Source organism: Mugil cephalus, chromosome 5, assembly GCF_022458985.1.
Source record: "Mugil cephalus isolate CIBA_MC_2020 chromosome 5, CIBA_Mcephalus_1.1, whole genome shotgun sequence".
Lineage (NCBI taxonomy): Eukaryota > Metazoa > Chordata > Actinopteri > Mugiliformes > Mugilidae > Mugil > Mugil cephalus.
The window spans coordinates 26,192,550-26,336,728 of record NC_061774.1 but is presented as its reverse complement, the minus strand read 5'-3'; the positions used below and the strand labels follow the sequence as shown (position 1 = coordinate 26,336,728).

At 40.7% G+C, this 144,179-nt stretch overlaps 4 protein-coding genes across 7 annotated transcripts; 1 reads left to right on the top strand and 3 right to left on the bottom strand.

Moving 5' to 3' along the window:
- Positions 1–43,736: 43,736 nt before the first annotated feature.
- Positions 43,737–69,852, bottom strand: arhgef37 (Rho guanine nucleotide exchange factor (GEF) 37). 3 transcript variants are annotated; one of them, XM_047584386.1, is made up of 16 exons: positions 69,735–69,852; positions 63,763–63,962; positions 63,275–63,381; positions 59,789–60,294; positions 58,813–58,942; positions 57,905–58,052; positions 57,582–57,781; positions 56,029–56,159; positions 55,197–55,301; positions 54,107–54,220; positions 53,844–54,013; positions 53,275–53,422; positions 52,787–52,915; positions 51,499–51,694; positions 50,468–50,637; positions 43,737–44,845 (listed from the first exon to the last, which is right to left on the bottom strand). In XM_047584386.1, exons 4-16 carry the CDS (start codon positions 60,281–60,283, stop codon positions 44,639–44,641), a joined length of 2,343 nt encoding a protein of 780 aa, XP_047440342.1. In that variant the 5' UTR covers positions 60,284–60,294; positions 63,275–63,381; positions 63,763–63,962; positions 69,735–69,852; the 3' UTR covers positions 43,737–44,638. The 3 variants fall into 3 exon arrangements, with proteins under 3 accessions (XP_047440342.1, XP_047440344.1, XP_047440343.1); XM_047584388.1 differs by having other exon boundaries at positions 63,275–63,378; XM_047584387.1 differs by lacking the exons at positions 63,763–63,962; positions 69,735–69,852 and having other exon boundaries at positions 63,275–63,649.
- A 949-nt stretch (positions 69,853–70,801) lies between these two features.
- Positions 70,802–89,199, top strand: elp1 (elongator acetyltransferase complex subunit 1). Its single transcript, XM_047585542.1, has 36 exons — positions 70,802–70,950; positions 71,851–72,037; positions 73,402–73,554; positions 73,668–73,749; positions 74,551–74,631; positions 75,059–75,144; positions 75,494–75,684; positions 75,807–75,930; positions 76,254–76,347; positions 77,009–77,239; positions 77,324–77,494; positions 78,385–78,463; positions 78,556–78,711; positions 78,805–78,911; positions 79,852–79,955; positions 80,022–80,075; positions 80,158–80,263; positions 81,768–81,883; positions 81,979–82,052; positions 82,134–82,212; positions 83,394–83,473; positions 83,547–83,684; positions 83,762–83,847; positions 83,937–84,085; positions 84,395–84,518; positions 84,622–84,719; positions 85,818–86,019; positions 86,109–86,170; positions 86,261–86,323; positions 86,559–86,619; positions 86,712–86,825; positions 87,780–87,879; positions 87,955–88,082; positions 88,520–88,671; positions 88,868–88,946; positions 89,033–89,199. Exons 2-36 carry the CDS (start codon positions 71,888–71,890, stop codon positions 89,101–89,103), a joined length of 3,945 nt encoding a protein of 1,314 aa, XP_047441498.1. The 5' UTR covers positions 70,802–70,950; positions 71,851–71,887; the 3' UTR covers positions 89,104–89,199.
- A 142-nt stretch (positions 89,200–89,341) lies between these two features.
- On the bottom strand, positions 89,342–106,682 carry LOC125008341 (probable carboxypeptidase X1). Of its 2 annotated transcripts, XM_047585543.1 has the most exons (15): positions 106,257–106,682; positions 104,926–105,084; positions 101,105–101,214; positions 100,881–101,020; positions 100,700–100,784; positions 99,030–99,189; positions 98,850–98,941; positions 97,590–97,713; positions 95,092–95,288; positions 94,824–95,003; positions 94,105–94,302; positions 93,911–94,007; positions 91,629–91,768; positions 90,547–90,649; positions 89,342–90,395 (listed from the first exon to the last, which is right to left on the bottom strand). In XM_047585543.1, exons 1-15 carry the CDS (start codon positions 106,639–106,641, stop codon positions 90,067–90,069), a joined length of 2,499 nt encoding a protein of 832 aa, XP_047441499.1. In that variant the 5' UTR covers positions 106,642–106,682; the 3' UTR covers positions 89,342–90,066. The 2 variants fall into 2 exon arrangements, with proteins under 2 accessions (XP_047441499.1, XP_047441500.1); XM_047585544.1 differs by lacking the exon at positions 104,926–105,084 and having other exon boundaries at positions 106,257–106,680.
- Positions 106,683–107,669: 987 nt separating this feature from the next.
- Positions 107,670–115,285, bottom strand: smu1a (SMU1 DNA replication regulator and spliceosomal factor a). Its single transcript, XM_047585961.1, has 12 exons — positions 115,245–115,285; positions 113,308–113,518; positions 112,986–113,138; positions 112,645–112,755; positions 112,415–112,543; positions 112,194–112,313; positions 111,983–112,099; positions 111,701–111,828; positions 110,485–110,611; positions 110,221–110,388; positions 109,983–110,135; positions 107,670–108,580 (listed from the first exon to the last, which is right to left on the bottom strand). Exons 1-12 carry the CDS (start codon positions 115,268–115,270, stop codon positions 108,482–108,484), a joined length of 1,542 nt encoding a protein of 513 aa, XP_047441917.1. The 5' UTR covers positions 115,271–115,285; the 3' UTR covers positions 107,670–108,481.
- Positions 115,286–144,179: the final 28,894 nt, after the last annotated feature.

The window sequence follows — 144,179 nt, the reverse complement described above, 5'->3', positions numbered from 1 at the left end:
ATCAATAACGCCTTGCTGTTTGTTTTTAGTACATGGGGGTGGGATGGGGGGTGTCTGACATTCTCTGTCCATGCATTGCTCTTCACACTCTGAGCTCTGCCGGCCAGTTGTTGCCGACCGTCCACATAATCTGACTGGTGCACGAGGAGCGCGGCAGAGCCTCTGCATTTAATAGCCTCTCGCGGCCTCTTCGGATTCTCCATGAAAGATATTTTAAATTGGCTCCGAGCGGCGGCTGTGGCAGGTGGATCGCCAGGGGAGGTCGGTGATCTTTAAATGAAGCTGAAACACGCAGGATGCTTTTTGTAGTCGGTGGCAGCGCACGGCACACTTCACCTTCTCCTCATCTGACCTTGACTCCGACTGACTGACTGCTGCAAACACGCCCGTCACTCCGACAGGGGGTCCTCCTCTTCTTCAGTGCTTTGGTTTAATTAGTCAGGATGAGCTGAAACTTCCTGCCCGTACGTATGTTATTTGCACAACTGCTGCACTTCCTGATTATCGATTTTGAAGCTCAATGCGGAGCCTCCAGACGTCGCCATCCACTGTCTATCTAAATGTGGTAGTTACATCTGGGGAGGTGCGCGTCAGGCCACAGCGTCAGGGTCTGCGTAGTGTCTCTACGTTTTCGTCTTAGCTAAAGTCTAAACCGCCTGTAAAGCACCAAGCAAACTTGCGAGGACACTTACCTGTCACTCAAAGCAGACACACCCTTAATCCTGCATAACTTTAAGCCTTGGTATAATTAAAACCAGCTACAGAGACAAAGGCTTTTCTGTTGCAGGCTGTAAACAAGTTAATTGCTGCCTCAAAGATGGACAGTTTAACATGGACGTCTATGGGGAAGTGCTCACATTTGCAGCCAGACTCTAGTGGACATTAGTGGAACTGCGAGGTGTGGCCTCATTCTTCATCCCTGGACGTTGTCATTTAATTTGCATGGCAGTGTTTGCACGGATTTGCATTTATTTAGCTACGTTACTTGTTTGCATACTACAAATTTAACATGAAACGTGCCACAAGGAAAAGCACCGTGATCACTCCTAGATACACACTGTATCACGAAAATATGATATTCCATGGTGATGCTGGAATTCAGAGCCAAAAATAAAACCCTCTGTTTGTGTGTGATCCTAAAAACCCTGCGTGTAGCAATACGTCAGATTTTGCTGCAGTGCTGCTGCATGCACACAAGGACACACACACACACACACACACACACACACACATGCTGTGCTGCTCTGCGTCCTCTCCAGTCTCAAGTGAGTTCATATTTCAGGCATGAAAGGCACGAAGATCCGTGACCTGACTGGTTTCAGCTGTGAATCACACACACACACATACACACAGGCAGCAGAAAAGCCACTGATCTATTTATCCGCACTCTAAGTACGGCTAAAATATTTAGCATGTTAGAGTAATTCAGCGAATAAAAAAGATTAATAAATGTCAGTTTGCATAAATTACGCACCATGTAAGGAAGAACACTAAAAGATTATTTGTGAAGTGTTGGAGCTTGTCTTTTGTTTTATGTCACTGCAAATAAAATATGAACATCATGATGTCATGATCGGCCACAACATTATGACCACCTTCCTAATATAATGCAGGTCTCCCTTGTGCCTCCTCAGAGGATGGACGTGGGCCCTCTGGGGGTGTCCTGTGGTGTCTGATAAAGGGAAGCTGTTAGCGGGGGCTTTTGAGGGGCGGGGGGGGGCACAGAGTCGTGATCAGTTTGGGATCTAGTGAAGTGCAGTTCTTCATGTTTTATTGAGTTGCTCCTGAAGCGTTTTTGTGTGCGTGGCTGTGTCAGGTTGCATCCTGCTGGGGATGGCTGCTGTCATCATGGAGTGTCATCACTGTGGGGTGGGGGGTGGTGGGGGGGTGTGACTGGTCTGGTCTGGTCTAGGTGGGTGCCACATGTCTAAGTAACGTTCACACGAATTAATTCCAGGTCCAAAAGTTTCCAAGCAGAACAATGAACTGTCATAAGATGGTCAATGTTATTCACTTCTCCTGTCAGTGGTTTTAATGTTGTGGCTGATCGGTGTATGTGATGACATTGCTGGTCCACTTGAAATCAAATTGGGCAGCTATGTGAAATAAATAGTGTTTGCATCCATATGCAGTGTGTGATGGTTTAACTGTTATTTACTTCTCCTGTCAGTCAGTGGTCCTAATGTTTTGGCTGATCGGTGTATTTGAAAGTCTAAACAATTCTCTGAAACTTATTCGGGTTTTCGTGAATCTGTGGGTTTTGTAAATGCTTCCATGCACGTGAACTTGCGCCGGCGTCCTCGTGATGCATCCGAGACCTTTAGCCGCGTAACGTTTGCTTTTAACCGCGTGTCAGCGCGAGCGCGACGCAGCAGTTTGTGCATTTAGCCTTTGTCCGTTTATAGAGCCTTTCCTTTCCTCGTCTCTCTGCGAGATCCCACCCCCCCCACCCCCATTACGGCCGAACATTATTACACTAAATATTTCATCCGTCTCTCCTTCACTCTGGAGTTTCAGCTGAAGAGGCTCTCGGCATCATTTAGATTCTGCTACTGCTCGTATATCCTTCACTATCTTGTCTCCAGTGGAGCAGTGACTCACACGGTAAAGCAGAACTCGGCTGTAAATCTCAGATGACTAATACATACATATCAACCCCGCTTTTCCTCTTCACCTCCTCCTCCTCATCCACCTCCTCCTCCGCCCCGATTCAGACTGACAGCGACAAATAGAGACGAACAGCGGCACGGTATTCAATTCATTTCCTGTGCTGAGGAAGCTTTTCCGACAATGAAGGTGCGAGTTTCAGAAAACATCTTACCTCGAGCAGAAAATTGAGGTTCTCAGGTTCCGTGAGTTCAAAAAGAAATAAAAAAAAGGGAAGCCCGTTCTTCAAAACATTCTCAAATTATACAGCTTATTGTGCACGATATAAAAGACTGCAGCGACTTTCAGACACCCTTGGCAGTGATGATGTGTGTGGATGAAAACCAAAAACTGGCACTTTTGGAATCACATTTCCTCTGCTCTCTTCTTTGGGCGTTTGAAAGCATTTGCATTGGCGTGCGTGGGAATCCTCACAGTTTGATACAACTGGAAAACAGTAGCATGGGTGTCAAACATGCAGCCCGTGAGCCAAAACCTGGCCCACTAATCTGGCCTGCAGCACGAATATGCAAAGATTTGAGAAAATTACAATTTACTATTCTCAATTTGTCCACTGTCTTATTCAGAGTAGGGGACAGAACACAACACCCAGAACTAAACAGTAGACAACAATGTGCGAATGGGTATGGGTCTTCTTTGGGTGTCGGTGGTTTTAATGTTGTGGCTGATTGATGTATGTGAAGGTTTTGGCTGTTTGAGCAAAACTTATTTGTGTTTTTCAACTTAAATCCTTCTGTGGGTTTGGTAAATGCTTCTGTACACGTGAACTTGCAATGTTATTACCTTCTCCTGTCTGTGGTCATAATGTTGTGGCTGATCGGTGTATGCTATTATGTTGCTGAAAATCACTTGCCACCCAATCTTTAAAAAGATGCATCCATATCTAATGCGTGAAGCGCCTGAACTGCCTCAAAGTTGGATTAAAGCTGATCCCAGATATGCAGAGATTTTATTTATTTATCAGAAGCTGTGATGCTCCAGTCAGATTATCACTGAGGACATGACTCCAGGGAGGCCTTAATTGGTTGTTTTGTGTACGCTCTACAGTTTCCTTTTATGTCTTTCTCGACAAATGGTGCTTTTGAGGCTTTTGCAAGGTGACTCTACCAGCTGGTTAGCGAGATGATTAAAGGAAAAGCGGCATCGTGTCTGATCTGCCACAATTTCTACAGCTGTAAAATCATCACAAAATGCATCTAAAACAAGGTTAAGACTGAGGAAGTGGACTTAAGGAATTGCTTCACCGCTTATCTAAGAAACATCAAGGAACTGAAACGTGTTCAACAAAGCTCAAAGGAGCCGAGTTGACTTGTTTTAGCCTTGTTTTAAATATACCATGACCCTGGTGACTGACTGACAATCTTCGCAGACTTTTGAACATATGATTTCAGTTTTTTTCCATCCCAGTCATATCCTCTGTCTCTTCTTCTTGTGACCATGCCAACTTTCCGCTCACCACATCTGCTGTGTAGATTGAATGGGAGACAGCAGCACAAGCCTCCCAAATCTTTCCAGACAACTCCACTGTATATCTTACACTTATATTGTCAGCACAGAGTGTGTGCATGATGGAGAAGCAACAGCAAATGACAGATTAGGCTGTGTTTTTACTGTGTAGCAGTAAAAACACATCTATAAGTTAAGACACACACTGTGAAACCAGTTGGCGGAACATGATAAACCAAGATTTAGCTAATTTAGTGAACTGAGAACGTGGGTTGTTTGAGACAGTTTCTTAATGTCTGGGCAAGTTCATGACTCACAGACGGTATAAATATCTACAACGTGTCCCCACTTCCTTGTATCGGCCAACTGGTGGTCACTTTCTGTTTCTATAGCATCAAATAACTAATTAAAATGAAACTTGGTCTAAAATTGACACTTGAACATGCACAGAATTTAATGAACTACCTCAAAATGACAGAAACCATCCTTGCAAAAGGGGAGGAGGTGGAGCTTATGACCTACACTGCAGCCTCCAGCCACCAGGGGGAGCTCTGCTTGCTTTGACTTCACCTTTTAGGAACAGTTCCACCTCCATCTTCATACTGTCGATACACGGGTGAATAGTTGAGCAACATGTCGACTTTGAGCTCTAACATCTTTGAATTATAAAACATCCTTCGCAATTTTTAAGTAACGAGAGGTTAGAAAAAAAAACCTCAAATCAAACAAAAGTTTCGAAAAAGTAAAAACTCACCCCTTGATCAGAGAGATGTCGATTTGCACTGGATTCATTTTATCAGAGGATGTCCATAAAATTCGTATTCGTAAGATTCGTATGGGATTAAGATCACAGATGAAATTACCGGAGGTCCACAGGTAAAACTAATCCTGTGCAAATACGGCTTTAGTTCGGCCCAACCCTGGCGTCAACTTTTTTTTTTAACAGTCTATGGTGTGAACGAAGTGAAGAAGTCATTTGAAATATCAACAAACTGTCAGTAGATTTTGATTCTTTTTTTTTCTATAGTATTCATGAGGAACAGGGAATGAAATACATGCAGCAGTCCCAATTTTTGCTTCTTCAGCCAAACAACTTTGCCGCCTCTCGTCAGAAACACACTTCTGCTTGTCCTTTAACCACATTACCTGCTGCTCCTGATGACTCCTCTTCATCTCCTGCGCATCCAGCTCTCGCATCTTCATTCCCTCCCCCCATGCATCTCCCCGCCTCTCTTCAGTTTCCCCCTGAACCTCCCACGGTGAGAGAAATATGCGGCACGTGCACGGCAGCCGTGAACTCCCTCTGCACCTCCTCGCTCACACTGCAGACGCTGCAAATTATACAGGACAGGTAAACGCATACACATACAAAGTCACACACACGCTCACAAATGTGCTTATAGAGAGTAATATATCTGTCATTTTCTTTCACTTGCCCCCATACACAGATGGGCAAACACACACTCTCACAGTTTTCCCCATAAGAGCAGTCCAATCTATTATTGAGTAGACGGCCGTCATTTCTGGGCCTGAAGGTCACTGGCATCAATAACTCTGCTGGTAGCCACTAGATTACCACACACACACACACACTATCCACATACACACAGCTGGTCACATGATGGAAACTCTCAGAGCTGGCAAATCCTGATTTAACAGAAACCCAGAGTCAAGGCTTTCGGCATGCAATCAAAGTTCTGAACTGATTATTTTGGACTACAGTCAGTGCAGATTAATGTATGTGGACACGGCTGACATCATTTTCTCTGATTTTTTGGAGGGAGATTTTGCTCCGCTGCTCTTTGAGTATTACAGCGACCACACGCACAAATCTGGGATCATAACAAAAGTGTTTTGCCATTTGTTTTTTGTTTTTTTACCACAAAACAACTGAAGGCCAAACACACATTACTCTTAATAAAAAGCTGAGAACACTCTGGGAACAGGGCAAAGCTAACAAACTAGGAATGTTACGGAAGAATAGTACCTGGGATTGTAACCAGGATGAACATCAAGGTAAATCAGATAAACTCACATGGGAAAGAAGTGGATAAAATATACTCAGGACAAAGTAGAAAACAAGATACAGATGAAACTAAAGCAGAATGGGCATTTGTCAAAATGGTACTTTTCCAGTTCAAACTACGCATCTGACCCAGTAGAATCTAAAGCTCGGACGTGTTCATATCCATTTTATTAAAGAAGCATCAGGAGGTGACTTGTGTGGACTTGGGGCAGCCAGGTATCCCAGAATGCATTTTTTTTTTTTCCAATAAGCACACTGCTGCTCCAATTACAGAAGGACTGTACTGCAGTATCCCGTCATCCGGAGATTATTCTTCAACCAACACCACCAACAACCCATAAATGAGAAGGCTGGTGAGTGAGAACCCAGGTGCAAAAGGGAAGGAAAGGCAGAGGTGCAAAGTCCAGAATACAAAACTTTTAATCCAAAGGGAAGCAGGAGATCATACACAATGGCAAAGTCAGGCAAACGAACTGGCAAGGAGTAGGTAAAAAATCCAAAAACCGGTCATACAGTTCAGGCAAATCAGTCTAACACTTGAATGCAAAGACACAAGACACTAAAACAATCTTCAAGGAGAACACAATGGGGCAGGCTTCAATACACAGGGAAACCCATAAGTAATCAACTAAGGCAGGAAAAAAGAACAAAGAGGGGAAGTAAAACTGACAAAAACACTAGGAAGACAAGAATTTTTAAATAAAACAGGAAGCACACGAGAAAACACAAGTAATAGACACTGACAGTAATAAACCAAAGAAAAAAACAGGAAACACTGGTAACAAAGTCATGTCAAACACTGGACCTCCAGTCAAATTTACACTCAAGATGGCGACATTTTCAGCGAGTCATGTGACCATTTTTGTGACCATCTTCCTCAAAGTGAAGAGAATTATTGGATATCACGAGATGAGACTTTACGAGAGTCACAGCTCATTCGCAAAACACCTTTCAATGGAAACTCGTACAAAGACTTTGTTAAAATTTCAGAAATATTGCTTTTATTTTGCCAAAAATTGTAATGGAAGTGCAGCTTATGTCGAAAAAAAGTCCTTCTCTGAACAGAGGTGGTGCACTGAGGGATATAATCTGCCATCAATCTACAACACAGTCAAGAAGTTTCACACCTTGAGACTGGAGCATCTGACTAATAATGGATCATTAAAGCACCGTTAATTGGAGAAACAGTTTCCTCCAAGTAAACAGACACTAGTCAAGCAAGTTTCTGATGGACAACACCCACACATGTTCATATTTAAACCCCATTTCCTTTTTAGTCTTTCAGTGTTTTTGGATATTTGTTAGCTAGCTGCTTTAATTCTCCAGGCGAGAGGCCCAACGTCAAGTCCACAAACCTGAAACCGTGACAAGGAACATGGAAAACATGTTGCACATATGGAACTTTCCAATTTCTGTGTTTACCCTTGAGCTAAAATTTGGTAAAAAAGCCTTTCCAAGAAGATTTGGGATTTGCAAATAAACTGAGTGCTGCATAGAATGACTCAAAAAAAAGGAAACAGCGTGTAGCGTAAACTCTTTTGGTTCTTACAAGCGACCGCAGCCACTTATCCCCGACCGCATGATCTCCTGACGAAGTTAAAGCTCAGTTATCAGGCCGGCGTCGTGTCATGCAGCCGCGTCGCTGCTTGTTAATGGTTTGCCTTTGCGGATGTATAGAGCGCTGCCGTAAGCATATCAGCAGCAGGGGAGGAGGGTGAGCGACACACAGCAGCAAAGGCATGAAGGGTGAACAGGAGAGATGTGTCACTGAGGTCAATGCAGACAGAGACAGAGAGGGAGGTTTAGTCATTAACCCGGGCGCACACACACACACACACACACACACATGCATGCACGCACACACACACTGCATGACTGTTATTACAGCGTCTGATGTGTCCGTAGTGGCCGACCGTTTACTTTATAGCTGAGGAAGAATATTTAAGAAAGAATATAATTTGTGCACAATTTGTTTAAAAAAAACAACAACTCAACAATCAATGTGCAGTTTGACGTGTTTTACCTGAATTTGTAATTTATTTAGGAAAAGTTAATGCCTGCAGGCGTTTTTCTTTTCTGAAAAAGAAATCAATACAAACTGAGCAAAGCTAGTTTGTGTCTTTAGACAAAATCAATTTTGTTCTGTTTTTGAAGGAAAGAAAATGAATATTATTTATGAAAGACACCAGTGATATTATATTGTTTTTTTTTTTTACTTCTTGTTCTATGCAGATTATTGTGGCGTACGTCGTGTTTTTATCATCTTTACAACGCAGAGACGATGGCCTAATGTTTGTTGGTTTTCTGGAGTTTGTCCTGTGTGTGTATGTGTGTGCAGTGTGGTTATTGCAGTGATAAAGACAGAGGCAGACAGTGTGTGCATGTAAAACCGGATATAATGACAACATGTCAAAGGCTATTAGGATTTGTGAAAGGAGTTATTGCTACTCTGTGCACGTCGTTGTGTATTTGCGTGTCTGTCTTTGCCGCGCTGAGCTTTTGAACGCTCTCCAGAACGTCGGTTTAAAAGGTTAGTCGTTGGTTTGAAGGTACGGGAGTGAGACTTGAGTCGGTGTTTAATTTTGGTGGGTGAGTTTTGGGGTAAAAGGGGGGGTTAGGAAAATACATTAAATCAGTGGTGGTTCTCACAAAGCCATAAATACAGCCCAGTGTTTGCAGTGCTCAGATGTGGGATTACAGCATCATCTGGCTAAAAGGGGCACGAGGTTCAACATCTGACCGCTGCAGATTAACTGACCGACAGACTGTCCGCTTCGCATGCATGTAATACTACTAATACTAATACCATCACAACGCCGGATACTTATACTACTGCTACGGTCATAGAGGATATTATGACTATGACAATACTGATATCTCTATTATTGCTGTTATTGTCACTGGTGGTGCTATTACTATTACTGCTGCTCCTCTAAATTAAACATGAATCATATTTGTCATGAAGCCATGAACTGTGTATGTGCACTGATCAGCCACAACATTAAAACCACAGAGAAGAGAAGAAGTGGTCTGCAGAAGTCCCTCCAATCAAACCACAGGATCCAACACCCCCACTAACAACGTCCAGTGACCAGACACCACAGGACGCCCTCAGAAGGCCCATGTCCATTCTCTGGGGAGACCTACACAATATTAGGAAGGTGGTCATAATGTTATGCCTGATTGGTGTATGTTCAGAGGAAGGTGTCATGATGTGAAGCAAGGATAGCCTCCAAGCTAATAGAAGCTTCTCCCAGCTGAAAGTAGCTCCTCCTAGCCTCCCAGCTAATAGTAGCTTCTCCCAGCTAAAAGGAACTCCTACTAGCCTCCCAGCTAATAGTAGCTCTCCTTAGCTAATAGTTGTCCTTTCTGGCCTCTCTGCTTATGGTAGCTCCACCTAGCCTCCCAGCTAATACTAGCTTCTCCCAGCTGAAAGTAGTTCCTCCTAGCCTCCCAGCTAATAGTAGCTTCTCCCAGCTGAAAGTAGCTCCTCCTAGCCTCCCATCTAATTCTATCTCCTCCTAGCTAATAGTAGCTCCTCCTAGCCTACCAGCTAATATTAGCTTCTCCCAGCTGAAAGTAGCTCCTCCTAGCCTCCCATCTAATTCTATCTCCTCCTAGCTAATAGTAGCCCTTTCTAGCCTTTTTGCTAATGGTAGCTCCTCATAGCCTTCCAGCTAATAGTAGCTCCTCCCAGCTGAAAGTAGCTCCTCCTAGCCTCCCAGCTAATTCTATCTCCTCCTAGCTAATAGTAGCTCCTCCTAGCCTCCCAGCTAATAGTAGCTTCTCCCAGCTGAAAGGAACTCCTACTAGCCTCCCAGCTAATAGTAGTGCCTCCTAGCTAATAGTAGCCCTTTCTAGCATGTCTGCTTATGGTAGCGCCTCCTAGCCTCCCAACTAATATTAGCTTCTCCCAGCTAATAGTAGGTGCTTCTAGCATCCCGGCTACTAGTAGCTCCTTTATAGCGTCCTAGAATAGTAGCTTCTCCTAGTTAATAGTAGCTCCTTCTAGCCTCCCAGCTACTAGAAGCTCCTTCTAGCATCCTAGCTAATAGTTGCTCCGTGTAGCCTGCCAGCTAATAGTAGCTCTCCTTAGCTAATGGTTGTCCTTTCTGGCCTCTCTGCTTATTGTAGCTCCTCCTAGCCTCCCAGCTAATAGTAACTTCTCCCAGCTGAGAGTAGCTGCTTATAGCATCCCGGCTACTAGTAGCTACCCTTAATAGCGTCCTAGCTAATAGTAGCTTCTCCTAGTTAATAGTAGCTCCTACTAGCCTGCCAGCTAATAGATAAAAAAAAAACAGGGAAGAGATTGAAGAACAACTTCAAACCATCTGTGTTATGATTATATATTATCTCTTAGGCTACTGAGCTAAAATACTATTATTATATTATAAATCTACTTTTACATCCATTACTGCTTTGAATATTGCATCCTATAGCTCAACTACCGCACCAACAACTGGTACTGGACTAGCTCCTACCAGTAGAGCCCTGTGACCTCTACTAATTGGTTTAATGTCCAGTTAATTATTCGAGAGGTCTCTCTCTCAGGCACCATCACGGCAGCACAGCTGGACCTTAAGACGGACTAACACCTCCCAGTTTGTCACTCTCTGATCCTGACACCTAAGCTCGCCCACCGGTCATCCCCCCCCGTCTGTCCGTCACGACAGTCAGGCTGCCGGGGGGGTGGGGGCTGCACACCCTGCCTTTCCCGAGCTGTCAATCACGGTGACCTTTGACCCCGAATGTGTCACCCATCATCAGCTCCGCGGTCTTCTTGTCAACAAGCAACGCGACAAGACGTTTTCAGGGTTACAGTCGCCACGTAGCTGAGCCTTCGGGCCATTTTACTGAATCATTTTATGACATTTGTAAGTTTTTATTCTAAATTGCCCTTGCAAACAAGTCCTCACTTGGATTATCCGCACATTATGCAGTATAATGTGTAACAGGCTGCAGACTTACAAGCTGCATCAGCTATTAAGACGTAAGGAAATGTTTCACGCACATAATCCAGCGTCTCTGTTTTTAATTTTACCTCTGTGATATCAACCTTATGGTTTTTCTCCATTAAATCTCTTGAGTTTGATTAAGTTACCGCCGCCGATAACTCGCAGGAGACACCGCGTGTTTGTCATTTTTTTTTGCATTTACGGGAAGCGGCCGAGTTTTAAATCTGTCAGGGAGGAGGCTGCAGACGACAAGCTGCACACGGCGACTCATCTGCCGACTAAATGATTTCCCTTTCTCGTCCTGGCGTCACGTGAAGCATTAAATCACATCACTGTTCTAATCACCACCGACAGGCGGAGTTAATTAAAACAATGTGGTTTTGGCTGCAGAGTAAACGGATGCACCCGAAGCTCCCACCTCAAGTGTTTCCAGATCAAGTGAATATCTGAGAAAATTAAAAAATTCTGACTTGGCAAAAGTGGGAAGTTATCGCTGTTGCATAATAGCGAGTGTACTCGGTAAAGTAAGAGATTAAATTAATCATAATTTGTTCCCTTTCTTTGGTGAATGTTCAACTCGAAGCATTGATAAGCTCTCAGACGTTCAGTTAATGTTTCACTCCAAAGTTCAAGATAATTACAACCAGTGACAAGCGTGCAAAAATAACACAAATACACCACAAGACCCACAAACTAGCAGAAGTCGCACTCTCTCTGCGCACACAGGAAACCGAGTACGTGCACTTTTTCATGCATGCAGGCCAAAACACAAACACGGCAACACACATGATATAAATACATCTATACATGCAGACATGGATATCGAACCAGAGGTCAACACTGGACACGGGATAGGAAAGCCCTCAAGTCTAATTGTCAATATTGATCCGCTGGGAAGTGGGACAACGCGCACACACACACACACACACACACACACACAATATCATCTGTTCATTCACTCTGATGTGTGGTGTCACTAGAAAGCATTTGTGGATGTTTATGTTGAAAATGTGTGTGTGTTTGTATGTGTGTGTGTGTTTGTGTCCTTCATTGTAGTACAGAAACCACACACACACACACCCGTCCCGTCGACATCAGCCCGTCTATCAGCAAACGGGGTCAAACTGAGCGTGGAGAGAGAGAGGAGGAGGAAACGGTTGTGAGTGATCACAGCGCGCGAGGAAACATGCGGGTTTTTCCAAGAACGTAAAAACTATTCCCGACTCGTGCTTCCGCTGCGTTTACAAACACAAAACTGGTCTTAGAAGACGACAAAATTAGTTAAAAACTCAACTCCTATCGACCGATCAACCTATAAAATGTGTCAATTACTATTTCTTTTACTTCTATTGAGCTAAATATTAAACACAATGCTTTATGCTGAACTCTTCTTTTGGGATGGAGAAAATCACATGGAAATATTTGTGGTTAATTTGAAGATTAACTTCTCAGAAAATGTCCTTTAAATTCAAATTTTAGATTCACAGACCTATAAATGTTCAATTTTTGTCCATTGACGAGACATTTCCGATTTGCAGGGACAGTCCCTGCTTTGGATGACCTGTCCCCTGGCTGAAGCTGTCCCAGAAAATGTCCCCAGTTTTAGCTTTTTATGAATGGGAAGAAAACGTGTGCACACGGACTACAGTTATTACGGTAGCTGACAGACATAACAGTTGAAATATGTTTAAATATGAATAAATATGTCTTCATTTCATCTTTATGACATGTAATTCTTTATTTCATGGGGCCATGCAAACCTGTTTTACTACTAGTGTGGGATTATTCTACAATATTTACTCATCATCACAGTAAAATAGTCCATTATTAGTCAATCTCCTGCATTAATTCCTCCTCTCAACCACTGGAAAATGTTGTGAACACGTGATTATGCATAAAAAATACTGTAATATACATTGTTGGTCAAACCACCCACCCAGTAAATAAAGCCTCACGGCTGAGAAACGTCCGTATCAGGTCTGTTCTGTGGAATAAAAAGAAAAAAAAAAAAATAGACCCCACATTGATTGTGTTGCAAACAGTAAACATTAGCAAAAGTGAGGTTCCTCATTCGAGAAGGGGAAAATAAAAATGTGTCCTCGCTGTTTGTTCTCGCCGCTTTTGATAAAAGACGCCCCGGAAAATAATTTCTCACTTCTCTGAACCCCGAATCACCTCATCACGGAGCGCAGCGTGGCTGCAGCCGGCAGCGGCTTCGCCAGTCAGATACGGACGCTGGTGTTTAATAGCCGAGCTGAGAAGAGCAGCATGAATTCAGCCTGAGAGAAGACAGAGATGTCAGCACACACATGCACAAACACACACATACAGATTCAGATTTTGGAATAAATCTTAGTAAATCGTGAGCTGCCCACATACACATAAAAAACCCAAACATGTCACTAAACAAATACGTCAAACATCAAGAAAGTTGAGAAGTTCAGGAGCAAGCAACAAGTTGAGTGGTGGTGTGTTTGCTTTTCGTCTTCCAGCGTAGTGTCAATCCAGCATCGTTCTTCAAACGCGTCGCTTTGGGCATTTGGAGGATTAAACACTGAAGTCTAATAATCTCTCGTTAAAAACTGAATTTACCAGATACAGTAGTGACTCTACACAAGTTTATAATGTTGTGCTTGTTGGTGGAAGATTTGCCAGAGAAGCTCTGTGAGTTTTGAACCATGGTGATGGTGATATGAGACGTTTTAATCTGCACACAAATGCACAGTTAAAAGCAACTATATAGGAGAGTTTGTTCATAAAGGTGTTGATTCAAAAAGGGACAAAATGATAAATGAAGAGAAAAATACAGAAGAGATGTTGGAAGAGTGATGGTGAGGAATTTCTTAATCAGGACTTATAATAATATCTAAGATTATGCATCATCACTATACCAGTATTCATCATTTTGTCGTACAGTCTATCCTATGTTTAATCCTGAAGCAGCCATTAGACTAAATACATTATGGCACATATTGTTAGCCTAAGTCTCTTTTTTTTTTTTTTTTTTTTTTTTTTTTACTTAGTGTTACAATACCAACAAAAAATGCCATGTGCTTGTTTAAATTTCTTCTTTTTTTTTGGTTTTTAGAAAACGTTCAAATATGACTTCGCAATCAGGCTGTTAGCTTGACATCAGGAAAAGCTACAACACATTTTCAATGGAAGCCGCCGATATGATGCAACAAGCTGACGTGTGATGTGTTTTTGATGCTCCTCTGATGCGATGATGCATATATAAAATCATGTTGCTGGCAACGCTGACAGAGTTGTAGCTTTTTTTTTTTTGTTGCCTGTTGTGTGAACACTCAGGGAACAAGGAAACAGCAGGTTCTCACCACGGTCACATTAGCATGTTAAGATAAGATAAAATTCTTTAATTTATCCCGCAGTGTGTGAGACAAGTAATGTTCAGATTATTATTATTTTTTTTTTGTTTTACATTTAATTAGCTTTGAGGCGCTGCCATGTTGTGAGTTTGGAGCCAGATTTTGTCCCACACGAGGCCACGGCTACACCAGGAACCGTTGGACCACTTTACGGAGTGGTTGGCACGGCAACCGGAAGACACCATTACTGGCATCCTGTTTATATAGCATAAATAACTGACTAAAAAAATATGTATCCAAAAAATAGACTCTTTAACATGTGTCAGTGTTATATTAACGACCGAAAATGGCAAAACATCCTTAAAAATTATAATATAGATGTGTATTTTAATGTTTTAGTTCAGCCCAAGTCCCGCCCACTAACATGGAAGGGGAGGAGCTTATGACTTATACTGCAGCCAGACACCAGGGGGAGCTCTAGTAGCTTTTGGATTCACTTTAGAGGAGAAGTTTCACGTCCACATTTAGACAGTTCAGTGCTAGCAGAGGTTTTTTTTAGGTCATGCTGGATACATCGCTGCGGATATACTGCTGCTGCATCCTTGTTGCTATGGTTACCCTGAACAAATGGACATCCTGCAGCCAATCAGAGCTGAGTATCAAACCGCTTTGGTATAAACCAAAGTAATAAGATCAGATATGTTTCAAATGGTCACACAAGTGGCTCCACCAGTCGTATTACACACACACAGAGAAGCTAAATATAAACTTTTGAAATTAAAAAATTTAAGGTATGAATCAGTTCATTAGTACATATACAGTGTAATCAATCAAACTATGTCTGGTCGCTTGCACCATGCCGCCCTATTTTGACCATCAGTTTGTGTAAATGCACGTTTCTCTCTGCAAACACAAGTCACGTTAGGTTTCCTCTTGTTGAAGACAACATCTCACAACTTCTCTTAACTGGTGCATCATCCTCCTCGTCGTAGAATCGTAGGTGGACATGTATTAAAAGCTGAAACACGGTGGAATGTGTCAATCTGCAGACAACAAGTCATCCGCGACTCCTCTCACCCCCCTAGTGGAGACATGTGAGTGCAGAAAAGTGGACGGGACAGTGGCCAGAGGGAAGACAGTAAGACAAATTCAATTAAAACCGACAGATAAACAGATAGCGCAGATAGCGGGTCAGAGTATCTCTACTCCTACCAGCGCTCCGAGTCCGTCTCCTGCACAACGAGCTCATCTGTCAGTGTCATGGCACCGTAAACACACACAGACACAGAGGCCAGAGGGAACCAGAGGGAACCGACGGGGCGAGGACCTACCAAGCAAGGAAATGTTTGCCTTGTCTGGTATCTGTGGATATTATGTGGAAAAACACGAGACCGGGGGGGAAGCACGGGATCCAAAATATTCCTGCTATGAAGTTTACGGAGCAACCGGTTTCCCTGTTGGACAACAAAGCCACAAATTTAGATGAGAGGACTTCAACGGTTCACTGTGGAGAGAGACACGATACGTCTGCAAAGGTCCTCCCAAAAAAAAAAATATCTGAAACTAGGGCGTCTCTTCTGTGATCTACACGTCCAGTTATCCTTGATTCAACTTTAGACACGTGATAGGACACTCGGTTCCAAGGTGTGGTTGTTAATTAGCATTCAGTATTTCTTATGTATGCATCCAGTTATACTTATACTAATTACAACATTGTTTGATGTTCACATCTATTTTTAATTTAACGCTTTTACACAGAAATTCCTTAAAAGAAGTTAAATTATTGCAGAATTACTGGATTAAATAGATTCATTAGAATCCGAACCGTCATTATTGTGACAGATACGGGAAAAACAAGGAATATGTTTTGGTGGTTCGTATAGTAAACATAAGTCAAAAAGAAAAAAATATGCACTAAATATATATTTAGAAGAGGAACTGTACAGATTTTGTGCATTAATGAACAATATCACTTACGTGCTTGTGCAATGAGGCGCAAACCTGGAGGACAACAACTTTTTTGCTCCAGTTTTCATTTTCACTTGTTACAGATGGATTCACTTGAAAGAAGAATCAGTTTTTTCTAAATAATTTGTGGTTTTGTTTGAGTATTTTTTTTCTTTTTTTCGGATTATTATTTTTTTCTAATCCCCTCCGCCTCCATCTTACTGTGGTATTTTTTTTACTTAATTATCTGGATACTTCAAAAGTCCTGCGAGAACCTCAGTCTCCTGATCGTCTCTAGACTCCCCACCACATAGCCAGTCTGAATGTATCTCAAATGCATCGTCTTACTGATAATTCAGGAAAAAAATTAACCCAAAAAACAGAGAAGGGGATTAGAAAGAAATAACTGGAAAAACAGGACAAAAAAAATAACAGTAGACAACAAACCAAAAAAATGAAAAATTACTCAGAAAAACAGAAAAAAAATTCTCTGAAAACTAACCAAAAAAAAAAAACAAACCAGACTATGAAAAACAGAAAAAACTCAAAAATACTCAGAAAAACAAACCAAAAAAGTAAAAATCATTATGAAAATCAAAAAAGAAATTACTATGAAAAACAAACCAAAGAAACTTTTTTTTTCATGTCAGTGCAATATGCTTCCGTAGCTTGACCGTGTCTTTGTAGTTTCTAATTGTGGTGCTACTAGTGCAGCTAACAGCATCAGCTAAAACGTCTGCAAGAATATATTCTTTACGTGACTATATAAAGTATTTAGACTAACGTACCCACTGATTTCCACAGGAGTGGATCTGAAGGTTAGCGCGGTGACTCCCACCTACGCCACCTTGGTAGCACTGACTCCACCTGACTCCACCTGACTCCAGGCTAAATACATTTTAATGGTGCGTTCACACAAGCAGTGACTCACTGACGTCTTGACACTTATTGCTGGAAGTTGAGAAAGACATGCAACAAAAACGCTGAGCTGGCTTTTTTTCGACGCTCCAACTTGACGACAGTGTTGCTGCTTTTGTCGCACCTAGTGTGGATGCGTCATAATAGTCGGGTACTTGTACCATGTCCGCAGGCTACGTGCGTAAATTACAGCGTCTATGTCCCACAGTGCCGTAAATGAGCCTTAAGCCTAAATGTAGTTTAAATGGGATCGTTATATAAAAATTCTCACCTTTTCAATCGTCACGAACAGAGAAATTAACTAAACAGACCAAAACAGGATCAACATGGAGGCCGTTGGGTTTGGATCACTTTCTGAGGCAGCCTCTAGTGGCCATTGGAGGAACTGCAGTTTTGGTGACACCCACATTAACCACTGGGTTCTTTACCAACCTCAAACATTCAGTTAAAATACGAGAAGCTCTTCTTTCTGAGGAAAGGAAAAAGTAAAAGCAAAACCAAAACATATAATTGATGTTTACTCTCAGACATACTGAAAGGAACATCGTGTTCCATAACCCCAGAAAATGTACAATGCACGTGTTCACACGAGTTTGTGTAATGTATGTATGTAACTTTCCACTCCAGTGCTAGTCCATCTTCCTCTTATCCAACGTAACCTTTACCCCACAAACGCCACCCGCAACCAGCAACAACAGCATCAACAATAGCAGAAGAAGACGGTATGTTTCCGTCAGCGAGGTCACTCCCAGCCTGTCGGTGTTGTTCTGCTGACATGTAATTACCAGGTAGAGAAGAAATGAAAGGATCTAAAGAACAGGTTATAGGTGTGGTGCAATGCACAGATACCTGAGTCACAGTAAAAGTCTGCAGCACATACAGAGGATTGAAATGACTCTAACATTATAAACATCTGATACTGGAAAAACAAAACGTCAATAAATATAAAAACTCATAAAGGCTCATAAGAGATTGAAATGAGTCCAGTGTTGCATAAAGTGGCGGCTGCAGCCTCTGAGTTTGTCAGGTGCAAAATAAGATTAAAAAAAAAAGTCGATAAAACTAATAACTCACTTCAGATTAAGTACGGAGGCGAAAAAGTGAAGAGTTCACTTAAATATTCACATTAAGACAAATAAAATAACATGGGCTGGTCTGTCTGTGTTAGCACCGCCCAATGAGAGCTGTTATAGGCTCCAGCCTCCGCAACCCTGCAGGAGACAAGTGGTTTCACAAAATATTAAAGAAAAATACAAGAACATAACGTCTTGGTGCAGCCTCCTGTTTCCTTTAGGCGTCGAAGTTTGTTGGATTTGACCAAAATGAGTCTTTAAGTGTTGACTTTGTAGTGGTTTGCAGAGTGATTTGTCGTGTGCAAAACACAAACTTTGTAAATTCAGTATCTCCAATATTAGTGCAGAGGGAGAAAATAGCAGAGCGATGGTGATATAAAAGATTTTTCTGGAGAAATTAAAAAATGATTTACTAGTTTTTTGTGTAGTAAAGAGAGAGAGAGAGGGGGGAGAAAAAAATAGGTTAAACTGTTGAGTCAATATTGCAGCTCTGCTTCCCATGGACTCTGATTAGATCGCCGTGTCCCCTATCAGGCTGCGCACTGTTTGGGTTTGGGTTGGATCCTTTATGTCGGCTGCTTACACTGCAAACAGTTTTGCTGTTTAGTGACAGAGTGTAAGTCTGTGTCGCTGTTGACATGTAAGCCTTATTATAACAGACGCTCTGTGTGTGTGTTAGGCAACGTTAACAGAGAGTTAAGTTCAGTTATATTTGAAAGAGTGCAAATGGGTCGGAAGCGTTTTGTATCTTTGTAACCAAAATCTCACTGTGAGCGCTGGGATTTAACATGTGCACATACGAGTCTGATCAAATTTAGACGAGGTTTAGAGATTTCTGCAGTTTAACCTCCTGAGACCTGAGCTTTTGTTGGCATTTTTAAAGTCTCCATTTCTCTGATTTGTGATTAGACGTAAGAACTATAAAAACTGAGCGTCGTCTGTGAAGTGGAACAAAATATAAAATGTGTTTTGTGCAAAAGCAGAATTGCAAATAATGAATTCCCAACGTCCTCAGTTGCGTATTTGCTAATTAGCGTTATACCTGGTTACTAAGTCTAAGTCTGTTGATATAATTTGCATGTCATACTAAACTAGAAAAGTTAATAAGCATAAATATACAAGTTTCAACTGCACCTTGTCCACTTTTGTTATGTGATCATCTGTAGAATGAATCCGCTGAAACGATGTCATCATGTTTTTACACCATCTAGTATCGACTTGCAACAATTCAACTGGAGTCTGGATTTAACAGCAGTTTAATCCAGTGTACCTAACTTTTTCAGTCCTTAATTTCTTTGAATGAATATGTGTTTATTGTTTCTATCTGCTCGTGTGCGTGTCTGTGAATTAGTCTATAGCCGTTCCCGCTTCAGTGCAGGTGGTGCATGGGTATATTTATCTGTACGTCTCCAGTCTGGCCGGCAGCCTGTGGATGTGTGTGTTGCAGGCTCTTGTTCCAAAAAGCCCACTGCTGCAAGGATCAGGCTCACATTTAAACACGGTACATTGAGATCCAGCTCGGGGGATTACAGCCAGGCTCTAAAGAGAAGTTTTACACCTCCGCCACCGTCGCAGCCAACAAACAAAGTCCTCAGTAGAAACTGTAGGAGACCACCTAAAGATTAAACCGTCTTTGAGAGGATGGAAATGAATCTTTGCAACTGTCTGGATGAAAATGAAGAGCTAAATATAAGCAGTCCTCAGCGGCGCGTAAAGAAAGTGGCTATTTTTAGCCGGTGTTGATGTGTGTGGGAATGTGTGGAGGGATGATGATGGTGGTGGTGGTGAGTCCAGGTGTGATGGCGGAACATGCTGACGCAGCGTCTGCACGTCGGCCTGATAACGTTCTGTAAAGATGCAAATGCAGTGACTTTAAAGAGTTTGATTTAAAAATGAGCAAGAGGCAGAAAAAAAATCCATCGAGATTAAGTACGGTCGCTTTTCTAAGAAATCTAAATCTAAATCTAGAAGTTAGGAGCAAATAACTTAATGGAAACTGCAACAATCACAGCTGGACTCACCTACACTGATCAAGCATAACATTATGACCACCCTCCTAACGTTGTGTTAGGGTTAGCATTTCTTAAAAGAGATTTGTGTCTCCAAAACAGTTGTGACTCATCAGAAAGTGGACATGGGCCTTCTGATGGTGTCCTCTGGCGTCTGGCAACACAATGTTAGTGGGATCCTTTGGGGGGAGGGGCCTCTGTGGATCATCCCACAGATACTTGATCAGTTTGGGATCTAGTGAATTTTGAGGACATGTGCTTGTCTTCATGGTTTTTGTGTTTGTGTTGAGTTGTTCCTAAACTGTTTTTGTGTGTGTGCCTGTGTGGGGATGACTGCTGCCATCATAGAGTGTCATAGCTATGAGGTAGGGGGTCTAGGTCTGGTCTGGTCTAGGTGGGTGCTAACATCCACACGAATGGATTCCAGGTCCAAAAGTTTCCAGAACAACACTGAATTGTCACGAGATGGTCACTATTAATCACTTCTTGTGCAAGTGGTCATAATGTTGTGGCTGATCGGTGTATGTGCATCAAATAAACGTGATACCAAGTGATGCATGATGTATGAATGACTGATAATGCACAGAGATAGAGACAGTACTTCCAGGTTTGCAGAAAACCCTGGTGAGCACACACAGTGTGTCCTGGTAAAGTTACTGTTACAAGAATAAACTGGAGCACTGAGGCAGAGAACTGTCAGGGAAGGTAGTCGTCACATTACAGGTGAGCGGGCCGGCACGACGTATGAATGTACCAGGTATCATAAGCGGATCGGAGAACTATGCATAAGCGGAGGAAGGGACGGATAAACTGAGAGTGGTGAACTTTAGATGACTTATCCCGTACCTGGGGTGACAGCTCCCTGCTCACACTCGATCATTAGTTCATGAGCTGTGGTAGCTACAATATGTCACGAGAGAAATGTAAGAAAAGTTTTTTTTTTGCAGAGAGTGGCTGAGGTCTAATTGATCTATTTCAGCCCACATCCAGTTACACTTCCCACGCGTGCTACACCAGCGCCGTATCGCCCCACGTCATCCTGAGAATCAGTTCAGATGCAAATAAATTCCTGGACAAATTGCTCCTAAATGGATGCACCGCCAAGCTGCTAATAACGTGGTGCTGCAGAGGCTGACAATGCTCCGGACCTTTTGAACGAGGCATCAGGTTCTGGAGCAGTTTTTTTGTACTTTTATATCAAACTAGTCTGATGCACCAGATGGTTTATTATAAAAAGACTGTCATGTTATGTCATGATCTCACTAATGTGGAATCTAAGTTTTTATCCAAGTGGATTCTTCATTTATAAATTACAGGTGTTTATTTGGAGCGTCTGTGGGTGGTGCCCACCTGGAGGTCACCTAGACTGGAACATTACATAGACCAGGGTCTAAAAGACATTTGGGTGCTGCTTGGTTTCTCTCCCACATGCTTTAAATTTAAAAAAAAAAAAAAAAGGTCTAATCGACCAAAGATTTTGTGAACCCCCTGCAGTACCTCCACGGAACCACACAAAGGGTCTCAGACCCCCTTAAGGGGTTTACACACACATAGATCTGAGTGATTCGGACATCATCAGAAAATCTCACCATTTACTCACAGTTTACATAAATCTGCCCAAAATGCATCGTCAGCAAACGGAATCACGACGGATATAAAAATGCATCAAAAAGCATTTTTACAGAAACATAAAGATGCACCCAAGGCCACATTCTAACAATGAAAAGGCTTTTATGTAAATTTTATGATGAGACCTGTGTTCTGTTATTCCACAGTCTGTAAATCAGTTTGGGAAAGTTAGACCGTGACCCAACAACAACAACAACAACAATAAGGGACCAATGTAACGCGCTGCTCACGTCTGTTTGAGTCAGAAATGTTTCAGTCTGAGTCACGTCGTGATCCATTTCTCAACACCTTTTCCTCAGGTTGTGTTTCTTTCTATGTCTTTCTCGTCTAAGGCAGAGGACTGAACAACCTGTGGCTGGGTTTTCTTTGTCAAATGTGCAATAAAAATGAAGTTTTATTATTATTATCCGGTGCAGTAGGACTGAACACTGAGCAGCTACACCCGAGCAGCCTGGGATTCGGCGTCCGGTTCAAGGGCACCTTAACAATGGATGCTGAGGCAGGAAGTCGCTTTATTTTTCTGACCTTAGTATTCAGCACAACGCGCCGAGAAGCACTTCCCCAAACACGAGCCTGCTGCTGCGTTCACTGATAAAAGACAGATATGATGGCGCTGCACATGGGACAGTTTGAAGCACGGGAGCCACCAGGTGTGTTAGCACAGATCACCGGAGGGCAGGTACGCGAGCGTGTGATCAGGATGTCGGTGGCAGCGGCGTCAGAATGAACACGACTCCGGGCAGGAGGAGTCTGGAGGCCGTAAACAGCAGCAGGGGGATCCTAAAGTGACGTTAATGCAGCCGTTGTGATTGTTCAACCATTGCCCTCGCTTCCTCGCCACCTCCTGTCACAGACGTGCACAAATAACCCGCCTCCCCCTGCACCAGCAGAGACGAATGCATCCGCACAGGGGCCCCGTGATACCTGTGACTTTTACGCGTGACATCTTTTTCATGACAGCAGCATATTCAGGGTCTCAGGTGTCGTTTGGAAGTGTCTGACCTTTGCTGTTCATTGACCTCCAGTGTACGAGCTTCACCAGCCTCTATCTGAGCTGAGGCGCTGCCGACCTTTTAATGTCAGACGTAGGGATGAGCATGAGCGAGATTGTATTGATAGCGATGCTATTAGCAATTCTACGTATTGATCCGATCAATTCGAGTGCATTTTTAGTTTAGAAAAAGTAGGTGTTTGTGGTTTCGTGTAAACAATTGAAAATTTCTAAGTTTCTAAACAATAGGTTGTGTAAGAAAACAACTAGGAAATTGGATTCTCACTAGATTGTTGCCACTCTTTAATGCTGTGTGTCGTCAACAAATGCTTTAACGTGTTGGTGGTGCTTAAAACTACTGCTGCATTAATTGCATGTTGTGCTGAAGTATCGATATTGGATTGATATGAGCGTGATGAGTTTCTCCAAGTCTGTGCTTGTCAGGAGCTTCATAAAAAGATGGATATGGTCAGAGTTTGACTCTCAGATCCTAGAATCACAGCAGCATCACACATCTGGAACTGATGCTGTTGATGAAATGTCAGCACTCAGAAGAGAAGATGTAGAATGCAAATGGATGTAAAATCACTTCTGTGGTGGAAAATGAATGAGTCAACATTTTCCTCTCTGAGTAATTTTTATATTTATTAGTACATTGTTGCTTTTCTTTACTTGTTTTGCTCAACTGAGCTACTGTTACTGACTTTATTTCCCATCGTTGTTGTGTTGTTTACATTGTTACATTTATATTTTTGTTACATTGTTCCTTTTTCTTACTTTTCACAATTGACTTTTTCCCAAAACAACTGTGTGTAGTAAAAGGGGAATTCTTTAAATATTTATTGTTATTTGTTAATGGAAACAGTTTTATTTGTGATATAATCAACTAAAGGCAAAATTACGGAGTTATTCATCAGTATCGGTATCTGTGACACTACTTGGTGTTGGATCGATACCAGTATCGCCCGCCCCTAATGCAAATGGCGTAAACATTCTTCTTCTTTGATTTTATGGTAGTTGATAAACCACTTTTATGTGCATTACTGCCACCTACTGGACTGGGATGTAAAGATTCAGCATGAAATGAATCGATAAGCGTGGAGGCTGATGATGTCGCTGGAACTCGATGCTCATCCCTAGTTATATGTCAAACACGCAGGGTAGAATTATAATAAAATAAAAAATAAAAAGTACAAGTTCCTAAAACCTCAGATTCTGGAAAGACACAGGTTGTTATGGCCTTTATGTGGGTGTTTCTGCTGTGACACTCATCTGTTTAACTCCTACTTGTGCAGTGTTGTGTTGGTCGATGTTTGTCGAGGTCTAAAACCTGAAATGAGCCCAAAAGTGCTCAATTGTAGGTTGAGTTTGGGAACATTTTCCATCCTCCTCTGAGCCAGACGTGGACGGAGGTTAATGGTCGTGTGGGTCTGAGCCCGTCGCTGTGTGAATTTTATTAGAAAGCAGAGGGAAGCATGGGTGGAAGCAGAGCTGCTTAAAACCAGAAGAGGGAAATCCACTCGACATCAAAAATCTTTTGTAGGCAAACTGTGACGCCCACCGCCTGTTTCCTTGTGTCTGGGCCAAACAGTGTGATAAAGACTACAGCCAAGAGCTACATCAGCAGGTGGTAGGAAGTGGTACAGGTGCTTCTGAATAATGCAGGGCGACCCCGTTGTTGTGAAAATATTCTTCAGATGAAAAATAAGAAGAGCTTTTTGTGCATGGCCTCTTGACTTTGACGTTTTCTGTTTTTTTTTTTTGTTTTTTTGTATGTTGATTCAGTCGAACAGTCAGTCAGAGTGATTCCTCTCTGTCTAACACCAATGTTTATCTCTCACTTCAACATCAACTGAACTGGCTGTAAAGATGCCGACGAGTCTGACAAGTGAAAAATAAAGTGAGAAACACGCCACCGAAACCACGGATACAAACTCTCACCAGTGGCTTGACACCGTCCTCTTTATGGCACATAACGATGCAGATGTACCCAAAACAGCCACAATCCCTAAAATGGCCTGTGATTGGTGGAAAAATACCATCACAGGATTTTTATAAAGCCTGTAAATATAACCAGGAGGAGACATGCAAGGCAATAATTCTCTCGTAACACTTGAATTATAATATGCTAACAGGCTACGATCGAATTTGGACAAAATAAGGTCCAAAATAATTCCCTGCCTTTAACTGTCTGGTGCTATAAAAATAAGGTGTGGCAGCATATTGATTGACAGCTGCCATTATCTTGGGGAGACTCTCAGACAGATACTGTGCAGATTCTAGCTCCAAACTCACATGATGACCACTTCTGCCCAAGTGAAGGCACATCAGTGGGTAGTAAACTAAATGAAACTGAACCTACTCCCAACTGCAGCTGAGCCGATGATGTAATATTTTATTTTATTTATATGTGAAATATATGTAATATTTAATTTAATTTATAAGAGAAATATAAATAATATTTAATTTAATTTATAAGAGAAATATATGTATTATTTTATTTAATTTATATGGGAAATATGTAATATTTAATTTAATTTATAAGGGAAATATACATAATATTTTATTTAATTTATATGGGAAATATACGTAATATTTTATTTAATTTATGAGGGAAATATACGTAATATTGTATTTAATTTATAAGAGAAATATATGTAATATTTTATTTAATTTATATGGGAAATATATGTAATATTTAATTTAATTTATAAGAGATATATAAGTAATATTTTATTTAATTTATATGGGAAATATATGTATTATTTTATTTAATTTATATGGGAAATATATGTAATATTTAATTTAATTTATAAGAGAAATATACATAATATTTAATTTAATTTATAAGAGAAATATACGTAATATTTTATTTAATTTATAAGGGAAATATATGTAATATTTTATTTAATTTATAAGGGAAATATACATAATATTTTATTTAATTTATATGGGAAATATACGTATTATTTTATTTAATTTATATGGGAAATATATGTAATATTTAATTTAATTTATAAGAGAATTATATGTAATATTTAATTTAATTTATAAGAGAAATATATGTAATATTTTATTTAATTTATATGGGAAATATATGTAATATTTAATTTAATTTATAAGAGAAATATAAATAATATTTTATTTTATTTATATGGGAAATATAAGTAATATTTTATTTAATTTGTAAGAGAAATATAAGTAATATTTTATTTAATTTATAAGAGAAATATATACGTAATATTTTAGTACTTTACCAAAAGGTTAATCGACTACCAGATATAGACTAATCGATAGATTAGTCGACAAATCAAAAAAATCAACGCTAGATTAATCACTAGATTTGTTGCATCTCCACCGGTTACCTTTTAAGTAGTCGATTTGCTAAAAACCGGTTGCACTGACTGTTAGCAGCACCCTGCCTTCTCCACTCACTTGCTGGTGTAGTATCTTTGCGGTCACGTGGGCGGCTGGCAGCCTGGTCGGCATCCTGTTTAAATAAACGCGTGGGCCGGGCTGTCAGTGCGATAGTCGCCAGTTTGCACGGGTGACCGACTGGTTGACTGCCTGGCTCGACAGCTGGCTGGTGATGGTGGAAGTAATCAGAGGAGGAGGAGGAGGAGCTGGGTGGGTTGAGGGTGGGTGTGGGGTGGTGTGTGTGTGGGGTGGGGTCACGGTTGCAGTGATGCAGATTGACATGTGGAACACTAAGTGTATTAATCCAGCGCACTGCAGCCCTGTCAGCTGAGTAGACAGATGCATGCTGACACACACACACACACACGCACACACATAGTGTCACATGCGTGCATGTGTGTGTGTACACAGTTTAGTGCGAGTGGTTGCGCAGCACATAAAAATGCCACCGTACATTTTTGCCCTCTGCATGTGTGTGTGTGTGAGCTGGTGTGTGCGTGATTTTGCTTCTAAATCAGTTCCTCTGCAGCCACGCTGAGCATGTAACGTACACCGTGTACCTTCTGCAATCTCTGAAATAAAGCAGCCGCCTTCTGTCTCTCACTCGGTCACACACACACACACACACACACACACACACACACACACACACACACACACAGAACTGTAACGTTGTTGTCTGGGTTGAACACAAGCGTGACGTGACTCATGCACACTGCGGATCAAATTATTGTGCTCCGTTCGCCCGTTTTGTTTTCTGTATCATCCGAGATGCAGTGAACCAGGCTTCTTATTTGCATTTTTACATAACTTGAGATTTAAATGAATCTTTTTTTTTTTTTTGAAACAGTGATACAACAAAGAGTCGACACGAAATTATTCTCTGTGATTCACGAAGCACATTTCTGGAACAGTGGCTTTTCTTTTCTTTTCTTTTCTGCTGCAGACACATGTAAATTCGCCGTGCGCTCGGCTCTGGTGTTCACGGTTTGATCTACTTCCCGTCGCTGGCTAAACACGTCGTTTATCTGCTGCTGGTTAATGAACAAGCGCGATCCAAGGCCGACAGAAGAACATCTTATTGACAGAATCGCTTAAGCTCCCTGCCTCCTTCTCTTTCATATTGATATAGTCGAATCCTCTGCTGAGCTCCTCTGCCCTTTCCCTTCGCCTTCCTCTTTTCCTCTCCTCTCATGCCCTCCGCCTGCCCTCATCTATACATCGACAGGGTCTTTATGGGTTTAGTGATGAACGTGACCCCTTCTCCCTTCGTTTCTTTCTCCTTTGTGGTCTTTTTTTTTCATCTTCTGCCCCCCTGTCATGTTCTTTCTTCCTCTTTTTAATACATAGTTCAACTGTTTCCATTTTCCACTTCCCTCGTCCTTATTCCCACAGCTCCCCAGTCATCTAATAGTTTTCCTGCTCCTCGTCCCAATATTCCCAAAACGCTCCACTTCACCTCAGACTTGTACCAGTGTGTGTCTACTCTCTGTTTTTTAATGTTTCACGGCCCAGCGAGGTGAAACCAGCAGAGCAAGGTCACAGATTAGCTCTCTCCAGGAAAAGAAGCCAGGTCTCGACCTGCAGTTGTTTCACGTGACACAGGTTACAGGTAGAAAATCATCCCGTCAGCCATTAAACAAACGCATTGCTCAGAAGCTAAATTAATCCTAAATGACTTTTCTCTCACTGAAACCCGACAATTTCAGTGAGAGAGAAGTTTTATTTTCATTAAGGAGAGACACTACATATGAATAGAGCAACATTTTTAACTAATTGATATCACTATGAAACTTCTGCGGTTGATTACTTACATTAATACAGTCATTTTTTTGTATTACAAGTTTTCAGTGAATCAATTTTTAAATATGCAAATGAGGAGTTACCTACTTGCACTAATTTGCATACATTTCCAGAACAGAAATCTGAATAATGGCTAAAGTGAGGCTCAAAATTCTTGTTTCATTTTGTTAACGTAGTAGATTTCCAAGTATTTACAGAGGGAATGTTCTCTTTTTATCACTCTATTAATCACAAAATACCATCAACAGTCCAAAAATTTTTTGCCATGTTTTAAGGAGTAAATGTTCTATAAATCAGGCTCTGAATGATATATATGAAACATCCCCTCAGTAAATACCTGCAGAATGTAGTAAGGAATAAATCTGGAAAGTTCGGTTCGTGTAAGTGCTACTGAAGTGGAGATTTCTGGCTCAGAGTATGAAGAAAAACAAATTTTTCATTGCAAAATCACGTATATTTTATTGGAAACCGCCATGAACCAAAACCAAATCTACTCAAATCCTTCAAAACACGTCATATAATCATATCAACATATATAATATCAACATATCAGATTAAATTTTCAATAAACTCATTAAAGTGTGAAACATGAATGATGATCCACTGATGATTCGTCTCCTCCTTCGTCTCCTTTCACCAAAGATAATTTACGGCCGGATGAACTCAGATGAGTCTGACTTCCTCTCTTCTCTCCTTCATCTGTCCTTTCTTGCTAATTTGAGCTGTAACTTTCTTCTTAGAGAAGACTTTCACGACTAGTTGCCAACACAAAGGACATGACCATATTTGAACCCGACAGACTTTTGTAGGAGAAACAGAGCTTCATAACAGTACCTCATATGCCAGAGTAGAGATGAGGCTCACAGTAGAAAGATGATTTTTAGCCAATTTAGCCGGTGAATTAGAGGAGCAACACAGACAAAGTGTAGTGAAAAGAACTAAATGTGCAATTTGATTGCTTTTTTTAAACTAGTTTGATAGAAGACATGTTAATGAAGCAGAATAGCAAAAAATCTCAAAATTGATCAGTAGGTTTTTAAGTTATTTAAGTGGAAATTAGCTGCACATGCATTTAATTTTATTTTTTTATAGGTCATACTCTCTGTTCAGAATGAGGAGGTGGTAAATAAGGTCAGAGGTTACGTCTCCCTACCAGTGCTAATGAATGCTAGTTTAGAAGGATTCCCAAGCTCAAAGCTCTGCTATAATATGAGTTGTATGACAAGGAGATCGCGGTCCACATGCCGACGTTTCCTGGCAATACCTCTTTGTGCTTTTCACGTTTGGAAATGGAAAGAGGAGACGTGCAAAACCAACTAAAGCTGTCTAGTGAGAGGAGGGAGCATTGACTAAAAAAAGGAGTATTCAGCAACAACTCAAAATAGATGCGTCGGTGTAATGTGAATATGTCAAGATGTGTCAGTTTCACATGTCGGATTGATGAGGAGGAGGTTTTTACATCAACCCTCTGCAGGAGGGTCTTGTTAAAATGTTTCTGAGGTTTCCTGGACACATATAGATGATCAGGAACAAGACCAGGCCTTGTTTCATTGTATTCATACGTACCTCTAAAGGTGTGTCTAACCCCTTTGTCCCTGTTTAAGGTTCTTAAACTTCAGTGTAAACATTTTTCTCTTTTCTTAGTTTCCTCTTCCCGCTTTTATTGGAGTAACCAGCAGAACAAAGGAGCCAAACCTTCTTGAAATGTGGTCATTCCTCCTCATCTGAAGGATGTGGTTTTCGAAAAAAACAACAAAAAAACTAGCATGTACAGAAAATCCCTTTCATCGTCTTATCGAAGATCTGGTTGTGGTGGAAACAGGTCCCTTTAGGTGAGATATATCACCTGGAATCTCCTCCTCCTTGTAATTTAAAACTCCATCCTCACCAGATGCCCAAAACTAACTCAGCTTGAACCTTTCGACTCATAGGAGTAGTGACTCTAGTCCGATGCCAGAGCTTCTAACCCTTTTTCTAAGGCTGAGTCCAGACGCCTCATTGTGTTTGTACGATGCCATTCTTTTAGTCACCATCCAAATTTCCTGACTATGGACGGGCATCGATAAGATTTCATTGATACCGACGCCATTATCGACTTCCTTATCAAGTCCTCCTGTGAATTCTTGGTCTAGAAAAAGTAGGTGGTTTGTGGTTTGGTGTAAACAGCAGAAATTTTATTGAGTCTGTAAGCCAGAGATAAGAGCTCGTACAAATAAACAAATAGGAAATTGGTCAGTGGATCCTCACTAGCTCTGCTCTGCTGAGACTTAGCGATAGCTGCAGTTGTTGACCAGAGGTTATTGAACACGTGGTGCACTCGATACGCCTTTGACAAATACTTCAGCACGTTGGTGGTGTTGCCGCCCATGTTTGATATTACGGTGCTGCATAAATTCCAGTCCCTCCTGGTTGAAGTGAAGCGTCACGTGACGTGAATGACGCACTTCGACGTAAAGATTGTTTTTCTTCTTACGTTTTATGACGGTTGGAAAAACCACTTTTAGATGCATAAGATTTGAAATTGCTACGCTTTGAGATCCTGGATCCTGTCCCTGAACACCAGAAACAGGACCCAGAGCTAGAGGTTTGCCCTATCGAGGATTCATCTCTCACTGGTGTAAAGTTTGAACGGAACTAAATCTTGGATAATTTATGGGTAGCTATAAAAGTGTGGACAAAAGTTGGTACTGTTCTTACAGTTCTGTTAAGTTTTCCCATCAGATAAGTTCCATTTAAGGTCAAATCCCAGCTGGACTTTCCAGGAACGCGTCGCTGGAATTTTGAATATTCATTCAATGATATTAAATAACACAACACCATTAAAACTGTGCTATATTTAGCTCCCGTATCTTAACTGAGATGCCCCCTCAGCTGTGCTCGGGCCAATAACTTTGGATGCAGTAAGACGGGTAATGAAGAGTGACAGGCTCAGGCTGTAACATGAGAGCGATGAGAGCGTCGCTCCGAGAGGGAGAGAGTTTAAATTTGTGTGTGTCATCGGGACGCTGATGACAACAATCACCTGATACATGTGAGGCCGTGAGGGTCCGTGTCTAAAGATAAACACATCATCGGGAAGTGGGCCGGCAGTATCATGTGCATGTGTTTAGTGAGACTAATTATCTTATTGTTGTTTAGTTATCTTTGTAGCCCTGTAGATGACTATTTAGAAAAGTATCCGGCCTTTCAAGCTGAAATCCACTGCAGGAGCTAGAGCCACTGTTTAGGTGAGAAGATCGATACCACTCTCACATGTCTGTTAAATATAAAGCCAGGAACCAGGAGGAGGTTAGCTTAGCTTCAAATGAACTGCTCTACCAGGTCTGTCCACAGGTAAATTCTGCAGAGCTCCATCTCTAATTACTAATCAATAAGTTATGTCTCAGTTGTTTGGTGTGAGAAAATTGGACTATTTCTTCCGCAGGCCGGAGGAATGACTTCTGTGCTCAAGCTAAGCTAACCGTCTCCTGGCTGCAGACGGATATGAGAGTGGTATCGATCGTCTCATCTAACAGCCATCAGGAAAGTGAATAAGTGCATTTCCCAAACAGAACAAAGCAGTCTTTCTTCTTTTGTGTATTGTAAAAAAAAAAAATAACAAAAAACTTGATCCTTATCCGTGCACGGATTTCTTCATAGCACAGCTAACTCTTAAAATAAAAGTGCTTTTTCTCACACTCATACTCATGTTTAAAATTAGCCGGCGCCTCGATGACACACGTCAGAGATGCTGAGTGAGAAGACAATTACTTGACTCAGATGACATGAAGCAGTGAGTTAATATGTCTCTGTCTGTTTTGACTTGCAAGGGAACATATACAGACACCAGCTGAACATGTAGGTTAAATGCACCGACTTTCTTCACTTGCATATAAGGAGAGATTGTGTTGATGCCTTTTTTTTTTTTTTTTTTAACATGACACCACCTCCCTGACCTCTGCACAGTGGCAAAACAAACTCACTACAGCTGCTACATGCAATCATAGACGTTTTTGTGGCCTAATAGTAGCTTCACAACAGAGAAGCTGTTGGTCTGGTCTGGTCTGGGTGGATGGTACATGTCTAAGTAACTGAAGCCAACAAGATGGTCGATGTTATTCACTTCTCCTGTCAGTGGTCATAATGTTGTGGCTGATTGGAGTAGTTAATGGCGTCCCATTAAGTCGGGGGGGTACGTGTAAATTGAAAGATCTTGACCGGAGTTTATGGCCTAATTTAAGTTCTTAGGCCAGCGAACATTCAGACATGAAGCAGTAATGAGAGACCACACCAATCTCACGTATATATTATAGAAGTAATAAGAGATTTAATTTCAGGAGAGGGTTCAGGTTGTGTGCGATGCCGACTGAGACTAACTGATGTGGCAGCTATGAGTCTACTCATGCATCATGAGAGCGCGCTGATAGTGGAAGGACGGCGGCAGTTCTGACTCACTGTAGAATTCAATCATTTTTTCTTTTTTCTTGTTTCACAACCATAATCTTTTCCATTCCTTCAGCTTGGCAGTCTTTTTTTTTTTTTTTTTTTTTTTTTTTTTAAATCAAGTGTAGGTTAAGATGAGGAGAGTAACCATAGCAACGTGACAGCCATTGGCGACTGTCGCCGGGTGGACGTGGAAACCGCTACACTCGTTGTTTATGACATAAACTGGATATAAATAAGAATTGATGTTGGGCTTATATATGACTATTTCATATAAGCTGCCTTTACATAGAAATCATGATCTCAGCTGCAGGTTGTGGGGTTGTGACAGGTGAGGAAGATGACAGGAAAGTAAGCTGGGCTTCAAAATCACTGTCTTACAGGGTTAGTTCTGCTCGTGTGATGCTGACAATGGATGAGCAAGTCTTCTTGAATAAGTGGTGGCACATTAAACCTATTAGTAGCAGCACTGATGGTAAATGTAAGAGCACTGGTTGTTGCTTTTTGCACCAGAAGTTGTGCAGAAGTTACAGTAAAAGCTGCAGAGGATGTAACTCCAACTTGTGATAGGTGTCATCAATCTCCTGCAAACTTAATGAACACGCTCTGGCATTATCTGTCTCGTTATAATTATCGGACTGAGATTTTTATTACCCTGTCAAAGATAGTTGGGGAAAAAATACAGTCAGTTTTTTTTTTTTTTTTTGTGGGTGTGTCTATTTTCTTTTTAAGAGTTTCTGTCCAAGTCTCACTTTTTTAATTTATTTATTTAATTATATTTATTGTGTTGTTCTATTTTTAGTTAAGTTGTTGGGATATGCAGTAATATTCATCTGCAAAACCCAATAAAAAAAGTTTGGAGAAAAAAAAGCTGCAGAGGATGTAAAGTTTGAGTTTACCAACAAGCTTTTGGATAATATACTGTATAATTACAGCATAGATCTCTTTCCTTGTTCTCTGTCTACCTTAGTGGTACTAATGCTGTCTTTAAATGGAGCGCGTGAGAACGTATTAGCATGCTAACGACCAGACAAGGAAAAATAAAAGGAACATTTTCTTCAGAAAATTACAGAAAAAAAACTCTGTACAACTAATTTACAGTGTTGTTCAACGAGGTATCTTTTATTTTTTTTTTACAGTAAACCCTTTAAGCCTCTATTGCCCATTTACTGCGCCGCCATGTGGGGAGATGAAGTATCGCAGCCATGCAGTCAGGACCACATATAGTTCTTCACCAGCAGGAGAACCTGTTCTGTGGAGCATTGGTCCTGGATTAGCCAGCAATTCAGGGCTACTATTGACGTACCATTCGCCTCCAATAGATCTGGAAACGTCAGCAACTCACTGAACTCGGATCTTAACAAAAATTTCCACTTACAATGGGCAAACACCACAAGAGGGCGCTGTCATGTCACCTTCTCTCATAAATATGAGGACACCAGGTATTATTTATGATGACTCCAGTCAACAAATATCGATGCATGTCTGTAAAGGATCCGTATACGTTTATTATATGAAATACTAAATCTAACCAGCAGGGGCAGTAGCGAGTTTATTGTATGTACAGTATATGTGGTATAAGAAAGTCGCATTTCATAGTTGATACTCTTTAAATTAGACCGGTTCAACTGTTTTATGATGACACGTTAAGTATCAAAAGAATATGATTTATTCATGATTAAATGTTGCATGAAGTGTTTTTAAACGCCTGATGACGCATACATAAAAACTAAAGTGTGCGTGTGTGTGTGTTTCGTGTCAGCTCAGCCCAGCACCTCTTCATGTCCTCAGGGAGTTTGACTTTGGCTGCTCCTAATTTCAGACATCAGCTGTCACACCAACACACACGTTTCCATCGCTCCAGTGGACAAACATTCATTTCCTAGAGACGCAGCATCACCACCACCTCTACCCTAAACTTAACCCGAACCTAACTTCATCAGACTAAACAAGTCTCAGTTAAATTAAGATTAATTAATAAATTGGAGGCAGGTCCTCGTAATGTGCTAGTGGCTCCGTGTCCCCACAAGACACGTTAAACTTGTTTGTGCGAGTGTCGGCTGCAGAGCCAGGCCCGAGCGCGTTTTCTCTCTCTTGCTTCGCTCTTCATTGAATATCAATCACGACTTTCAGGATCAGCTGTAAATAAGGCAGCGAGCGCACAACACACACGTACAAAGTTCTTGCATGCAGAGGCGCAGATGGTTCGCTCTCACCCCGAGGCCGCCATTAGCAACATGAACAGTTTGGTCGAGCGCAGACAGACACACACACATACTCAAGGCAGGCTTCCTCACCGGCAAACCACACACACACACACACACACACAAATTGTATGAAAACACTTGTAAATGATAAAAACATACAGAAATGCGGAGGCGTGACCTGAATGCTTCTCTTCTCAGTGATAATTATTGGGCAGCTTTTCTTAACCAGCTGGTGTCCTGTCTCACTGCGTCCACAACAGGTTGAAGTGAAAATTGTGAATTGTGTCTCTGAGTCTACGAGCTAAACGTGCACGGTTCCCTCTTTCCTCATCACTGAAGACATTAAAAGTAGTAGACGAGGTCAGATTTTTTGACATTTGTTATGAACTCCGGGCGTCATCCACCAGACATCTGAGTTTTAATAATATTTCGGAAATAAAATGTGTTGTATTTCAATAGTGAGGGATCTCCAGACATGACTTTTACCTGTTTTACAATCTGGACACATGCAAAAGAAAGTACAGTAAAACTTATCAAGTCTCTCTTTAGGAAGGCAGTTAATATTTTAGACAGGAAACCCCTTCGCTTTCATTATTATAATGTCCTGAAAAAGTATAATATTCTTGATCTAGACAGCTATCAAATCTCTACTGTAGATTTTTTTCTTTAAAGTTTTATTAACTTGCAGTTCCATTATGTGTGTAATTATCTATCTATCTATGATCTACAACAGAGGGTTGAAACATACGTTTTAAGAATTCAGATGTTTCAGACGAGTCACTTTTATTTACAATAATAAGACAAATCAACTAATACTTCCATTGGTGTATGTGCCTTACCGACCATTTCAGTGAATAAAGACAGAACCTCTGCCTGTAGATGACATGACAGGCTGGTGTGCAGCTCTAAAGGACCAAATGGGATCCAGCTCTGGCTCTCAGATCGAGTCAAGAATAAGATTTTGCAACATTTTTAGCCAAACTGTGTCCAGTGTATATTTGTGGGAGAAGACCAGCAAACAAGTGCATCACTTACCACATATCCACTGAACAAACTGAGATCCAGATGCTCCAAATTCACATTGTTGTTGGGTACATTAGGGGAAAATATAAGCTTTGCATGAATCAATTTCTGCTACTTCCAATTAATATTATTTAATTCTCGTTTCATCAGACTCCTCTAAATAGTTTGTGCAAGAATCTGATATTTGTTGCATCACCTACCATCTTAATTTCCCCCCTTTTCTTTTGTGTCATCTTCTTCTATAGATAGATAGACAGAACTTGGTGCAGTTCCTTCCTCGTCCTCTGGGCGTCACAGTGAGCTCTGTGTCTATTTTTAGCCCAGCTACAGCTGGAGGAAAAGATATTTATAGAACCAGATCTGTTCACTGTTAGTCTGCTGAGATTCACACACACACACACGGAAGCATGTGCATCCTTCCACACACACACCGACACCACATTATAATTCCTAAACATGCACTCATACATGCAGCCATTTAGAGGCCATCAGGCTCTTAAGCGAGATCCGCTGCAGAGAAGGAGGCTAGCTGGCGTAAGCATGAATGAGCATGAATCTGAAGTTCATGCTACACTTCAAACTGCATGCGAACGGTTGGACGCACACACGTGTTCGCTGAAGATGTCACAGGAAACGTTGACTGTTCACACGCATGCATATGTCCAGTTTTCACACTGCTGTGCACACAGGCCTTAAAAAACAGCCGAGCCTCCGCAGCCAGTCAAGCAGCGCGAGCACAAACGTGCCTCGACACAAGCGCAGACGCTGCGTTTGTTCACTAAGTGCCACTCTAAGAGCCCCCGAACCAGCTCTCCAGTTCACACTCCAGCGCCCACTGAAGCCGGCTAATGCTCCCTGAAGAGAGGCTCGGCTCGCACACACTCATCCGCTCGCATCCCGGGAGGAGCTCCTGCTTTAAATACGACAGAGGAAATGCAAGCGGCAGACACGAGGCTGCAGCTGTGGTTAGACTGCAGCGCATTCCTACGCTGGTGGTTAATAAGGCGGCAGATGCATTTGTCAGATGAAAAAAGAAAAAAAAAGAAGAAGAAAGTCGTGCAAATGTGTGTATTTTACATGAGTCAGTGAGGCGCAGTCATGTAGGTCAAGTCTGCAGGTTCGCTGTAGAGCGCATTGTGCCCGGAAGGGTCAGGTCAGGACAGGAAACTCCTTCAATGATGCATGAGAGACTGAAGACACGACATGTTGGAGAGTCTCAAAAAAAAGCTCTGAATGACAGAACGGCTGAATGATTTCTACTGAATATGTTCGTACACGATCTAATGAAGCAACATTGAATATATTGAATTGAATATTGAAACCTGTCTGAATATCATAATCTACTTGTGTCTGTGCAGACACAAGTATAAGCATGAAGAGGTGGATGAGGATTGTGGCTATAGTGAAGGAGCAGCTTTAGAAACAAGATTCTAATCCCCAAAACTCATCAGGCATAAAGTTATGACCACCTTCCTAGTGTTGTGTAGGAAAAACCATTGTGGGCCTGGAACAGGTTGTTTTTAGTGGGGGGGTCTTTGAGGGGAGGGGCCTCTGTGGATCATCCCACAGATACTTGATTAATTTGGGATCTAGTGAATTTGTGAACCTTGTGCTGTTCTTCATGTTTTATTACAGCTTCTTGAATTGAAACAAAAATGGTTATTTACTTCTCCTGTCAGTGGTTCTAATGTTGTGGCTGATCTGTTTTGGGTCAGATTAACACATATTTGCAATCAGTTCATTTTATTAACCACCCACACTGTAAAAAAGGAATTTCAAGAAAGCAAATATACAATACATCTCATATTTTGGTCAGAGACAAGAACATTGTGCTGATTTTAAGAATTTTTGTCAAGCAAAAAAAGCGGCAGATTTTTTTTCTTAATACAAGATGATTTGAATGAACCTAAGAATATTTTGCTTCTTTCTAGTGATGCTGTTTCTCCAGTGCATATATATATAAAACCTCTGATCAAAGAGGTGTTTCAGTTGAGATTGAAGACATTTTTATCCATGTGAATAAAACCAGCGCCGCTAACTCTGGTCTATAAAAATCAGTGCATCCTGCAGCCTAGCTGATAAAAACGGTCCTGGCACAGCTCAAAGTCACACTTGCACAATTGGTGTGAAGGCAGGGTCACGCTAACGGCACATATTCAGAGCTGATGCAACAGAAGGAGGCGGAAGGAGGAAGCGACGCTCAGAAAGTTCTTCACAGACATCTTTCCAGATGCAATCAGGACAAATCACGTTCTAAGAACCTCCTTAAAGGTCCGGAGGGTCTCAACCATCATCAAAAACCTCTTCCCGTCCGCTCCTCATGCAGATGTAAAAAAGTCCCGTTGTGTCTCCCTCCTCTCGTCTCCGTGTTCAAGTCATTAATATGTGTCATCGTGTGCTTCTCTCTCTTTCAGCGTGAATCGATAGTGGGAGTCCTTTGTCTCGCTTTCTCCATTTAGCATTTCTTTACTCGCCTCTTTATCAATAAGAGGCTGAAAATCAACTAAAGTGGCGCTAATGACAGGACAAACAAGCCATTAGGACATGTGTGTCTGTGTGTGTCTGTGTGTGTGTGTGTGTGTGCACACAGGCAGACACGAACGCCGAAAAACTAAAAAACTGAATAAAAATGCTGTCACAACACTTCCCCGGTTTAATCTCTCTGGAAAATTATTTGCTGCTTTAAATTCACACCGCTGCAGGTGAACGGAAACGCCGGCTAAACACGCAGCATGAAAATGTATATCACTGCAGCTTTTTCTGTTGTGTATTTATAATACGCTGCGCGGAAAAAGAAAAGTGTGGGAGGATAAAAGTTATACCCTTAAAAACACCTGGCATGGTGGCAAAAAAAATAAATAAAAAAATATAAAAAGTAAACTTGGCTTGTAGAAATAAGGTGAATTCAGAAACTGTTTTATTATACGCTGCTGAAAAATGAGTCTATTATCATGGCTGCTGAGTTAAAAAAGAAGATGTGAGCAAAACCAATAAACCAGGAAGACGAGCGCGTAAACACGATGTATTGGACTGCAGACGATGATGATGATGATGATGTAGATGTAGTGACAGCTGCTGAGCAAACAGTCGGACCGGAGTGGGCAGCAGGCCTGAGTGGGAAACCTGCGATGAGCTTTGTTTACTCTGCAAACACGTCGAAGCAGGAAGAATGAACCACAACTGGTTTTTACGGGGAGAAGAGACTGATCCAGGGGGGGGTTCTGTGTCAAAAGGTGGAGCTGTTTGTTGGCAATATTGTTATCGCCGTGTAGCACCTGATATATTCTTTAACACTAGACTTATTTAACCTCTTTAGCAGCCGAGGGAGCCAGGACAACCAGATAAACATCATGCAGTGTAGATAAATACGTGTGATAAAAAGAGTTATTTAGAGGTGATTCTATCAAAAAAAAAACAGTCACCTTGGATTGTGAACAATGTGATATATTTTTAAGGGGCGGGGCTTAGCTGGAGGCAAAATATCTCAACACTTCACAGCCTGTAGATGGTGGTGGTTAGCATGTTTCAACGGACTGTTTTGGCAAGAATGGACGAGGAAAAGTGAGTGTTATTTGAGTGAGGACGATCTCCAACAAAGATATCACAAGAAATAAGTGGAACCTGTGGACGGTAACATAGTAAATGCAACTTCTGCTTGGACACTCCTGAAGCACACAATTAATGTTGCGTTAGCTCACCTAGCGGTTAGCATTAGCATTACCTTGTATCAAGATTAACTTAGCGTTATTTCAGTCACAGGTCAGTGTAACTCATAACGATAACGAGACTGAAACTGATGATGCATTTGATGCGTTTTGCCTCCAGCTAATGTCGTGACAATAAACCGAATTGACCAGGTGATTCCATCAATGATGCCACGGTCGTATTCCAAGACGACAACGCCAGGATTCATGGGGCTCAAATAGTGGAAGACTGGTTCAGGGAGCATGAGATCAGATCTGACCAGACCAGAGTCCAGACCTGAACCATATTGAGAATCTTTGGGATGTGCTGGAGAAGGATTTGATCAGACTCTCTCATCATCAATACAAGATCTTGGTGAAAAACCAATTAAAAACAGTGGATGCTACAGAGGATGCTGCTGGAATCAAAGCTAAAGCTAAAATGGCAGCTACCACATACAGGCTGCATTCAAAGAATCTTAAGTCGTGCTACTAGCTCTTTGGATTTTAATATGAAACGTGGTTCAGACATGATGTGGATGGTGAGTGTGAGATTTTATTGCTTTGTATTTTATTTTTTTTTTATTTGCATTGGTGGTGTGATGGATCCAGGCCTCAGGACTTGTACTTCCTCATTTGTTGGTGTTTGGCGGTGAAGGTTCATTAGGAGTTAAAGAGGTTTTTATTGTCATTTAAAACACATATAACAGGTGCAGTACATCAGCAGATGAGAGGATGTTTCTCCAGGACCAGGGAGCCACATAAAGATATAGTGCAGCTGAAACACGCCTCTTAATGGAATCCAAATGGAGTGTAACCAGACTCATATTCACAAAGCAAGTATCAGGGAGGAAAATAAACTCTCGGTGTGTGTGTGTGGGTTCCCTCCAGGTTCTCCTGTTTCCTCCCGGTGTCTTTATTATGTTCATTAGTGATTCGAAATTGGCCGTAGGTGTGAGTGTAAATGGATGTTTGTCTGTTTCTCTGTCTTATCCCTGGGTGTAGTGATGTTCAATATCACCGATTTCCTTTCTGATTCGATCCCGACTGAAATTCAGGCTGGTATCGGCGATACAGATCCTTGATACTTTGTATAAATACTCCCTAATGTGTCTGGTAAACTTAAAAAAAGAGTATTTCAAATCATAGCTTCATAATGAACACAAGTAATTTATTTATTTATTTAAAACTGGGAGGTATGTTGACGTATCGGCCTCAGCTGCTGAACGTAACTAATAAAGTAACGTCTTATCTAACTTACTTTTAAAATCAAGTAATTGGTAAAGTAACTATGTTACTTTTCAAAGGAGTAATCAGTAATTGGATTACTTTTTCAAGGTAGCTGTGGCAACACTGCATCTTAGTTCTTTGTTCCTACATTAACTCGAATGACTGAAGTATCAAAAGCATCGATATTTTAGTATCGATCCTCAAAAAAAGATCAAATACAACAATCACTGAAGTTTTACACAAATTTTCCCTAAATCATATTATTTATTAGGACATTTGTTGTGGTGGTTGTGATGACAACCAGTATTAATGGTTAAAAATTAAATAATTTATCAAGAAAAAGTTCCTCTGCAAAGTTACTTATCAATAATGTCCTAATATGCAGCTTTATGACATTCACTGATGGACATCTAATTTATACAGGAAGTTATTCTAAAGTTAAAAACCAAATTTTTTTTTTATTTTTTTTAAAAATGTAAAATTTGCTCAGGTTGAAAACAGATACCGAGTCTCAGTAAAACAGGCATCATGTACAGTGACGCGAGGACACATGACAGGTTTCTGTTTAGTTTTATTGAAGCCGCGCAGACAGACAGGAAACTCCCTCTGATGTGTGCACACATGCGAGCGAGTGAACCAGGGAGTCCAACATGGCAACTCTGGCAACTCTTCAAAGAACTTCCTCTCAGGTCATGTCGCCCCGCAGCCATAAATAAATTACTGCAAACGGCATGACTAAACACAGTTACTCAACAATAACTTATAAACACAGAACGTGGAGGAAGATCATCAGCAGGTTAAACGTGTCGACATCAGGTTCATTTAAAACAAAGTCTGAACAATATTAACAGGATTGTACAGGATGTGACTTGACTCTGCTTTTATGGCTCCTCTGGATAAATACTGACTGAAAGGTAATGATTGTTGTCGAAAACACACGCGCACACACACAAAATTAAAATAAAAAATAATACAGATGCTCATCAAACACAACTAAGCCTCCCCCGCCCTCTAGTGTTGGAGGGGTGAACTACAACAGCCTCCTTGTGTAATAAATGCAGACTTACTCAGTCGCTGCATGTTCAAACACGAATCCTTCCAGTTTCTGATCAAACAGTTTAGTATTTTAATAGAAAAACCTAAAAAAAAAAAAAAAAAAAAAAAAACACATCTCTCTTCATTCTCTTCCAGGAGTCTGTGGTGAAGCCATATAGTAAGATATTTACAGTATCTACAAGTTTTAATAGGGCATCAGGCAATAATTAGACAATGTTATTTAAAAATAGACATTTATATATATATATACAGTTTATCACATTGGATTTAGCAATATTTAATGGGTGAATTTTAAACTCAAACGGCCTCTGAGGTGGTGATAGCAGGCAGCGTGTCGTCAGGTTGAGGGATTTCCATGTTTCAACCTTGAGGACATTTGGTATTTTGGGCATATAAGTATAATCAGACACGCTCTCACTCTTTCTCTGTTTCTCCTGCTGCTCTGCTCCATCCTGACATTCACACTGATGGCAGCAGCTAAGCTCCAGCTGAGCGCCTCCGAATCCCTCCCTCCCTCCCTCCCTCCCTCCCTGCGCTTCAAATCCCCGGCAGCTGATGCAGCACAACCCTCGACTTGAAAAGACTCGAGACACGCTCGCGTGAAAGGAGAAGCTGCTGACCGTGCCGCGGTGCAAGGACCAGTGAAAGCGACATCTTATGGCGAAAAGGTTAAAGCCGCTTTTAACTCTTTTTAGCCACCTGTGTGCGAAACCGTTTAACCGTGACTTTTGGCACATGACGGCAAATTGTTCACTATAGCTGGTTTCAGCAGAATTAGTTTTTCTTCAGAGTCTAGTCGCATCATCAGTTCCCTACAGACTGGATCAATTTTCCACCACTAAACCGTCATGGGTTGAGAGCATGGACAGTGTAAAGATGGTAGAGCTCCCCCTGGTGTCTGGCTGCAGTATAGAGCATAAGCTCCACCTCCTCCATGTTAGTGGGCGGGACTTGGTTCCAAACTAAAATATACGTCAAATCATTTATTTTCGACGATGGTTTCTGTCATTTTAGGTAGTTACTATAATGTTGATGCGTGTTCAAGTGTCAATAATTTCAATATTTCAAAATTTAGTTATTTGATGCTATAAAAACAGGATGGGACATAATGGCGACCACCGGTTACCATGCCAACCGCTCCATAAACAGGTCCAGTGGGACCGTGAGAGTTTTATTTACTTTAAATACAAAGACGTAACGCTATAATTTGCATTTGGGAGATTTTCTGATTTAAAAACAAACAGAACTAAAAATGTGTGGAAGAGACTTGACTCTGTACTTTCAACTGATGTTTACAGACTAAATTCAAACTGAATTCTACAGTAGATGGAAAAAAATAAATGCCGTCCAGTCAATTTGAAGAAACGTAACGGAGACGTGACCTGCATTGACTGATTGTACGGTATCCATAGCAACGAGCATCATCAAGCATGCATGTGAATCCAGGACTGGTGTAAACTGACTTTATATATATATATATATATGTGTGTGTGTGTGTGTGTAAGTTACAGCTTTTTAAATGGAAAAAAGCTCAAGGAGGAAGCTGGTTGTTGCTGTGATGAGTGAGGGCTGGAGAAGAAAACAAAATGTGGGGAAGGTAGGACGAGAAGAGTGGATTTAAATCAGCTTATGGGCAGAGAGGGAAAACTGAAAGAGGCTGAGAGTAAAAAAAAAAGAAAAAAGAAATTAGATTCAAACTAACAGGATAACTCAGTGCTGCAGTCTATTGTCTTTCCTCCCTCACAGTTCCTTCCTCTCTCTCTCTTTGCGGTGTCCCCCCCCCTCCTCTCCTCTCCTCTCCTCTCCTCTCCTCTCCTCTCCTCTCCTCTCCTCTCCTCTCCTCTCCTCTCCCCTCCCCTCCCCTCCCTCCTCTCCTCCTCCCCTCCCCTCCCCTCCTCTCCTCTCCTCTCCTCTCCTCTCCTCTCCTCTCCTCTCCTCTCCTCTCCTCTCCTCCTCCTCTCTCCTCGTGTCGCTCTCCTACTCGGCCCTAGAGACATTTTACATTTACATTATATTACACAGTCTGAGATGATGAGAGCACAGTGTACCTGTCAGTCTCAATGCAGCAGCGCTCCGGCCTCCAGGTGAGGAAGAGGAGGAGGAGGAGGAGGAGGAGGAGGAGGAGGAGACTCAGCGTGCACACACACACACACACAATCTATTTATTCTGTGTCGCATTTAGTTTTCTAACGCAGAGACTCTCTCACGAGAACATGCAGTCTCTCTCTTTTTTCCCCGATTCAAGTGTCCCCGTCTCCCGCTGAGGATCATGGGAAATGAGTCAAGGACATGCCTACATTTTCTGTCCTCTCCTTCAGATTAAGCGGCTCCTTCATAACGTCTCTGGTGCTTTGTAACAAAAGCCCTAATAATCATTTTTTTTTTCAGTGCAGCTCAGATCGTCCTCGGGCCTGAAGTCACAGTCCTTCCCCAGCACAACCAGCGCCGGGGGCTGATACTTCCTTCATTTGCATCACTTTTTTTAGATTTACAGCAGTTATTGCACATATTCCAGTCTAGTACTGTTTGATGTTGATGGTTGTGGTTTATGCCAAACGACTTCAAACAGGAACTTATTTCCAAAACGCAGGCGTCCAGGTTAGTGCAGACATGTCTTAAATTATGTCCAGGAGGCTCGTAGCGCACACAGTGGCCGTCGCATTATCGTGGATTAAGAAGCAGTTGTTCGGTTTAAAAACACTGATTTTGACACTGAACTGAAAGTAGCAGTATCCAGTTGTGGATGAATGCTACTGTTCAAGAAGCAGCTGCAGGTTCGTTACAAGCTGGTCTAAGCTGGTCTCTCCCTCCTAGTAGCGGAAGCCGGGCCCTGTGCCCGCGGGCATGATTGTGAGGTAGTTGGAGGGCACGTAGCCTCGCTGGCCCCCTCTCACCTCCACCAGGCTCCACTCGCTGTTCCCCCGTTTGTCGTGGGGCTCCAGGACGCGGACGGACTCGCCGGCCTGCAGAGTCACTTCATGGTTCCCTCTCGCCTTAAAGTCGTAGGCAGCCAACACCTGGAAGAACGAAACGCTGGATGAAACACAACACTCTGCTCCAAAGCTTATGTTTTCTCCTACTAAATCTAAAAAATGGTTCATCTTCTGTAAGGTGGACATTTTAGCCAAACTTTTGTGTCGGCTGTTTGAGATTTTTTTAGGGTGACCAGACGTCCCTGATTTCTGGGGACAGTCCCCGTTTTGAGGACTAAAAGCAGTTATTATGGCAGACGGTCGCGCTGCTATTGACATCACAGACATAACAGTTTAAATATGTTAAAATAAATTAAACCGTAATTGTCCCTGTTCCTTCATTTCATCTTGATAACATTTAATTCTTTTTTTTTTTTATTTATTTCTGAGCTGTAAATGTCCCCAGATTTCCACATCAGCAGGCAGAGCTAACATTACTTTACTGCTAATGTGGGATTATTCTACAATATTTACTCATCATCACAGTAAAATAGTCCGTCCTTAGTCAATCTACTGCATTAATTCATCTCTCAACCAGGAGAAAATGTTGTGAACACGTGATTATGCACGAAAACAAAAAAACATACCATGATACCGTCAGAACTTTGAAAATGATGTACATGTTTGGTCATAACATCCAGCTCTAGTCACTGGTTCAGTTTGTAAAACTGAGAGTTGAATTAATGCAGCTGTTAGCCTCGAGTTATTTGAAATTACAAGAATTATTATCAAACTAAATGTGTGTGTGTGTGTGTGTGGCAGATGAAGTTTGGGTATTAGCAAACTAATTCATGTACACTTTTAACAGTTGCATGCGTAGCCTTCGTTTAGCATCTGTTTACTCCCTGGTTTGCTAACACTGGATGCTAAAGGCAGCGCTCTGTTAGTGTCTGACTCAAGTAATGAATTAAAAATGATTGATCTGATCAGAGAGACTCTCCTGTAATATATTATATGTGGTTTTAGGCAGGCGGACCGAGACTTGAACAAAACTCCATCTTACTGAAGAGTCCTCCAACTAATCAAAGCCATTTGTTGGCAAAAACTGCACAGCTCTTAAATGACACAAATGAGTGCGTCACCATTTACTACATTTAGTTGGTTTGGTTTACACATCATGACCACCTTCCTAATATTGTACAGGTCTCCAAAAGAGAGAATGGTGTTGTCTGGCTACGCAATGTTGTAGGTGGGGGGGCCTTTGAGGGGAGGGACATCTGTGGATCATCCCACTGATACTTGATCAGTTTGGGATGTAGTGAATTTGGAGTTGTTGCTCTTCAGTTCTTTTTTGAGCTTTTGTGTCTTAGTCAGGCTGCATCCTGCTGGGGATGGTAGCTGCCATCATGGAGTGTCATTGGTATGGAGTGGGGGGGTCTGGTCTGGTCTAGGTGGGGGCTACATATCTAAGCAACATCCACATGAATGAATACCAGGTCCGAACGTTTCCCAGCAGAAACACTGAATCGTCACAAGATGGTCGATGGTATTTACTTCTCCCGTCAGTGGTCATAATGTAGTGGCTGATCGTTGTATGTGACTCCCTGAAAGTCTGTGATAACTGAAATAACTGACTCCGTGTTCATCCCTCTGGCTCGGGCACATTCTTTCCGCAAATCAAGTTACGCATGACTAAGAGAGATGAGCAAGAAGGAGAGAACGCGCGCGCGACCGGCTTCAAACGAAACCACACAACACTCACACCACAAATCACTGTAATATTCTCTGAAAAGGTTAAGCCCACTAGTAATGTCTTGACAAATCCCATCTCATCACACACACACACTCTCGCACAGACCGAAGGCCTCCTAATGAGCCTTGTGTTGCTGTGACAGAGCGGCCCAGCAGGACTAATAGCCGAGTTAGGCCGGCTGCTCTGTGTCATTAACAAATCCTTCACCTCAGCTCACCTCTCAGCCACGACGTTAGCTCTGCCCTGACAACCTGCACCAATTACCATTTAATTAGCATTTTGCCAGGTAGAGGTAAAAAAAAAAAAAAAAAGTGACTGCTGTCGGCTCAGGACTGATTCATGTTGTGGATTCAGGCAAATTTGCTGCTGCTGCTAAACTTTCTCCTGGAAACGCGTGGTCATGAGATCACACTGGCAATTTATTCATAGTACGTTTGCTTGGATGTCGAAAAACTGTAACGCAACTGTTTGTTCCCCCCGAGGATTTATCAGCGAAAATAGAAATGATCTTGATTAAAAGAAAGGAAGCTCTTCACAACAACTTCTGAAAAAGCACTTCCTCTTCATTTTATCAGGAGATCAGCTTTTTTAATAGTCTTGATACGACTGCGTTTTTTGTTTCATTTTGGTTTTAACACCACAAAAACAACCGTTTTCAATAATCTTTTCTAGCCACAACATTATGACCACTGACAGGAGAAGTAAATAATCAAAATTCCAAACCTTTTCCAGATTTCTCGGTAAAGAAAACTCAAATTTATGGCATTAAGTAAATACTTGTATATCATGTAAAAACATTATGGAATTAATTGTTTGTTCTCATTATTCTGAATATGTGTGCTGTTAATTTCCAGAAGATTAAAACTGGGTGATGTATATATAAGTTATATACAAATAAGATCAAACCCAGATAAATTCAGTGCACGTTTTTTATTGTAAGTTACACATGAATCCATCCATCGATGATCATCTATGTAGCGACTGTGTGTCCTCTGTTTTAGAAAATAGTAGTAGTACTTTTCCAGACCTGCAAATGTATAAAATCAAATTCCATGCTTTTCTATACTTGTGTAGGAACCCTGTAAATAACACTGACCATCATGTGACAATGTTATGAAACCAACCTAGACCAGACCAGCCCCCCCATCCCATAGCAACGACACTCCTTGACGGCAGCAGTCATCTCCCCACACAGGCACACACACAAAATACTTTAGAGACAACTAAAAAAAAGACACAAAGAACAGCACAAAGTGTTGACCTGGCCTCCAAATTCACTAGAACCCAAACTGATCAAGTATCTGTGGGATGATCCACAGAGACCAGTCCCCTCAAAGTTCCCAAAGGCCCCCGTCAGAAGGCCCATGTCCATCCTCTGATGAGTCACAGCTGTTTGGAGACTTACACAACGTCAGGAAGGCGGTCATAATGTAACGCCTGGTATTAGAAACCTCATAAATTGTCTTGCAACGTTCCTACTTTGTCTAAAAGTGAAACTCTTTCGTGGATCACAGAGAAAGTTTCTGCCAGATAATCATGTCTTTTAAAGTTCACAGTAATACATCATCTCGGTTCCCCCTCAGGCACTTATCTTATCTCATTTTAACATTTTTTTGTTTGAGAGGAAAAAACTTTGGTGGAGGGGGAAAAAAAAAAAGAGAAGAGAAAGAAGAAGTGGCCTGAGGCTGTGGATCGTATGTTCTGTGTATGAGCAGAGTCAGACTCACGAGGGACGGATGTTTCGCTGTAACGTGAGACGTCTCACGCAAACTCACGCCTAAATCCCTCTGTTTCTCATTCAACCACACGCACACAAAGCAGAAATTTACAAGCCCCGACACTCCCCTGTCACACTCACATGTGCTGCAAATGTAAATCAAGCTCAGAGCACGTGCACGGACGAGCTTTATCGCCGCCTGCAGCTCCGCGTCGCATGAATTAACTCACACACGGTTTACAAGGTTAAACAGCTAATTATGGATCTTTCCATTAATAACGCAGACGCACGCCTATATACACGTATATATACACTCATTGACATAATGCATGCTTTAGTCCGTCACTGTAACCTTAGCCGTCACTACTAAATACCGAGGCCGACCCCGATCTTAAATCATTCTGTCGCCACGTTCCAAAAAGTAGAAGCTCTCACACGCGGGTCCTCGCAAAAGACAGACGTGTAGATACAGACACGCGGAGGCAGGCGTGGCGCAGATTGATGCCTGCGTTGTAAGAACGGTGTCACATCGATCAGTCAAGCCTTCGGACGCACTGAGTCCAAAGTGTAATTATTCATTTAGGGAATTAACCGCACACATTTTGTCGAGTCTGAGGTCAAATTCAAGCGAAAGCAGCAAAAAAAATGAGCCGAGGTCATAAACAAGTTAAAATTTGTGAGGTGTTTACTGTTTAAGATGTCACATATGAGCGTCTGGTCAGGTGCATCCAAAAAAACATCTGTCCAAGCTTCAAACGGCTCAGAATAAAGCTGCTAGACCAGTGCTGCACTGTCCAGTACGTCAGTCTCTCATGGATCAGAGTGGAAGGAAGGTTGCCACGTAAACTACAGGGATTCCTTAGACGTATTTGTTACAGTAAACAACTTAATAGTTTATACTCTTGAATAATGTATATGAGAGATCTAGAGCCCAGGACAGATGCTCTATGTAGATCTGTAACGAATAGCACAACCACAATGTGGAATATGTTACCTGATAAAATCACCGATTTACACTATTACAGTAACAACAAGCAACATCACCAAATATGAGGGAATGAGTAACTAATTGGATTTTTTCTTGGAAATGTTTTTAATTTGACTTCTTGGTTCAGATGTTTATGTAATACAAAACATGAGGCTTTTGTAAAACTTTGTAGTACGTGGACCCCAGGAAGAGTAATGGCAGCTAATGAGGATCCATATAAAGAAAAAAGAAGGTAAACAGTTTGATGTCTGGATCCTTCTAACTTTTCAAAGTCAAAAATCACCTGATGATACAGTCAGTTTAGCTTAGAAGTCACAAGCTGGAGCCGGGACTAACATCACTCAGATCGGGGTTGATCACATTCTAGTTCCACGAGGTGGAAACAATACAGATGGGCAACAATGTGTCCACATGTTTTCTGTAACGAGACACAGGAGGAGAGTCTTGCATTTTAAGGCTGACGGAGCCAAACTGTTCATGTTTTGTTTCTTGTGGGTGTTGTGCACATTTGTGCCAGTAGGTGGCAGTATCTTTATACCTCTGGTTCACTGTCTATATAATCAAGTGGGTTCATTGGCAAAGGTGCACACACTGGAGAAGCCAAGCGGTTTCTGTACTGTATTGTATTGTAGTATAAATTAGCATTAGGAAAATCTTTGGCCGATTTTAATGTTTTTTGTGTTGGTCCACTTACACCTGCACAGACAGTGACAAAGGAAGCCAGTACAGCTGAGGTTGGTGATGTTTTTTCAGTTTTCCATGTTGAAAATCTAAATTGTGGCGGGTTTGATACAGGAAATGCTGACGTCTCAGTTCAAAAACAACACACCAACGCATCCTAAGATCTTTCATGAGAAGGTTCTCATTCATCCAGGTTATGGTAAAAAACAAGGTGAAATAAAGACAACACAACTTGTAGAGTTTCTTTAAGACGTTTCATACAAGTAGCTTCTTCTGTGCAAAGAGACTGATGGGAACTGGGGTTTTAATAACAGGTTTCCATACCTGAAAATTGTATGAATCTGTTGGTGATCAGCTACTTACCCCTGATTGGAAGAATGTTTGACCCTATTTTCATTAAGCAATGAAAAGTACTTTAACGACCCCTTATTGGCCAAAGAGTCTAGTCTCAAAGTTAAACAAAACAAAAACTAAGCCTCATGAGTGAGTGTTGGACTTTAGTTCGACAACTTTAGTTCAACTACCTTTGGCGTTTTAGATAATAATCCTAACCAGTCTACTAGTGTGACTAATCAGTCTGTGAGTTACCTGGATGCAGGGCTGGCTCATGACTCTCAGCGTCTGGCTCTCTGGGGTGTACGAGTGTCTCCTGGCTCCGTTCTGACTTTCAGGCAGGGTCAGGTGTGGCGAAGGGGGCGGGTCCTCGGTCGGCTGGTGGTAGCGAAGCAGCTTTGAGGCGGGAGCGTAACCTCTTCTGCCTGCACACAACACAAGACTGAGATGTAAGTAACTCACACTAACTGAACGTACTAGACCCCAGTTAATTAAAGATTTAAGTTTGGTAAATCATGTTTTAAATGTTAAACTGGAGAAATTAACGTATATGGTCTGAGGGAAAATCAATAAATTTGAGGAAATGTGTGACACCTTCACCTTTCTGGAAAGTGGAAATCAATGAGTGAAATTGAATAAAATGGTAGCACAATATTAATTGATATAACTAATATTATTCTTAAGGGGAATGATGTGATATTCTATCTAGACTTCTTGATTAAATCTATGAAAATTTTATTTATTTGTATTTGTTTTGTATTTGATTTATTCTCATTTATTTTGTTATTATTTAATTTTATCTTTGCATCATTTTCTTTACCCTGAGAGTTGGACAGTGGGATGGGGACTGTTTATAAATGTTTGTATGCACCATATGTGCAGAAAAACTCTTTAAAAAAACAGTTTTAAAAGCCATTTCTATATCAGAATATATACTAAATACTATACATTGACTATCTGGTGTTTATGAGATTACTCCCAATTGCAATAGAAGCGATCAACCAAAAGGTGGCGCCAATGTGCTGCATGAAAAGTCCCTTTGGCTTCTCAGTATTTTCTAGGAATCTGAATGTAAACAATACACAATGGGAACATATTAAATGACAGTTTTTGAACAACAGCTGTTTCTGCACTTGGTCCCAAACTAGAGTTGAAGCTGAGTGTTTGATGCGGCTGCAACTGTTGAAACACACCAGAAACTTTACTAACTCTGTGGTTATCGGAGAACCTACTATATGCATGCAGCGCAGATGGACAATGATAAGAATGCATCTTGCAGTATTCACCTCCTGCATCGACCAGCCATCTCTTCTTGTCCCCGCGGGTGTCGGCCTCGCTGATGACAGCCACCAGTTCCCCTTTAGCCAGGCTCAGGTCCAGGTCCCGGCTGCCCACCACTGTCGCCATTACCTGGTAGATCTTTCCAGAACCGTGCTTATCCATCAGCTGCTTCAGGCGGCGCTGAGAGGACGGGCTCAGAGGCTGAAAAACACAGGATGTAAAATGAAAGATACAGAAATAGAACATGACTTCAGGCTAATTACCGGCTTCATTAACCTTAAAATGCACCTTTGTAGTTGCCGTTTAGAAATGATTGGAATTTTTGTTACACAGTCACAACGAGTTAAGTTCATTTTCCTGACAGCTAAGCTCAAAAGCATGTAACTGGAAATGTGACCAAACCGGGAAGTCATTAAGAAAAAACCGCAGAACAAGAAGAACAGCATTCATCTATAATCTTCGCTTAAAAGGCTGATTTGTAATTGAATGAAATGCGAACATTGTGATATCGATGATGTAACGACCGCGCAGTAGAATTATCAGCCATATGAATCAGTTCAAATGTTATCTAATGTTTTTATATCAAAACTCATCACGGCTGTAAAACTCGCTCCTTCTGTTTGCTTTTTTAATGCACGTTGCTCGTCAGGTCTAAATGTATGTGACCCACTTCACTGCACGAGGCAGGTTGTACAACAGGAAACACAGGCAGCAGTGACACATGTCGAAGAAAGACAAATTATTTGATTATTTCAAAGAAAAAGAGCAAACAACACAGATTTTTTTTTCTTTAGCAAACAATCCTGTCTGTCTTTTCTACATTTTTAATTCTGCTATTAGGACATTAAAGCAAAGTGTGGAACATTTTGCAGTGAGCTATGTTGAGATGAGGTATTGGTAAAATAGTCCAGTTATTCGTAATAATTTTTAGCAGTTTGCATGTTGTTAAATTTTAAAATACAAAAAGTTAGTCAAGTAAGTCATGCCAGCAGTCAGAGGCTTTTTTGAATAATTTTTTAGGCCAACTTTAAAAGAATCCAGAGTCCAGGGGCCTCATATATCAACCAAAGAGAGCGTAAGCACATTCCGACACAAAGTATGGAATTCATCAATTTGTACTTAGAAAAGTGTGTAAATTTACGCACAACTCTGACCGTGCATACAAAGACAACCTGAAAAGAAAAGTTGAAGTAAGCTACTATTGATTATCTTGTATTATTGGACGATTGTGATCTAATTAAATTTACAGACAGACAACAACAAAAAAAAATAGACAAAAGAAAGATTTCCAACCTGGACAAATGGTGCATTGAGCGTGTCTTCGACGCTTTGACATAAAGTCTGCAGCTTCCTCGCACCTTCAAGCACTGAGGACTCTGCCCACTCCCAGAATGCACCAGGCTGGAGGTAGCTGTGAGGAAGCTGGAATGAAACACAAGTAGAAAAAGAAAAAGCTTTAACCTTTAAACATCACTAATGATCTATTAGTGATACCTGAAGATTTCACGGTTTTTAATTTGCATAAAACCCATATATACTCACATGTAATATAACAACTACTCATGCCCATGTGTTCCTGTTAATACTTCCAGCAGTAACTTTATGAGTACTTTGTACGAGCTCTAGGTTTTCTCTAATTCTTTGAATAATGTTTTTTTTACTCTCATGTACCATGTCCTTTTGTCTGTGCATGCTCTGAGGGCGTCTAGCTGCAAGTTCAGTAAAGTATCTTTCAAAAAGTTGGATTGCATTTGATGTTACGTGTTAAGATAGGTTTGTACCTGTTGTGCAAAACTCTGGAACAGCTGCTCCATGTCTGAGGCGAGGTCTTTGTGGAGGCAGCTGAACGTCCCCAACATGCTCCAGATCATCTGCAGAGCCAGGCCGTTGAACTGAGGAAGCTCGTTAAGGAGCAGCGTGTTCATCGTCCTGACAGACGAGGAGAAGAGAGGAGGCAATATTATAAAATGGGAACCAGAAATAACCCTGATTATGGTGCCAGTTTGACACCAGTGTAGACTATAATTATACCCGAGTTTTATTGAAAGCACTTTCAAACTCAAACTCAATGGTAAAGTCAGAGGGCATTTTCATTTAGAACTGGTGGAAGCCAGTTTTACCAAGCATATTGTCACATTTACTTCTCCCGTCAGTGGTCATAATGTTGTGGCTGGTTGTGCATGTACAGTATATATCATGTGCAGCTGCCACTCCTTTTGTCGTGACTCAGTTTTAAAAGACTTTAATAAGTGATCTTAGTCAGTGCTTCGGTCAGGACTCTAAAATAGTTCAAAGATTCAACCCAAACCAACTACAGTCCACCCTGTAATTTAAATATATATATCTCTACCTGTATGTGTTAGCCACAGCCTGCTCCTCGTAGCTCAGACTGGGTTTAGCTTCAATGACCTCATAGTCGAGCAGCTTGTCGAGTCTTTTCCTGATCAGGTTCCTCGGTCCCGCCAGGAGGTCGCGGAGCGCACACAGCGGCTTGTGGATCAACGTTCTCATCCTCTTCTCCTGGATTGAAGAACATCGTTTAAGCCTCAGAAAACTGCTTCACGTGTAACGTGTCAATCATTTCAGAGTTTCAGTCTGTTCTGTTTGGCTTACGAATGTAGGAAGGATCCACTGCCTGAGTGCTGTGGTGATCTCCTTGTAGCAGATAGGTGCCTTCTCTCCATCCATGTCAAAGTCAAACTTTTCCGTCTCGCAGTCCAGGAACATCTACAGGCAAACAAGAAACAACTGTGAGGCAAATTATGACTTTGTGGGATAAATCTGATCAGTGAGCAGATTGTGGTTGTACTTTATATGTTTGTGTACAAACCAGAAGCTGTTAGAGTTTCATAAACAGGTTCATAGTGAAGCTACTGTGAAGTAGATTCCCATAAAAAAGAAGTAAGAAACAGGAAAGAAGAGGAAGAAAATTTGACACAGAGCGATCATATGTTATTCATTTAATGTACTGACAGATAAAATAGACTCTGCTTCGTGCTGGACTGCATAAAAATAATTTTAAAAAAAGGAAAGGGACATGCAATGCTGATCCCTGTTGGCTGGAAATAGAAAGAGGAAAACAGCTTTACAGGATAATTTTAGAGCGGAAAGTTACACAGAAACTCGTGTGTTTGACCTCAGGGACTTAAAGGAGCTCCTGAGTTTACACACGCTCATAAATATTTATCCGGTTATGATGTACCTGTGACTGGAAAGTCTTGAGTCATACACTCGACAATAACAGGTTAAGTGCTTCACCTTTCATTCCAGACCTTTAATCATATGAAAGAGATCTGATAAAAATGTTGTGCTCGCTGTACAGTGTATGTGGACTTTTGAATGAGAAGAAAAGTGTATGGACACATTTAAAATGAACTCATTACACACACATTCAATGGCTAAAAACTGCAGACAGACTCAATCCAAACCCTTCATTAACAAAGGAGCTCGGTAGAAACGTGTCAGCAGAAAATAAGATAAACCAACCAGAAAGAAGTAGATGACAACTAATATGAGGCCTTGGACAATTTATTTATTATGCAAGAGGATCCTGATATTCTTATTTTCACGCTGCTGACTGATAATGTCTGATACTAGGATACGTCTTCTTCTAAAACAAATGTTATCTAATGTGAGTCTGGTAATAAACCCTCACATTAAAGATATTATGAAAGGCTTTACTCATAGGGCATCCACAGCTCACCTGGAGATGATGCAGGTATGTCTCCACGTTCTCCAGAAGCTGTAGGATCCCGTTCTCCAGGACGTAAAAGAAGCCTTCCAGGGCGTCAAACTCCTCGTCCACCAGCTACACCAGAATACACAGGGAGACGTATGATCATCCTTTCTTTATTTAAACTGTTAAATCAGCTCCACTGAGATAATATTATACATCATTTATGAACCCCCGGGGTTTACATATGCATTTTGTCAATAACTGTTCTTACATCCTTTCCACTCTCCTTCCAGACTTTACTGCTGCTCGGCAACGTTTCACAGAATTCCTCATTTACCGTGAGCTACACAAACAAGATGAAGGTGTCTTTAATCAGCTCTATCATCCCCGGGAGGTTGAGTGGGCACCACCACCAGTGAAATAAGAGCCTCTGAATGTAAAGTTAATGCTTTAAAGTTCCTTTGATATATTGACTAGACGCAATTATGCTGCAACGTAATTATGAGAAAAAATATCAAAAGGAATGAGTGGGGAAAGCATCAATAAAAATTAAGCTAAACTAGACATGTAATCTCTTTGATAGAAACATCAGTGAACTGACACGGGCAGTTTTGGCACAGAGCAGCAGATCAGAGTAAAAACCAGGTTTCAGTAACTCATCATATCATAAATTCTCTTTGGTTAATAATTCATCACGGAGGTTGGAGCAGAAGGTATGATGTGTACTCAGAGTTTATTAGTTTATGACTGAAAGGCCAGTGATCTGGAAAAACCTCTATAATGTGTGTCTTTATTTATTCTTATGGCTTCTTAAAGTCCATATCGCCCGGTTGTCGTCAGACACAGAACTGTATCGTACCTTAGGAGCTATTCCTGCCTCGTGTTTGAAGTACTGGCTGAGCCTCGCTGTCTTCTTCGCGATGCTGTGGGTGTTGAGGCGGTTGATCTTGTCCTTGATGGTCAGAGTTTCCGTCTTCTTGTATTTGTCAGCTGCAAAGTAGGAGGGGACACCCTTTGTCACAAAACCAGACAAGACGAGACAAGACATCTGCTCTGATATTTACTGTGGTCGGGAGCCAGGTGCAAGCCAACATTAGAAAATGTCACCGTAACACATTTACAAGCCCTGAAACTGAGTTACATTTCAGAAAACAAATGAACAAGACGCAAAACACTTTGTCAAATGTCAAAATGAACTGGAAAGGTTGCTAACAAAGCTCTGTTTCAACATAAAGACTTAGCAGCTGCTAACCAGCAGCGCAATTCACGTTCACTAACATACTTCAGATAGCGGGTGCTATGCTAATGTTAACGTTGTTTAACATTATCCAGCTGTTGAGATGCGTTTGGTCCGTCTCTGTGGTCAGTGCCATTTAAAAACTATAAAGACCGACCACACAAAAAACAAAATATGCTGCCCACAAAACGGGACATCTTTGGTTACCATGGTCTCCGTCACCGACGCTGACGTCACTGTCGCCCGGGGCCACGCCCCCCTGAGTCTGAGCGGCAAAAACATGGTGACGTGTATCAGTAAATACAGCGAGACCAGGGAAAGGTGGATTATTAGATCAAATTAACGCGCAATTGGACTTGATAATGATCCATGCGAAATAGTGTGGATTTTGGAAACATGGATTAGCCTCAGTTTCAGTTAGTTTAAGTTAGTTTTAGGTCATTTCAGATATGATAAATGTAGCTAAATAAAAGATGCTAATGCTAAGAGCTTTACTGAGAAGTAACGTTAGCCACACAATACTGTAGCATTAAAAGGATTAAAAGGTTACTGTCGGCCGTAACTACGCCAAAACATCTACACTAAATGAGAAGCAGAACCCCAGGTTTCTGTGCCTGGGTTCCAGGCGTTTCTTCACAATGTAGCGATTCCATTTACTTCACTTTTCTTTGGACGTGGGATCTATCTGTAAAAAATGTATCTCCGACTGCTTTTCCAAACCGTTGGTAGAGTCACTCGCACAACAGCTCTTCCCCATTTTATTGATTTTTATGATTTAGTTGCTATTAAAGCCTATGATTCAAACTAATGCGGCTAATCTCCTAATCTGCCACCCAGTGGCCGTAACCATGGAGACCTCCCTACATGTGACGTCACTTCCGCTTCCACCTCGGAGTTGGTACATTCCCTTTCCGGTTGATGGAGACGTTTGTAAATTTGTTTCACCGTTTAAAAAAGTGTTGTTTTCTGAAATTGTAAATGTGTTTCAGGACTTGTAAATGTGTTATGGTAATGTAGCTTTGTTTTATTATATGTAAAAATGTTTCCTAAAATGTAAATTTGTCTCAAGCTTTGTAAAAGTGTTTCACATTTTTGTAATGTTGGTTTGCACCTCCCGGCCACCGTAGATGTTCGCTATTTCAGTTAAACTCTCTGCGGGAAACTCTCTCTCTTACCGACTTCCTTGAAACGTTTGTACTCGTTTATGCGACAGTTCAGGGCGATGGAGGTGTGAGCCGTCTGCTCCAGGAGCGAATAGGCCGGGTGGGTCGGCTCAGTGTGTTTCTGGATGGTTTGCAGGAGGAGGGGGTAGCGGGCGATCCGCTGCACGGGCATCACCAAGAAGAAACTCAGAGAGGTGGCGTTGACCTCAGGCCTGCAGAGACAAACAGAAACTGTGAGCTCTTATAAACGAAGCCCTATATGTGACATCTGCTTTAAGTACTTTTAGTCCTGATGGGAAACAGAATAAAGCAATAAAAAAAAAAAAAAAACCTACGCTGAGGCCTTGATGACTTTTATAATCTCATTCCAGAGGGCCTCCTTCTGTTTGTAGCTGTTCTCCACCACGGAAACATTATTGTAGTTGGCCAAGTATTCCTTGTAGGCTGCTTCGATGTCAGAAGACAGGCTGAGGAACGATTCGCCTGAAAAAGAAAACAAGAAAGGAGAAATTATGTCGAGGCCAAGGCTTTTTCCAACAAGAAACGTAAGAGACACCCACCTTAAAACACTGACAATAAAAAACCTATAAACGATGAACTGTAGCTTTGTTCATGTCAAACCATTTGTTCTCGGCACATGTTTGAAGACTCAATAAACATAACAATACAGGCTTTAAACGAAAAGCTCTCGTCCATTTAAATGCTGACATTGCTATCAGGCAGACAGGCAAATTTAATCTACAGCTTCCATGCTGAGAACAGATGAAATGTTGTCAGGGGAAGAGACACGTCCAGGCATGTCATGACTGCGGGAATCATTTTTGCACCAATCTCCTTAGTTTTCTGCTACATTTTCCCTAATTTTGTGCAACTGTTCTTGCAAGTTTTGTGGTCCCTGCATCCTTGAATGGATCTTGGGTTCCCAATGCTGCAACATTACCAGTCTGTAAGCAGCATGCCCTCTCAAAAGCTGCATTAACATGTGTAAATAGAGGGAAATGTAAAGTCGACGCAGTCTTCTTACGCCTCCACAGACCCTGCTGAGACAGAAACTGTGACGAACTTTCACACGACTGTGAAGCTACATGTAAGACTAGATGGCTACACTGTTTGTTTCCTGTCTACAAGTGAGATCAATCGATTTGCAGCAACCTTACCACTTCCTGTTATAACCAGATCACAAAGACTTAATGAAGGCACTTTATATACAGGCAGAGGACGTGAGTGATTGTGTGTTCCTTACAGAGGTTCTCCAGGAAGTGAGGGTCCGCAGATTGAACCTGCTTCTGGTCCAAAAGGCTGAGGAAACGGCCCGAGACGTCCATGACCTCCTCTATGTAGAGGAACATGCTGTCCAGGTTGGCTGGAGGAGGCTTGGGTGAGAATGCAAATGGGAAAAAAAAAACATTTTTTTAGTACATTGCAGGAATATAGTGTAGATATGTTATTTAAACCTCATCAACAGATGCTAAAGGTCCTTAAGTGGGTCTAAACCACCAATTAGGCATAACATTATGACCACCTTCAGGTCTCCAAAACAGGGGAACAAGCAAAAGCAATCTCAGAAACATCCAGATAGCAACACCAACACAGTCCCCGTGTGATTCCAAATTTGCGGTTTATTATAGCAATAAGAAGATGATCTTGGGAAGGAGTTTCTTTATTACAGGAAAACATGCTAATGCAGCAGATAAGCACCTCCTCTGTCCTCCTCTATTCTATTCTAATGAGAAAACAGTGGGCACGCAACCGGTGGAGGACGGACAATCTGCGCATTGCCAGAGAAGACAATCCAGCATCTTTTCTGTCTCACAATGCCGCCATTCATCCACATTCATTCTGTTTTTCTCTCCTTCTCTGCTGCCTCTCTCTCTCTCTCTGTGTCTGTCCTTCATACTTATTTCTGAATGTCCATTTAATCAGCTGTCCTTCAATTCACCGCTTAATTTCCTTCCCCCTAACAGGCCATCAGCTCATATTTTAGTGTCTTTATTCCCTATTCCCCTTTTTCCCGTGCTCATCAGCACCTCAGCTCTTCTGGCCCATAAAGCCCGATTCCATTATCTTTTACGAGGCCTCATTTCATTACAGCGGCGCTGATAACTGATTATTTAGCAGTAATAAGCAATATTTCAGACATAATGAAAAGCTAACGATAATAAGTCAACAAGAAGAGGAGGAGGAGGCAGGCGGAGCTGCATCTCAGATGTTTATTGTACCTGTAGTTTGTGCAGGTTGCTCCTGATAGTGACGGTGCTGAGCTGCAGCATCCGAAGGTAATTCCTCTCAGACTGGACCAGCTCCTCTATGGCCATCTGCTGCCTCTGGGCCGCCCTCTCTTTAGCTGCGGCTTCCTCCTCTTCAGACTTCTTCTTGGCCTCCGCGGCCTCCTCGGCCAGCCTCTCCTCCGACATCGAACTCTCCTCTGAGAAACTCTCCACCGAGCAGAGTCTTAAATTCCTCGGGACGGTTTTCGTGTCGACGAGTTCCGAGGAAGCCTCCGGCGCCGCCACAAACGCGGACACCTGCGACTTGATTGTGTCCGACTCTGAGCTGACGAGCTGATCTCCCTCCTCGGTGGTTTCGTCCCTCTGCTCCTGGAGCTTGTCTTTCTTAAAGGCCTTCTGGATAGCTCCCAGGGGAGACAGAGAAGATGAAGCCGGCTTAGGGAGAGCCAGTGTGAAGGAGGGCTGAGGCCTCCTGGGCACCTCCATGCTGAAGATCGCTGTCAAAGAAAAACACTCCTTAGACGCCATTTAAAATGAGATTTTTTGCACTTACAAACATATCCTCATATTTAACAGTATCAGCTCAACTAAGTAAATGATTCTATTGGCGTTTAAAGGAGTTGTGCTTAGATAAATAGAGGTGTTTTCACATTCCTGTCGTAACAAGAGCCCTAAAACCTTAACTTTTTGATTGATTTCATTATTGACTGTTTGAGTAAACAGTGCAGAGGTCAACAGCTGCACGGTGTCATGTTTTCTCATTATGATCGTGCAGCAGATGGTGCACACTGGAGGCTTCAGTCACGAAGATGCACCTTATATTGATCTGTAGATCAGCCTGACGGAGCAGCAATATGGACATGAACTCATGTTCACTCTCTTTTCATATACTTGTACATTTTTCTTTGGATATTAATTGGACTCTGGACTCAACACGTGCAATAACTTCCCACAACAATACTCTACATTCAGCGTTGTTAAAGAGCAACAACTCGACACATGTTCACTTATAGTGAGTATATATAGTACATTGCTCTTTGTTCTAAACAAAGCTACACTTTGAGTAGGAGCTGTTGTATTGGGATTGGGATTAATAAAGTAATTCTGATTCTGATTTGATGAATCCGAGGGCCCTAAACTTTTCAGAAGCTCAGCAGCTTAATGCTTTGGTTTCAGCGTAGTTAGAAGTAGTGAGAGGCACAAACTGAGCAGATGTTGTCTGCATCGCTCTGTATTTGCACAGCTGTGCTGCCTTAAAAGTTGCATATTTAACACGCCCGTGATACATCTGGAACGGCACCGTATGTCTGCTCTGAGGAAGGAGAAACATATTTTCTGGACATCTGATGACAGAAACGATCTTCCAAAGGAACATTCCTCACATTTCCAGGCTGATAACGTTATATGTTCCTGATTTGATTTTTGGACGTGAGTGAAAGAACATCCCGTCAGTGTGCACTTCTTTTAAAAAAAGCTGTGGCTTCTGTAGTTGCATAAACCAGCAGACAGCTGCAGATGAGGTGTCCTTTGTTGATATTGCTTACTTCACACTACTAATGCAGAGGGGGGGGGGGGTGTATTGTCATGGATACTCTGAGCTGGGACACCACGTGCCGTCCCACCAGGAGGTTGGCAAGCTGCTCACAGAGAAACGCTGTCACGCTGCCACCGCTGTGACAATTAGCCGCGACATGGTTCAGCTCAACAGCCCTCTGTGGCTTTAAATGACCGACTCTGGCGACTCTAAGTTCTGGGTCCGACTCAAATCATAGTGATTAAATCACAGCGTCCGTGTGATGAATTACTCATGACAACATTTAACGTCAGCTGTAACCTCAGTCCTTTTTTCTATTTTAGTTTTCTAACTGTGTTTTGCTACCGAACCAAGACCTCTGAGAATGACAAACAGATTTGTTTGCGCTTGAGTCACACGCATACAACACATTTTGTTGGATGGGTAAAAATCTGCTGCTTGTCTTTCACTGTCTGTTTGAAATGAATGAACGTAGCTGTTTTAAACCCTGATAACATCAGGACGTGATGAACTGCTGCACTCCTGCGTCACACACGGACAAATTCCCTCGTATCAGTCGTAGCCGGTGCTACGAGATGAATCTTCAGATCATTACGTACATTTAAAACCAGTTTAAAGTCTAGTTTTAAGTCTAGCTTTAAGTCTCGTCACGTAGCAAAAAGTGTAGATACTCAGAGCCCTGACTCACATGGACTTTAATGAGACAAACAAGGTAAATGCCTTGAGGGAAGCACAACAACAACAACCCACTTTTCTGAAATATAACACTACCTTTGTGTTGCTAACAATGACTAGATGAGTACTTGTTAAAAGGTATTAGTTGGCATTTTCATTTAAATGGCTTTTTTAAATGAGTGCCATGGTTTTAATGAGGTACACTTATTTTGATTTGATTTGATTTTAGTGATTTACCCCAAACATGCAAATGATATGAGTCGATACAATCTTAAAATAGTAATAAAAAAGAATAATTAAGCAATAAAATTGCACCTCTTCTCCAATGTTATTAATTCTAGTAGTCTGTCTATCTATGTATATACACACAAACAGATACATATATCTACATATATACATATTCAAACATACAAGTACACTTAAATACACACATAAACTTTTTATATATAAATATTATGTAAGTAACTAATAATTAGCTGAAGGAATATATATTTATATGTAAACAACAATGAATCCCTGGTGACAATCGATAACCCTCGTCCCTAAATCTTGTGAGAACTTTTTTTTTGTTGTAAGAGTTTTAAAAGTGGTTTAAGTTTGCCTCAAACTTCCCTAAACTCAAGGTCTATTAACTTTTAGGGCGTCATTGGTTTATGGGGCTGAATTAGACGTCAACAAATTTCACATCCCTATTTAAATGGGCTGCTATGACTGAACGTCATTCATTTTGATCTAATCCTAATTGAACTAACTCTGCCCCCAAGCAAAAGGTTTGGGGGCTTCGCAACATATGGTGTGTGTGTGTGTGTGTGTGTGTGTGTGTGTGTGTGTGTGTGTGTGTGTGTGTGTGTGTGTGGGGGATTACTGAGATTTACAACTTGGATGTGAAACCTCACCACTACTGATTTTAGCAAAAGCAATAATAAGTGTGAACCAACAATTAACAATACAGCAACTGTTTCAACACTCTAGCATTTAAACAAAATTAACTTCTGACTTAAAAACAGTTTGTGTAAACTCTCAAACTACTTTTATTTATCCAAGAATCATCAAAAAATGAGGTAAAATTGCTGCTATCAACATGCTGTCCATCAACCAATAAGCACACACACACGGCAAAACGCCAAAACTTTAAATCACTGCAACATCTGCAGCTTCCCAACCTGATCCAGAACGAGCACAAGCAAAGCTCGTCTGACAACAACAGTGTGTGTTTTAATATGACACAGCATCATTACAACAGCGAGAGCACGCGAGTCTGTCATTACCTGGAGAAGAAGAAGTCCTGATTCAGCTGCGGTGAAACGTCGATCTGTCCTTCTCTACCCGTCTGTGTTGTTGCGCTGAAGCAGAATCTGCTGCAGAGGAGACGCTGCTGCATGGAAAACACACACACAGACAGACACACACACAGAAAGAGACGCACACTGGTGTAACTTTCTCCAGTGAGTCACACACATCAGGCTTCTGCTGCTGCTGCTGCTGCTGCTGCTGCTGAGCTTCATGTGGCAAGAGTGTGTGAGCGTTTATTCACGAGTGTGTGCGTGTGTGAGAGAGGGAAACACAGCATATATAAGTAGTGTGAGAGGAAAGGGGGGGATGGGAGTGGAAAGGAGGGTGGGCTGGCTGTTTTGTAGAGGAAAAACACAGTGGAGGGGAGGGGAGGGGGGGCCACACACACACACATATGCACACGAATGCTGCTGAATAGGCTGATTGACTGCAGCAGCCGGTGGGAAGAGGAAGCGGCACTCACCAGGCGGCGGATGATTGGACGAGGAGTCTTCACAGAGCGATCGAAGGGCCAATCAGACGGCACCTCGAGGTGCTCGGTGAAATACGTCCAGACCAATGAATGCGGAGCGACGAAGTGATTGAAGTTTTCCTCTCGCAGGCAACAAAAGCACCGTGGGACGTCCCATCCTCTTCCAATTCCAAAGGGGCCGTCTGGATTTTCTGGTGGAAGGTCACAAAAGAGAGATTTATAGCTCACTCCTTTTAGGGGCTTTCAGCCAGAAACAACAGATATTGTTTCAGTTTTATTTGGTTAATTAAAGAATTAAAGAGGAAGATGACTGAGCACCCACTGGTCACTGCAAAGACAAGTTTCCACTGGAAGTTTATAGCTGTTAAATTCAATTTGACTTCATTTATACAGAGCCACAGTGCAACAGGATTAAATGTCACATGTGATGCTGAGAAATAAATAAATAATCCACAGTGATGCTTTGTGGCAAATGAATGTCAAGATCCTATCATGTGCTACCAATCTTAGTATTTGTTTTTCATGGAGTACGTACTGTATAGACTTTGTACTGATAAATATACAATAAAAACACAAAAACAGTTATTTAAAGTAATGTCTTTACTATTAGAACTTTTAAATATTCTTATGCAATTCAGACTTTATCATTCAATCAAGAGCAATTACACTGAGAACTAAATTTTACATGTTAAACATGTCAATTATATGTTAAACGTTTCTCTACAGAAGTAAAAACCTCGGACCATTAACAGTTAAAACAGTCTTCAAATATTTGCTTCATCTTGTATTTTAACAGGTTGTTTGTGTATTAGAACTCATCGTGTGTTCACACCAAAGCAATGTGGTCTGAGATCAGATCAGTCAGACGTGACCTCAGTGCATCATGTGCGTGTTCGCACCAAGACGGATGTTAAAGCGGCGGTATCGGATCGATACTAGCGTGATGAGACTGATACTCTTGTTGCAGTTCCTCTTCTATTAATTAGTAAATGGGAACATGTTTATTGACTAAAATATTTGCCCGGTGTTTTATCATAATCAACTAACTAAGGGCAACAAAGTTATTCAATGATTATGACAATTCAAGTAAAAAGTATCGGCGATACTAGCCCTGTATTCACTTGGCATCGGATGGATACCAACAGTCCCAGTATCGCCCAGCCCTACTCCACACCAGGAGATCAAGTTGTCATTTCTCACAGATCTTCGCTCATCACAGAAAATCTGGTGTTTGTTATCGTGCAGACAGATGATGCAGCTTCAAATCCAGGGTGGGGACTTATTACTGACAGAGCCCACAGGATGTAACACCCACCCGACATGGTCACCTTCCTTTACAGTGGACGTTTAGCCTCTGGAGCACAGAGGTACTAACTACACAGAGCTACGTTTGATTTTGACCTCATCTATTATATATTTAATGTGTTTCCCATGTTAAATGTATTATTTACTTCCACAATTTCCTCCCTTCCTTGAGCTTAATCAGAAGAAGACGTCATCGTGAACTTGGCCTGAGACAGGGAAGGTATTCGTAGCGGTCGGACCGGACGAGCAGGGAACGAGGGAGGAATGAAGGCAGCAGATAATGTGGGCCACGACATCGGTATGTGTGGAAGGAATGCTGCAGGGCTGAACTCTTTCTCGTACCGCGTCACGTCAACACAAGGTGCGCTGCAGGAGCAGAAGGCTTCGCAAAGTGACACAGCACTTTCGACATTTAGCTACATCTCTGTTATCAGCACAAACACGTTACCCAAAACCAAAGCCTGTTTTTCCAAGAATTAAAAAAAGAAAAAGATTCGTAGAAAGTACTTTAGAGTAGCTGTGCCAAGATTACTGAAGGTGTTGCACGTTTGGGTGTTTACATTGCAAACACTGGCTGGTGTTAGCTTAGTGCAGACATATCAAAGAACACACGCGGGTCATATACTGGACAATAAAGTAATAAACCATTGGAAAAAGGAATAGTAGGGAGAATGGTTGAATAAAAATATGCAAGATGTGCCAAGCAGAGGTAAAATACAAGGACAATATCACCAAATCTGAAATAATTTTCAAAGTTAAGTATCTCTAAATGAATCAGATCAAACATGCTCCAACTCTGAGCTACACAGGCTATGATTAATAATGTTTAACTCGCCCCAAAGTGTCTTTGTATTTGTGTATTTGTGTATTTGGGCTCTGAGGGCTCTAAGCAGTTTTCTGACTCTTTGCTAGCATGCTGCTAACGCTACACCTCCCTCACTGCGTCAGGGAGTGTCTGAAGTAATTCCAGTAATAAATGACTAATTCAGCTTAAATTCCCCACATATTTCTTTATCTAGATAACCAGCTGTCTGTCACGGGGCTCAACAGGTTGGCCCGTCTGTCCCAGTTAGCTTCAAAGCAGACAGGAAAATATCCGAGCAGGTTCATCAGCTGTGCATTAGCTAAAGTACGGGACCTTCACATGACAGTAAATGAGAATCAGAGCTAGATGAGGGCGATGACTTTGTGAGAAGGCTAAATGTAGAATGGCGAGTTGGTGTAATTAAAGGGGTTGGACCAGATCCTGGCTGCTGGACAGGCCTTGTGTATATACTGTATGCCTTTCATATCTGATAGCAGCTATCTGGAGGAAACAGTCCTTCACGGTCGACCGAGGACACAAAACAGTTAAAATCACGGTAACTTTTCAAGTTCATGGCCTCAGATGAACAGACTCAGGGAGTTCTTCATAATATTATCACGAGCAACCAGCTAGAAATACTTTGTTCATATCTGACATGTTAAATGCGTCTTAACCCTCATACCTTAATTTAAAATTGTTACCATCAAGGAACAAAAGTGTCCTCTTCAAAAACGCCCTAAAAATAGCATATATTAATATTTTTTTTCTATTTCTTTTACACAAATCATTTAATCTACTTCAGTACTAATCATAAACACCAAAAGTTTTATTATTTACTTTATATGTGATCAAAAGCAATGTCGCTACTGATCATTGCTGTGTCCAAGGCTCTAATAATCCCCCAAAGAAAAATCCACATATTTCAATTTTAGTTTCTTGTGATGTCATCAAAAACATATAAAGGGTTAAAAGTCAGAAACGAAACTAACTTTTACTTATCTGTAGTTGTGATTAGTACTGAAGTGGACTAAAAGATATGTAAAAAAACAACAACAACAACATAACAATTTAGGTTACACAGTGTAAAAAATGGAGCATTTTGGGATCTAAGTGTGTGAAAATACAAATATGACATCAAAAAGCTTAACTACCACTAAAAAAAACATGCAAACAAACACCAGCATCATCTGGGGTGCAGTTAAATACTGTTTGCTGCATCATGGTTTCATGATGAGATGACACATATTTTGGAACCAAGTGTGAAAAGTCACTGACGTCCCAGCGCTTATTAATTTACTCATTTCCGCTCTCATGTTTTTTTTCTTTCTCAAATGATTCCTCCTCCTTCACGACACACGCACACGGTAACTTTTCACAGTTCACGCCCAAATATTAGCTCCTGACGTCCACTTTAAAAACACACGCTTCCTGTTTGCAGGTTGTGTGAAAACAGCTGAGAAGAGATGACATGGATGAAGACAAAAGAGGTGCTGACTGTTCACGTCTGTTCACGCAACATTACGCGCTCCCTGTCAAACATTCACGAGGCAGCAGCGTCACACACACACACACACACACACACACACACACACACACACACACTGAGGGAAGAATCAGGTTAGTAGGAGGGAGTGACAGTAGGTTTGTGTGTTATGTTTGTCTTGGCCCAGTAGGCTAGTTGGCCTTGACCTTTGTCTCTTCTGTAACTTTCTGCTTAGAATAAGGATTCTGTTACACATAGTAAACTCTTATACTGATTATTTTAACAAGCAAGGCATTCCTCAAAGCTGCCCGGGGAAAGTAATGTGGTCAGTGGATCCATAGACTGTATGTAAATATGGACACCATATCTCCACTTCCTTGTTCTCGCCAAACTGATGCTATTTTCCCAGGGGTACGAGTCTGATCAGCATGGTCTGAGGGCGGGGCCACGATATTGATGCCCCGCCCACATATCCTCCAGACTGACTTGTGTTTCTGTTTAATTAATACTACACCCTGCTCTACTGTCACCTGGTACATGGACATGTTGGATAATATATATATATATACACTGTAGTTATTTTTAAAAACTGTTTTTACAACTCTCACGGTCCCATGGGACCTTTTTACAGAGTGGTTGGCATGGCAACTGGTGGTCGCCATCCTGTTTCCATAGCATTAAATGACTAAAATGAAACTTATGCAAAAAACTAGACACTTGAACATGCATCAACACTATATTAACTACCTAAAATGACAGAAACTATCCTCGAAAAACTTTAGTGTTATTTCCACTAACAAGGAGGGGGTGGAGCTTATGGCCTATGCTGCAGCCAGCCACCAGGGGGAGCTCTACTAGCTCTGGCTTCACTTTTGACCATATTTGTCCATATTTTTAGTGTCTATATGGTTGGATCAGATTTCTCAGGGTGCATGTTAATACCAGGTCTAAACCAGCTGTAAGAGCATAGTGTCACTGCCATTGTGTTGTGTTCGGTCAGGTAAGTTGCAGGTAGCTACGTAGCAGAGGTAAAAATAACAAACAATCTATTTTAAGAGTCGCGGTTCGACGCGTCCCTTTTTTAAATTCTAATTTTAGAAGAGCTTATATAATTATATGCTTCAAAACAGGTATGTCACAAAAGATTACGCCATCCAAAAGAAGACACTCCAAATGAGTGTCATGATGCATGATGTCCAACATTTAAACATGTCTGGTTACATAATCTTCATGCCTCAGATTTCTTCAGTTCTTTGTGTGTCTTTGTCACTGAGGACATCAGAAATAGAAGACGAAGAAGAATGAGAATGAAAAGAAGAAGCTGATAAACATCACTTACGTCACAGGAAATCTCACTCTGTCCATTTTACTCTAAATGGCCTTTAAACAGGAAATCAGCAAGTTCAAGTTTTCCACAGAACTCAGTACAACGTGAAGATGACACATGCTGCACTTAAAGTAGACACTCACTTGCCCAAAACAAGTGAAAACGAATGCATTTTGATGTAACACCAAATCACGACTGCTATAATGTTCAGTTTTTGTCGAAACAGCGTTTAGAAAAGCTGGACATTGAACTAGATGATCCAATTTGGAGGAGCTGGATTAAATGAAACACTCTTTCTGTTATTCAGGAACACGCGTGGGTATAATAAAATTCAATCGCACAATTAGCTACAGCCCTGAAAACTCAGATGATTCAACAGCTGACTCAGTTATTCTAATGTAGATTCTAATGTCTAATGTAGAAAACCGTGACCTACATGAAGCTGACATTGATGCATTGGAATGGATCTGTGTACCTAATGAATTGGCAAATGAGCGCATTGGTTAAAGAATAAACACAAAACTGGTACGACAGGTGAATATAGGGCTTGAATGTTATGGTTATGATGATGATGATTATTATTACTAGTCTGTTAAATGAAAGGTGTCCTTCCTACATGTTTCCCACGTGTCCATAATAAAGCAGCATACCTCAAATAAAACGTATGTTATCAAAATATAGCGTTATCTTTGTGGGTTAAGCCGCACACACAGCAGTCGGCTGTTTTGATTTCATTTGGAGGAGAAAAGGGGGCGGACACCAGCCACCAGCCACCAGGACACTTTTCATTTTTAAGGTTTTTGGAGGATTTCTTTTCATTTTTCTTCAATTAACCGTTACTGATGATACAGTCGTGGGGGATTTGGAGGAAAATCAGATGTAGCAAAGTGCAGCACGAAGATAAACAGGTAAAAAAACGCAACCTCGTTCGGTTAAAGGCTAGGGAATAAAGCTGCCTTGTGTTCGGGTAATAATAAATAAATATTTTTTTTTTAAAAAAAGCAGAGAATGACAAAGGTATGTGATTTAAAAGAATTGCTTACCGGGCCGCTACCGTCCTCTCATATAATCATATTTAATCCCCCGGAGACGCTTCGCTCGCCGCGTTTCTGTCATGAACTCCGTCTCACCTGTTGTCAACCAGCGTCTTGTCAAGTGTCCACAGGAACAAGTTATCAGAACATCCGCTCCCTACTGTTAAGAAAATAAAAGCATCAAAACTAACAACATCCGCCACCTTTTCAGAATAAAATGACGGAAAACGAATGTTCACATTTAGGATGTTTAAAAAGTATTTAATCCGTTTCTGATTAATTTTGCAGGTGAAGTTATTTAGGTCTCCATTTATTTAAAAGAAAACTGTCAAATTTAAATGAATTTGACTGAAAATATGTCATTTTTGTGCTCCAGAGGAGCGCATATTGTTTAGTTGACTACATTAACCCACCCACTGCATTGATTATTGCATTTATTGCATTTATTCACACAGCAGCTTTGAAATATTGTTAATGCACATATATGAGCTACCACATTTTAAGTTTTTTTTTTAAGTTTAAATTTAAAGTTTACAGGTAATATTTTATTTTATTTTATTTTTCTCAGTTGTACATCTATACTATTTTATTTTTTGTGTACAGTGTATAATTATTACTGTAGTACCTTTTTTTACTATTGACTTCTTATCAGAAGTTGTAGCATACTATTTAAAAACCTATCCTATGATGGCTAATGTATCATTATAAAGCAAACTCTACATTATATTAGCTCTTCTATTGCAGCCTTTAATAATACTGCTGTTTACAGGTAAATTAATTCTAAACTTTTTTGTGTGTGTCTATTCTTGTTTTGCAGTTGTGATTATTGTATAATGTGTGCTACACTTTGTATGAAAAGTGCTGTACAAATTATGCTAATTGATTGATTAATTGATTATTGATGTGTTCTGAGAATCTTCAGTGGCGTATAGAAATAGCAAAAATGACAAAAAACAGTTTAGTTAGACAAAGTGCACCTTTTCATTGTGTTTTTCATCGCAATACGTAGACATTTACGCATTTAAAATATATTTTTCCTCGCATGTAATACCCATTTAATCCACCGGAGTGTGGTGTTACTCCGCGTCGCTAGGGGGCGATCGCGGGACCGACGTCGTTGTAACTTCAGAGGTTAAAGTTCATGAGTGTGACAGCGCCACATGCGTGTTGTTGTGTTGTTGCTGGACTCTTGGAGGATTTTACTGCTCGAGGTTACTTCTTCGTGGTGGGTTTTCTTTTTTTAACCGGAGGTTTTATTTAGTTTATTATTATTATTTTATTCCGTTCGTTTAACCGAACCGATCTTCCTCGTTTGAAGTTAAGCTAACGTTAAGCTAGTTCCATTTTCGGACACCCTTTAAAAATGAGGCTTTATAGATATCAGCCTGGTCCCTGAATATAATAACAAAATGGGAATTTAAAATAATTAAGTGATTTAAAGATTATGACGTGAGCATCTGCTCTCTACGTATTTATTTTGTCTCTAAATGTTACGTTGAGTCGCTGCTAAATGTCCACAGTAAAGTTCCTTTAGTTGTATTTTACAGTGAATATATTTTTGTATATGTAAGTGAAAATGTGTTCACAGTTTATTTTATTTTATCTTATCTTATTCTATCTTTTATTTATTTATTTTTTTATGCAACAAAGTCAAATCCCTTGTATGTACAAATGTTATTGGCAATAAAATCTTTTCTGATTCTGTTACTTACTAAGAACTGTAAATATGGGAATTGATCTGGTGTCAAAATCTGAAAGCATTCAGCATTTTCCCAGTCATTTGTAGTCTAAACTAAAGTAAAGTGTTTCTCATTTGTCAAGCTAAATCAGAAATTATTGGACAGTTCTTAATCCAGCAGCTTTAGTAGTTTCTGCTTCAGTCTCCTTAGATGTTTTCTCTGCAGCCAATGATTTGACCCTTCTCTGACTTTATGTGTTTTTCCACATGGTGGTTTAAGAAATGAGAAGCTGCTCATTGCATGAGTTAGAGTTAAATAACTCGTTGCATAGTTAGATCTAGGAGGCATCTTTTTTTTTTTCTTGGCCAGACTGTGTATTATTGCATTAATATATCAGCCACGTTTATCTGTCACAGTTTCCACTGAACTCAATGTTCTTGTTTCAGGTCGTCTTGGGTCTTTGGACCAGGCTCCTGAGGTGAGATGAGGAACCTGAAGCTGCTGAAGAGTCTGCTGAGCTCGGAGCTGCAGGGTCCGGGTTCCCCGCTGTGTTTCTCTGTGAGGAACGACACTGGGTCGCTGCTGATCGCCTCTCAGTTCTCCATCACGGAGTACGACCCCCGGACCGGTCAGGTGAGCTGCTCCTTTACGTCCAGCGTTCGTCTCGTTGGTCCCGTTCAGACCGTCTGTAATCAGTTGTGTCAGAATCACAGAGAGCTGTGTGTGAGATGATACTTATTTTGGAACAAGCTGAGAAGTTTCTCTTCTCTCTCATTAAAACAGATGCTTTAAGTTGTTACTTACACTGCAAAAACAGCATTACTAGAAAAGCAAAATATTATCATACTCAGTCAGATCAAATCTGCCAGTGGGGTTAGGCTTTTTTTTTTTTTGCTTTAAAATAAGCACAGAGTTCTTGTTTCTGAACAAAATATAAGATGTAATTCTTTGATATAAGGATTTTTTGCTTTCTTGAAATTCCTTTTGTGTATGTGCATGTATATGTATCTCAGCCATGACATTAGTCGTTTTAGAGACTTGTACAAAGCTCAGATTATAAATGGTGGTTATGTGTTTTGTCTTTTCTGAATGAATGAGGCAAAACTTTGTTCACACAAGAGAACCTATGATGGTCTTTAATATGACCCATGACACCCCCACATCTGGTCTGAGATCTCACAAATGAGACCTCAACGCATGTTCACACCTGTACTTTAATCTGTGTGATCTGATTGCTCAGGACGAATGTTAATGCAAGATTTGAATGTGGCATGGGTTTCTTACCCCTCACTCATTGATAGGGATGGGATGATCGTTTAGGTTTAATCTGATACTGGAGCCAAACTGGTACATTTAAAATGATGCTGGTGCTTAAAGAATGACGCCTTTTTATTCTTAAGGTAATTTGTGACGTGCAAGTTGAACAGAATATTTAAATTCGTAGTTATCCTAATAAAAACAGAGCCGAGGGGTCTGGTGGCTACCAAAGATGCTACATTTCTGGGCTTTTAGTAAAGCCAGATGTTTAATCAAATTACAGGTGTTAGCTCCCTTGTTGCAGGTTGCTCAGTCTGCATCTTTTTGAGGTGAAGTCCAGACAAACTTTTGTCCTTTTGAAGGTTAATTTTCATCCATGCAGGTGAAAAACTGACGTGACGTCACGTGTAGCATCAACAGTTATAGACCTAGGTGAGCTAAGCTAATTAAAAATTCAGTGGCACTAAAAAGAAATGAAGCACTCAACTCTGAGTTGCTTTTCAGTCTTGTTACTACTGTTAGCATCAGCACCGGTGCCATTATGATACCCAGTATCTGCACCCATCACTACTCATGGGAGGAAATATTGTTGTCAGTGCTCAAGACTTTCAACTGAATGCAAGCTCTGTCTCCTCATTTATCAGTAATATGTTTAGAGACGCATCTAAAAGTAAAAAAGAAAAGAGATTTTAGTTGTAAATGTGAATTTTCAGCTTTCCTTCCTTCATTGTCCTGTGTAGGTTGTGAGTGAAGCCTCCCTGACGGCGGACGGTTTCCTCCCGGAGGACGGCAGCGGGTTGGTGGTCGGACTCCAGGACCTGGCCGAGCTAGAGTCTGCGTGTTTGGCCACTTCAGGCGGAGACGTCGTTCTCTTCAACCTGAACACCTGCCAGGTCCTTTAAAGTGATTCTTAAGAATTAGTTCTAGGGTTAAGGTGTGAAAAGAGGAAGGTGAAGGCACTGAGGTCGACGAGAGTCTTGATTAAAAGTGTTGTTATGTTCCACAGTTGGAGTGTGTTGGCAGTGTTGACAGCGGCCTCACATCCATGAGCTGGAGTCCTGATGAAGAGCTGGTTATTCTCACTACTGGTCAGTATGTTATTCATAATAATCAGTCAGTCAAATCTGTATTGTGCAGCCAGTGGTTAAACAAGATATTGACCCATACAGAGCATAACACACAAGATGGCAAAGGGACTACGTGAATAAATAAATAAATACATATTCAAAAAGAGGGACACAAGATTTAAAAAATAAAATACAATACAAGGAGAATTCAACAATGATTAAATACTAATGCAGGGGGTGTATAAGTAATTTAAAAGAATCAGGAGAGTTCGATAATGAAATCGCCACTTGACCTTAGGTAGGTCTCTTAGCTTGTACAGGTCAGATATTTTTGCACACTCTTGTAATGCCTTGGGTCTTGTTCTTGTTGCAAAGGGACATTGTACCAAATGATGTTTGATAACTGTCAAATTAAAGGCTACCATATTAGCTTTAGCTTTAGCCTGTGTAAGGAATTAATGTGGCATATTTTAATTTTAGTTTCACGATGCACAAGCGCAAAAATTGCACCCTAGTGTAAACAGTGTATTAAATTTAAGTTCAGTCTTTTATAAAGCGAAAGACACAATGTATTCTTCATAGTGAGGTTGTTGTTAGTCGGGAACCAGTTTTAAGGTGGCATCATTTCTCAGTTTGGAATTTATCATAAATAAAAAACAGTCTCTAACTTCCTATAAGTTAAACAGTTGTAGGCGTGCGGTCAGTAGAGAGTGTGGCTCTAAATATACGTCTATGAACTTAATGATATGGTGATAAGGTGTGTATGTCATTATGAGTTAAATTAGTATTTCGTAGTAAATCTCTAATAATTTGTGCTCACAGGTCAGGAAACGATCATCATGATGACCAAAGACTTTGAGCCCATCACTGAGATCGGGATCCACCAGGACGACTTCGGTGAAGGTACCTGGCTCCAGATGGACTTTGTTGAGATTAGTTGCTCCTCACCTGAGTGTCAGGACCATAGATTGTATATAAATATGGACAATGTGTCTCCACTTTCTTGCACGTCCAAAAATATTTTTAACATTAAGTTAACTACCTAAAATTACACAAACCACCCTTGAAAAAAATTCATTTGACGTGTATTTTAGTGGTTTAGTTTAGTTCAAGTCCCGCCCACTAACATGAAGGGGGTGGAGCTTATGACCTATACACTGCAGCCTCCAGCCACCAGGGGGAGCTTGCTACTTGCTTTCGCTTCATTTTTGAGGAGCTGTTCCCCCCCATCCATCCATCTATCTATCTTTACAGTCTATGATCAGGAGCCACTGAGGGTTTCTGGATTGTTCTTTGAAATATCTTCTCGTCTACATTGTTTGTGCTGCAGGGAAGTTCATCACTGTGGGTTGGGGGAAGAAAGAGACTCAGTTTCATGGCTCGGAGGGAAAACAGGCGGCGCAGAAGAAGATCCAGGTTAGTGATGCGCCACTATTTTTGGTCATGGTAATCCAAAAAAAAGAAAGGCAACGGGACTTGTAGAGTTTTGAGAAGACATTTTATTCCAGTAGCTTCTTTAATTCTAAGGGTCTGGTGGAAAGTTAAGGTTTAAATAGGAAACTCTGTGGGCTAAAACCAATCAGAAACTTGACCTGTTTTTGTAAGAACCAGAAACTGGGGTGAGAATAATCTTATGTTGCCTCAGAGTCTCAGGTCAAAGCGAAGGTGGTTCCTGTAGTCTGCAAGTTTCATGCCTTTTTTGCCTTGTTGCTGAAATTTAATCGCTTATACGTCGAATCTGAGACTGATCATCGTGAACCCTCAGGAGGTGCAGCCGGCCGTAGCCTGGGACGACCGCAGGGCGCGTGTCACGTGGCGAGGCGACGGTCAGCTGTTCGCCGTCAGCGCCATCTGTCCCCAGACCGGAGCCAGGAAGGTCCGGGTCTGGAACAGAGAGGGCGTCCTGCAGGCCACCAGCGAGCCCATCAACGGCCTGGAGCAGGCGCTCTGCTGGAAGTAAGAGCTCCGTCAAAGCACTTAATTAAACCAAAATAAAACAGCGCCCCCTGTAGCCTGGGAGTTATAGAAGATTCAGAATGTCTCGTGGATCTCTACTAAATGTCGTCCTGGTGTTTCAGACCGTCAGGAAGCCTGATAGCGAGCACTCAGCGTCATCCCAACAAACACAGCGTGGTGTTCATGGAGAAGAACGGACTGCTGCATGGAGACTTCACTTTGCCGTTCAGTAAAGACCAAACCAAGGTCGGCTACTAAACCTTCAGTCACACGTATTCCTCTTAATAGAGGGTTTGCATTGATGCCTCGCCCCCTCAGAGGCAAAAACATAGTGAAATGTAGCAGTAAATACATTAAGACTGGAAAAATGTGGATTATCAGATGAAATTAAGGACAATTGGACTCGACAATGATCCATATGAACTAGTATGGATGTAGAAAAATGGATTAGCCTCAGTTTCAGTTAGTTTCAGTTATGGTAAATGTAGCTAGATAAAAGATGCTAACGCTAAGAGGACGATGTAGTTTAGGATGGTGTTACCTCTTTATTTCACTCGTGTGTATTTTAGGTGAAGGAGCTGCTGTGGAACAGTGACTCCACTGTTTTAGCTGTTTGGTTGGAGGACATGACGCCCGGGGACGATGGACACGTCAACAGTTGCAGTAAGTGCAGTAGTTTATATGATCTTGTACAGTCATACCTGCACCACTATGATTGAAAGAGAGCAAAATCTCATAATACCAGCCCCTTTTCTTAAATATAAGCAAACAAACAGATAGATGGTTTGTCAGTCAATTACTTGACAAACACTAAATAACAACAAAATAATCATCTTTCATTTACAATCTACATAAAAACCGTCATTCATCAAGTTCATACAGTCTAAATATTCTATTAAAAAAAAACACACCTTGAAATGTATAAGTAGTCTTTGATGTTTATAATTAAATTTCCTTCTACTGTCCTGATCCTCTACAAATTTTCTGGTTATACTTTGCTTTTTTACTTGACACATCACTAATAATATGTGTAACTCGACTAAATTTTTAAGTTTCATGAGTCTTGATAAACAGTGCGTTGGTGACGTGCTCTTTTCTGTAAAATAAACAGGCTTTATGTTACTCACATATGTATTTTACTTGTACTTTGTTTTACTTTTGTTTTAATTTTATTGTGCAACATTTTGTCTTATTACACTTTTTAGTTTGTGTTTTTTTACCTGAGAAAGGTGCTTTATAAATAAAGTTTACTTACTTATTACAGTATAAATAATAATCTAAAATCAGGGATTAATCCCGTTAACCTTCTCGTTGCTGTCTGCAGTCCAGCTGTGGACGGTTGGGAACTACCACTGGTACCTGAAGCAGAGCCTGGACTTCGGCAGAGACCCTCAGAAGGCTCCTGTCTGCGTCTGCTGGGACCCGGAGCGCCCCCTACGGCTCCACGTGGTGACCCGCAGCTGGACCAGCGTCACCTATGACTGGGGCTGGACGACCGAGCGCAGCCCCGGGGTGGACGCCACCGACAACGCCAACGTGGCCGTGATCGATGGAGGTGAGGGGGCAGAAAAAAAACAGGACCGAATTAATCTGTGGAATGATGTGATGTTAACATTCGCCTAAAAATAACCTCCTCCAGAAAAGATCCTGGTGACGACCTTCAGGCAGTGTGTGGTTCCTCCTCCCATGAGTTCGTTCGAGCTCCAGTCGAAGTCACCGGTGAACCAGGTGACCTTCCTCAGCCGACCTCAGGGGACCAATCAGCTCGCAGCGTTTACCGCCGATGGACAGGTGTTGGTTTACGGCCGAGGTGGGTCACAGACGCTGGCTTCTACGCTGGATGGATAAAACTAGTTCAATGTGTAAATGTTCCATCCAGAAATGGCAAACAGCTTTAATAACACAATCCTTGACTCAGATTCTTAGACGTAAAATTCAGAAAATAGTGGTTGAATCTTGAAAGAGCTGAAAAACTGATCCTGAACTGGATTATAAAAAGGGCCCTTAGCTCTATTGCTAACGCTACACATGATGTCAGTTTTTCTCCTGCATGGATGAAAGTGAACCTTCAAAATGCCTGAGGCCAAACATTGGTCAAAAGTTTGTCTGAACATCACCTCAAAAGTTGCAGATTCATCAACCTGTAACAAGGGAGGTAACACCTGGAATTAGATCAACGCGTAGCATTTTATTAAAAGACCGGAGATATGTCGCGTCTTTGATGGTTTTATTATGATGATTGTAAATTTCATTTTATATCGCTTCATTTATTTCTTTATTAGTTGTATTTATATTATTTAAATTTAATATTCTGTTCAACTTGTACATCATAAAATGCCTTAAAAATAAAAAGGGACCATTTTTGGACAAAGTTTTTTATTCTTTAAGCACCGGCACCGTTTCAAAACTACCGGTTTGGCTCCGGTATCAGATAAAACCTGAACGATACCCGTCCCTGATTATGAAACAGACTCCGTGGGTTTGGGTAATATTTTATATATCAATATAAATGTAATAAATCTTGTGTTTAATTGTGTTCTATAGTCTCCTTTTCTCCTTGTCATTGAGTGAATTAGACTTTGTGGTAAAAATGTGATGATACTGAAAAGTTTGCATCAAGAGGTTAAAGTCACCAAGAAGCATCCATCTATAGAGAGAGGTTCTCCATGTTCTCACCTGTTTATTTTCCCGTCAATCCAGATTCAGGGGAAACGTCCGACAAAAGAGCAGACGGCTTCAGGATTGTTTCTCCTTCGCTGGTCCTCCAGAAAACTTTCAGGTAAAAACAAAAACCCTGCAGCACTGATAATGTGTTAAAACCTGCCGGTGTTTCTCTTCAGCGAACAGCTGTTTATTTATGTTTTCCTGCAGACTCCCGGGGGTTCAGGACGTCCCTCTTTCCCTACGTCATCTGCTGTGGCTGGAGGATGATCTGTTTGTAGCCGTTCGTTCTGGTCTGATTCCAACCTCCTCCACGCTGCTGATGCTCCGCCCTGGTCAGGATGATGGCGACACGCTCGCTGTCAGGTCAGAAAACATGTCAAGCTCCTCTTTTTTTTTTTTATGTAAAGCCTCAAATCCCCCCTTAAATTACCTAAAAACGTTTTAAAATCCTTACAGGTCGGAGGTGGAAGTGGACGGCGTTGTGGTCAGTGTGGTTCACTGCTCTCAGACTGGAACTGTGGCCCTGCAGCTGGAGGATGGACAGATCAGAAAACTGCTCTGGGGTCAGTAAACGAATACGTTTCTTCTTCTGCTGAATTCTCTTTCCCACACTACAGAGGATTTATCGGTAAATTTCTAATTTAAGACTAGATGCACAATTTTGGAGCCGTAGTGTAGTGTAGTGTATTTGAAATAAAAGATAATGATAATAATAAAATCTGACCTTCTTTTCTTATGTTTTATTTTGTCCAAGTGTCATTTGTATTTTCTTTCCTCTATTTTCAAACTTGGGGACATGATAAATATTCTGGAACAAGCTGTAAAAAATATAAATATTATTATTATTATTAGTAGTAGTAGTAGTAGTAGTAATAATAATAAATACTAAAAATAAATAAAACCATAAAATAGACTTTAAAAAATAATACCACTAATAATAAAAATAAATAAATATTAAATAAATGATAAAAAGTCAATAAACATTTACACACATCACTCCTCCAGCTCTATCTTTATTATATATTTATATTTCAAAAAAGGATCCCTGGTGACATGAAATGAACTCGCCGAGTTTTTTAGTTTCTCAGGTTTCAAATTACAAAGCATCTCACGAATCCAGCGAGAATGCAAAGCGGATTCAAATTTTTTAGACGCACCTGCAGAGGGAACAATACTGAAAATTGCAGACAAACTATTGGGGGGAAAAAAAAAGCATGACCAAAAATGACCCCAGTGTAGAACAAGGAGTTTTACTTTAACCAGATGTTTATTGTCCGAGAGCAGAACTAACAGACATGTGTGTGATCTCTGACTGAAAATCTAGTTCTTATTTTAGCCATGACTAAGAATCTAATTAAAACTAAATCTCTCTGCTGTAGATTGGTACGTTCTTCATATGTCATTAGAAATATTCACACATAATTCCCTTTCCCATCTTATTTTAGTTTGTTTTTTTGTATTTCAGTCTAATTTTTTCTGTTGTATCACTATATTTCCATGTAGACCGTCCTGAGCCGTCATTGGACGAGTGGCGCGACTCCAGCGGCTGTAGCATCAACTTTCCTGTTCCCTGCATGCAGACGTCCCTCTGCAGCATCGGCGGAGAGGTACGAACATGTCGGTGCATGAACACTAAAGCTCGTGTGCATCAGTCTAAACGTTTCTTTGTGCAGGAATATCTCCTCGGCCTGACGGACAGATCCCACCTGTACGCTGGAGACACAGAGGTATGCGTCCTTACGTCCTGTCACCAGTTTATTTCTCAGGGAGCGACGAGGCTCTCGTGAACTGTTTATGCTCCTTCCTCAGTTGGCCTCCAACGTTTGCTCCTTCGCCGTTTGCAACGACTTCCTCCTCATCACCACGCACTCCCACACCTGCCGCTGCCTCCAACTGAGCGCGCTCACACTCAAAGGTGAGACGGATCTGATCACAGGTGGCGAGTTTTAAGCACCTCTGTTCACACCTGGCATTAATGTGCGTCCCCAGCCACCACTTGAGATCAGATTATAATATTATAACGACCTACTGCTGTTTCTGAACCATGAAGTGCTGGTTGTTGTGTTTTTTGTGTGTCATGACCTGGTGAAATGACATATGTTCTGGGATCAGTCATTAAAATCACACCTGATAAGTTATTAGTCATTCATTTATCTCCACCCGACATTATTTATTATGGAGACGTGCAAAAAAACTCTGATTAAAATTTGAACCTTGAGCATTTCTATACTCCATCATCGTAATTTCACCGCTGCACTGTTTGAAAGTCATAAAGATAAATAAAGACACTAAATAATTAACTAAAAACTAGATACTATATATGTTTGAATGGTTCATTTTGTTTAGGTTAGTTAGATCTGATCACTCAAATGTGTCCTCAATCAGTATGTTTACATGTACGTGAAAAAATTGGTCTAATCCGACTTTAACTGGACAACTTCAACTAAAATTAGATGTTCTCCTTATCCTGATTAAGACACTCAGAAAATGTGATTGGAAATAGTTTTTCTCCAGCATGTGTACGCCTTAATTAACATTAAACTAGACAACAAGTATGCGCATGTTAACAACCCCTGTGCTGGCGCATGAGTCCGGAACAAAAACATCGAAGAAAGCCAAGATGGCGCCATCTTATCTGTATCAGAAGTAGCTGAACTTCATGAACTTTATTATCCATCTGGTTGTTTTAAAAATGCTGATCTGCTGCATGAGCCACTCTTGTTTATTATTTGACGTAATGTTTTAACCAGAAAGGGGGCCGTACTAACCTCCTGAAAAGATACATATCGCCACCTAGTGTGGAGGAGGAGGATGTGTTTCTGTCAGTTATTCGATTTTCTCTGTTGAATCTTCTTGTTTTATTTCCCCAAAATGAGATAGTTCCCCTGTAGCCCTTTGAGACCTTTTGATGAAAAGGGCATTTTAAATCAAATTTATTATTATTATTATTATTATTATTATTATTATTATTATGTAAACAAGGACAAGGATCGCATCCAGAAAGTCAAATTTTGAGCACAGCTCCTGGATGTGTTCAAATCTTAGTCACTTGAGATCTGATTCATCTAAGACGGGAGTTAATGGAAGTCAATGGACACTAAAACACACAGTGTAACGTTCAGTGTGCATCTGAAAAATCCAAAAATGGAAAAAGTTTGTAACACACCCCCATACTGAGATTCAGAGTTGATAATATTTGGCTCGGACTGACACACAGTTGTATGATTTTCTGTGTGTGGAAGTGAGTAATCATATTTAATACCAAATTTCCAGCCATTATTTTACATCCATGCAGTTTTTCTGCTTTGACCTGGAGATATTAAACTCTTAGGTTTCAGTCAGATGTGGTTAATGTTCGTCCTTCTTTTAACGTGCAGATGTTACGTTACAGCTCACTTGATTCACCTTTACCTCCACAGGGCTGCAGACGGTTTTGGCCTCAGACGGAGGTCAGAACGACGAGACGCTCCGACGAGTGGAGAGAGGATCCAGGATCGTCACCGTGGTGCCTCAAGACACAAGAGTGATTCTGCAGGTCAGAATAACACACACCTTTACCCATACAAATAATAATAAAAAAAATAATAATGTTCTTTGTGCACTCTGATTTATTTTGGCGTCTGCGTCTAGATGCCTCGTGGAAACCTGGAGACCGTACATCACAGAGCGCTGGTGTTGGCTCAGCTCAGGAAGTGGTTGGATGGGTGAGTTTTTTGAGTCTGGATCTGAAAATAATCACGATAACAGCAGCTTAGTTTGTGGCCTGATGTGTCTTGTTTTATCAGTTTGAGATTCAGAGAAGCCTTCGAGTGTATGAGGAAGCTGAGGATCAACCTGAACCTCATTTACGATCACAACCCAAAGGTGAGTGCTTGGTTTTTAACATTCGGTTTGAATTAATGGAAAACCAACACATTTTACGCTTTCAAAAGAAACATGTTTGGGTCATGAAACATTTGCAAGGACCAGGTCACAACAATAAATAGGGATTAAATGATGGAGCAGAGGGAGACTCTTGGTGTGGGGGTTTACTGTTGATCTAGCAAACTATGGAGCCCAGGACACGGTATCAGTGTATTTTCTTTTTTTTTTAATGAATAATCACGTGCTCACAACATTTTCTACTGGTCTAGAGAGGAATTAATGCAATAAATTGACCAAGGATGGACTTATTTAGCTGTTATAATGAGTAAATATTGTAGAATAATCCCACACTAGTAGTAAAACTAGTATTAGCACTGACTGCTAATCTGGGAACATTCAGACTTAGACTTAAATGATCCACGAGGGAAATTACTTTGTCACAGTAGCTTCGTTGTACATAAAAGTACATAAAAGTAAAAACTCTTAAAAAGCACAAGAAAGATAAAATAAAATAAGATTAGATCAAAATAAAAAAACAAAATTATTATCTAGTAAAATAAACAGTGTGATCAAGAAAATTTACAGAATTATCGTTATGAACAAATGTACAAAAGTAGCTGGTAAAACAGTGTCCAAGGTGATGTGGTTGTTTGGCTGGTTGCATAGCAACAGCAGCATGGACCGTGTCACATGGTGTCTCTTTGTCCGCTGAGGACATATTTATTCATATTTAAACATATTTAAACTGCTATGTCTGTGACGCTAATAGCAGCGCGACCGGCTACCGTAATAACTGTAATCTGTGTGCAACATTAGTTTTCTAAATCATTAAAAGCTAAAAAATGGAGACAGCTTGTCCCCAGAAAAACCCAAACAACCGACACGGCACCTACTTTTTGTCACAAGTCTTCTTCACTTCCATGTGAGTTTAGAAGCGCTACACTGAAAATGGTCCGGTCTGAAACAGTCTCAATGGGCAGCGTTCCAAATGCTCTCTAATTAAATACACATGCATGCTGGTATATTAAAAATTCATATCATAACAGGAAAAAAATATCAGTATTTACTGTAAATCGGTATACCACGCAGCCCTATATAGCCAATAATTTTAAGTGACTCGTGTTTTTGCCGTCTGTAAGTTACCATGCAGGCATAAAGAAGCTGTTGTGTTGTTTCCACAGGTGTTCCTGGAGAACATAGAGACCTTCATCACACAGCTGGACTCCATCAACCACATCAACCTCTTCCTCACCGAGCTCAAGTAAGACTTTGCCAGAGCCAGAGGTGGATTCTCGCTTTGTTTTCTTATATAAAATCCGTTTACTTCTCCCCAGAGAGGAGGACACCAGCAGCAGCATGTACCCCCGTCCTGACAGCAGTGCAGCCCGGCCTCCGCCTGCCTCCGGCCAGAAGAAGGTGGACGTGGTTTGTGACGCCCTACGCAGCGCAATGGAGTCGATGGATCCAAACAAGTCAGTGACACTTCTTCTTCAATAGCGTTTTGTGCTGTGTTATAAAAAGGGTAAAATATTTGATGTTCTCCATCTAGGTTCTGTCTGTCCATACTGACGTCTCATGTGAGGAAGACGGTTCCAGAGCTGGAGGTCGCTCTGCAGAAAGTCCACGAGCTCCGAGGTGAACTCAGTGGAGCACGTTAGGAGAGGATGTTTCATTTCTCTGAGTTCATACTCCGCATTTAATCACCGTTAATTGTGTTTGGTTAGAAAACCCTCCTGCAGCTCCGGGTGCCGTGAGCGCCGAGGAGGCGTTGAAGTACCTCCTCTTCCTCGTCAACGTTAACGACCTGTACGAACACTCGCTGGGAACGTACGACTTCGACCTCGTGCTCATGGTGGCAGAGAAATCCCAGAAGGTACGAAACTTTGAGTTTTACTTCAGTCAGGAAAAGGAAGATTGTCCAGGGGTCTTCAACGGTTTTCAGCCCAAGGATCCCAAACTGATGGAGATATTCGAATTATATTTTTTATGTTTCTTGAAATGAAATGAATCTTTAAGCTGCCAGATATCAGGAAAGCTTAATGTCTTAAATCTGTAATATGCTCTCGAAAAATCCACATGTTCATTATTATCATTACTTCACTGGGTACAATGTAAAAAAGCTGTGGTTCGAGAACAAATTAGCCTGTTTTCTGCTAATATCAATCATTTCTTTTTTCTACAGGACCCCAAAGAGTACCTTCCCTTCTTAAACATGCTGAAGGGCCTGGAGCCGAACTACCAGCGCTACACCATCGACAAACACCTGAAACGCTACAGGAAGGCCTTGCTGCACCTCAGCAAGTGCGGTCAGTCTGAAAGCTCTTTTCTGTCGGCTTGTCTTTGCTTTCGACTCTTTTTTGGAAAGGAAATCTTAGAGTTACAAGCGTGCCACATCTGCTCTGTGTTCAGGGGGGGAACATTTCCCTGAAGCGCTGCAGCTGGTGAAGGAGCAGAAACTCTACAGTGAAGCTCTGAGACTGTACCCGGCAGACAGCGATCACTACAAGGTACAGACACAAGAGGAATAAATGAATCCTAAGTCCTTATTTCACTGTATAATATAATAAACTCACCAATAAAATATAAAAATATAAAACTGAACATGGCTGTGCAAAGATAGAAATGCACATAATGAATTCCCAATGGCCTCAAACGAATATTTAGAAATGCACATAATGAATTCCCAATGGCCTCAAACGAATATTTGCTAATTAGCAAAGTTATGCTCCTTTACTATTGATGGAATTTATTACGTTTATAAGTTTTTAAGCATAAATAAACAAGTTTCAGCTGTAAGATTTGATGAAGTTTAAGGTTAGATTGTAGAATGAATTTGCTTGCTGTCATGTTTTTACACCAACTAGTATCTAGTTATGACGACATCAGGTTTAAATGAAGCAGAAGAAGCCTCCACAAGCATAAATCGTAATGTCCCATATGAGGAGGTATGGTCTTTAAGTGGTTAATGTAAAAGCAGAATTGGAAACGATAAAATCCCAACATCCTCAAACGAGGACTTGTGAATTTGTTAATATATTCATGTCATATCAAACTAGAAAAGTTAATAAGCATAAATAAGCAAGTGTATTGACACATGGCAGACAAAAGTGTCCCCGTATGAGGACAACAGGTTTAAATTAAGCAGAATATTAAACCAATATCAAATATTAAACCATGTGACTTTTTTATTTTTAAAAAAGTTGATCTTTGATAACCTGCCAGACCCCACGCCACTGTTTTTATCATCATAATTATAGCAGTTTGTTGTGAATATTATTTTATATTGGTTAATTTATTTCTTAGTCTTATTTACATTATTTAAATTAATATTCTGTTCAACTTGCACATCACAAAATGCCTTAAAAATAAAAAGGCACCATTTTTGGACAAAGTTTGGATGTTTTCAATTCTTTAAGCATCAGCACAGTTTCAAAAGTGCCGCTTTGGCTCCGGCATCAGATAAAACCTTAATGATACCCATCCCAAGCTGCAGCATTAATTATTATTTACGTCTCTCAGCGTTTTGCGCAGTAGCTTTGATTTATTTTATTTTTTTAAAAATAATTAAAAGATGAAAACCTGAACTTTGCCCCTTTGACCTCCAGGCCCTGAGCTGCGCCTACGCCGAACACCTGGCGGAGCAGCAGCAGGTGGAGCAGGCCGGCCTGTTGCTATGGCGATGCGGGGAGCCGGCCGGCGCCCTGCGAGCGTTCGCCAGCAGCTCCAGCTGGAGAAACGCCATCTGCGTGGCGCAGCAGATTCCGCTACCGCCCGACCAGCTCGCTCTGCTGGCCAGGGACCTGGCAGGTAACCACGGCAACGGGGAGCCCAGCGTTAGCGGCAGGTTGGACGGTCAGGTGGCTCGAATCAATGTCTCTGCTTCCTTCCCTCTGCAGAGAAGCTGACAGAGCAGAGGAGGTACTCAGAAGCTGCTCTGCTGTTGGACCAATACGCCAAAGTAAGATCAAAATGGATGAATTAAGTCGCTTCATGGGGAAAAGTCTACGTCTGATAACTTGAAGCCCTGAATCCTCTCTCTTGCCAACAGGACTGTGAGGAAGCCATCTTGGCTCTGATCACCGGTGCAGTCTGGGAGGAGGCGCTCCGATTGGTCAGTAAAAAAAAACGGCACCATCCCTTCTTCCCTTTTATTTTTTCTTTACCTTTTCCTGTGTCAGGCAACATTAACTTAGAGCATATTTCATGTCATATATTTTCAGCAAAGCCTGATTTTTCATAGTTATTGACTAACTAAGATCAATACTGGATCCAGATATCTTTGTACTGAAATGTTACTTTTCCTATTCTCTCCGTGTGTTTCAAACGCTTTTCTTTGTCGTCTTCAGATTTACATGCACAACAGACAAGACATCACTGAAACTAACCTGAAACCTGCGCTGTTAGAAGGTAACAGACGTTCAGCCACTTTATGAGACTAAGGCAGAAAGAAGTTTCGACCGGTGTGATCTGACTTTTATTGTCTCGTTGTCTCTCGTCAGCCGTCAGTAACCAGACCGTCTTCCTGGAGGCTCAGACGGGGACGTTCTCCAGACACCGGACCCGTCTGGCCGTGGTCCGCGAGCTGAAGGAGAAGGCCAGGCTGGACATGCTGGGTGAGAACCGTCAGAATTAAAAGGACACGTGTTCAGGCTGATAGGAGGTTAATTAGATGCTGTAGCCTGACGTGCACCTGCCCACAAATACATGTCACAGAGACGCAGACAACAAGAGCTGTGATTGGTCTGCTCGGTATTAGCATGCTGGGCTTAAAGTATTCTGGCACCATGCTGGATCTCTGTCGTGTGGCGTTTGATTGCAATTAAAAAAAGATGTGAAAACGTGTTGATGGGGATTTTGTTAGGTTGGAGCAGTCGATAGGATGAGAGTTATGCAGCTTTCCCTCTCCAAATTAACATTAATAGCCAATCAGAAGTAAGGTGGGGGTGGATCTCAACCTGGTTGAGATCCATCTGATGCTGCATTTATGACAACTTAGGAAAAATGTGTTCCGAGTTGTCGAACTCAGAAATTACTGCTTTCAAAATAAAAATAAATAGCTGCTGCCAAACTTTTTTCTCCTCAGAGTTAACCTGTAACATGAACTCTGTGATTTTAGAAGTCTGAAACTTCAGAGTTGGAATATAGAATTTCCAAGTTTTCATGAAGGCATCATCTAAGCTGTGTTTTTTCATCGAAGTCCCTGTTGCTGGAAAGATGGGGAATGTGTCCTAACTATATTCAAAGGACTTAAAAATAGTAAAAAATAATAATAATAATAACTAATATTAAATGTTAAGATGTAAATTTTGCAATTTAGAGTTAGAATATGATCTACAGTTGTTTTTGTATAAATTGAAACTGAATTAGGTTAAATAACTAATCAAATAATTCAAATTAATGAGCTTGAACCTCCTCCCTGGAAAAAAGTTCAGGCCCTGAATATGTTTTAATGTAAAGATGGAACTGCATCATACGGTTTGATGTTGTGTTTGTGTGCAGGGTGGGGACAGGCTAGAAATGAGCCTTTCCACTCTATTAAACCAGTTACTGTCCGTCCTTCCCCTCAGATGAAGATGGTCCAGACTGTCCTGATGCTGAGCTCTACTCTGAGGCCAGCAGCGTTATGACCGGTTCCAAATACTCCCAGAGCAACTCGCGCATCTCCTCGTAAGAGAAACCATTAAAAAAAAAAACACTTCCCCCAAAAGTCTGACTGCAAAAACTCTAACGTTCCACCTGCAGGAGATCATCGAAGAACCGGAGGAAAGCAGAACGAAAGAAGCTGAGTCTGAAGGAAGGGAGCCCGATGGAGGACAGAGCTCTGATGCAGGCGCTGGGGGAGATCATCACCACCGTGGACAAGATGAGAGGTACAAACATCACATACAAACATCACATACAAACATCACGACATCACTGATTTCAGACGTAGAGATAAAGGTTTAACTCTCCATCTGCAGGTCTGTTGTAAAATATTAGTTCCACATGCAAACTACAGCTCGATATCCGTTCATTTAACGATGTTTCTTAGTTTTACTTAGTTGTGAAACTAATCTAGTTTCTCATCTTCTCAACTTCTGACTTGTTTTGGATCTTATTGCGCAGAAATAAGTTGTGCAAAACCAGTCAGATTTTCAGTTTTTGCAAACATTAAGAAGGAATCTGTGGATGGCCGGTAAGAACAGGAAGAATAAATACAGCTGTCAGTGTTGTCGGTTCTGCAGTTCATGGATTCAAGTCTTTGAAACTTGAATTTCACCAGATCTCATTGATGTGTTGGCTTCATTTGTTCCTCCCTGGTCTCCAGAGGAAATCCACGGGCTGCTGAAGGCCCTGGTGCTGTTCCAGTTCGACAGACAGGCCGAGAAGCTGCAGCTGGTCTACGAAGAAGCTCTGCAGGCGATGGAGGCGGCTGTTCCCGAGGTCTGGCCCGAAGGCCTGCAGAACAGCCAAGCCCCGGTAAAAACATGTTTGCTTTTTTTAAAGATTATTTTAAAACTAGAAGATTTTTGTTAAGTCAGAAAAAGTTGCATGGCCAAAGCAAACATGTAGACACATGTAGCACCTAAGAGAATTAATAACCTCGATTTTGAAATGTTTTCACTCATGCACTCTGTGTGAGAACCATCATTTCTTACTTTTTTGGACCCTGCAGCTCACTGGACCAAACTCCACTGCAAACAGCATCATGGCTTCTTACCAGCAGCAGCAGAGACCTGCAGCTTCACCACAAGGTCGGTAGAAATCAGCGGTTTTATCGTCTCAGTAGAACCAGCCTGTGTGTGTGATGGGTCGTCTCATTGTTCTTTGGATGATGTAGGAGATCCTGAGGTCCCGACGGCACCGAAGATGAGGAACGGCGTCAAGTGGAAGCTGGCTATGCTTAAGTAAACTACTCTAGTTTTTAGTACTTTTAACTGTTATACGATGTGTTTATTATGTAATAAATAAAGATTCATTTTAAAATGGACAGAAATAACAACGTGACATCTGATTCGTTTCTTGTCCTGTATTTACAGACACACGTATAAACAGTGATCCCTCTAATCTGAACACTGTTCTCCAGTAACAGTAACTATTTCCAAAGTAATCACATTAAACTTACTGTACTTTTCCCATTTTATATTTTTGCTGGCGTCTTGGGGATTGACACCACGTACCTGTAACACCTGTAACACCTGTAACACCTGTAACACCACACAACAACACAAACAACAATGGAGGGAGGAGAGAGATGAGCATTTTCTGGCTGGAATTACCTCCTGGAGTAGTGATTTTTGTTGCTTAAATTAATTTATTACTTAATTATGTGTACAGTATAAAATGGAATTACATTATATCAATTGTTTATCATTTAAATAGCTTCATTTAAACCCTCATTGAACTGCTGCAAAAAATTGCCATCCAGAGGGTCGTCTGACTCGAACCAGGACTCGAATCAGGAATCTTCTTGCTGTGAGGCATCAGTGATGACCACCACAAAAAAAACAAAATAAAAAAAGACTTAAAGTCCAAAAGGTAAAACCAGGTAAGTTTGGGAGAGTTAAAGAAGTTGGTCGGGCAGTATGTTGTAGAGGAAATGTAACTAATAAAGCAACTTTTAATCTAACTTAGTTATTTTTGAAATCAAGTAATCAAGTAAAGTGACCGAGTTACTTTTTAAAGGAGTAATCTGATTACTTTTTTCACCATTGCATATAAACTTGGTCTCCAGATGCTCCGCTGCTCCACAGCAGAAGATCAAACCGTCCATGTGTAGAGGTGTAGCAGGAACACGGTGTCCAGCAGAACCTCAACATGAATCCAGTGAAGACTCGTCTCTGAACCAAGTCCTGCTTTGTTCTCTTTCTCAAATCACCGTGACGCCCTCTTTGCTGGCTTGGCAGCAGCAGCAGCGGCAGCAGCAGCTGCTCTCCTCTGGTTGATGGCTTTGGTGGTGACTCGGAGTTTGCGCATGCGTAGCTGCCGCAGCCTGAGCTGCAGGTCTTTGGGAAGTTTCTCCCCCTTGGCCAGAACGTCCTTCAGCTTCTCTTTGGGCGTCTTGGTGAGGCGGAAGTCGCAGATGGTCGGGTAGTGGTCGTACATGACCTGGCAGGTGCGGGAGGAGGGGAGGTAGCCCTCTGCAGCCGCCGTCACCCGGTACTCGCCCGGATTCAGCAGCCGCCAGAAATCACCATCGGCCGCTGTGGCAGAGAACAAACAGAGAAATTATTACGTTTCTAGAAAATCTTTACTGTGTGTCAGGTATGCGACAGAATCCACACTAAGTTACATTTTTAAGTGTTCATTTTGTTGAAAGGAGCATCAGATGCTTTTGTACAGATTCTCCTGTACCTGTTCTAATGTGATGATCGATCTCATCCACTTTGATGACGGCGTCTGCTATACCGGCCTCCGTGTCTCTGTCCCGGACCACACCCTTAATCCCACGATGCACCTAAAACCCAACAAAAAGCAATGCAACAAGTTAGAGATTAGATACTTTTAGTTTTTTGCTCAGTTGCACATAAAAAAAAACACTCTTGAGAACCACAAGTAAAAAGTAAGATAAAGATTAAAATGTAAAAATTTGTGAAATAACATATGGGTTAAAATCTAGTAAAAAAATAAATAAAATAAATAGTTTACAGAATTAGCACTTAAACAAATGTACATGAAATAGAGATGGAAGAACAGGAATGATAATAAGGGGCAATAATGTGTATTAGACGAGTTGTGTTTGATGAAATGTGTCATTTTCTCCATTATAAGATTCAACCGACACGTTTTTTCAAAACAAACAAATTCAGGCGAATCCAACGACTTCTTATTTTTTAACTGTGGCCCAACTTTGATTCCTCAAGAACAAAACAACTTAGAGTTATTCTGACTCTTGTGACAGAAACTTCAGAGTCTTGTCTTTCAAAAGAGACCAAGACCATGAATGAGCTCCAACATGTTCATGAACAGGATTCAGTTTACTGTGGAAAAGTCCTAATGGGCTGAAAGAGGATGAAAAGAAGTTAAACATCCACAAGGGAAACTGCTTTGCCACAGTAGCCACAGTTTTAGAGAACCACGAATAAAAAGAAAGATTAAAATAAAATAAAATATAGAAGTAAAATCTAATAAAATAAATTTAAAAAATGGCACAAAAAAAAAAATACTATAGGAAAATAAAATTAAAAAAATGTAAAAAGAAAATTCTGTAAGCAACTAGCACATAAACAAATGTACATGAAATGATAATAAGGTGCAATAATGTGGATTAACATGAATAACATGAAGTTGTCTGTTGCAGCTGGAGAGAGTTGGGTATGAAAGAAGTCCTTTTGTTTTTTTTGTTTTGTTTTTTTCTAGCGAGCAGTGGTCGTATGATGGATGACTTTAAAATCAAAGCAGGAAGACGAACAGAACGTGAACAGAATGATCCAGACCTGCTCCATGTAAACCAGCAGAGACTCTCGGTTGTTCTCCCACTCGATGGGAAGCTCGCTGACGTGAGGAAACTTATCACAGGACAGTTCCACCGTCACCTCGAAACAGTTGGTGTGGAGGTAGCTGAAATCGTTCATACCTGCAAGTTGAGACAAAATGAAACTCCTGAAAGTATTAATTAAAAAGATTATAATACTATAGCACAGTTGTCGTGGAGGGAAAGTCTCAAATAGAGATGAGATGCAGCTCATCTCTGGAAGAAAAAAGGAGGCTGCTGAGAAACTGGGAACGTTTCCACATTCATGACCAGAATTCTTTGTTATCCTGGAAATATAAACTTAGAAAATGTCTAATTAAACTAATCTAATTAAACCCGTTAATAGACACAAGGAAAATCAATGTAACACACCTGGGCTACAATAAGGTTTCTTTCCTTTATAGAATTAAATCAGGACAAAATAAATAAATAAACACCAACCAACCAGGACACGGCCCAGAGTGACTTACACCTCACACTAAGCTCCATGAGGGTTGTGTTTTGATGTAGTGTTTGTTGTAGAACTGTTATTCTCATAGGGAAACTTCATGAAACGTACACTCAAGGTTTCAAAAATAAAACCTTCTGTGAATGTTCCTGAAGGATCCTCGAAGGTTGTTTTATGAAACCTCCAGAGGACATTCTACAAAAAAAAAAACTAAAAATCTCAAATAAAAAGGAGGTCTCTTCTTCTAAAATATTCCTCAAATGTCCTTGTAGAAGTTTTAACAGAAATGTTCCCAAAAGTTTCCCTTTTTGAAAACCTGAACGCTGCACAAATAATAACCTTCCTTAACCCTCATGCATCTTTAGGAACAAATGCAAACAAATGCAAAATATACACAGGAATTTAACCTGGTGCACCAGCACCACATAATATTAAATAAAAGTTAACTTAGCAAGAAAAAAACAATATATATAATTTCTAAATTCTAAAATCCTAGTAGGTCGACAGAACACTGTGGAAAAAACTGCTGCCCTCTTAAGTAATTAAGGACTGTAGCTTCCAAATTAATGAAGCCGTTATCTTAACGCTCTAATTATCCGTCAACAGCAACAAACAAAACGAGGTCAAAAACTGTGTGGCTCCACTAGACGCTCCCCGACCAAATGGTTACTCAGGAAACCGTCCCTACCAGAAAAAACACAAAATATTCCTAAATGTCACAAAGGTAATTCATATGAAAGGTTTAAACCTTTTAAATGATCCACACACACTTGGAAGTGAAATGAGTTAAACTAGTGATTTATTAATATGAACTGTCAACGTTTTAATCCTAATAATGTATTTATCATAATTAACATGTAAACTTAAATATCTGAATATGAATCAACTAAAATGTCAACTTCCAAACAACTGCTATAAAAACCTTAACTGACTGATACATTTTCTGACTCAAAGTTTACGAAGAAAAACACAAAGAACTGCTTATTTTCCATAAAACTAATACTGTGGCAGGAGTAGACGATTTAGAATCTGATGCTACACAAAAACTAAAAATGCCTTAAAGTCAGTATTTTAGATAAACTTTGTCATATCCAAGAATGATTTGGAAAAAATAAATGCCTCCGGCCTCTAAACATTAGTTTTATGTAAAATAACAAATTTATTGTGTTTTTTTTTCTCCTTTTGTAAAAAAAAAAAACAACAACAGTGACTTTAAGTCATCAAACTGGAATTTAAAGGGTTAAAATTCTCAAAATGGTAGATTTTTTTTGGTGGGTTTGTAAAGTGCTGGAGCGGTTTAAGAGAATTATGCAGAAAAAAACAGAAAAAATATGTATTGGTTAAAACTTTTATAGCAGTTCTTTGGAAGTGGACATTTTTGTCCTTAATGACTCAAGAGGGTAATAAGTTTTAAATCTGATACCTGAGAGTTAAATCATTGGAAACATTCTTTGATCTTAATAACATTTTTTTTTTTTATTTTATTCATTCTTTAATTCATTCTCCAGTAGCCAAACCACGGCCTGTCGAACATTTATAAAATTGTCTAAAATACCGTGTGTTGGAGTTGATTCCACTAGATGGCGCACTCGTAAACACTAACAACCTTCGCTAAAGCCGAGTCTATCATCTTTCCTCTCATGTCATTTATATCATTTCACACTCAGTCTGTGTGTAGCTATGGTGACAAATTGCTACCCTAACCTAAACTCACACACACACATAAAGAAAACACGCAAACTCTGCACAAAAACGCCCCACAACCATATTTTATGACCTTAAAAAAAAAAACTTACTTCCTGGTACGTTGTGCCAGTCTGCTCCATTGATGATGTTGTTGTACCTGAGGAAGTCCTTGTTGTGGCACGGCCGGCGGTCCGGGTTGGACATCACCTAGTAGGGTAGATCAGATCACCATGACAACCACCCTGGAGATGCTGATGTGAAGGACGTGAGCAGAGGGAGTAGCAGCAGTAACAGCAGGTTGAACCTGATTGGTGCTGGCGTAGGCCGTGGCCAACCAGCGGAAGAAGCTCTCGTCTGCAGTGGGCGTGTGCTCCCGGGGCGCCCAGTCCCGGGTCATGTCGTACGGGTAGGTGACCACCAGCTCTCCGCCGTGGAGGTTGGCGCTGAGGACAAACGGGATGTCCTGCATCCAGTTGATGACGGCTCGGGTCTCGGACGCCACCTGATGTCAAAGAGGAGATCAGTTACAGACAGTTAGGTGATATTTAGTTTATCACAGCAGGCCTGTAAAGAGGAGGAAAACTTCAGGGAACGTTCATGAAGTGTGAGCTTCTGAGTTTCAGCTGTTTAATTAGACCTACACCGATCAGCCACAACATTATGACCACTGGCAGGAGAAGTAAATAACATTTAAACCATCTTGTGACAATTCAGTGTTCTGCTGGGAAACTTTTGGACCTGACGTTCATTCATATGGTTGTTACTTAGACATGTGGCACCCACCCAGACCAGACCAGACCGGACCAGACACCCCACCCCATCACAATGACACTCAGGAACCTGACACACACAAAAACGCTTTAGGAACAACTCAAAGAACAACCTTCAAATTCACTAGATCACAAACTGGTCAAGTAGCACAAGGGAGAGCTTCTCAAAATGGTCATAATGTTATGCCTGATCCGTGTACAGTCTGCTGTGTGTGTGTGTGTGTGTGTGTGTGTGTCTGTGTTGAAAACGTACAAAGGCTTCCTCTGAGGTGTACTGCTCAGGGATGGGGAAGTAGTGGTTGATGAGTTTGGACCGGTCCGTCTCCAGCTCGATGGCGGTCCACATGATCGAGTTGAGGTCGGCGAAGTTGTGGTTCATGTCGATGCCTTCGTAGCTGTAGCGGCCCCACGCCCACCCCGCCAGCTCCGAGCCCTGCGGGTTACAAACCTTCTCAGTCACGATCTGGCTGTTAGAAACTGACGCTGAAGGGCGTTTTTTTTTTTTTTTTCGTTTGCGGCACCTTTTTAAAGGCCATCTCGTATCCGTCGGGGTTCATGGAGGGCAGCAGGTGGATGCGAGTCTCTTTGACCAGACGGATTATTCGCGGGTCTCCTCGTTTGTACTCTTGGCACATGTACTCCATGAGGTTGAGCAGAAGCTCCCGGCCGAGGACCTCGTTCCCGTGCATCCCTGCGACGTATCGGAACTCTGGTTCTCCTGTGGGGGAGAACCAGTGAATGTTTTTGTGGCCTTAGGAATTTTCTACATTTCTGCATCACAGTGACTCAAAACATTTTCAAGCCCTGAAAGTAGACAGAGAAATATAACAGAAATATTATAATGCTTGTGCGTTGATACATTTAAGAAAAGTGATAATTTATACATATGTGTGAGCTGCGAAAGTAAGTGAACCCTTGTTTTCGGTATCTGCTGTGACCTCCTGAGCGTTTGCGGGTAACTGCTGATCTGAGTTTTAACCCGTAGCTCAGACCAGAACCAAACATTTCTGTGCAGAGACAAAAGACTCCTGCAGTTTCCGTGTTTTCATAAGCAGAGTTGCACTGAAAACTGCTTCCTGTTTGCTCTGCATACATCGACACCGACTGGCATCTCTGAAATCTCACACACTCTCTTGAAAACCCAAGCAGGGAAGCGAACTGAAGCGAGAAACGCTCTCGGAGTCGGCTCGTTTGTGTTTGTATTATTTCATTTCTGGTTCCAAACAGTCGGCAGGCGGGGAGACGATATGAGTTGGGAAGAAGTTTAGAGTCAGTAAAAGCTCAACATCCTCATTAAGGAGCATTTAAGTCTTGCTCTGGGAATCTGGCTTTGATCTGGTGCAAATAGATACAACGGAAACAAAAAATCTCGCTTCATTAAGCTGCTTTAAATGTCAGAATAATTGTTTTCTCAACTGTTAAGCTCCTATTTAAGACGGGTTGAACTAAGTAGATGCAGAAACATTTCTTTGTAAAACAAGAAAAAATAAAACTTTAGATTTTAAGGCAAGACACAACAGGTGAATAGGGTCAATTTTTGAACTAATAGATATCATCATGAAACTTCTTCAGTTGATTACTTGCATAAATACAATATTTCTTTGTATTACAAGTTTTCTGTGAATTTATATTTAAATATGCAAATTAGGAATTATCTACTTAAATATGTCCTGATTTGCAAAACAGAATTCTGAAAAATGGCTAAAGTGAGGTTCAAGATTCTCGTATCATTTTGTTAATGTATTAGATTTACAGGTATTTACAGAGGGATTTATGGGTATCTCTTTTTGTCTCTCCATAAATCACAAAATACTCAATGTTTGCCATGTTTTTAGAAGTAAGATGTTCTATAAATCAGGCTCTAAATGATAAAATCTCCTCCGTAAATACCTGCAGAATGTCGTTAGGAATAAATCTGAAAAGTTTGTTATGTGTTAGTGCTACTGAAGTGGAGATTTCTGGCTCAGAGTATGAAGAAAAACTCATTCTGAGAAAATGTCCTTGTAAAATCATTGTAAATTCATTTGTATTTTTATTGGAAATCACTATGAACCAAAACCAAATCTACTCAAATCCTCCAAACCACATCATCAATCAATCATATCAACATATATAATATCAAAATATCAGATTAAACTTTGATGATCACTGCAGTGTTTTTACCTAACCTGTCTCGTCTGTTGTGAGCACTACTTCTGAAGCATGTTTAGTTTTTAAAGTGTCAGGACTGTGTGATGTGTAATTCTGGTTTTACTAATTTTAGTCAGAAATATCTGTTGCATAATAAATGTAACTACTACAAACACATAAAGCACACCAAACAAACTAACAGACTAAAGCAGAGAGGAGGGGAAAACTTTCCTTTTACGAATTATCTGCAGACGGTATTCAACTAAATTCTGCACTGAAACAAGCTGACATGTCCTCTAGTAGGGTTTTATACCTGCGATGACTCTGTTTGACACTGTTCACATGAAAAAAATGAAAAAATATCCTCCCGTCTCTGCTCCTGTGTGCTGCCTTCACTGCCTTGCGTTTTGGAGGGAAGAAGAAGAAGCGTCTCCGCTCTGGTGCCGAGCCGTCGAGGCCAAAGAAAACATTTGTGCACCGCAGAGCAAACGAGGTTGTACGAGGAGTTTACATCCCTCACAGTGCTGGACTGTCTCAGGGCCGAAATACAGCAGCAGCCAGTGTGTAAGTCCACTCTGAGCCATAGATTACTGTGTGAATGCTGCAAAGTATTTGTCCCTGCTGGAAACGTTTCCTCTCAGTGGTGGAAGGACAGAATGGCACAAATATCAAACTACTCGAAATGCAAAAAAAAAAAAGATCACTACTAAAAAGCTACCATGAAAATCTGATGTGTACTATTTTATAAGACATCTTCGTATTGTTTCTGTATTTAAATTTGATCATTCCTGGAAGAGATGTTCTCCTGAGGTCCATCCAGGTGGATGCTGTTCACAGCTGTAGAAATAAAAATATATAAACTAATCCAAACCCCAGAGAAACATCTCACCCAGTTCGTGTTTCCCAGGATTGTCGGAGATCTCCATGACGTAGAGCTTCAGGCCCTTGTAGCTTTTCCCGATGCTGTAGATGCGGGTGATGTCGGGACACGCCTCGTTCACCGACTTCATCAGCTGTTAGAAAAACAAGAGAATGTTGTATATTAATAAACGTCATGATAAAAATGTATATGGTCCCTTTCTGTTTATTGGATCTCAGCCGCTCTGGTGAGTCTGATCATTATTAATAACCTGTTTATACTTAAAAAAAAAACTTTTTTATTCATATGCAAATATATTTTTTTGCTTATTTTATTTTATTTTATTTTATTTTATTTTATTTTATTTTATTTTACGCATTTTATTTTATCCATGCATCAAGCAAATTTTTTGCACCTCATCATATCATTTATGATTTTCTTCATATATATATATATATATATATATATATATGGCAAAAAAATATATTTTATGAATGGATTAATAAGTAATACTGAAAAAATTAAATAAATATTATAAGAAAAAAACGTTTTTATTCATGTAAAGCTTCTATATTTTATATTTTTTGGGTGACACTATTTTATATATATATATATTCTTGTAGAAAATAAATTAGCAATGATAAATAATTAAAAAAAATTTGATGCATGGATGACAAAGTCCGCTTTGGTTTTTCGCTTTCAGTTTGGATGTTTATATTATTTAAACCTAAAAGTGGGTTTCATTAACATTTTGACACTGGAAACTTTTTTCATTTTTCATGAATGGATTAATACAAAAAAAATGTATAATATTTTCCTCATTTAATCCGATCTCCTCTGATTTTGCTTTGTTCATCATCGTCATGTCTTACTTTTCTAATAATGGAACAAAAAGTCAAAGGCACAAGAGAAAAAATGATCTCAGAAGTCATTCCTGGGTTTGTCAGTAAAAATGAATCTACACCTTCTGCTCCAGTGGTGGCTCTGTGACGATATAAGGGCTGAAATATCTGTCTATAATCTGACACTTGTGTGACTTATGTGGAACGTGCGGATGAGTTTGTGGAAGGAGGGTCTGTGTTTGTTTCTGTGGCCTGTTTTCTGACCACCACATTCAGACTTTGGTGTGAAAACGCTGCCTCGCTGGAGTGAAACCTGCTCCATGTTTGTTTTTTGGTCAAAAAGAAAAACAGACCACACACACACTCTGGAAGCGCTTCAGTACCTACACTACACTTGCTGGTCTGGAGAAATAAAACAAACAAAAAAAAAAACTGGTCGGTGTCCCACCTTTCTCATCTCCTTGTAGTTGTGGTGACTGAAGTTCAGTTTGTCTCTGGACTCCGTTGGCTCCGTCTGCCACGCGTAGATGTTATTAGGATCTGTGAAAAGGGATAGAAATGTGTGTTAGGACGGAGAGCAACACAAACGGCGGGCGGACGTCGTACGTCGTACGTGGGCCTCCTGTACCTGGGAGTGTGCAGCCCAACACCTCAGCCCTCAGGCAGATGTCCCCGTCTGTCCCGTTCTCGTACCAGGTCTGCGGGTTGATCCGGATGTAACGAGCCACAGTGGACGTGTTAAACAGGGCCAGGACGGGGGTCTCCGAGTCCTGGTTCCCTTCAAACACCTGCAGAATCAGGACGCACAGATATTTAAAGCTGACTGTGTCTCAAACCTTGAAGAAACTTTGCAGCCCTAGGGTTAGGGTTATCGTAGGGTTAGGGTACATTTCTGCATCAAAATGACTCAAAACACTTTCACACAATTGCTAAAAGTAGAGAAAGACCCGACTAAACACTGAAGCAGAAATATTATACTTGTGCATGTATTTATTTTTTACATATCTCTGATTGGCGGCAGTGTGTGAAGCCTGTTTCCCGTGTGCGCTGTGAGCTCCTTGTAGCAAAATGTCTGTGGTAACAGCTGATCAGTCGTCTACAGCGGCTCCGATTAATTTGAATTTGATCCCATTCCTCAGTTCTGAGACGTTGTCGAGTTTCCTCACATGAACTATTTGCTTCGGGTCCTTCCACAAACATTTCTACCGGATTAAGGTCAGGACTTCCTAAACATTCATCTTGTTCTTCTTTAAATGTTCTCTTGTAGAACCGCTTGTGTTCTCGGGGTTGTTTGTCTTTTCTACTTTGATCTCAGCTGTCTCCTGGCGTGTCCACATGACGTCTAGGAAACTTCAGACGAGCGGAAACATCCTGTTTCATTTGTTTGACTGGGTTCTCTTTGTCTACTTTTGGAATTTGTGAGACATTTTGAGTCATTTTTCTGTAGAAAACTGTCACAACAAGTTCAAGTACACAACCTGTTACAGTGCTCGGACTTTGAAAGGTTCTTTTGTATTTCCCTAACCTTTAAGGTCCCATATTAAGCAAGATTCGCTTTATAAAGGTTTTCTAACAGTAATATGTGTCCCCTGTGTATGAGGCCCCAGAAGATGTTGGCTGCATCAAAATAACAGTTATGGTGCATTCGATTTGTTCTCAAAAGTCCGAATTTCCGAGTTCCGAGTTGGAATTTTAAACTGGAACGGCACCGAAGTTGGATTTTCTACTAAGAAAGTCATAATCCTCAATAATCAGCCCAAACTGAGTTGATTTGAGAAAAATGTTAGGAAAACTTTAAAATAAAGCAAAATGTTTTACATAATATAATCAAACTTGAATTATGTCATGACATCATGTTTTAGATTTATTTTTTTTTCCATTTTCCAGTGATGATAAGTTCATTTCCTCTGTTTTCTTAAGATAACAAGTTATTTATCTAACATATACAATAAAAAAACTTTTTTTTTCTCTCGATATATTTAATTTGAAACAGGTTTACTGTAAGGTGAGCCGTTTGTTTTGTGCTTTAATGTTTGCTAGATAATAATTATGTTTCTGGAGATCTCAAGAAAACAAAGAATCATGGGAAAATGAAGATTACATTTCACTGTGTTTTACTTTCCAGAGGAAGTGATTTAAATTGCAAACATTTTTAATAAGAACAAGAGAAATCGAAACTCTAATTCACCCACAAATTTGTACCACCGATAAAGCAACAGAAGCACGAGACACAAACGAGAGACGGTGCGACTGAAGTCTGACTGGAGGAGAAAGAAAAGAGCTCAGATGTTCACTCACGGCCTCTTCGCTCCCGTTCATACACGGCTTCCACACCAACGTGTCGTTGCTGAACTGCACCTTGTAGGAATACACCAGGTCCCAGCTGTGTGTGAACGGGACACAAACGGGCGCTCATGGTAAATGTCACAGTACAACCTTTAATTTCAAACTCAGATCAGAGACAGATGTGGGCTCTGACCTCCAGATGGAGCTTCGGCCCTGCAGGATGACCCCGGTGAAGCGAGTCGGCCGCCGAGCGTCGACCTCCAGCCACTGCTTCTTGTCCCTGTACCGAGCGCACCAGGCCCCGTCGTAGATGTCTCCGTCCTCTGTCCCAGACTGCACACAGGAGGGACGGATGACATGCACAGCGACAGCAGGCAGCAGGTCATAAATCACGTTCTGTGTCTGCGGTCAAGTCACCTGGATGTTGAGTCGGCCGCGGTGGGGACCCAGGCCTCTTCGCTTGTAGGACGAAGCCCTCAGCTGAGTGTCTTTGACCTTCAGCGACTCCAGACCGAGGGGGGGACATTCTGACACAGCCGACAAGTTTTTATCCGATAACTGAACATATCTTTTACCATTAAATCATCACAGGAGACAGTAGCAAAGCGAGTCGGAGCTAAGGTAACGCAGATAAAGGTTTAGTCTAATTTTGCGACCTGCAGCCTGCAGCTCAACTGGCTTTGTTGCTCTACAGCAGGGGTGTCAAACATGTAACCGGGGGCCAAATCCAGCCCAACAAAGAGTCCAGTCTGGCCAACACGAAGTAGAAAACTGTTTGAGTAAGAGTTGTGAACATAACACGACACTGAGACCCAGAAGAAGAAATCTCGGGTTGCATATGAAAGGTTTTATAAAAAGGTAGTTAATTAAATGCAAACATTTTCATAATGTACTTCTTCTTTGCACTAAAACAAAGAGAAAAAAATTAAATTGACATTTGTTTTTATAGGTAATTATGTCATACTGTTAAAGGTCCGGCCTGACTTGACATCTAATCGGGCTACGTGGCCCCTGAACTAAAATCAGTTTTACACCCCTGCTCTACAGTGAGTGTAATGCATGCAGGTGCACACATTACATGCACTGCAATTATGCAAGCGCACACTAACAAGTTCTACGTTCCTCAACACATGTACATACAATAGACCACATGAAGCATGTGAGAGAAACAAAAAGAGAAGAAGAAAAGTTTCATCTGTTATGTAATTAGTATTCATAGAGTGGCCTCTTGGATGTTTTACTTTTATTTCTATAAATGGAATAATGGTCAATAATAATTTGACTTTTTCTGCCGAAGCAAATACAGATTTCTACAGTAATTACCTTAAAATATATAAATATTCACCTCCTTTAACTTCCATCTATCCATCACACCCTGGACAGGACGCCAGTTTGTCACAGCACTGACACATCTCTTTAAATTTTAGTAATTTGTGCGAAAGACGTGAGAGTGGAGTGCAGTGGGTGCGTCTCAAGTCTAAAGACACATGTGTCTGAAAGGCCCAGTGGGAAAGTATGTGAGCAGATGGATGCAAAGAGAAAACCCTAAGATTCTGAACGTATCCTGGAGCTTGAGATGTTGTGCAACTTCAAAGTAGAATTATCCGCACAAAACTCAGGCTTGTAGTCACAGCCGAGATGCATCTGCTAAAGAAATCTGTTTTCACTTTGGCGGTTGAGACTTTTTTTTCTATATTTATAAAATTTGCTTTTATTTATAAAAAATAATAATTAAAAAAAATACAAATTACCCCGACCGTGATTCCATTTATAACACAAATAAAAGATTTTTTAAAAATCCAGGAGGCTGCACAATTTTGCATAATGCACATGAACTCTACAGAAGAACTATCACATCTGTCAGTGTGATAAATTACAGGAGACAGATTAAAAAGTAAACGAGTGGCGAAACTAAAGAAATGCAGCTGCTTCCAGACAAGATGGTTTTTTTTTACGACTTCTTCCGACACGTATGGATTTCCAGATTGAGTTGAAGGAAAGAGAGCAGGAAACAGAGAAAGCGTAGTTTGCATAGTCTCTTATAGTTTCTTTAAAAGTGTCCGACTGGAGACTCTGACAGACTCTCATTGTTCACAGGATTCACCTCGGAGCAAAAACTGCTGCTTCCTCTCAGGAAGCTTCACTGGCTTCTTAAAAGCGTCAGGCCGAAGTACAGAAGCAGCACAAACGAATGTTAAACGTAGGTGGCATTTCCTGCAAAGACCCTTCCCCCCTTTTTTGCCTTGTAGTCCTGCAGGATCTCCTGTTTGAGCCACTCCTGAGTCAGAATGCCTCTTTGTTGCCGCTTTGACCGCTGGACTCATGTCAAACCACAAACTTCTCCTGGAACTTCTGAAGCTGAGCCAGAGAGAGTTGGCATCGATGTCCAGGAGACATTAAAGCGGCCCACAGCTCAGCTGATTAAAAGGGTAAATAAATATTCAGACTGTTTGACTGGTTTAGGGCGAAGACTTCAGAGCAGAGAAAATAAACTGTGGTTTAATGGGAAGAAGTGTATTGTTCTCTAGTGGTCTGTAAAGCACACAAAGGACCTGGTCTTAGGGGAAAAGATTCAAAATCAGCTGGAGGACAGTCTCTCTGTATCTCATGTTCCGCATCAGCTCCCATTTTATTCTTCTCTCTTGTCACATGTGAACCACGACCTCCATTCATGTGTGATGTGAGTTTGTTGGAACACAAAGGTTTTCTGCAAGTGTTATTTGAGTAAGATTTCTTATTTCCGTGTAAATGTTTGTGTTTGCAGGATCAGAGTTGCCGTACACCCAACCACACGCTTCCTCTAAAGTACTCTAAAGACTCATTTAAGGCATCACAGGACTAGATGCAGTCACCCACATACGTAGCCTACTGCAAAAACAGCATTATTAGAGAAGCAAAATATTTTTAGATTCAATCAATTCATCTCGTATGAAGACAAAAAAAATCTGCCGATGGCTTAAGCTTTTTTTACTTGTCAAAAATTCTTAAAATAAGCACAAAGTTCTTGTCTCTCAACAAAGTATAAGATGTATTTCTTTGCTACAAGGATTTTTTGCTTTCTTGAAATTCTTTTTTTTTTTACAGTGTACTGGCTCTGCCTGTAACAAGTCCACCCTAACACAAGTTGGTGTCTTTTTTGCCAGTCGCATTAATTTTCGTTTCTACTTCCTGCTTCACTTTCAACTGAAACTGTCAACAAAGACGGGTCGTACAAATGCTTGCATCTCCGAACCTCTTCAGTTAACCTTTCCTAAAGTGTTCCATCTTTACTGATCCTAAACAATCAATTCAAAATCTGTGGAGAAGGAGAAGCAGCTGGAAATACTAAAGCAAAAACATGCTGTTACCAAGTGGACCAATCACAGCTCTTGTGGTCTGCGTCGCCGTGACGTATAGTTAGATTTGTCGGGAGGTGCTGGGCTATTGTCAAATTGATGCAGGAGCCTAAACCACCTATAAGGATGTTCTAGAGGACAAAGAAACATAAAGGCAAAGATTTAAAGGCGGCTGTGGTTATATATAGCTTGTACAGCGATATCACACACTTTATCGATCATGGCAGCGCACTGGCAAGACCATGAGATCCGCAAGCTGCTCTGCATCCATGGAGAAGAGGAGATTCAGTGCACTTAAATGCGTAATTATTGGTACATGACACTTCTTGAAATTATCTGTCTGGAAACATCTACAGCCTGAATCTTTAACGTTAAACAAGACAATGTATAATGTTTATTTAGGAAATCAAAACCAGACTTGTAAGATGATTTAAATTAAGAGATTTTGCCATAGTTTACCTTGGGAAACCCCTGATATTAATTACATCTCATAGACAATGATAAACAAGAAAAGAAATTTACTAAAAAGGAACAAACCTGTGACAGACGCCAGGCGTTTGCAGGAAGAGACGAAGCTTCTGCAAATCTAATCTGAGCTTCGTGTTCTTTCCTTTAAGACGGTGAAGCAGGTGGGATTAGTCTAGATTAGTTTAGCTACGTCTCGATATACAGTATGACTGTAGAGAGTGAGTTAATTCGGCAAATAGTTTGGTTTGTTTGTTGCTTTCTTACGTGGAATACCTTCATCTTCAAATGCCCCAAATTTAGTTTAGTTTACGGGACATTTACAAACTCCTACTTGCTACATGAAGGCAAATGCAACAGAAACTATTTGCCGCGACTACTAAAGCTGGATTGTGTGGTTGGCATACTGTATACCTGGGGGCTAATCCCAGTACATACGTGGGACTGTTTCTGCAGCCACTGAATGCCTCACGCTGGGTTTTTTGACCTGGGCCTTTCCCTTCTTAGCAAACTTCGGCTTCTTGGTGATGACTTTGAGTTTCTTCTGGACAGTTTTGGGCTTCTTGGCTACTTTAACGCTCCTGATGGACCTGCTCGCTATAGAAAGATAAACTGTTTTATGCACAGGAGGACAACATGCAGGTCTCAGAGAACTTTTTCTTCACATGTAAAATACTCCAAGATCAACAAGCTTTACTCCTGGGGAAAAAGTTAGAAAATGATTTGATACTGGTTGGTTTAATTTAGCAAAAAGCATTATGTGACATTTTCTACCTTTTTCAACAAATAAAATTCAGGAAACATGTAAATTAGGGAACTTACTAATAGCACTAGACTTGCTTTACCCTGTATCAAACTTCTTTATACTATGCTAACAATCCATGGCTCCATATTTAATGGATAGATAAGGAAAATAAAGCACTCTTTTAATGAAACAAACAAGAATGAGTTGTTTAAGAATTAAAATAATTGTGATCATTGCTCCAAAACTCATTTATTTACTTCTAAACAGCATAAAGCAGCTTTTTTTTTTTTTTTTTTTTTTTTTAAAATAAATAATAAAATAAAATAAAACAGTGTAAGCAAAAAATATTTTAAAAAAATAAAGAAGAAAAAATAAATAAAAAACAGGATACATAAAATAAATAATAATAAAAATTAAATAAAAGAATAAATTAAAAAATAAAATAAAATTGTTTTAAAAAATAATTTAAAAAATATAAAAAATAATAAAGAAAGGAAAGGAAATCAAAAATAAATAAAATACAATATCTGTGTGCGGGTATTTTCCGGCAGCAAATGCCACTCTTCATATTCAGCTCATTGTGTACATAGATGTATAAATACAGTACGTCTGCATGACTGGTTTTAAAAGGGTTTCTATGTCTGGTCTGAGCCGTCACATGGTCCATCTGGTTTTAATCAGAGGAAAATGCATGTCTCAGTGCACACAGCGTAGAACGTGGAACATCATCCTCCCCCAACCCTCGGACACTGACTCTCTGACCGCAGATATGCAAAGACCCACAGAGAGCTTGTTTTTTTTTTTTTCTTCACACTCATTATGAAGCATCAGATTCAAAGACATCTGTTGCATCTACACTTCAAAAGTAAACAGCACATTTAGAGTTTATTCTTGGGGGAAGTTTGAGATTAAGTGTCACAGATTTTTGTTTATGAGGAAATTAACAAGAAGACGTGACTGATAAACTGGGCTCATGCTTTCCAGCTGTGAGAGAATATTAAAATAAACTTTGATATCCACTCACCAAACTCCAGAGGACCTTCCTCCTCCTCTTCTTCTTTTCTGGACACTTTTCTCTTTGGTGTTTTACGTCCATCTTCATGCAGGAGTTCAGGGGCTGCGGTGGTCCTAGTTGTTGACTTACTATATCTGGTCTGGAGTCCTGTGGTGGGGGCCTCAGTGGCATTGGTTTCCCCTGCAGGTAAAAGACTGTGGGCTGTGCTGAAAGCTGCAGGAGTGGGTCTGGTTGCTGTAGGTGCATCATCCTCCTCGGCGGTGGCAGGTCTGGCTGAGGCGAACGAAGGGCTTGCAAAAAAGCAGAGCAGGAATAAAAGCGGAGTAAAAGTGGAGTGCAGAGAGCCTGCCATAGTAGCTGCTGCCTTACAGAAAACCCCCCCGACACTAAACATTCACTCAGCCTCCCTGACCTGCTGCTCTGAAACCGTGTCAAGCTCCCGGCGATGCACACACTACTTCCTGTCACTTAAATTAAAATGAGAAAATAAACCTGGGTATGATTCTAGGTAGGAAATTACAGCTCTCACATCTTATATCAGTCACTATGTAAAAGGAAACTTTTTAAATATATAGGTTTTTGCCATTTAACGTGTCATTTACTATCTCTTTGTTAGAAAATTTAACAAATTAGCTCCAAAAGTAAATTAGGATTAGTTCAGATATAATTCAATGAAGTCAAAGTACAATTATTACTATTTTATATGTATATTTTGTTGAGATTATAGATGCATACATGTAAAGGTTTCTTTTAGGGCATTCTTTTAAAAATTAGCGTCCAAGATTTATTTCAGTCTGCTCAAAGAGTGAGTTTTAAAGGGAAGCACAAGCACTTAAATAAGCATTAAAATCAAAGTGTAAATAACAACAAAACTGTCCAACATAAATTAGACTAAATCAGAATCAAGATTTTAGAGGAAAAAGAATAAATACAAACCTAAAGGGCTGAAGCAGATGATGAACAAAGCTTAACATTTAAATGACACCAATGCACAAATTCAAGTGGGCAGAATTTTTTTCTTTATCTCTGGAAAGCGAAGGACATAAAAACAAAACAGTCATTTTAAAACTTTGAGACGCTCGATGTCAAATGACCACTTCGTGCTTTTATTTTGAAGGTTTAGCAGGAAGATAATCTCGTCCTGCCGCCTGACCCCAGCACTCCTCTCAGCAGAGCCGCTGCACTAACATCCAACCCGGCTGTTTATTTACGGATTAAACTCAGTCAACTCTCATCTTCATCAGAGGAGCAGAGTTTACAAACCTTCCTCCTGCACACACAGGACACAGGCAGAAGCATTTCAGCTATTTAAGTCGTAAAAAGACGATTAGCGCGGCCCATACGGGGACATCTAGTGGCATTGTTGTTCAAAAAGGTCTAAATTAAAGCTGGGTGTTCAAAATCAGAGGTAACACTTCACTGTTCTGGTTAAATAGCTTTAATGTCACAGACCAGAGATGAAACAGGAGACGTTTGTACATGTGGAACATTTCATTTCATCCTTTTATTACCTGTCATCATTTATCCTGCTTAATTTAAATCTAAACTCTAAAGGTTGTGATGAAGCCGGATCACAGGGAGGCAGACTCTCTCAGACAGAACCTCCTTCCTCTAAGTAAAAAAAAAAAAAAGTTTCATTCATGTTTATGATACAAACACAAAACAAACACAATCCATACACTATTTAACCAGGTATTCTTGGAAAAACAAAAAAACAAAACAAAAAGAGAAATTCAATTTAAAAAAATATATTTACAGGAAATGGAATTTTCAAATCTACACTGTCTGAAAAAAAAAAACCTCTTAAAGTCTGTAAAGCTTCAGCATTGAACAGCAGAACCTTTTTATTTTTGCCTGAATGACTAATGTGGAACAATCTTCCCTCAGTCTTTGTACCAGTCGTTTAAATACCAGCACCTCCACACATTATATTATTTCTTTACGTCTATGCTTGACAAACCAGCCAGGAACTATTTTACAGACTAAAAGAAAAAAAAGAAAGGAGGAGGCTTACACATTATTATCTCACATGCTGGATTGAATAAGGCTCTGCTGTAAAAACTCAGCTTTAAAATGATACAAAAACTTTCAAACAAAACGTGTCAAACTGACTTCATGTCCGTACGTCTAGACTTTCTGTCCTCAGAGACCCGGGAGGAGTTCACCGGGGTTTGTGAAATGACAGAAGATCAAATGTGGCAGAGTGAGAGGAACGTCCGCTCTCCTCTCTGGAGTTAAGGCTTCCAGAGCTTCAGCAGACCGTCCTCGCTGTAGGTGCAGATGAGGTTCTGGTGGGGGTGGTGGGCGATGCCGATCACGTCCTTCTCGTGGACCTGAGGGTGAGAGGATGATCAGTACTGTCCGAGGAACTTTTCACGTGCATTAACATTATATTAAGCTGCCTTAAATAACTGAAACCATCATAGTTTTTTCTATAGATGACGTGTATTTTAATGTTTTAGTTTGGCCTAAATCCCAACCACCAACATAGGAGGTGGAGGTTATGACCTGTACTGCAGCCTCCAGCCACCAGGGGGAGCTCTACTTGCTTGACTTCACTTTAGAAGAGAACAGTTGGTCGTTTTTTGGCCAAACGACAGTTTTTCCAGAGTCCAATGAGCACAAAGACTCGTCTCGTTTTTCCTCTTTATCTCTTCGGAACGTTTAAATATAAAACACTTTCACAACAACACGATCAGGACTGATTATGAAAACATCACTATAGGATCGGGGGTTAAAAACTTCTTTGTCTTTGTTGTTTTCTCTTTACAACATTGGAACAATTAATACACAACACAATGTAACAACTCCAGTAAAACAATGTCATGAAAATAAACCAACAATTAGAGCTGCACAATTACGGCCAAAATGATAATCACGATTATTTTGATCAATATTGTAATCATGACTATTCATTGTCTGTATTTTTATTGCACCGCTTTTAAACAAACAACATTTAAACAGTTTTACAGTGCAAAACTTTAGAGTAGAACAAATAGTTAATAATTTAAAAAAATTACATTTTGTGTAAATTTTACATAATAATTTAAAACCAAGCATTAAGCAGCGTCAGCTTTAGCCTTCATTCACTCCTCGTACTTCGGTTTGTGATTTTTTTTTTTAGATGATTGCTCAGATTAGTTGTGTTACCCTGTGGACTTTATTCTGATGAAGAAAACGAGTCCAGAAAATGGACGTGGATCCTTTTCAAGGCGCCAGCTCCTCTTTTGACAGTCCACCGAGTTTGAAGCTAACATTGCTAGGTGTGCTCGCTTGTTATTTAGGCAGCTTAATGGAGCCTGAACCATACGTTCGCCCCCTGGTGGTTGCCTGTGTACTGCTTGAATAACTGCTTGATTAGATGTACAGCAGAACCTGCATTTTAAACCTAAATATTGCAGACAATCGTGGCAAAAGCCAAAATAGTGATCAAGTTAAAAATTCCATTAATTGTGCAGCCCTTATATGGTGGTAGCCACCTCAGCAGCAATTTGTGCTGCTTCCCACCCAAAGTCATTATTATGGAGCAATAATATTGGATTACATAGTATTACAATGCCCAGCAATGCAGATAAAACTTTGAATCCCCGGCCTCAGAAGGCTCACTCAGGCCCAGTGCATTGAGCTGATGCATTGTCTGTACATCCCACTTTCAAAAGCTTGAGTGGAGTCTTTTTCTAGGACACAAAGTGTGGGAGAAACATAAAACAGTACCCGATCAGAGCAGTAACTTACCGTCAGTGTTCTCTCCAGTTTGCCCGTGACTGTGCTGAAGCAGTAGAGCACAAAGTCTTCACCCACGCAGTAGATCCACTCACCGCGGGGCGACAGAGTGCAGCACACAAAGTCACCACCTTCCCTCTTACCGGAGCTGAAACTCCTCACGATCTGCACATTCAAACAGACACAAGGCGCATGTGTTAAAGCAGGTAACTAAACTATGTGTGCAGCTATGAAACCAAACTGAACTGACCTGCCCCTGCATGTTCATGATGACCACCGTGTTGGAGCGGTTACACACTACGAAGTGCTCCGGGTTCTTGGGCAGCAGGATGACGTTGTTGACCGTGATGTCGGTGCCGGCTGACGTTCCCAGAGGTTTGAAGGTGCTGGAGCACTCGGTGGTCTTCACGTTCCACACCTGCAGCAGGTTTAACGCGAGGAGACGACGGTTTGTATGAGACGAATGAGTCATACCGGGATTATATGAAGAGAAGGGAGCAGAGGTTTCTCTTACCTTGACGGTGCCGTCGGAGGAGGCGCTGATGATGTGGTGGCCGTCTGGAGTGAACGTGGCTTCGTTGACAAAAGAGGAGTGTCCGCGGAACTCCTTCAGGGTTTTACCCGACTTCAGCCCGTGGATTCTTATGAAAAAACACAAAACAGTTGTTCAGGGAATTAACAGCGGCATCAATAAATCACTTTAGGAGAATAAGGGTCAGACCTTGCATTAAGATCCAACCTGGGCAACAAGAAAGCAAGTGACCAGTTTTAAGTGCACCTGCTATTAAAGTAAAAGTATGTAAATAAAACTCATTTGGCATAAAGTATAATATATATATAGGGATGTAACGATGCAAAAATCCATACAAATGTGTCATGATTCAAATGAGCTGACATGAAAAATGTTTTGGGTTCACTTGATGACATAATACATCACTATATAAAATGGGGATTCTCATTGATTTGTCAAAGCGAAAATATAATTTACATTCATTGCATAGTTTGTTCTGAAGTAACATCCTACCTCAGAAATGTGTTTTTTGTCTGAGAAATAATTAAAGGAATCTTTTTCAGTCACAATTTGTCCATAAGCTCATTCTGTTAAATTAAATTGAGTGTATCGTTACATCCCTAATACTATATTATAATTATATTATTATTATAACATGTTTGTTGTGTGTGTGTGTCATGACTTGGGGAAATGATACATATTTAGGAACAAGCTGAAATGAACACGCGTTAAGTTTGTTGGACCCTGGAAGCTTCCAAACAGAATAAGTGATAAAAGTAAACAAACACTATGGTCATAACAACCAATGTACCTTTAAGTTTCTAATGAGTGAATCGCATGCAGTGAACTGAATAAAATCCTTTAAATTAGTGCAGTCTTGTGGGGATTTTTTTTTTTTTTTTTTTTTAAAAGGCTCTTGTTACTAAGACATCACTTTGGGTGGTTTTCCACTTTTTCACATCATTTCAAATAGCAGCTGTTTTTTTCTATTGAGTAGATGGTCTTTAATATGATCAAGGACTTATTCCGTGTTTGCACAACCAAAGGAACGAGGTTAAGCAGACCACTTCCAAATGTGGTGTCAGATCGGATCAGTCTCATGCACCTGGACGAATTCACATCTGCACTAAAATTTAGCCACTGGTGTCCAAACTGCCCCGGCGTGGATGTTAATGTAAAGTCTGAAGAGCGAAATACGCTCAATAAGATATGAGTTTACCTGATAGTTTGATCGAAGGAGGCGCTGAGGAGCTGGCTGCTGTCTTTACAGAAAGTCAAACATGTTACTCCTTTGCTGTGGGCACGTTCGAACCTCCTCAGACACTGACCGCTCTGGATCTTCCACACCTACACAAACACACAGAGTTTAAGAAGTAGGAAGTAAGAGTTTCCTCTCAACAGACTCGTCTGCCTCTGACTTTTAAGCTGTTAATCATAATCAAGCTCCTAATGAGCTGCTGCTAAGGAGATTGTTTGTCAGGTGTAAAAGTTTGTCCTCTACCTTGATCTTTCCATCTTGGGCTCCAGTCGCCAACATTTCCGTGTCCCGACTGAAGCACATACACAACACTGCATCATCCATCATCATGAAGTTATCCTGAGCCTGGTACTTCAAATCCTGAAGGACACATATGCACACACGCACACAGTTATTTTTAAAGTAATGTAGTTTCACATTTAATCAAACAGTACATGTGTTTTTTTTCACCTACCTTTCTGATTTTGCCGGTGGTGAAGTTCCAGACCTCAATGAAGCCGTCGACGGAGCCGGTGACCAGATACTGACCATCGGGGGAGAACCGGGAACACTCCACGTGAGATTTCTGTCCAAACTATTCAGGAAATAACAAGACAGAAACGATTTACTGAAAGTGCAAAAACAAAATGACCGTATTTGGAGACAGTCTGTGTGGGTGGGGTGGGAGGGTGGTACCTTGATGTGCCTGCTGAGCTGAGTGGGGAAACGCTCCTCCTCCACATCTTTGACAGCAGCTTTACCCCTGAACAAATCAATGGTCATACCAGGAGGCAGGAGGCCCTGATGCTGCTGCCACTTCAGAGACTGGAGAAAGAAAACGTAGACACCGAACTAGTCGTCAGACTTTTATCTTGAAAGTATGTTGCAGTTGCGTCAGGTTTGAGATGCAGATCGTGGTCTCTTACCTGTCCCAGCAGAGCCATGAGACGAGAGGGCGGCACCACGCTGACTTCTCCTGCCAGGGCGTGAGCGATGGCTGCACGGCGCTTCTCCTTACTGCTGCCATCTGGGTACGCCTGGATAGAATTTAAACCAAAGCGATGATCAAAAACAAACGTCCTTCTATGTATATAAAGCATTCAGCATCAGGTAGCATGACGAAGGACGTATCTGTGGATCTGTCTAAAGATTTGCTACAAAACCAGGGTCTCTGGCCACTTATAATTTTGAGATTTTTTGATTTTTTTTTTTTTGCAATCAAGGATGAACAAAGACTGCATCTTGTGCCCGTGTGGTTTGGACTCACCTCTCTGGGGTCGAAGTAGGAGCGAGCCAGCAGGTTCTCCAGGTGGATGTATCTCTCAGGCTGGGTCTGTTTCAGCATAATCATGGGGTCCGTCTGTCTGAGGAGGGAACGAGCTGCACCGAGCTCTCTCAACTCGATAAGCTCCAGCACCACCTGGACAGGAAAGAGAGCAAGAGTCAGGTAACACGTCTGCAGACATGAGCTACGTTTCAAGAGGGATTACGTTGGCTTGAGTGATGACAGCAGTAGAAATGTAATACACAGATACTACCGTCTATCCTGGACAAATCAAACAAAAAGGCAGCATCACATCAAACCTCACCTGTTCGTAAAGGTCTATCAGAGTCTTGTCCGGCAGCTTGAGGGACTGGATGGCTTGCAGGACGGTGTCCCAGTGGCCACTGTTGATGTCTGCCACGAAGCTCTCGATACTGTCCACCGTGTTCAGAGAAACCGTGGTCTCTTCCTGCAGCGTGACCAGAGTCCGGTGCAGGTTGTTTTCTTTCAGGTACTGCATAATCAGACGGATCACGCTGGGGAGAACACAACAGATGTGAGAGATTTGGACAGAAAGCTCATCTAATGAAATATAACACAGATATGTAATAATAAGTGAGTTGTCTTAAAAAAGAAAGAATCCTAGGAAAGATCCCGTATTAAGTCATAAAATCCATTTCCTACATCCTCTCATTGTGAATCTCGTTGTGGTCTTGTGTAATTAACGATGTGAAACCAGTCTCTCAAGCAAAGACATGAGTCCAAGTGTGAGGGAAATACATGACATGACAAAAAAGTCCAACTCGGAGACCACCGCCAGGCCTGGAAGCTTACGTGCGCTGGCGTTTCAAATATAAAACGTATGATGACAGAGAAGAGGTAGAAAAAGCAAAGACATAAAATACTGTGGAAATGATATTAGTTTTGTGAATTACTCATTCATAACTTAGCAAAACTGTTTTAAAACTGAAATATCTCTTAATAACTTTAATCGAAATCGATTTTATTCCCTCCCCTATTCCCTACATAATATACAGTCATAGCTCGATGACAATGGGATATTTAACAACAAATACATACAACATAATCCTTTGGTTTTGGGATATTTATTTTAGAAACACACTCAGAGGCCCAATCACCAGCTCATTACAGATTATTCAGACACTAAAGCATGAGACACTCACTAAAGAAATCCCTCTTCATGTTTATGGTGAAACAGCATCAGAAAGATTTTAATGTTTGTTAATGTAATTTTACATGCTGTGTTTCTGATATGTAGCCTCGCCCACTATCTAGGATTGACTAGGATGACAAAATAATAGGAACACGTGTATGTACAACACGATACAATCCAACAGTACAAACCACAGCTTCCAGAATGAAAACACAGCTAAATCATCAGCTTTCTCAGTTAACCTAGGCAAATGTTGAACAGCAAAACCTTTGTGAAGTTAAAATTTAGTGTAAGACTGTTATATCTGAAAGCCTTTTCATTTGTGTACCTAATGAACTGACTGTAACAGTACATATATATCATATATATTATTCTAAGTGACCACAAACTGCGGAAAATTGAGAAATGTAATTAAGAAGCACACCTACTAGTGTACATAATTTATTTTTTCATACACAAAATAATGTATAATTTAACTAAATGTAACGTCTAATGTTTAAATACTAACAGTAGCCAATAAACTAATTTTTAACTGGTGTAAATGTCAACTTCAACCCTCCGGACTTTTAGGTTGATCTCAATGCTAACAGATGTAGCGTAGTACAACATTTAATAATAATTACTGACACATACGCAGTGCACACTAACACTAAACTAAATATATTCGATATGACAGCACGTTTTATCACTTGAAAGATTTGTTCGCTGCTTCATTCGGAAAACTTTTAATCGCCAGTGAGAGAAGCATCTATGACAACCGGGGGCACAACGTACTGCAACTCCCGTTATTAACATTTTCAGCACAAAAGCAATAACGATATAAAAGACGGGCGATCCAAAACTTAAAATAACAAAGGAAATGATCTGAAATTTAATCTATTTCCACTCGGTCGTACTAAAAAAAAACGCAAACCACTATTTGTAAGGGTATAACTGTAAGTTAGCCTGTTAGCTTAGCAACCAGCAGCGAAGGATGAGGTAGGCCTCAATGTGACAAATAGTCACAAAATATGGTTCTAATAGCGGGCAATTTATATGAGAAAGCACCATGTACCAAGTACCGAGGGGAAATTGTTTGGGTTACTTACTCTGCGGATTCCACCTCCAAAGACATGGTTATTTATCTTAAAACAGACGCAGCAAGACAGCTCTGCAGCACAAGCAAGGGACACGCAGGACAGACACGGAAGTAGACACGGAAGTACTGGGAGGAGCCAACGGTCTTCAAAGTAAAAGACTTCAAAATAAGGGACTCATAAACAAATGTAACATTTTGATTTTTTTACGGCATGAACATTATTATGAGCAGGTAATTAACACAACAGTTTCACATCGAAGCAAACCGGAATTCTTGAATGTTTCCTTTTCATGCTCAATAAGATACTCATGTTTAACCCTTTATAGGGCACTCATTGAAATACTTGCAAATTAAAACTTTAGTGTGTTAATTAACAGAATTAATTAACAGAATTCCTAATTTTAATGATGAGAAAATGAGAAAATTAAAATGAATGCATTTAACATATATGTATTCAGACCATTAGGACATAAGAGCACATGATTCAGACACGTGTGAACATTATCACAACATTAGGCCACTTCTTCATGGTACCTCATACCCCAGTTATGTTCAGCGTTCATGCCAAGTCATATAATAGATATCATATAATAGATTTACAGTCAACCAGAAATTAGTTTAATCAGGGAACATGTGAGGCTTTTTATTTGACCAGTTTTCCCTCCTTCTTTCTTATGGGAAATCACAGCCCAGGTCGATTTTTCGATCAATATATGACCTATAATGTCATTGTTACAACCCATTTCTCTTCATAATCATCAAGTGCGCAAAGGCAGGCGCAACTGCTTTGTTGTTTATTTTCCCAAGATGATCGACAGGGGGTGCTATCAGCACAGTGATGGCTCAGAGGCCCCTCTTGACTCCTTGCTTGCTACCAGTGAAGGTCTTTCAAGGTTATGATGATGATGATTATGCACAGTGCAGCACCACCACTTCAGTCTGCAAGCCAGGGTTTGATTGTTTTAGGCAATCATGACATAATCCCTCTGTGAGCCCCGTCCACGTTGGAAACGAAATTTGGCAACACGGCAGATTCCGGTCGGTTCCTTTTGCCTTTGCAGATGGGAGAAATTTATTGATGTGGGAGAAGCGGTGAGGACGGGGGAGGAGGAGGAGGGGAGACACCGTAACACCGCAGTCCTTCTGAATATATTAACATAAAAGCCGAAGAAAGACGTCAATAATAATTCTGCCCGTTTTCTGGCGTGACAAAGCAGAAGGCTGTTCAGAGAATGCTTGCCAATGAGGTAGACGCCACCAGGCTGGAAGAGTGACAGCAACACAAAAGGCTGTAATGTAATCACTTCATCCTTTCTAACTAAAAACAAAAGGAAATTCTAAATTGATGTGAGGTGCCATTCTCGGCGCTGAATAAAGTCACCCCGCTCCAAAAATAATTAGACCACATTACCACCTCAAAGAAACTTAGCCTCTGTTGGTGCATCAGGAAGAAAGGAAAACACAAAAGAAGAAGTGTGTTTTCACCTGATCAGTGGTGGGGGACAGCGTTCGTGTTCGGTGCAGCAACTCTTACCTGTGACGCTCATGATTTTATCTTCAACAAATACGATGCAACGACCAAATTGTGACATTTACGAGTCAGATCCATCAGCTCTTTAGCTAAACATTAGCATTTTGACACAATTCGCTGCTTCTAAAACACCACTTGGAAAAGTACCACTGAGTGCTCCCTTACTTTCTAAATGTTTCCTCAATTCTAGATTTGGCCTAACACACAGTTGGCTTGTGTTTATCAGGCATAACATTATGACCACCTTCCTACTATTGTGTAGGTCTCCCTCCCTGCCTCCAAAGTAGATGAGACGCATCAGAGAATGGACATGGACCTTCTGAGGGTGTCCTGTGGTGCTTGGTAACACAATGATGTTAGTGGGGGGGCATTGAGGGGAGGGGCCTCTGTGGATCTTCCCACAGATACTTGATCAGTTTGGGTTTTAGTCGAATTTGGAGGCCAGGTCAACACCTTGTGCTGTTCTTCATGTTTTTTTTCAAGTTGTTCCTCAAGTGTTTTTGTGCATTGTGTTCTGCCATCATGGAGTGTCATTGCTATGGGGTGGGGGTCCCTGGTCTAGTCTAGGTGGGTGCTACATGTCTAAGTAACAGCTACACGAATGAATGTCAGATCCAAACAGTTTCCCAGCAGAACAATGAATTGACACAAGATGGTCAATGTTATTCACTTCTCCTGTCTGTGGTCATAATGTTGTGGCTGATCGGTGTATATACAAAATATGGAGCAGCCAATCACCAATAATTGGTTTGTATTTCTTAAAAATGAAGCAATATCTACTTGTGACTTGTAATATGCAATTTATTTTGAGGAAAAGAGCGATTAATTACCGTATTATTATTTCAGCGTCAGTGGTTTTAATGTTGTGGCTGATTGGTGTAGTAAAGTCTGGTACACCTGCCTGGTTATTTTAGTGGCTCAGACAGCCTCGGACATAAATAAAAAGCACAAGCATTAGCCATTGGAGGGTGGTGCACAGCAGTCTAACCTTAAAATCTGATTTGTTGTCTGAATCTGAATTTGCATAAACCGTTAAAACGAGTTCAAATGTGTGTTTCCGTGCACATTTCAGAACATTTCCAGCCGAGGACGTCACATCAACTGCAACCCTCTGCAATGCTTTGTTTGGGTTTTGCTTTGCGTGCGCCTCCTTGAAAGCTCTGGCCTTTGAGTGCAACCCGGCGGCTGAACACAAAGAACACGGGTCCATTAATTTGCTGCTCAGAAGCTCCTCGTTAATGGCTGATTCCTCCACCAGCCCGGTTGGCCCTTGAGTCACGAGCGGGTTAAAGGAGTGTGTTGGTGAGAGGTAATGGTGATATCAGAAGCAGCGATGTGTGTGTGTGTGTGTGTGTGTGTGTGTGTGTGTGTGTGTGTGTGTGTGTGGGAGGGGGGAGGGTTATCGTCCAAGTGGTAAACTTGATGGATCTTCCCCCGGTAGGCTGTTTGCCACTCGGGTTTGAGCGTCGCTCCTATCGGCACATCCATTACTCTCAATGGGTGAATTAGAAAGGTGAAAGCACCCGTTGAGAAACCTTTATGGATATTTTCAATCTTCTCGACACAAAGAAAAAAAAAAATACAGGGATAAGGAGCGAAGACGTAGCTAAAAAATTCTATTGAGTTTCTTGGAGAAGGGGTGCATAAAACCCACACAAAGGCTCGGGATCGGGGGGGGGCTGTTCGGGGCTGGAGCAGCTTGCAATGGAGCACAATAAATTACAGGTCATCAAGGTGATAAAGCGCTGAGCTGGAAATGGGATTGTGCCTGTAAGACGGCGTACCGGGGCGGCGCACACGCCAACTGATATATGTTAGTCCCTGAGCAGTCTGGATAAGAGAGATATGCAGCAGGTCACGTCTCCACCGATGTAAATGGAGGCTATCCACTTACTGGCTGAATACCGCTGCCTCCTCTGCTCGGCTGAAAAGCTCCAGAGGCTGTGTTTAAAGAGAAAAGAAAAAAAAAACACAAATGCTGACACAAGTGGATGCTTTTGAGCGGGGTAAGCCTTTTCTTTTCCCCCCGTTGTGGCCCATCTCTGCCCATTACAGCGCCTGCTCTCATGTAAGTCTACGACTTCAGGCGTCCTTTTCTTTTTTTTTTTTTTGTCAGGTTGTTTGAGAATTCACTAGAGGGCTTTATGGACAGTTTAGAAAGAACCCCAGATGGAAAGAGTTTTTTTTTTTATCTTTTTTTTTTAAGTTTGCAGTCCCTGTGATGAGCTCCGAGGTGTGTAATACCAGCCAAGTGCGTAGTTGTTGAAGGCGCAATAACAACTTGTTGCTGGCATAATGGGTTCAAAGGCAAAAGCAGTTTTGAGGAAACAGCAATATCTTCAAAAGGTTTGTGACTCCTTTTCAGGCTTTTCTATTGCAACCAACAGAAAGCGCTATGATGAAATTCATGAGGGCCGCCGTTACTTGACTAAATGTGTGTCTCGTCGGTTACACACTCCGGCTGCGATGACAAGAACTCTGTGTCCCTGCAGCCTCGACGAGATGAATCGTACAAATGAGAATAACAACACACACTTCAGCTCTCCTTGAAGGCAATTACTGTGATGCGTCTAATTGTACACACAAAAGGGGGGGGGAGTGATTGTGTGGGGAATGAAACCAGGTTGGACGCGGTTGTCGCCTCTCTGTCTTTTTATTGTGAAGGTTTAAGGGGACGGATGCTTTTGGATGCAAAATTTGGATGCAGAGTTTCCACATTTTGCGAAGATCTCAATCTACATACACAATCAGCCACAACATTATGACCACTGACAGGAGAAGTTAATGACATTGATCATCTTGTGTCAATTCATTGATCTTACTGGGAAACTTTTGGACTTTGAGACCAGACCAGACACCCTCACCACATAACAATGACACTCCTTAAAGGCAGCAGCCATCCCCAGCAGGACGTAGCCCGATACACACACACACAAATGGTTTAGGAACAACTCATAAAACATGAAGAAGAGCACAAGGCGTTGACCTGGTCTCCAAAATTCACTAGGTTCGATAAATCCTGTAACCAGACACCACAGGACAGGACACCGTCAGTCGGCCCATGTCCATTAACTGGTGAGTCACAACTGTTTTGGAGACACAGGGGAGAGACCTGTGCCTGATTCTTATATAATATAATATAATATAATATAAGTTTTGGGTTTTATTGTAGCTTATTCTGCTTCATTTAAACCCATTGTCCTCATTAGTGGATGCTTTAGTCTGTAGCAAACCATCAATACAGTAGTTGGTGGACAAACATGATAATGGATTCATTCGATCACAGGACGAAAGTGGATGAGGTAGAAAACATTGAATTTTATTTATTTACTTATTCTTACTAACGTTAAAATTTTATCAACAGCAACGAGCTACAACGTCGCTAATTAGCAAATACTCGATTGAGGACATTGCGACTTGATTGGTTTGTCTCAGCTCAGCCATGTTCAGGTGTTAAAATAAAAAGTTTTCACACATTGGTGACTTCTTTACAATATAAATAATGAAATAATCCCAGCGTCCACATATGAGGACATTGTTTTTTGTTTTGTTTTTTCAAAAGCTACTACTTCCTGTTCAAAGACGATGCTTAGTTTTTACATATTAGGTCTATATCCGCATAAATAAACCAATAAACTTTCCATAATAATATAATATAATATAATATAATATAATATAATATAATATAATATAATATAATATAATATGTTCATCTGTCACACAGATCTATTGTACAGGGAGATGCCAAAAAGAAGGAACATTCTCCTGAATATCAAAAAAGTCCTTACGAATCATGGAGACGTGTTATATATAAATAAGTTAAATATAGACATTCCAATCAGAGATCTGCCTGTCCACCCACGGCATTTCATTGTTTCCCTGCTTCTTGTTTCTTCCCCTTCCTCTTTTGTTTCTTCCAAAACAGTCGCAAGATTCAAACTGACAACCCTCCCTCACCCTCACGGGAGCAAACTCTCTGCGTGTCACTGCAAAAAATCCTCCGAGGTGCTCAGCCACAAAAGGCTCTGATCATTCTGTTCGGGGCCCACGATTAGAAACCTAATTGCATTCAGAACCCCCCATTGGAAAGAGTTCACAGTAGGCGAATCCGGCAGGTTGAAATGAGGTTATTATGCAAAACACACAAGACAAAGGGAGACTATTTGCAGTTAATTAATGTGGTAATTTTCTTAGTAACTGTCCAATAATTTATACAGCAGAAGGGGCGCGGATACTTTTCTGCTTGCTTTTACCTGAGTGATTGCCTTGTTTGTCCCCCCAGCACGACCGTTCATTTGTATGGGCCTCGCACTTTTCCCAGGGAGCTATTGATTCCACGTGTCTTGCTTATTGGCATGCACAGGCGCCATAATAAGTAAATCCATCTTCTGTCAGTGCCCCGCTGAAGGGAATGCAGTCCTAGGGGGAAAGAGAGCAACATATTCAGGTCCAATTTTCCCCCGTCTTTTGTTAAGGATTACCGTTGCATTGTTGTCTCCTGTACAGTCCCGCCACTGCAACGGCGCATGAAGAGCGAGGGGACTCAGACGCGTTTGGGGTCCTCGCCGGCAGAAAGAATCCAATAATAGAATATATTCATCCGTGGTGGTTTAATTAACGGGTGCTGCTGGAGTGGAACAAAGCTAGTTGATGGGATATAAACACTCAAACAAAGACACAAGAGCACTTTCGTGAGATAGATGCACGCGAGCTAAAGTACAGGGGAGATCATTTTGCATCCTGGATCGCTCTTAGACGCACACAAACCCTGAAAGAGAGCACTGAAGTATTCTGCTAATGTAGTCCATTTGAAACTCATTCTTAAAACCTCCTTTCCTGATGTGCATATCTTTGTAGCAGCATCACGTTAGCATAAGTGTCAGTGGTCCACTTGGCTTCTGTCTGAGACCCCATTGGTTTTTTAAAAAAAAGTATCTAACAGATTGAAATAATGGGCTGTGAATTGTGGCCCCTGTCAGTTGTCATCCACAGAGACGGGAACAGCACACACGGTTCCTTTTCCTTTTCAAATACTGTATCCGGTCGGTTCTTGAGGGGGGGGTGGGGGTTCAACTGCAACGAGACGCAACGGGAAATTTCTGAAATGTCACCGCCTCTCCTCATCTGTCCAACAGCACTCACAGCGTTACTTTTTCAGTTTTTTTTTTTTTTTTTTGTCTCCCTCATAATGGATGTCACATTTGGATGAAAGTAAATGAGCTTTATTGTTGCAAAAGGTCGAGGCCTGATGACGGGAGCCAGGTGGACCTTTTTCATATCCGCTGTAATTTATGATGCATAATAGGACAAAGATATAATTAGTGTGGAGGTCAAATAACAGCAGACTCCATTCACTGCAGTGCAACCCTGTAAAAAGGATCAGAGTTCATACCAGCAATAAAAACTGTGATCAAACTATAGTCAAACAACTGTTACATAAAACACGGCCACAAATTCAACACTTCAACGTTAGTTAGTTTAGTTTAATGTCATTCATTGATAAAAACAATTCAATATGAGCACAAAGGATGTTTACAAATCTGAATGAAAGTGAGCAGAAAGAAGAATAATCTGATATAATCTGATCCTTTACCCCTAGAATCAATTTACAAAGAATTTAAATTAAAAACGACAACACAATGAGCAGCAAAATAACGATGATAATAAAATAAAATGAGATAAAATAGGTAACGTAACGTTTCCTTAACATACTGGTTTTAATTGTTCTTTTAAATGTAAAATTTGATCAGATTGTTACATAAACTGATTCCTGTCATAGAAACACAATGTTCTACAAGTTTAGTCCCAAAAATTTAGTTTCCCTTTCTCTGTTCATTTCAATACCATCTATATTAATTAATCCATCAGTGTCTTTATCTCTGCTACTAAATATCATGAAAGCTTTTTTTTTTTCAAGATTCAATGATAATTTATTGACATCAAACCATGTTTTTATTCTTTTAAATTCTTTTTTGACCACATTCTACACCTGTGTTATATCTACTGTGTTGAATCATCTGCAAACAGAATTTAAGCAGTTTGGATACATGAACACAATCATGAATATTCAAAAGAAACAGTTTTGGCCCAAGGACCGAACCCTGAGGTACTCCACAGTTAATATGACAGATTTTACACTATTATTTAACTGTTCTTTAAGTTTTCTAAGTAACTTGAAACAGTTTGATATGTTATAACGTGCAAACAAAAGGGTCAGGAGGAAGCTTAACTTTATTAATACTGTCCTTGCTCTCTATTCATATATTTATGAGGGAAACAGTGTAATGTTTGTCCTCTTATCTTAGATCTAGATCTAATTATCTATAACATCTTGTAAAATATCATATTAGAGCTTGATGTAATTCATATGAAATCGTTCTTGGGTGATTCTTGTTTCTTGAATTTTTTGTTATTATTATTTTTTTGGATTGCAGCCATTCTGTTTACATCCAGTGTTTTTCTATGTTTTGACTAAGCTCATACTTTGTTTTTCACACTGCTTGGTTCCCTTCGACTCTGAGCAAGCTTCTGTCACATTGTATTCTCTCTGGCCAAAGGATGAATCTTCACAAAGTTAAAATTAGCGCCCTCATCTCTCATCCCTCTGGAGAGCGAGTTGCGGGGTGACAGTTTGCCAGTCTGTTAAATGACATGTCAACGCAAAAGGAAATGATCAAAAGCCAAGAAAGTCAAATCTGATCTTTTATGGATCATTGAGGCAAGTTTCCCTCAAATGTTTTTTTTGCCATATTTAGCTTTTGTGGGATATTACATCCTGTAAGAGCCAGGGCTTGAAACATTATTCTGTTAATATAAGATGCACAATACACTTATCAGGCATAACATTATGACCAATATAGTCGGGGGGTCTCTGTGGATCATCCCACAGATATTTGATCAGTTTGGGATTGAGTAAATTTGGAGGCCAGGTCAACACCTTGTGCTGTTCTTCATGTTTTTTGAGTTCTGTTTTTGTGGCTGCTGCAAAGAGTGTCATTGCTGTGGGGTGGGGGGTGTCTGGTCTGGGTGGGTGCTACATGTCTAAGTAACATCCACACCAATGAATGCCAGGTCCAAAAGTTTCCCAGCAGAACACTGAACTGTCACAAGTGAATGTAAGTTACTTCTCCTGTCGGTGGTCATAATGTTTTGGCTGATCGATGTACATATCAACTATGCAATGGCCAATCACCAACCACTGGTTAGTATTTCTTAAAAACGAAGCAATGTTTACTTATAATAATTTATTTTGAGGAAAAAGGTGATTAATTACCAAATATACTTTAATTCCAACCTGATAATAGAAGGTTATCAAGTATTTCCCAACATATAATATAAAAAATACAGTATAAAAACCCTAAAGGTCTAAAAAGGATTTATCAGAACTCTGAATATTCCGCCTCTGAGCCGCTGACTGACTGTAGGAGACGTTTTTTTCTTTGCTGTCTACACGAGGATGAATATTCACTGATGCAGAGGAAACACCTGCAAATAAAAGCTCTCGCACGTAGATTTCCTCAGCGCACAGATGCACACACACGCACAGGTGAGGTGTGAAGCAGACGCCGCAGCGTGTGAACATCCGTCACTCTCTGCCCTCTCTGCCAGCTTTGAGCTTCAAAAAGAGGGGGGAGGACGTGAGGAGAAAGGGGAACAGCGCTGCAGCTGCATCACGTCGTATTATCGTCCACAGCTGTCTGAGGCTGCAGACTCCAGTTTAGCTTTAAACCAAATACAGAACGAGAACTTTTGATCAAAGAAAAATCACAGGTGTTCCCTTTGTACGGACTAATCTGTGAGGGGTGAAACAAACCTGAAGCACGATTACAAAAAGGTTTCTGATGCAAAAACATTTGGCTCGTGGCTAAAAGAACAGGTGGAACAGATGGTGTTCTTCTGCGTGGATGTTAATATTTGACAGAGAGATGGATTCGGCCCCGGAGCTTCAGAAAATATGTGAAAGTTATTAAGTGGATGCAGCCTTACAGTTCAAATCATAAAAAAGACATTAATGAAAATCTCAAAGACGAGAGGAAAAGAAACGTCCTCATGTTTCATCTACAAACACAATGCTTCTCATTTAAACCAAACTATTCTACTTTGGTCTCATATGTCCACTAAACATTGTCCCTGTTGTCTCCTGGCTTGTTGATCAAACTGCAGACGAGTAGATACGTTCTTTTTGGAGATCAGTGATGACGTGTGGATTCATGAACATTAACATCAGCCAGTGTCAGAGAGGCCTTTTAACTACATAGAAGTTCCCTTTGGTTCCTCTGGGACCTCAGACTATTATGGAGTGATATTTGTTGGTGGATCACTCCTGTGGAAGGGAACAGTCGTCTTAAATCTCCTCCATTTGTTCTGGATTATTTGTGGATTCCAAACTCTTTAGAGATGTAACTTTGTAAACTTTTCAGCCTCATGAGCAACAACAAGCTCATCAGAAAGCTCCACTTCCACAACCATGTGTAGTAAATATCAGACTGAGACAAATCCCTGATTTATTTAAACTAAACAAGGAACTGAACAACACCTGAGTCTCATTACTTTGACTGGAAACACTTCTGAACAGATGGACACTAATTTCAACCTGAAATTACTTTATACACTTTATACATTGTTGATAACAACAACAACAACAAAAAAAACAAACAAAGTTTGTCTCTTGCCATGAATATATTATTGAACTGAATTGGATGCGTCTACATTTGTTGTCATTTAGATTTTTTTTCATTAACAAACTTTATTTAAGTGGCTCAACAAATCTTGAGGCCTGATGCAATGAATTCTGGGTAAATCCCACCGACCAACCAGCTCCACAAAAGAAGAAACTGGAAAAAGTGGGAGAGTGGACTTTAAGGTGAGAATTAAGTTAATGTTAGTGATATAGTTGGTTAATTACTGCAGTCTTTCAGGTTTTATATTGTTGTAGAAAAAAGGAATGAAACAAAATAACTGGAGACTCTTGGTGTAATTTGGAATTAACAACAGCAAGTTGCTTTAAAAGATTTTTTATGTCAAACTAATGTTAGCAAGTTGTTTTAAAATACTTTAATTTCAAGCTGACATTTGCATATGACTGTAATTTAAATTAAGCAAAGATGTGTTTTTTCCTCTACATAACATTAGCTTACGGAGCTAACACTGGTTAGCCGTTTGCTAACACTGTTAGTTTGCTTTTGCAGATGATGTCAACTTAGTTTTACAAGTTGACTTTACTCACAAAAGTGAGTTGAACAGATGGACTCTTAATTTGAACCTGAAATTGATTTATGGTCCTAATGGTGAACCTCAGGTGCTGTGTCTCCTTTACACTTTTCCATCAAAATAAAAGCGAATTACAATAAAAAACGATTGCGCTTTGTACGTGTTTCCATTGAAAGGTGTTTTGCGAGCAATTTGTAACTCTCATTAAATCTCATCTCACTATTTCCCGTAATTCTCCTAAATTCTGGTCACTTTGAGTATTTCTTTTGCAATAACATTTATATTGATATGTCCAAAAAATCACCTAAATAATAGCATAAAAGTGTTTCAGCTTAAGATATTTGAGAGGTTTTTCGAAATCCATAACCAATTTTATTTATATATATTGTGATATTTGGGTTTTGTGCATTTCTAGGGGAATGGAAACTCACCAAGTGGTAAACCCCAATGATGTGCCGCATACTGCCTACTGCTGTTGGCTAGGCTAGTTAGCTGGTGTCTTCTTGTGTTTTACTTCCGATCTTGGCAGAGGTGAGAAGTGTTGTTTGAAGTGTAGCTGAATGTCCCATCGCTTCTTACTGCTGCCGTTGTCTCGGCTAGTTAGCTGGTGTCTTCTTGTTGGTTACTAGTTGGTAGCTGAAAGCCTGCTCATCAGTTCATCAGTTGGACCGAGCTTCTAAATGTGGCACAAGGGATTGTATGCTTATCCTGTGTAATAATTTATTTCATTTGTTTGACTGGGTTCTATTGTCTACTTTCTGGACTTCCAGAAATTAGCTCATGATATGAGTCATTTTTATGTAGAAATGTAAAAATAAAATCCTGTCGCATTCAGCTGCATTCACCACAGAACACGTACCCAAAATTTCCTTTCTGTGACTGTCTGTGAGAGACAGACGATATAAAACAACACAACTGAATATGTATTCCGCTGCTAACAGACATTGACATGCACACAGAGAAATGAACCTTTAACCCCAACAGGCATTACAATCACTTTGCAATTCTCACTGAGCTACACAGAATCCCCTTCAGCTCTGCTCTGACAATACGAGAGCGCTGCACAAGCTGTTGCTCCGAGCGACTCCCTACATTCTCTTCAGTCAATATTTATTCTCAAGTTTATTATCCATCTCAATTTCCTGATTTGGTTCTGAGAGCGGGCATGAGAAAAACATCCTCGCTCCTCCGCCTGCTAAAGGGAGCGATTATGCAAACGCTAAATGTCTTTTGTGGCCGAAGAGAATGAAAGGACTGAATGATGTCAGAGAGCAGAGGTGTTTCTAAGCCTCCATTCAGTGGAGTAAAAAAGCTTATACAACACGGAAAAACCCACGCAGCCCAACGCTGAAGAGCTGATAAGACGCTGAAGCAAATCCACTACAGTAGGGTGTCTGTGCTGGTTTCTCCGTGCAGAGATGAAAAACCCTGCATCCCCAGAAGAAATAAGACATTTCACACTGTAAGGTTAATAGTTCAAAGCTTAATGCAAATGGTTTCCATCAGCATTGGCATTAACACTGGCGGTTAATGAAACCATATTTATAAACGCACACAAAAGGACCAGATATATATAGAAAAAGTCAGAAATGCTTTGTTTCTCTGTTAAGTGCCTCTCCTGCTTCTCTTCTTGTGAATATAAATGCTATTTTATCAGCCTGGTTTGTAAGAAATTATTTAGAAAAAAATCTATTATGTGGAACTTTTACACATAAATGAACATCTGTTGCCAAACGAGTTAACTCGGTGCTGATTTAGCTCATCAATGGCAGCAAATCTCTATACATCTCTCTCAATAACCCAGAGTTTTTAAATGCGTCAACCAGCAACGAGTGCTTGCCAGAGCAGAGGAGCAGAGGAAGACACCAGCTGTGTTGTTGTCTGTGTCATGGTTACACTGGTTACATGCAGTTACAGATTAGGAGAGAGTAAATCTCTTTTTTTTTTCCCTCTTCTTCTTCCTGCTGCCAGGCTGCTGGAATTGTCTTTTCACCTGCCAACAACCAGAATGACTGGAAATTGTCATTCCTCTGCTCCTGTGTATTTGCAGTGGCTGCAACCAGAAGTACAGTGGAGTCAAAAGGTCACGGATGTAACCGACGTTATATCAATTTACCATTTCTGCGACTCAGGAACAATGAAGCAGAATCTAGGAGGTGTCCAAGAAAAGCTTATGGAGCTCCAGATAAAGAAAAATAGAGAGGAAGGAATACGGTTCAAAAAAAGAACAATACTATAGAGGGTATGTATTGACGTCACTGCAGCCGCCTGAGTGGCAAAAACATGGTGAAACGTATCAGTAAATACAGGTAGACCAGGAAATATAAGGATCATCAATGATCCATATGAGCTAGTATGAATTTGGAAAACTAGATTAGCCTCAGATTCTGTTAGTTTAGTTAATTTCAGTTATGATAAATAAAGCTAAATAGAAGATGCTAACACTAAGAGCTTTACTGGGTTGGCCGTAACTACACCACAACAACATCTACAAACTTATCAAACTTATCTGACAGCCCTCCAGAATGTAACTTAAGAAGTAACTTAAGGTATCTAAAAATACAGCATAAATTAATATTACCTGACACTAAATGTGAACCACAACACCAGGTTTCTGTGTCTGGATTCCAGTTGTTTCTTCTAAGGCAGCGTAATCCATTTACTTCTTTTTTCTTTGGCTATAAAAATCTGTAAAAATATAAAAATATAACTCTTACTGCTTTTCAGATCTGTTGGTTCAATCAACCGCACAACAGCTATTCACCTTTTTTTTTTTAACTTAATTTTACAATTTAGACTCTATTAAAGCCTATGTTGAATGGTCACTTTTTGCCACTCAGCGGCCGTAACCATGGAGACGTCATGTGCATACCCTCTATTCCTCATTGACAGTGCTTGTGTAATTACTTCAACTTCCAAAAGGGGGAGACAAACATTTTGTATTCCAGCTTTAAGATACTATTCTGTTTGGAAAGGCAATGACTGGTTAGTGAGGAGTGGGTTTAATTTAAATCTAATTTCAGATTCGTAAACCAATTACTCTAATTAGCCATATATTATTACTAGAAGATAATTTAATTTAGTGTTCTTAATGCAAATAATCAATGCTAGATGCAATTAGCCTGTTAGCTTTATCCAAATACTTGTTTATTTGTCAGATGGATCAGCATGATTTACTTACGGTACACTTAAAGTATTTTCAATTAGCAGCAAGATAAGAAAACATAAGATAATCCTTTAATTTATCCCGCTGTGGGGACATGTGCAGTGTTATAGTATCATGTCAGGACCGTCATAGTTTGTGTAATTACTTCAACTTCGAAAAGGGGGAGACAAACATCGTGTATTGTAGCTTTAATCGCTGTTTAAAAAGGCAATGACTGGTTAATGAGGACTGGGTTGAATTTAAATCCAATTTAAGACACGTATAAAACAATCACTCTAATTAATCATATATTATTATGACAAGATAATTAAATTAAACGTTCTTGCTAATTCTGTGCAAATAATCATCAACTCAAGATGCAATTAGCCTGTTAGCTTTATCCAAACAGTTGTTTAGTTGTCAGATGGATCAGCATCATTTAAAGGTGATTTGTTTCTGTGGAAACAGTAGGAAAAACCTCCCAATGTTCTCCCTGTTAGATTTTTCTTTTAAACTTTAACCAGCCACATCACATTTACAGTATTTTTATAGTTTGAAACAGATAATATATATACTCAGTTCTTATACAGACCACATTAGTCTCTCCACTTTTATTCCCTGACCCTACTTTTGCAGATCATTCTATGAGAACAACTGTATCAGTGACATTTGGTAAATAGTGATGACGTTCCCGGTTTACGGGTTGTACTAAAGGTTCTGTGCTCTCTTGTGGTCCAGCTTGGAAATGCATCACTTTGGACACTTGGACATCGTGCAGGGTTCCCATGGCGCCGTTAGCTGTGGGAATTAAGTCAGAGCCTGAGGGTTAAATGTGTCAGAAATCCAAGGGGGGGAAAGGGAAGCATCAGAGCCTGTCATCCTCCCTCTGTCTCCTCATATGAACCCATTCTGCTTCCAGTCATATGGTGTAAAAGTGTCTTTAATTTCAGCCCTCCTTGACTTTTCATTCTCATTTCTTACCATTTTTATGTCGTTTCTTCATTAACTAACATCTCCATCCTGCAGCTCTTCCCCTTCAGGGATCAATATAGTTTATTTTCTCTCGTCTTGTTTCTCCGGGGAAAGGTGACAGAGAAGACAAGGATCTTTTAATCGCTTACGTACGCAGGTTGAGTTACAATTAAATGAAATCACACCCGCATGCTCCAGTAGAATCTTTTTGGTGGGGCTGGGGGGTTTCCTGGTCATTTCCTTTGTTATATATCTCTTGCTAAAGATGTGACATATAACCAGGCAGTTCATGTTTCATGCTTTACCAAAACAGAAGCAGCTTGTGCAGTCTCTGCAATTTTATTTCTGAAGAGGTCGCGTTGTATCCCCCCTTAAAATAACATCAGTCCATATTTACATACAGTCTATGCTTATGTGGTATAAAAACGCTGAATTTCTGCTTTGGTTGCAGGCTCTGCCATGAGTCTAATAATGAATGTGATGATGCATTGACCAGACCCAGACGTTAAATAGTTCATCTGCTGTACCTAGATGAGAAGTCAGACACTTTGTAAAACACTGTATGATAGGCTTCACTTACTGCTCCATTTCCTTCTCCTCCAAATAGTTTTCACACATCTCTTGAAATCCCTTCAGCGCTGATCATTTGTGAACGCATGTATATTTCAAACTTAGTCCGTCTCCTCCCAGCAGAGTTCAGTCTTACTCTGGTAATCGCTTTTCTAGCCTTGAAAATCTGTGCGATGCATTATAAGAGACAACCTCAGGAAACCCTGCACCTGCACATAAAAGATTCTAGATAGAATCATCACAAAGGAGTGAATTTTGACCGTTCTCAACCAACCAAACCTCACAAACCACGCTCATAAAAAATGCAAGTTTTATTTAACCTTTAAATTACAGCAAAACATTGATTAACTGGTGAACATAAGGGATTTAATCGAGTTTTAGAGTAAGATCTATGTCAGAAAAATGGAGCACTGGAATGGAAAATACATTCAATCAATGCACAGCTTCCCCTGTGAGACTGAACCGTTAAATCCCAGTGAAATGACACGCGCACGCACACACAGATGAACTTTCAAAACCTAAACTTCCCGTCTTTATCGCTGCAAATGAGATCGAAGCCCCGCCGCTCTCTGCTTGCCTTCCATCTGACCTCCAAAGTGTGACATTTCTCCAGCCGCTCAAATATATATTTCTCATTAACACCGATGACATTTCGACTTTTCGGGGTTAGCCGTTCTCTCGCAGCTCCGATGGTATCAATAATTCATAAGTTGGAGATCAGACGTGCATCTAGGACCAGTATCAGATAAATGAACACATGTAGCAACATGTCAACCAAAAGTGAGATGGGCCTGTTTTCCTTTAATATTGACTTGACTTTTATCATTTTTGTGTGGAAACAGCATAACATATTTGAAGTAAAGTTTAGATTTTACTTGCCTTTCAAAGGTCTGGGAAAAGAGTGATTTTTTTTAACTGCTTTTCCGATCTTTCCCCAGAAACTCGCTGCTTGGAGGCTTAGTATTTTCCAGTCACTCTCTACAAAGCATGTAAAATCAATTTTCTCACTTTAAGCAAAAGTTTTAAGACATTTAGAATCATCTTTGCTTCTACTGCTCATCCAGCGTTGGCGCAAAGTTTGCAAAGCGATAAATGACGGTCAGCACCAGCATGACCTGCATCTTGTAGAGGTTTCCTGTTGATACAGCGTTGCACTGTACCTGTAACACTGAGTGATCAGTGCAGGAAAAGCAGGATATTGTGAGGAAAGGTCATCTCACCGGAGCTAGCCAGCCTGTGTTGATCCGATACTGAGTAAAATTCAGGCTGGTATCGGCGACACTGATCTGAAACAGATACTTTGTGCAAATATACCCTCATGTGTCTGGTAAAGCTACAAAAAGTATGCAGTGTGAGAGGACACTTTTTCTTGCTTTAGTAGTGGCATTCATCTGGCTATATAAGACACACATCTACTATGAAATTGCCTGTTTTATTGTGTATCCGTGTGATGATGATCGAATTAAGATGAGTTTTATATGAGGTTGGAGGGAACTAAAAACTTGAGGTATTTCGGGTAGAAACGCAGCTTTAGATTAAAATGTTTTCATTGCTCTCGCATTTCTTCATTACACATAAAACTGCAGCTGGAGGCTTTGTCAGACACGCAGCATACGAAGCAAATGTGTGGACTGTTTAATCCTCAAATCAAGTCAATTCAGCAACTACGCTTTGCAGCGTGTGTCAGTGCTACAGTGGTGCATTAAAGATATTCTCAGCCTCTTCTTGAGATAAAAAGGCTGGACATTTTGCAAAAATGTATAGTAAAAAAGAAAAAAAAAACTGATCAAGTGTGCTACACCAGATTATTACAGAAGCTGCCTGTAACCATAGCTAACAAAAGCTCCATGTCCGTTATATCATGTTATACCCCCCCCCCCCCCCCCAAAAAAAAGAAGACACGAAGGCAACTAGATTCGTACTCTTCTTCAGTTCTAAAAGACAAAGGTTTCCCATCAGAAGCGCTATAACATAACCAGATCTATCTAAACAAAACCTTAAAAAACAGACAGAAACAAAAAAGCATCATGTCTTTTTCCAAGTTGTGCGACAGGAAGTTGTTGTTTTCAAAGTAAGAGCACGTATGAGGACGGCGCGGTGCAACAGAAGTTCATGGACATGGATCAGTGTGTCGTTTTGGAAACGAAAGAGTCTCAGTGAAAAGGACATGACTGAAGAAAAACTAAGCTGCATGTTTCAGGCAACTAAAAAATAACTACATATAATCAGGGAATAGTTAGCTAGTAGCTAACATTACTCTGATATGTGTGCAGAGATTTCTGCAGATGACAAGCCTTGTTTTGCCATCACATCTAAAATCACGCCAGAGTAAAGACATTTTAGCCTGAGCTGGGAGACCACAGGTAGAAGTCATGTGTTCTTACTTTGAAAACGGTAACTTCTGGTTGCTTTTTTTTTTTTTTTCCACCTTTTGTTTTTCAATGTCCTTTTCTGAAAATCCAATGACCAAAACATACTATCAAGTAGTGGGGGTTGAGGTGGGGTGAGGACCCAGATGCAGGCCTATAGATGAGGCAGGGAATCCAGAAAAACAGGGTTCTTAATAACTAACAAAAAGCACTGCGCATGGCAGGAAAATCAAAAATACAAAAGAATTATCAAACATGGCAAGGTAACATGGAACAAGACGCAGAATCAAACATGGACCATGGCGTGGAGACATTAAACTAACATTAATGACACAACAAGGAACAAAGGGAAAGGCAGGGCTATATATACACCAGACACAGGTGAGACACATGTGGGCAATCAACGCAGGAGAAACCAATTAACGATCAAGGGACAAACAAGGAACACAGACAGGAACATAACAAAAACCAGAAAATAACAAAATAAAACGGGAAACTAGGAGAGATGACAAACAACAAGAACAGGAAACGTCAAAACATTATGACAAAATAAAGGACAGACGTAGAACCTTGACACATACACAGACTTTTGTCACAATTTCACCAAGGACGCGTCGCGCAAATGTTCGTATCACAGAGATGGAGAAGCAGATGAAAATACTGAAGTACAAATGCGCTACTACCAAGCGGACCAATCACAGCTCTTGCGGTCTTTGTTGCTGTGACGCTACGTTGCCGCTACGGCGTTAGGGTCTGGGCATTGATGCAGGAGTATAACCCACACATTAAGAGGATTCAAAAGGATTCAGATTTGTTCATGTTCATGGTAAACACTCCTTTTAACTCGACTGCTTCTTGCCACTCTGTCCCCGCTGAGGATGAAATACAATATTCTGCAGAAAAACCAACCAGGCTATTAGACGGCAATTTGAAAGGAGACAAGACATAAACAGACGCTGCAGGGCCGGGTGACAAATTGCCTCCTTTAGCTTTAGCAGATCTTATCTTGAAGATTCCTATCTGAATCCTCTGGCTTCTTTTACCGACAATCAAACTCATGTCCTGAAGGCGGCCTCTCTGCTACATGACAAACACAATCAGAGGGAATCTAAGGGCAGATTCAGCCTGATATTAAAGGTCACCTGATTTTGCCCTGATTAATGTTCCTTCCTGGTCAGGCAATAAATCTTCTCTTCCTAGTTTCCTGGCTACACATACAGTTTTAATCAATCTTCTGTCTTGTGAATATAAGAGTGAGTGTGGAAAATGTTCACTCCCTCCCATTACCCCGTAGAGAAATAAAATCAGGTCCAAACAGAACCTCTGTGGGCAGGATATCCCTCTAACGGCTCCACAGCAATCAGTCCTCACTGTAAGCTCACTCCATCCACTCCATTACGCCTAATGACGGACTCTTAATATCCATCTTGCCGAGAGGCACCTCACGATGAAAGCATGCATTTCACTGTGCAGTTCATATGGGGGAGTCAATGAGACTCAAAGTAGCTCCTCGGACGAAAATCGATGGCGTCTTGAAGGCTTCGGTTTGCGGTGAATTATGACGCTGCTCATCTCTATCGCTGGATGAGAAGAGGCTATTTACAGGTTATGCAGAATATAAAGCTATTTAATGTTTTTTATAAGATGGATTCTGGACAAGAACATTTGTCAAATTAACTTTCTGCAAATAAAAAATCCTGTAGGATTTGATCTTATTTTATTTTAAATACATACACTAATCAGCCACAACATTAAAACCACGTCAATGTTCTGCTGGGAAACAGCTTTATAGATATAGATCCCAAACTGATCAAGTATCTGTTGGGTTGATCCACAGAGGCCCCTCCCCTCATCCCAAAGCCCCTCCCCCAGTGACATCATTCTGTTACCAGACACCCTCAGGACGCCCTCAGAGGGCTCATGTCCATTTTCTGATGACTCCAAACAGTTTTGACTCATCAGAAATAAAATTATTGGTTCAAATCCCATCGCACAATGCTAGCTGACTTTAGCATCACCCCCCGTTACTGCGGCTAAAACACGGGACAAATTAGAATCAGTAACTATTATTGAACAATTGCACTTATAGTCCAATATGGAAATACCTCACTTTGCATATTCATGCCACAGGCCACATTAGACCCTCTTGTGGAGTGATACTGATACTGATGCTATTTTACAGTACAAACAGATATAGACAGTGAATGTATATTTGTTCTTTAAGCCATACAATAGAAAACCACAGAAAATAATTTATACAGTAAATAATATATATATGTATTAAGTGTTTTTTTCTCATTCAGTTTTCTATTAAACATCAACACAAAAAATCTTAAAAATACAATTACAATTTTAGAAGAACCCCCGTCCCCTCCACCTTCCAACCAAGTAGCATTAATCTCTTTTAAAATCTTATTTTCTGTTGGGGTTTTATCAGGGGAAGATATTTATGAGAGCTTCAATCCATCTTCAGACACCGTCAATGCGAGTGTTTCTCCAGCGCACTCCGATGTGTCCATTAGTGCGTCCATTAGTGTGTGATGTGTGTGTTGTGTTGGTGCAGCAGGTAAACAAGCTCCGGTCACAGACGAACGTGTCTTGACGCTTCCTCAGGCACCGGATTCGTCCCCGAGGATCAGCTCCTCCTCGAGGGTCTCCAGATCCAGACCTCGTCTCCCGGCTCGGTTTCCCCGCATCCCGTGTCCACTCATCCCACGTGACAGTAAAATAATGGCTGTTGAATAGCTGGGTCATAGTGTAATCAGATGCTGCCTCAGGACGACGCACACAAGCGAGTGTGAAGTATCGTCACCAGGGTGCAGAGAGGTGAAGAGTCACCGAGCTTTACTGAGACTAAATGAATTTAATTTTCATGAAATTTTCTATCGTATGTCGTGATTGCGTGATTTCACAGCGGAAAACGAGCTTGAATGACTCGAGGAGAGGTTTCAGGTTTTCCAATTTATCGAATCATCTCAACATCTGCTTCCAGTGATACGAGGTGGAAAACATGTCACAGTGAAAATAACATCTGTAGATCAGCCTGGAGGCCAAAATCAGAACAGTTGTGTTTTTAAAATTATTAATATTTTAGCATGTCCCTAAACAGAACAAAAGCTTTAACTACTTTCAGTACATGACAGATATGGTTATACAGGTGTGTACACATTAACAAGGTTTACATGGAGACTTTTTTCTCATTCTGACTGAAGGTTTCAGGTCAACTGTTTACATGTGAGGAGATTTATTCTGATCTGAAACGTCATTGTTTTTACAGTTTTATCATTGAAGCAACAGTTTGATTCGGAAAGTTTGTGGGGTCATATCCACTTTTGCACTTTTACCGATGGCGACAATGTCTAGTTCTTGCAGAGTTGTTTTTAAAAACAAGCCCAACTTCATTCTGATTCACCGTTTACGTGATTCTACCCTGTTTCATTCTGTTTGGGCCTGTTTATTCTGCCCCAGTGTTTTTAAGGAGCATTTACATTGTATTTCGGCTTCTAAGCCGATTGTAATTGTAATATTTGGCTCCATGTGAACCCAGCTCGTGACTGAATCTATGAGGACACGGTTTGGTAACTTTTTTTTCACATTTCTTTAAACTTCAGATTCAGTTTCTTTTAAGGAAATATTCTGTCACAACTTGACTTCTCAGGCTTTGGAGATGGATTATTTGTGAGATGCTGTGATGTGATTTCATGTTCCACAAACGTTGTTTTATTTCTAACTTGCAGCAGCTTCTTATTACAACCTAAAGATGGTGAATCATCTTTGAATAAACAGAAGAGAAAAGACAGAGATGATCAAGTCAATAAGACAAAACTAGATCTGTTCTGCCTCAGGGTCTCAGTCTGTGCAACAGAGACTGAACTGGACTTATTGATTCTGTCATATCTTCATGTGGTTATTGGGCTGTGAATTAATTTCATTTCATTGCAATGTCATTGGATTTTTGTTTTCCTGTTTTATTTTTCATTTTATTTAACTTGAAGCTTCCTAAAAAAATTATTGTGCATTGGGGGTATGCATTGACGTCACTTCCACGCGGGGCCACGCCCCCTGAGCGGCAAAAACATGGTGAAATGTCTCAGTAAATACAGAGAGATCAGGAAAATGTGGATTATCAGATAAAATTAAGGACAATTGGACTCAACAATGATCCATATGAAGTAGTATGAATATGAAAAAGTGGATTAGCCTCAGTTTCAGTTAGTTTTAGGTCATTTCAGTTATGATAAATGTAGCTAAATAAAAGATCTTTACTGAGAAGTAACGTTAGCCATAAAATACTGTAGCGTTAAAAGGATGACGAGGAGTGATCACAAATATTCAGTTTATTGTTTTATTTATTGTTGGAACTGAAATAGTTACTGTCGGCCGTAACTATGACAAAACAACAACATCCTCAAATTTATCTGACAGCCCTCTAGACCGGAACTTAGGAAGTAACTTAAGGTCTGACTTCATCAAAAAAATACAGCATAAATTAATATCACCTGACACTAAATGAACCACAACACCAGGTTTCTGTGTCTGGATTCCAGTTGTTTCTACTAATGCAGCGATCCATCTACTTCTCTTTTCTTCGGCAGATATCTGTAAAAATATAAAAATATATCTCTGACTGCTTTAAAGATCTGTTTGTTCAGCTCTTCCCCAATATTTAAATTAATTTTACAATTTAGACTCTATTAAAGCCTATGATTCAAACTAATGCTGCTAACCTCCATGTTCAACTGTCACTTTTTACTACTTAGTGGCCGTAACCATGGAGACTTCCCTTGCTGTGACATCACATGCATACTGTCTATACAACAGGGGTTCAGATTGTGAGTGTCAGGCAGCAGCTCTGTTAGTGAACGTCGTTGTCCGGAGAAATGAAAACTCAAAAAAAGGCCTCTGTTCACTTCCCCCAGTGCTCACGATTCACTTTCACACTCAAAGTACCCGGAGCTGCTCAAGTGTTGCTGGGAAGGTCTGTGTCTCCAAGCAACTGTCAAGTTGCCCCCCTCCCCACCTCCTCCCGCTGAGGGGAGTTGACGAGGTGCAGCAGTAAAGAAATTAAGTGACTTGTCCCAAATCAACCAAGCTGCAAATGAATGAATATCTCTTTAGTTAGCGGTCCACGGAGAGGCGCAGTTAGCGGGACGCAGTCATCACAGTCAACGCTGCTGTGATTGTTACACTTTGATAAAGTCGGTGGGATAATTTCAACCTGGGAAGGAAATCAGCCGCTCTTTCTCTGTTTTTTGTGTTTCTGTTGGAACTGTACGGACAATACAACACATTTAATCATGTGCACGGGCAGCTGGCTAGCGTCATGTCCACCTGAAACAAAAGTATTTTATGATCAGAAACTATTTTTCAGTTTTCGTTTCGTATATATATTGCTGATAAGGTGGAAACTGTCAGGACTTTACATTTTGTCCGAGCCCTGTGTCCACGCTCTGTAACCCTGACACATGTTCCCAAATATTGTGCAAAGACTCGGGGATATGCTATTCTAAAAATGGCAAACGCTTGAGGGCTCCCCCGCTGTCACTTTTTGAGCCATTAATGCACACTTCCTGTAGTTCTGCAAACCTGCTGACTTAGCTTGAAGTGAAAAAAACTCCAATTCGTGGTATTATAATACTGAAAACGGGGGCTGCAGTGATTAAAGCCTGGGAGCGTAGAGCAGCACCAACACTTTTCTTACAAATCAGACGGAAAGCTCTCAAATAAATGAAACGTGGCTTCATCGTTCACTTGTGTTAATGCGTAAACTCACAATGTTCAGTCCTCGCCGTGCTCCCTGTTCTCAGCACAGGTAACAATAATGAAACTGTGTGAATGCTGAGCAGGGTGGACGCTGATTAGGCCCGAGTGTTCAGAACAGGAAATGTAAAAGCTTTTATCAACCGGCTGCGAGTCGCGTGGCGCTCCATCGCGTTGGCCTTTAATCCCAGTCATCGGGAATCAAAGCCCTGCTGCTTCTCAGTCTGACCGTGTAATCAAACTGATTAGTGCCTCGCTCGTATTGTACAACAGCAGAATTCAACACTATAAAACACACACAGAGCACCGGGTCAGAGAGAGAGCGCCAACATCTGACTGTTTAATCACTTTACAACCTCATTAATCAGCTAACTTGTTCTGCTTGTGTGACTTCATTTTTAATTTTGACTGATTGCATTTTGACTTTGACTGTTTTGCATCTTTAATTTTACCTTTACATGCAGTAACGATGCACGGATCGATACTGAAATATCGATATTTCCGATACCAGGTCTTTAGGCTCTAAAATCAATTTTCAAATTAAAATACAGATACTTCCAATACTTCAGTCATTGGAGGTCATCGAAAATCACTAATATGCATCACCGCCTAAAGATATTTTTAGGATTTTCTACATTTCTGCATAAAAACGTTTTTAAATATCAGCAGATTTGTGCTGAAAGTAGACAAAGACAAGGCAATCATTCAAACGAAACAGGAAAATATACTCGTGTATTTATTTATTCGGGAAAATGAGCCAGTACTTGCATGTCACTTGATGCCTTAAAAATAAGAAAGTTTTTAGACAAAGTTTGTGTGATTTCCATTCTTTAACCCTTTAAGACCAAAAGCTTACAGTATTTCCACCAGCGAACTAATTTCAAAGTGTGGCTGAACACTGGGAAGTTGTGCTTTCTCGAAAAAAAAAAAAAAGCTGCCATTACGGTAATGATGACGCACTGATGCTGTCGGTTGCAGGTTAAGGGAGCGACGCAAGACCAGGGAGCCCCTAGATGAGAGCGTTGTTTGGAGGAATTTGTTGGTAAAAACAAGTTAGTTACACAATTGAGATGTCACGAAGTTCTTCCAGACAAAAGCACAACTTCCCAGTGTTCAGCCACACTTTGAGTTTTGTCAGTAGCGCAAACCATTGTGAGTTACGGTAATTCAAAAACCGTGAGCTTTAATGGATCAGAGGAGTTTCCGTTTGGTTCTGAGGGGTTAAGCACCGGCATTGTTTCAAAAGTACTGGTTTGCACCGGTGTTTGATAAAACCATTGACTGTTTATACTATGGACAAACCCATCGTGACGTCATCCACTGGATTCTGAATCTCAAAAATGAAGCCCAAAGTGGGTGGAGCCTGCGGTCGCCATGTTGGATGAGCTTTACTCCACCCACTGGTGGATCCTCCCTTTTGGAGTCTCTAGTGGCCACTTGATGAACTGCAGTTTTTTGCACTAATGCATGGGCATCATCGCTCAGACCTAGAGGTTGCTGCATGGTTAAAACCTTAACGATACCCTTCCCTAGTTAGGATGGCATTTTTACTATTGGTTGTTGCAGAGCGAGCAAGACTGAATAGTGCACAAATATAAATGGCTCACACTGGTGCAGCTACGTACGTAGGTCATACCATCCATGTCCCGCAGAGGCACAAACTCTACTTTTGCCTGCACTTTTTCATTTTTTGGTGCTGCTTCTCTCATAACATTAATTCTAAGTCATTTTTGAAAGAAAGAAATTATCTGTGTTGGATGAGATTTGCCTGTTTATCTACAGATCCACACAGAGCTGAGTATGTCCTTGTTGTATTATGTGTATACTAAACTCCAATGTGTTAGACTTTACAAATGTATCTGTTCCAGCCCTCAGTGTGACTCACTAAACCCACTGCAGCTGGAGAGAACCTATAAACACCAAATGAATTTTAGAGGCCATTTCCTGCAGTGGATTCTTTTAATGGTTAGTATCTCACCCCGGTAACAAAGACATCAGTTCATCGTCTGGAACGACAGCCACGGCTCCATTGAGACAGATAGATGTGTAACCTTTATATCAAGGTGGCGCAGAAAGACGAATGAGAGCAAGGAGAAGATGGAGAGATCAACGTTATCACTGTTGTCAGTTCAATCTCCCTCCATCAACTTTCCATAGAGGCGGTCAGCTACTATTAGGGTGTGATTTCCAGGCCTGACCACTGGGCCACTGAGCAGTTATTTAGCTCCAAGGCCATTTGAGAGCAGTGGGATTTGTTCTTTGCTGTATAATTTAAAATATCGATCATGCGCTGTGCTGCGATTTCATGTTTTTCAGGCCCTCTTCCAATTTAGTCGGCTCACTTCATCTCATCGGGTGCTGCGTCTAGCTTACCATAAAATACAAGGAAAAAGACTCGGTGGTGGAGACGAGTTTGTATTTCTATACTGTGCATTTCACCTGTTTTGAGAATTTTTCCTCAGACAAATGAAAGCTTGAAATTAACTGGGTCATTCTTGCTGTTAAAAGCCCAAATCCATTCAAAACACTGACATTTTTTGTGGCTATTTTGATTTTAAAAAGGTCAGAAAATATCTTGTGAGTAAGTGCTTTTGCCCCATTTTTCCAGAATATCTGGAACTTTTAATATCTTGCAGGTATTTACAATTAACTACATGTTATAAGAGTGTCTTTACACCATCTTTCGGAAACAGAAGGAATTTTATCGACAACATAGACGTAATTTGATTATTATGATTATGATTATGATTATGATTTGATTATTATTATTATTATAATCCAAAGTGCAGTTGCACTAGGGTTGGGAAAAAATATCGATATGGCAATATAACGCAATATTTTTTCTTCCAATGCAATGTCGATTTTGAATGTCTCAATATCGATTTTCCACTTTCACACGTCTACCACCACTTTTCTGTTAAAGTGCAATAAACTGGAAACGGATCATTTGGATTAATGTTGTTTTTTTTACTAAATTTGTCTAATTAATTATCACTTTCGTCTGATGTACATATATACAACTTGTATTTTAAGCTGCATTTGAATTATGAAGAATATTGCAATATATCGCAATATCATAATATTGCAATAATGTATCGTGATACATATCGTGATACATATCGTGATATATATCGTATCGTGAAGTCCTTGCCAATACCCACCCCTAACTTGCACATTAGGTTTTAAACAGGTTAAGCAATAACAAATAGGCCTAAAACAATGTATGGATAGCACAATAGCATGTTTTATAATACACCTGAACAGAATATTACAAAAAAAAATAAATATACGTATCATATTTTTTAAATAAAATGTGGAAAAACATGCAGGCACATTTACATAAATCTGTCCTACTGTTTTTTTGTGCATTTGTTGACTATAAAAAGCTCAGATAAGTTATTTTGCCCCAGGTGTTTTAGGTGTTTACAGTTTACTGCATGTTGTAAGAGTGTATTAAGTTTGCGAGAGAGACGCAAGGTAAAATTATCGTAATGATGCCATATTGGGTGTAAAGTGCAGTATCTCAACTCTCACAAACAGTTGGATTTTTTTTGATTGCGCACACTGTGATGAATTACGGTAATCCAAAGTGCACTTGCGCATGTTGTAATAGTGCACTTTAGGCATTCTGTTTTAAACTGTTTTAAACTGTATTTTCTGCCTTTATTTTAATTGGTCAGTCCATTTTTTTTTGTAAATAAATATTCCTAAACAAAATATAGATGCACAATAACGTATTGTATTCTGCACCTGAACAGAATTACACAAAAATCATAAATCTACATATGTTTTCACACATTCTTTGAAAAACTTGAGAGCACACTGGCATAAATCAGTTTCACTGGAGTCCTTACCACAAACACACAAACACACACCATCACATCCTGACAGTTTGTCACCACAGCTCTGTCTCGTCTCCCCCGGCCGTGATGGACGGTCGGGACATAAACCCGTTTCTCTCCCCCGGCCTGAATCCGCTCAGCGTTCAGAGACACCGTGTCACAAAAGACATCACCTCTCCTGCTATTTGAGAATTTATGTCCTTTCACCGGGGACACAAAGAAAACAACCTTCTATTTTTCTGGGGCCCCTTTTTTTTTTTTTTTCGTCTTTGCCTGCAGAGAGCCAAGAGCAGCCAACGTATGGGCTGTCATGTTCCAGCACTGGCACAACTTGAGCCCCCTGTGAAAAACAGTGTCACGCACAACCGCGGCGCGAGCTCGCATCTCGTGTCAAAGAGCTCGCACGCCGCCGCTGCATACCGTTGGCATTTCTCCGTGTCACCACATGCCAGCCGCCGAGGCGTCAAGTGGGTGGAAAATGTCAGGTTTTCATAACCTTTATTTAGTCTGGAGAAAGAGGTGATTCATCTGCAATAACATGTTGCTTCAACTTCACACCAGAGAGAACGCTGCCCACGTTTAAATGCAACCTCTGGAGGTATGTGGGTTGATGAGGATTTAAAGTCACAAGGCAACATTTCTAAAATCTGCCCGAGTATTATTTAGGTGCACTTTACTTTCAAAGACTGAGAGGCAGAACAGAAATTCTGCAGCCTGTATGTGGAGCTAACCCCACCCCGGATTCCTTAAGCGGAATTACAGGAATTTTTCAATATTATATTTTATTTTATATATTGTTTATCTTGCACATGCATGCTTTCTATCCACAAAATTAACATCTTGGTCCATGACTCTTCCTCCAGATTCAATGTTGGCCCTCCATGGGAAGACTTTGGTCACTCCTGGTGTAAACAATCCAGTGCCACTTGAACACAGTGTGTGTTTTACATCTGTTTTCTTTTGTTCTACTGTTAATTAGAGTGTAATTTCTCTCCCAAAACAAAGAAAATGGCATAAATAAAGTTCAAGATTCCTGGATTTTGCTGTTCTTATTTACATTTTTCTTGTTATCGTGATATTTTTTGTTCACGATAATCATGGAGTGATATATATCGTGACAGCCCCACTACTAGACTCAGTGTAGCTGAGTCTAGTAGCTGCTACAGTGTTTAGCTGTGTGATTAAATGTGTGTATAAGTAATTAAAAAAAACAAAAAAACACAACAACATAAAAACATGACACCTCATCCTAATTTTATACTATTTTTAAACCTTTTTTCCTCCTTTTGTCATTTAAGAATCTGTTAATCACCTGCATCCTGTAGCATAATTTAACTGTTAGTTCATTAGCATTTATCTTTATTAAGAACATTTTTTAACAGGTTAATTTTTCAATAGTTTAGGCTATGTACACTATCTCTAGGGGCCATCAGCAGATTAAAAACATTTAATCGCGATTAATCGCATCATTTCCATCGTTGACATGCGTTAATGCAAATTAATCACAGAGACACAGTACATCCAGATCATTCGCTGCTCAAACATA

Coding starts and splice junctions, on each gene's coding strand:
- arhgef37 (XM_047584386.1), bottom strand. CDS start 60,283: ATGGAGGTGCCCAGGAGGCCTCAGCCCTCCTTCACACTGGCTCTCCCT. Junction 58,943..59,788: donor GCAACCTGCACAAACTACAG/GTACAATAAACA, acceptor TTCTCACCCAAG/CCTCCTCCAGCCAACCTGGA. Junction 50,638..51,498: donor ATGGCTGGTCGATGCAGGAG/GTGAATACTGCA, acceptor TGTTGTGTGCAG/GCAGAAGAGGTTACGCTCCC.
- elp1 (XM_047585542.1), top strand. CDS start 71,888: ATGAGGAACCTGAAGCTGCTGAAGAGTCTGCTGAGCTCGGAGCTGCAG. Junction 77,240..77,323: donor CGTGGCCGTGATCGATGGAG/GTGAGGGGGCAG, acceptor AACCTCCTCCAG/AAAAGATCCTGGTGACGACC. Junction 83,474..83,546: donor CTCTTCCTCACCGAGCTCAA/GTAAGACTTTGC, acceptor ACTTCTCCCCAG/AGAGGAGGACACCAGCAGCA.
- LOC125008341 (XM_047585543.1), bottom strand. CDS start 106,641: ATGTTTAGTGTCGGGGGGGTTTTCTGTAAGGCAGCAGCTACTATGGCA. Junction 97,714..98,849: donor ACTACAAGGAGATGAGAAAG/GTGGGACACCGA, acceptor TTTTTCTAACAG/CTGATGAAGTCGGTGAACGA. Junction 90,396..90,546: donor CGATCATCACATTAGAACAG/GTACAGGAGAAT, acceptor TCTCTGCCACAG/CGGCCGATGGTGATTTCTGG.
- smu1a (XM_047585961.1), bottom strand. CDS start 115,270: ATGTCTTTGGAGGTGGAATCCGCAGA. Junction 113,139..113,307: donor TGATAGACCTTTACGAACAG/GTGAGGTTTGAT, acceptor TTTCCTGTCCAG/GTGGTGCTGGAGCTTATCGA. Junction 108,581..109,982: donor AACTGGAGAGAACACTGACG/GTAAGTTACTGC, acceptor TCTCACCCTCAG/GTCCACGAGAAGGACGTGAT.